The sequence below is a fragment of the Arachis hypogaea genome, chromosome 6 (genome assembly GCF_003086295.3).
Source record: "Arachis hypogaea cultivar Tifrunner chromosome 6, arahy.Tifrunner.gnm2.J5K5, whole genome shotgun sequence".
Lineage (NCBI taxonomy): Eukaryota > Viridiplantae > Streptophyta > Magnoliopsida > Fabales > Fabaceae > Arachis > Arachis hypogaea.
The window spans coordinates 106630319-106774497 of NC_092041.1; the positions used below are offsets into that span (position 1 = coordinate 106630319).

The 144179-nt window shown below is 33.0% G+C and overlaps 13 protein-coding genes and 1 long non-coding RNA gene across 22 annotated transcripts in view; 5 read left to right on the forward strand and 9 right to left on the reverse strand.

Moving 5' to 3' along the window:
* LOC112697390 (elongation factor G-2, mitochondrial) overlaps nt 1-9121 on the reverse strand; it is an 11254-nt gene extending 2133 nt beyond the window's left edge. The window contains exons 1-14 of one of the 2 annotated variants that reach the window (XM_025750538.3): nt 8539-9121; nt 7616-7837; nt 6950-7071; nt 6712-6862; nt 6142-6213; nt 5210-5305; nt 4107-4195; nt 3396-3462; nt 2950-2988; nt 2561-2621; nt 1972-2081; nt 1815-1889; nt 1663-1731; nt 1439-1560 (exon numbers count right to left, since the gene is read on the reverse strand). In XM_025750538.3, coding sequence (XP_025606323.1) covers nt 1439-1560; nt 1663-1731; nt 1815-1889; nt 1972-2081; nt 2561-2621; nt 2950-2988; nt 3396-3462; nt 4107-4195; nt 5210-5305; nt 6142-6213; nt 6712-6862; nt 6950-7071; nt 7616-7837; nt 8539-8961 — 1718 coding nt within the window. In that variant the 5' untranslated portion in view covers nt 8962-9121. The remainder of the gene's footprint in view (nt 1-1438; nt 1561-1662; nt 1732-1814; nt 1890-1971; nt 2082-2560; nt 2622-2949; nt 2989-3395; nt 3463-4106; nt 4196-5209; nt 5306-6141; nt 6214-6711; nt 6863-6949; nt 7072-7615; nt 7838-8538) is intronic. The other variant, XM_025750539.3, reaches the window with a different exon arrangement.
* Nucleotides 9122-22498: 13377 nt separating this feature from the next.
* LOC112805882 (uncharacterized) lies at nt 22499-38296 on the forward strand. Its single transcript, XM_072198315.1, has 20 exons — nt 22499-22564; nt 28633-28903; nt 29017-29116; nt 29571-29692; nt 29797-29881; nt 29965-30076; nt 30210-30364; nt 30467-30560; nt 31188-31305; nt 33401-33475; nt 33678-33818; nt 33919-34002; nt 34180-34404; nt 34661-34666; nt 34785-35223; nt 35330-36258; nt 36450-37175; nt 37347-37667; nt 37802-38110; nt 38220-38296. The coding sequence occupies exons 1-20, from the start codon at nt 22499-22501 to the stop codon at nt 38294-38296; spliced, it is 4455 nt and encodes a 1484-aa protein (XP_072054416.1).
* A 3367-nt stretch (nt 38297-41663) lies between these two features.
* LOC112697392 (dolichol-phosphate mannose synthase subunit 3) lies at nt 41664-46812 on the reverse strand. Of its 2 annotated transcripts, XM_072197540.1 has the most exons (5): nt 46192-46551; nt 44025-44134; nt 43714-43976; nt 42599-42706; nt 41664-41945 (listed from the first exon to the last, which is right to left on the reverse strand). In XM_072197540.1, exons 3-5 carry the CDS (start codon nt 43787-43789, stop codon nt 41902-41904), a joined length of 228 nt encoding a protein of 75 aa, XP_072053641.1. In that variant the 5' UTR covers nt 43790-43976; nt 44025-44134; nt 46192-46551; the 3' UTR covers nt 41664-41901. The 2 variants fall into 2 exon arrangements, with proteins under 2 accessions (XP_072053641.1, XP_025606328.1); XM_025750543.3 differs by lacking the exon at nt 43714-43976 and having other exon boundaries at nt 46192-46812.
* An 80-nt stretch (nt 46813-46892) lies between these two features.
* Nucleotides 46893-50471, forward strand: LOC112697391 (uncharacterized). Of its 2 annotated transcripts, none has more exons than XM_025750541.3 (6): nt 46893-47103; nt 48346-48381; nt 48757-48958; nt 49613-49688; nt 49852-49973; nt 50135-50471. In XM_025750541.3, exons 1-5 carry the CDS (start codon nt 46928-46930, stop codon nt 49971-49973), a joined length of 612 nt encoding a protein of 203 aa, XP_025606326.1. In that variant the 5' UTR covers nt 46893-46927; the 3' UTR covers nt 50135-50471. The 2 variants fall into 2 exon arrangements, with proteins under 2 accessions (XP_025606326.1, XP_025606325.1); XM_025750540.3 differs by having other exon boundaries at nt 49852-49969.
* A 2065-nt stretch (nt 50472-52536) lies between these two features.
* LOC112697393 (uncharacterized) lies at nt 52537-59119 on the reverse strand. Of its 3 annotated transcripts, none has more exons than XM_025750546.3 (8): nt 58610-59114; nt 57068-57375; nt 55572-55680; nt 55137-55481; nt 54861-54907; nt 54425-54487; nt 54164-54296; nt 52537-53010 (listed from the first exon to the last, which is right to left on the reverse strand). In XM_025750546.3, exons 3-8 carry the CDS (start codon nt 55648-55650, stop codon nt 52994-52996), a joined length of 684 nt encoding a protein of 227 aa, XP_025606331.1. In that variant the 5' UTR covers nt 55651-55680; nt 57068-57375; nt 58610-59114; the 3' UTR covers nt 52537-52993. The 3 variants fall into 3 exon arrangements, with proteins under 3 accessions (XP_025606331.1, XP_025606330.1, XP_025606329.1); XM_025750545.3 differs by having other exon boundaries at nt 57068-57406; nt 58610-59111; XM_025750544.3 differs by lacking the exon at nt 57068-57375 and having other exon boundaries at nt 58610-59119.
* Nucleotides 59120-62965: 3846 nt separating this feature from the next.
* On the reverse strand, nt 62966-66059 carry LOC112697394 (iron-sulfur cluster assembly SufBD family protein ABCI8, chloroplastic). The gene is made up of 2 exons (XM_025750547.2): nt 64341-66059; nt 62966-63470 (listed from the first exon to the last, which is right to left on the reverse strand). Exons 1-2 carry the CDS (start codon nt 65772-65774, stop codon nt 63252-63254), a joined length of 1653 nt encoding a protein of 550 aa, XP_025606332.1. The 5' UTR covers nt 65775-66059; the 3' UTR covers nt 62966-63251.
* A 1537-nt stretch (nt 66060-67596) lies between these two features.
* On the forward strand, nt 67597-70142 carry LOC140173380 (uncharacterized). The gene is made up of 3 exons (XR_011862008.1): nt 67597-67981; nt 68067-68124; nt 69857-70142. It is a non-coding gene; the product is annotated as an uncharacterized lncRNA (long non-coding RNA).
* Nucleotides 70143-72403: 2261 nt separating this feature from the next.
* LOC112697395 (peroxidase 31) lies at nt 72404-74134 on the reverse strand. Its single transcript, XM_025750548.3, has one exon. The coding sequence runs from the start codon at nt 73726-73728 to the stop codon at nt 72751-72753; it is 978 nt and encodes a 325-aa protein (XP_025606333.1). The 5' UTR covers nt 73729-74134; the 3' UTR covers nt 72404-72750.
* A 1578-nt stretch (nt 74135-75712) lies between these two features.
* Nucleotides 75713-88170, reverse strand: LOC112697396 (uncharacterized). 2 transcript variants are annotated; one of them, XM_025750549.2, is made up of 18 exons: nt 87793-88170; nt 86923-87114; nt 86675-86830; nt 85114-85407; nt 84045-84262; nt 83859-83933; nt 83595-83661; nt 83001-83320; nt 82528-82761; nt 82260-82447; nt 81470-81611; nt 81270-81378; nt 79459-79561; nt 79168-79357; nt 78141-78239; nt 77998-78056; nt 77268-77373; nt 75713-76426 (listed from the first exon to the last, which is right to left on the reverse strand). In XM_025750549.2, exons 1-18 carry the CDS (start codon nt 88010-88012, stop codon nt 76262-76264), a joined length of 2937 nt encoding a protein of 978 aa, XP_025606334.1. In that variant the 5' UTR covers nt 88013-88170; the 3' UTR covers nt 75713-76261. The 2 variants fall into 2 exon arrangements, with proteins under 2 accessions (XP_025606334.1, XP_025606336.1); XM_025750551.3 differs by having other exon boundaries at nt 86664-86830.
* On the forward strand, nt 88133-91903 carry LOC112805883 (putative cysteine-rich receptor-like protein kinase 23). The gene is made up of 4 exons (XM_025848208.2): nt 88133-88222; nt 90634-90925; nt 91371-91608; nt 91704-91903. Exons 1-4 carry the CDS (start codon nt 88133-88135, stop codon nt 91864-91866), a joined length of 783 nt encoding a protein of 260 aa, XP_025703993.1. The 3' UTR covers nt 91867-91903.
* A 1888-nt stretch (nt 91904-93791) lies between these two features.
* Nucleotides 93792-95630, forward strand: LOC114924141 (rac-like GTP-binding protein RAC1). The gene is made up of 5 exons (XM_072198316.1): nt 93792-93878; nt 93965-94028; nt 94786-94850; nt 95004-95069; nt 95153-95630. Exons 1-5 carry the CDS (start codon nt 93792-93794, stop codon nt 95252-95254), a joined length of 384 nt encoding a protein of 127 aa, XP_072054417.1. The 3' UTR covers nt 95255-95630.
* A 13375-nt stretch (nt 95631-109005) lies between these two features.
* LOC112697397 (putative expansin-B2) lies at nt 109006-113117 on the reverse strand. Its single transcript, XM_025750552.3, has 4 exons — nt 112882-113117; nt 111269-111381; nt 110504-110694; nt 109006-109926 (listed from the first exon to the last, which is right to left on the reverse strand). The coding sequence occupies exons 1-4, from the start codon at nt 113078-113080 to the stop codon at nt 109593-109595; spliced, it is 837 nt and encodes a 278-aa protein (XP_025606337.1). The 5' UTR covers nt 113081-113117; the 3' UTR covers nt 109006-109592.
* Nucleotides 113118-118363: 5246 nt separating this feature from the next.
* LOC114924160 (uncharacterized) lies at nt 118364-122381 on the reverse strand. Of its 3 annotated transcripts, none has more exons than XR_011862629.1 (2): nt 121190-122381; nt 118364-120897 (listed from the first exon to the last, which is right to left on the reverse strand). XR_011862629.1 is itself a non-coding variant. In XM_029287674.2 (2 exons), the coding sequence occupies exons 1-2, from the start codon at nt 122344-122346 to the stop codon at nt 118893-118895; spliced, it is 471 nt and encodes a 156-aa protein (XP_029143507.1). In that variant the 5' UTR covers nt 122347-122375; the 3' UTR covers nt 118364-118892. The 3 variants fall into 3 exon arrangements, 1 of the variants encoding a protein (XP_029143507.1); XR_011862630.1 differs by having other exon boundaries at nt 118364-119002; nt 121190-122344; XM_029287674.2 differs by having other exon boundaries at nt 118364-119002; nt 121986-122375.
* Nucleotides 122382-139016: 16635 nt separating this feature from the next.
* Nucleotides 139017-139664, reverse strand: LOC140173745 (uncharacterized). The gene has a single exon (XM_072198317.1). The coding sequence runs from the start codon at nt 139662-139664 to the stop codon at nt 139017-139019; it is 648 nt and encodes a 215-aa protein (XP_072054418.1).
* Nucleotides 139665-144179: the final 4515 nt, after the last annotated feature.

A 144179-nucleotide genomic window follows, 5' to 3' on the forward strand; every position in this document is an offset into this window, starting at 1 on the left:
GATTGCCCTTGAATACCAGCAATTTTCTGTTCCTAAGAGACATGCATTTAGTTTGGATGACATTGTTTGAAAATCACGATGTATACTTTCTTCATTTATTAATTCACAAACCTTTTATTTAACAAAACTTTCTTGACTAACTTTAAAATTTTTTAATAATGCATCAACTTAATTTTATTTCTAACTACACAGAAAAGAATATAAAATGAGATACATTTGTTTAAAAACTAACATGGACAAAAATGCCTCTTTTGTCAAGCGCTTATATTAAAAGGAACTTCTCAAAAAGTAATTTATGAATAAACAATTTGCTGTAAGATTAACACAAGTTACTTTTTTTTAATCTTTTAGAAAGTACTTATTGAGCCTAATACAAAAAATAGCCTAATACAAAAAATATATAATTACACACTACAACAGCATATTTATCTTGTAATATTCAGTAAGTTAAAACTTGGGGAAAAATAATTAAAGAATCTCGTAATGATCAAACAGTTCTTCAAACAGTGCCTACTCCCTAATCTTGGCTTGCATGCAAGGTCTATGCATATTTAAACATGCTGTTGTTTGAGAGAGTTAATCAAGAGTGAGTCACAGTCATTATATTTCTTGCAAGGTTGATTCACATGATTTCTATGCTCCAACCATAGGGTATGAAAATTGTAATTGCAATTAAACATTTTTTGGAGTTATATCTTTGATGCTAACAGTTTGTCATTAAGTATCTCTCCTAAAGTTGTATTTATTGTAATTGGATAAAGGTAAAACACAAAAGAATGGTTTAATATCAAACAGCCCCCTTCACACGAATGTCACTTATTCTTTTCGAGTTTGAAGAATGGACAATGCACAGGTCCATCCTATCTTGGGGTGCAGCTTTTACTAAGAATAATTGAGAGACAAGAAGGATTTAACCCTCTATCTAGTCATAGAAGCTCTTATACCATTATTGAAACTCAGTCACTCTAACTAAACTTCAAAAAATAGCTCAAGGGAAAGGGTCGCCCTAGACTTGTAAAGGCTTCTACTACACCTTATCCTTAGGACATGTGGAACTATAATATACATTCTCATGCTCAAGACTGGACAAAGACTTACTATTTGGTTGACTAGACATTTTGGGGTGACCCAAAAACAACCATAGAATAGGTTCTGGTACAGTAATATACCATGATATGAACCATCTTTCCCATGAACTTAAATTGTTGGTCAGCGACATAATATCTAACACTTTCATGAGAAACAAATCCAAATCTTGATTATTGATATTGTAAATGTGAGATGTAAATTAGTGGGAAACAAATAATAATAATAATAATTAGTGCATATGACGATCATAGTGCAAAGTGCCACTCTCAGGCAATCCACATGTCTAATCTGATTTTAATAAAAAAAATTCTTATGTATGGTAACTAATATAAAAATTACCGATACATACCCGATTACCCGTCCATATTGACCTTGCCCTCCAGATTGCTTCTTGTGTAAATAATCAAAATCAGCACGTTGTGTAACAGTTTCTCTGAAGTTTACACGGGGCTTTCCAACAGTTGCATCAACCTTAACAAGTAGGAACATAATAATGAAACTCCAGAAGCAGGAAATATAAAACCAGTATCAGCAAGGATTAACAACATTAATGCATGGGAAAGGAATAGGTACCTTATACTCTCTCCGAATACGTTCAACATAAATATCTAAATGTAGTTCTCCCATGCCAGAAATGATAGTCTAACAACAAAGGTAAACTATGTCATTGCAAGTACAACAAATTTGCCACTTTTATGATCTAGATAAATAGAATAGAACATTACCTGCCCACTCTCTGGGTCTAAACCAACACGGAATGTAGGATCCTCTTTCTGGAAGCGATTCAAAGCTTTTGAAAACTACAAGTGATATACCAAGAAAATCAAATACTTGATAAGCTGGGACAGGGTGGTCAGTGTGTTACATAAAGAAACTACTTACTTGCCCTCCAGAATCTTTTGAAACTGGCTGTACAGCTAATGACATTACAGGTTCAGGAACATTCATGGAAGTCATTGTGTATTTAACTGATCCATCAGTAAACGTATCTCCTAATAACCAATGGATGGAAAAAAGTTAGATAAGTAACATGTATAAAGGCCAATATAAAACTAGCTTAGGCAACATATTACTACAAGATTAAGTTCAAAATAGAGTGCAATTCATTCTCTACATCAATAGGCAGAGACTGCTAACAACAAAAGACTCAATTATCAGAAATTCAGAATGTTTAACAGCTGTTGAGAAGGACTGACGTAATTAAGCCTTAAAAATTTGATCAAACTATACAATTAGAGCCTTACAAATTAATTTAAAAGATTTAACTTAAGAGTTTCATATGGGCATTGGTTAAGAGAGAAAATAGAAAAGTTTTGGTTTGCATTAAGTGCACAGAAAAATTAAAAAATTTAACATTTACTTGTTCTTATAGTATTCTTAGCAAGTGCCTTAACACTTGTTAACAAGACCCTTAATTAAATCTTGAATAAATAAAGACATCAATAGGTTAGGACAAGGACAAAAGACGAACCTGATGCACAATCAACACCAAATACAGCAACTATTTGCCCTGCATGAGCCTCTTGAATGTCCTGCAATTTGGATAAAATCCTTATTGAATATTAAATATATTTAAGTATTGAAATATATTAAACAGTCTTCGTAACAAATCAAGCAGGGAAAGGTACCCCTACCAAGTTACTCTATAGCAAAAATAATAGCCTATAACCTACCCAACTAAAGTTTCTTTTTCTTTTCTTTTCTTTTTTGTTTTTTCTTGATTTTTTAATATGGAGAGAAAACTAAACAAACTGGGTAGGACAAGGGGATATGAGTTCCTCTTTACCATAAAAAAATAATGAGAAAAGAATACCAATAACATGAAAATCCGCCGGTAATACTGTAAATTTAAAACCTAACCTCCATCTCATCAGAATGCATCCTAACTAAGCGAGGAACCTGCATCCATTAAGAAAAACATTTAGCCAAAAATTCATTATAATTTTGAAATGCAATACATGAAAGCACAGACCTAATGATCTAACTAGTGAAAAGATTACATCACTGGTAGCACAGCAACAAAATTTTGGTGCATAGTTTTAAAGAAATTCATGAACCCAGGGTAGATTAAAATTGAATAATTGCTATAATCTTATGCCATGCAATTTATTACTCTTCCCAAGATGAAATCTAAAGGAAATAATAAAAAGCTGAAGATTTCAACAAAACATTACTGCAAAGTTGTGTTTGGAAAATCTTGAGTTAAAGCTATGATTTATAGCATAGCATTAGCCAAAAAAAAAATTCCAGGATTCAATTGCACATATGCACATGAATAACGCAATCACAAAAACCTTAGAGTTTACCTTGATCTTCTTGCCGGTGTTTACATTAATAATAAACTCGCCCTTGCGGATCACACCCTCGTAAATTCTTCAACACCCAAAGTCGGGGGGTAGGAAAAATGAGAAAACAATCCAATAATTTTGTGTTATTTACAAAGTTAACACATTCAAAACAAAATATATGCAGACAAACACACAGAGGGAAAGTGATAAAATGGTTAATGGTGAGAGTGAAATGAGTAAATCTCGGTTGTGGGAGAACAAAATGCTCAGGAGGGGGAGGAGGGGAGGGGTAGTGAAATGATTTTGTTAGAAAAAGAGAGTTGGGGAGTATATTGGGAGGTGACAAAATGCTGAGGAGGGCATTCAGATTGTTGGAATTAGAATCAGACTAGGAGAGGGCCAGGTCTCTCAAAAGCCTGTCATTTGTCACACATTGTTTTTTCCTTTCTCAGTAAAGAACACATGACCTGGGGAAGGGTAAAGCCACATTGGATTTTACCATTTCCTTCAGTTTCTGTACTGTTTGATCTCTTTTCTACCTACAATTGGTACCAGTTGTTACATAGTCATATGAGATGTGACTTCTTTCTGTAATCATGTGAGCTCTAAAGTACTTCGACCATTCATGTACGATTATGCAGCCAAGAATTGCTCTCATCTCATAACAGCCGACTTCTCTTACTTGATACTGCCATATATATGTTGAAAAAGAGTTTGAAGTTATATTACCTTAAGTATGTCAACTGGCCAAACCGCCCTTCCTCCAACTTAAATGCCAACGCTACAAGTGGCCCATCAGGACTGCCAGTCAACTCAACCTGAAAGTGCATAGATAAATTATTCAATAAAAAAGAAACAAAAGCACAAATGCAAAATCATTTGCAGGCCTCTCATTGCCACAGCAAGAACTCTTGAGGCCTTTTGGTATCATTTAAAATCCTTGGGTTTTTCCCGATGGATTTGCATCAGTTTCTAATTACCACATTCAGAGTTTTGGATCATACCAAGAAGCAAATACAACTGGTAACTTTCCAGTGTTTTGGTGCATTCGGTTGAAACTTGTAAAGGAAGTTCATGCCTTTTAACAGCTCCTTTTCGACTACTGATTTAATTTAGATATGATTACCTTTTCGGCCTCGCTTTGGTGCTTAGTACATGGTATGTCTAAGGGTGTTCCTCACTTCCTCTAGCTAACATTCAAAGGGATTGGCATGCTTTAGTACATGCTCCTGTTTGTTGGGTGATACCATTTTGTATCCATGTGAGGATATTCCATCCTCTTGTGTACATTCTTCTCTCTCCTAATAAAATTTCTTTTTCTATCAAAATAATTTAACCTTCCTTTGACTTAGTTGTGATTTACATTTTGAAAACTTATGCAATAGTTATCATCCCGATTAAATCTAAGTTGTGTTATTTTTCATTTTGTATTTACTTTTTCTGCCTGGAGTCTTACAAATGCTAATATAGATGCAAGAAAATGTCCACATGAGAATTTTTAACTTTTTTAAAGATTATGTTTAACTAGTAATTACATTTTAAAAAATCCATGAAAATTTAATTATTCGGGTAATTAACCAAGTTCTTAATTGATATTTTTTCCCTGTTTTTATGTTTTACTCTATTTTCCATATATCTTCTTGTATGATTCTTCAAACCAAATATTCTTCTTTCACTCCCACCCAAATATATATCTAATCTATATATATAAAGAAACTTATAAATCATCATTAAAAAAATAGCCTGCAAATTCAGAGGCCAATTGACAATTTATGACAAACAGATCATAATATCAAAGCAAAACAAAGATAAACATCTTATAAATCAGGTACCTTTTCCTCATTCTTTGTTTGGTCAAGGGCATAACTACTAACTTCAATTGGACATGGCAAATAATTAAGTACACCATCCAGAAGTGGCTGTACTCCCTGTATCAGTAACAGAAGACAATGAAAAGCATAAGAGGCAGAAGGTAAAAATAGGGATGCCTGCAAGCATATGCATGTACAAGAGAACCTCTTGGGGGTTTGGGAGTTTGAACTTGAGAGCAAGGATACCAACCCTAGACGAATTGATGATAAAAAGATTCATCAATTACACAAATCCAATCAAAAGGTAACTTAATAAATCATACAAATTACAAAACATTACACGCCACATTAACAGAGCAATCCAGCATATCACAAGCAAGATAGGAGATAGAACACAAATAGGAGATAAGTAGTCAATAATAGATAGTTATAAACACAGCAGCATTCTAATAAAAATTTATCAGGACAAAATATTTTATTCCTTTATATTTATTGTGTATGGTCATAAATTGACCTGTATTTGATTTCATTTGGGCATATGATGGGATAAAAAATCCCAGACATCTATGATCCAATCAACGTAAAGGATCTAGTAGGTTGGGCAACTTAAGCTACCTCTTGCAATATTTGAATATTTTACACTCCTAATATTTTGAGCCATCCTGACAAATATTAAATACCTGCTAACATGATGCATGCCATTTATGATCCCATATGATATGCATATCAACCATTATAGTAGTTGTGTATTACAGAATGTCGAGGAAATTATGCCAAGAGGGTTTAAGTTCTCAAAAAAAGAAAAGGAAAAAAAAAATATCCAAATTAGGTGCATTGTATACATATGGAAAATAAGGATACAACATATTAATAATGTAAAGAGGAGGAATACAGAAAGCAATCACTATATAGCATAGAATACACATAAGAACTAAAGGTAATTCAATGGTTACCTTATTTTTAAAAGCACTACCCATGAACACAGGTACAAACTTCCGTGCTATGGTGGCCCTACGAATTGCTTCCTGCTCAAAGAAAAATGACATCACAATATTAAAACTCAAGCTAAAGGAGAATGTAGTACATCGACTTCATGATAATCTATCGGTGAAAAACCATAGGCCAAAGTGAGTGAAAAATGCAAGAACTAAGCATCAACGAAGAACCATGCTTACAACTTTTATTAGCAGAAACCACACATATTACTATATAAGCAATTTTTTTCACTGATAATCATAAAATAACTAGACCACTTCCCATTGACACACCTATGCCTTTACTATTTCTGATACACATCTAGAATGCTCAAGACTTCTATGTAATCAACAATAAAACATCTCAACAAAATAATTGTCAGAGGTAGATCAAACTTAAGAAACTGACTCTACCAGCTAGATTAGGATAAATACAACAGATTCAGAAAATATCTTCTCTCTCTACTCAGTTTCAGTTAATACCAAACTTCAATAGGGATGAGGGAAAGGGGAAAAAAACCGAAAAATGAAAAAAGAAAACCCACAGACCTGAAGGTCAGCAGGTGATATGGGCTCATCACCAAGAAAAGCTTCAGCAAGTTGATCATCAACTTCTGACACAGCTTCTATGAGCTCATGCCTTTTTTCTGCTACCAAGGCTTCCATATCTGTAGGCACCTCTTCAGTGACAACTTTTTCACTGAAATAAGCAACAATAGAGCATGCTAAAAATAAGCCATAAGGAGAATTAATTTTAGTAATAAACAGCAATAATTTTGAAACAAACCCATTAGAACCCCGAAAATAGTATGCTTTTAACTGCACAAGATCAACAAGTCCTTCAAAATCATCCTCCAAGCCTATCGGAACTTGCATTGCAGCACTATGATGCCGAAGCTTAGATCGTGCCTGTAAAAGTAATAGTCCTCAAATGAGAAAAAAATTATGCAACTATAATGATGATGTAAGCACTTTTGGCTATCTTTTGCTATTGTATATATAATCTCTTATCATCTTCCTTCTATCCGTCTTAATGATATTCTTCTTTTATCAATATAAATACAATAAAATAGAAAGTATGATGATGATGATATAATGAATCAAAAGGAAACTAAAAGGATTTCCAGAATGCACAAAGGTAATAACAAATAATACTTACTAAACTACAAAACTAAAATTTGATAGCTTATGTATTGCTGCAAAATCTTAATTAATGTGATGCTATTAAGGCGAAGTCATAGAAGATTTTAAATAAACAGGTTACAGAAGATTTTATCATGAAAAATCAGCTTTAGAAGAGGTTCAACTTTTTCAAATTCCTTAATTTCTCAAAGATCAGCAACCAAGGGATTGAGGAACCGAATCTGCGAAATTCTCTTCCATAAAACCGTATGAATGGCAATAAAACTATAAAACATATCATCTATACTGTCTTCATTAATCTCCAACGAACCTGATTTAAAACTTTCCATGGATCTGCTCCCATCCGATCAAGCTTGTTAATAAATGCAAGTCTTGGAACCTCGTATCTTCTCATTTGTCGATCTACTGTGATGGACTGACTTTGCACACCACCAACACTACAAAGTACAAGAATAGCACCATCAAGGACACGCAAAGCCCTCTCAACTTCAATGGTGAAATCAACGTGACCAGGTGTGTCAATTATGTTAATCTGCAATGACAAATTTCCCAAAAGAAATACAAATACAATTATACTTTTACCCAAAAATTAGAAAGCATAAATAATTAGCAAGTCAAAGAGATGGAAGAAGGAAGTCATCAGTACTGCAAGTATAATATAGAATTCTTATTCCAATATTCCAATGTTTCAACATTTCTGACTGTCATCGAAACAATTTGCTTTTGCTTAGCAGACTAACTTTTTTATTTTCTCAATTCCACTTAAGAATGATTACACATAGAAACCTTTTCAACCTTTTCTCCATTCTCCATCATAACTAATAACTAATCCATAACAATAATTAGTATGTTTGCAGTAACAGCAGCACTCAAATATCACTATACATTAAAAGCTCATTAGCTCTTCAAAATTGATTTAATACTTAAATTCAGTCTGAGCTCAGTCAACTCATAACCACATAAAAATTCATCAAAATGAATCTCAACTCAAATCATAAATTCAACACTGAAATGGAACTGACTGATTCATCATAGTCACTAGTAGATTGACAGGTACTTCAATACACATTTTCTTAACAGAAAACGTAAAAAAATAATTACTTTTTGAAAAAATAGACTAAAATTGAAGTAAATAACTACTTTTATATTGTTTTATCATTTGAGGAATAGCAAAACAACAAAACCATTTGGAGAAGGGGAACAGTTTATCAATAGCAGAGAAAGGGATATTACCTTATAGTCTTTCCAAGAGCAGTAAGTAGCAGCAGACTGGATGGTGATACCTTTCTCCCTCTCCAAGTCCATGGAATCCATCTTGGCGCCGACGCCGTCTCTGCCCCGAACCTCGTGGATCTCGTGGATACGACCAGTGTAGAAAAGCACTCGCTCCGTCAAAGTTGTCTTGCCGGAGTCGATGTGAGCAGAGATCCCGATGTTGCGTAACCGCTCCATGGACTCCTTCCACCATGGCTCCTTGTCCGCCGCCGCCGCCCTCGCTCGAGCAGCGTTGCCCGACGAGAAGTGCCGCAGGTGGAATGCGCCGGCAAGGAGGGACGACGCCGGAGACGGAGATGGCGATGGGGATGCCGGGGGCACGGAGGAGGAGAAGAAGGTGTAGAGCAGGCGCGGCGCAGAGGACCTGGCAATCCGTGCCATGATGATGGTGGAAGAGGTGGCGCAGGGTTTTTCGTTTGGTTTGTGGTTTTGTGGGGGGCTTACAGCCACTGGTGCCTAAACCCTGTGATCGAAATAGGAAAATTATTAGGCATATAGGCAAATATTCTTAGGAATTTTTTTAATAAATAAAATAGAGTATATCCTCAAATAAGTCTTCAAGAAATTTTGTATTGAGCATTTTGGTCTCTAAAAAATTTTTTTATTACAATTAAAGAAGTTAAGCCTCAACGTAGTCCCTGAAGTTGCACTCGAGTCTCATAGTAGTCCCTAAACTTAAAAGTTCCCCAAATTCATCCCCGAACTTGCACTTCGAAACTCAAACTTGTCCTTCTGGCAATTTATGGCCACCTGGCGCAACCAGAAAGCAGAGCTGGCAGCCTTCGTGACACGTGGGCATTACAATGGCTAGCTGATGTGGCAGAGTAAACTCTCTCTAATCAATTTGGTCCCTCAATTGAAGTTAAAACCCTAATTCCCAAATTTGAAGGCTACATTGCTCACTCTGTTCTCTTCTCTTCGGTTCTGTGTTCTTGTCTTCTCCATCTTTGAAACCCGACGGTTATGGCAAGCACGAGCAATGCAGCTGGGAGCTCGAATAACCCACGATCATTTGGAAGCATCATGAGGAGAATGAACAGAAACAGAGAAGCTCGTTTGCCAGAATGGTGTGCCTGCGGGTCAAGACCAGTGCTGCGGTGGTCAGGGACGGATTCAAATCCAGAGAGACCATTCCTGAGTTGCCCAAACTACAATGTAAGTACTATTGTTGTTGATTGCTATATTTATGGATATAAATTTTGCTGATTCAATTTTCTTGGCTGTGCAGATTGTGGGTAAGAAATGGTGTTTTTTTGTGGGTTGATAAAATTTTGGAAGAAGATGTCATAGCATGTGATGATAGAACAAGACATTCAGTTGATGATGAAGAATGGAAGATGAAGATTGCCTGAAAATTTGGTAAATTAGAGGCTGAAATTAGGGTTCTAAAAATTGGGGGGATTTTGATGTTTATGTTCATGCTGCTGATTGTAGTTGGTGTTCTTGTATTAAAGTTGGATAGACAACAGGGTGAACTGTATCTAGCAACAAATAAATGACATGCATGTTATATGCATATGTTGTTCATGTACTTGTTTCTGTCCTTTTGTTTGAAAGAAATGCAAATTAAAGAGTTTGATTATATGCATACTTATGTTGCTGCACTTCTGTTCAATGAAATGGAAATGGACAGGATTTGAATTACTCTTAAGTCTGTAACAGAGGATAAAACATAACCAAAAGGCTGACAAAACTCAATTCAATAAAGTCATAATTCATATTGGTAATGTTTCATTCAAAAAAGGCATTATAGAGCTAAAACACCAAGCATATCAAAGTTGTTAACATATTGACCTGATAAAATTCAAATACTAAAATTCCCAACACTAGGACAACGTTTAAGAAAGCATACATGGTAAACAACTTCAACAAAATAGATACACAAAAACAGCATGTGTCCCAAAACATAATCATCTTAATCTTCATTTTTTGTGTCTGGGTGCCTTGAATCCAGGGTTGGGCACAAACTTCATGAAGTTTGCAAGCCTTGTAGCAGTCCCCTGTGTTGCACCTTGCATAGGGTTAGGTGGGGAATTTCTTGCTATATGACTGCTTCCTGGTGGGGTAGCAGCAGGTGGGGTGGTTGCTGGTGGATTGCTACTCTCTGAAGCTATTTTGTCATGATGCTTAGCGAACTTTCTTTTTAGAGGGAGCTTTGGCGGCCTAACCGGTGAGTGTAAAACCTATCAGCGAAAATATGTAAGATAGTTAGTAAACTAGGTAAGGATGTGAATATAATAAATTAAAAGTCATATAAGTCTGTGAACCTGTTGAGAGTCATCAGTTGCTTCCAAGGATGGTTCACTTTGGTCAAGATTGATTTCAGTTGGGGCTTGTGGGACATGGGCAGTAGAGTTGGCCTGACCTTCACCATCATTAGCAGCAGTGGGTTGTGCAGCTGCAGCGGCCTTTTCAGCAGCAGCTCTCTTTGGACAATTCCTTTTGGTGTGTCCTGCTTTGCCACAACAATGACATCGACCTTTTTTATAAATCCTTTTCATCTTGGTCTTCAACTTCTTACTCCAACTTGGCTCTTCATCTGCATCTTTTCTTCTTTTTTTCTTAAGTGGTCCTGGCTTGTTTCTAAATTTGGTGCTTGTGGTCTGTTATATGGTGACTTTTCCCATAGTGCTTGACCTGGAATTGGATTAATATGGAAGGCATATGTGTTATTATATGCTTCTATGGTCAACCACTGATGACAAAACTCCTCTGGTCTCTTACCAACCCTTGCCAGTGCAGCACACGCATGCACACATGGCATCCCTAAACAGCATTCACACAACAACGAAGACAACAACAATAAGCCTACAACAAAGGCTGATAATGATAATAAGACTAAAACAATGAATTTAAAAAACATTACCACTCAATTGCCAGAAACCACATGTGCAGAGCCTCTTTCCCAAGTCCACAACCATGTTGGTCGGCCAGCCATGAACTTCGAACTTCTCATAATCTGCGTCACCAGACCACATCGGGACCCAACTTTTTTATTCCTTCCGTATCTTTTCTAACCTGCTGCGCTGTATAGGAGGTAGAACTCCAGTGTTCGAATTCAACTTCACTTTGTTCCTAGCTATCGACCTCATTGCATACATTCTCACTTCTTCCAAGAGTGTGATAATAGGCTTAGCTCTAGCATCTTTGATCCTGGAGTTGAAGACTTCACAGGTATTGTTGCAAATGTTGTCTATTTTAGGTGCATTACTGAAGAATACCCGGCTCCAAGAGTCTCTAGGCCACTTGTTCAAATACTCCCAGGCTTCCTTATTAACCCTTTCAATCTTTTTAATGATCTCAAGGAAGCCATTTTAGCTAGTACACCTTGCACAATCCCATAGTAGCCCTCTAAGTTGGAGATCTTTCCATTGCTTATTGAAGTTCTTCCACAAATGCTAAACACAGAATCTGTGATGGACATCTAAAAAAACCTCCTTAATTGCATTTATAAGGCCCTGTTTCAGAAGCCAAAAAAGGGGTCAGATACTTGTTTTCGGGCATCAAAATAGTCTCTACACTTGTATAAGTGACATCAAAGTAGTCCCTAAATTTATGTAAGTGACATCAAATTAGTCCCTACAATTATGTAAGTGACATCAGACTAGTCCCTAAACAGCAATGTTACATACAAACAGGACATTATGCAGTATGTAATCAGGCCAGGAACAATTCAGCATGTATAGACAGCAGCCCAGTTTATAAACAACATGTTTAAGCACACCCAATAGGTAAAAACTAATAAGTAACAATAGATTGACACTAAATAATTTAGAACTAATAAGTAACAATAGATTGACACTAAATAATTAGGAACTAATAAGTAACAACCAATAGCAACAACAAATATTGCATACCTTCTGCATATCTGAGATAAAACACAGCTTGTTCTTCTTATAATCCCCAAGTCTTGATGAAGTAATTTCAAGAACTATCTCCAATTTTCAATGTTCTCAACAGGGACAATTGCATAGACAATTATATACATATGGTTGTTTGCATCTTGGCCAATAGCAGACAAGATCTGACCACCATGACGGGTCTTCAGAAAAGCTCCATCCAATCCTATGAGGGGTCTGCAACCAGCCAAAAATCCTTTTTTACATCCGTCCAAACAAACATACATCTTCTCAAATATTGGATCATCATTAGGGTTGGGTTGAGGTATAACACCAACTGTGACAGTGGAGCCTAGATTGCTCTTCAGCAGTGTCAGCCCATAATCCCTCACCATGCCATATTGAGCAGCTGCATCACCGTACACAACAGATCTAGCATCTCCTAAGGCTCTGGTCAGTGAAGACTTGTTTAGATCCAAATCACATTTAGTCTTAAAAGATTGTGCAGCCTCGGAGTGTCTCAAATTCGGATATTTTCTTAGCTTCTTCGCCAATTTACAGGCTAGCCACTTCCTATTAGCTAGTCTGTTTTTGGTCTCTCTGCACAGGTGTGGTCATCCATGAATATCTTGATCTGCCAGCAATTGTTCTCAGTATTATTAGAAGCATACATAAGCCAGCCACAGCTCTCATCCTTACACACAGCTTTCATCCTCACGTTATCGTTCTTCTTAAACCAAATCCTTCTACCCTCTTGTATACAATATTCACGCATAGCCTCTTTGAACTCCATCTTCGTAGTGAATGTCATTCCAACCTCAAGTCTAAGCTCTCCAAACCTCCCTCCTTTTCTAAACGTAGAGAAGACGTCATCTGAATCAACTTCTTCCAACTCATCCTCAGAGTTTGGAGGAGTCTTCATTTCTTCCGAGTGCCATGAGTCTCCACCATCAGAATCATTATAAACATCATCTTGCACATCATGATAAGGATTAACTGATGATCCAAACTTAGGAATCGGTCTAAAAATGATTTCATCATCCTCAGAATCTGAGTCTGCACAAACAGGACCATCATCTTCAACCATAACAGCCTTCTTTCCTTTTGTAAGTTTCTTGTATGTCCTACTTCTGAGTTTCACATTAGTCTTTGCTGCTGATCTATCCAGAAGTAAGTCTTTTTCACTGGACACCTTATCACCACCAGGCCTATATGGTTCATCCTGTGCACTATCATTATTATCATGGCTGTCTGAGGATTCCTCTAAACTAGACAAAGCAATATAGGCTGTCTTGGGCTGTTTTCCCTTACGAATTGTTCTTGAATATTTCCAGTAGCAGCAGCTCTTGTCAGTGGCCTCCTCCACATGCTGCTGCTATTTTTATATTCTTATAGCCTCTCTTTGGTTTAGCCTTCTTGGTTTCTTTCTCTTTGGACCAAGGTTTCAGAATTACAGTGGGTTGGGCCTTTTTTTTGTGGGATTTTGGGCTTGGTTTTACTGGGTTGAGCCATTGTTTTTTGTGGTGGATTGGGCTTAGGTCCAAGACTTGCAGTGGGTTGGGAAAAATTTTTTCTGGTATATTTCGATTACTAGTAGAAACTAAAGAAGGTGGCTCCTTTGGTTTTGTTGTATCAGTAGCATTTTTTGGTTCAGAAGTTGGAGTGCATGGTGTTGTGGTGGGAATTGGTTCAGTTGTGGCATTGGTGGTGGGTTTTGGGGTGGGAAAAATGGTTGGTATCAGCATCAGCTCCTTGCCTTTAGATGCCATTGGTTCTGCTTCCTCAATATACACAGGTTCAGATACCCTATGTTCGTAGTACACATGAATAACCCCCTTGTTTTGCTAAGCCAGGTAACACATCTCTATGAGCCCCTTATCATTTGTTATTGGTCTTAAACCAGTTTGCAAAGGCCTATTAGGCACCAGCCACCAAATTTGGCTAACCTTGTCATACCCAATTTTCTTGTGATAGTCTCGGATGAAAAATACATCCAATGTGTCTGTATCACTGTCCGACTACTCACAAATCTCTCCACTGTTGTAAGACATACTACCATCAGCCTCTGCGATAAACGACCCTCCATGGTGAAAAATGATGGTAATCAACGGATCACCCATCTGCAATTAAAAAAAAAAAAGGTTCATTGATCAAAGCCATTGCCCTGAAACACATTAACAATTTGAAAACTCCACAACTAACTGTAGTAAATCCTAACACATAAAGAACAAATTTTCATATCATCAAAACACAAGAAACACTCTCAGTCTAGGATTTTTTTGGCCAAACCACTAACAAACCTAGTCATGATCAAACCCTAGCATAGAGCACAAAACAGAGGCGATCATACCCACAGATTACAATCGAAAAAAAGGCCTGAACTTTGGTGAATGTTAAATTAACAACAATATAAAAAAACAGAGAAAGCACATATTTTTTTCATTTTTGGCTTACCTGTGTCAGAGAAACCAGCCTTCCCAACTCTGTGTATGAAGGAGATGACAACAGCGATGCTCTAGAGCCTGAGTTTTCGACTGAAATCGGTGCGATTAATGCAATCGCACATGCACCATTGGTGACCATATTGGAGAAGAAGATACCTCACTTTGTGTTGTGTTTGTTTTGTGTTTTGAGAGGAGGAGGGAGATGATACGTTAGTGTAACGTTGAGGGAGGGAGGCTTTCAGCATGAAACGACGTCGTTTCATATCATTTTGGCGCCACAGCCAAAACGGCGTCGTTTCTGTAATGCCCACGTGTCACAAAGGCTGCCAGCTCTGCTTTTTGGTTGCGCCAGGTGGCCAGAAATTTCGAGAAGGACAAGTTTGAGTCCCGGAGTGCAAGTTCGGAGATGATTTTGAGAAAATTTTAAATTCAAGGACTACTATAAGATTCGAGTGTAACTTCAGAGATTACATTAAGACTTAACTCCAATTAAAGTCTTCAAATTTTACATAAGTAAAATATTTAGGTCTTTCTCTTAGTCAAAATCGTTGACCACTAATGACAGAAATTTACGTGTGGCTGTTAAATTATTGACATGACCATAATGTTGCCATGTGTTATCAATTGGACTAATAGGTCCTCTAAATTAAATTTCCTAGACAAAATACTATCTTACTACTTAAATTAAAACAACATTCATATTCAGATCTTATTTTTCTATTACATTAATAGCATTCATATTTATATCAGAATTTATTGCAACACCAACAGCATTAGCGTTCACATAAAAGCTCTTGTGCTTTGTCATTCATATCAGAATTTAAGTGGAAAGGTAACATTTTATCCAGGAAAAAATGACATCGCTTTTGTGCTTCAATTTGGAGGATTTATTAGTCCGATTGACGACATGTGAAAACATTATGGCCACGTCAACAATTTAACGAAGGATGCCAGCTCTGCTTTTTGGTTGCGCCAGGTGGCCAGAAATTTCTGGAAGGACAAGTTTGAGTCCCGGAGTGCAAGTTCGGAGATGATTTTGAGAAAATTTTAAATTCAAGGACTACTATAAGATTCGAGTGTAACTTCAGAGATTACATTGAGACTTAACTCCAATTAAAGTCTTCAAATTTTACATAAGTAAAATATTTAGGTCTTTCTCTTAGTCAAAATCGTTGACCACTAATGACAGAAATTTACGTGTGGCTGTTAAATTATTGACATGACCATAATGTTGCCATGTGTTATCAATTGGACTAATAGGTCCTCTAAATTAAATTTTCTAGACAAAATACTATCTTGCTACTTAAATTAAAACAACATTCATATTCAGATCTTATTTTTCTATTACAATAATAGCATTCATATTTATATCAGAATTTATTGCAACACCAACAGCATTAGCGTTCATATAAAAGCTCTTGTGCTTTGTCATTCATATCAGAATTTAAGTAGAAAAGTAACATTTTATCCAGAAAAAATGACATCGCTTTTGTGCTTCAATTTGGAGGATTTATTAGTCCGATTGATGACATATGACAACATTATGGCCACGTCAACAATTTAATAGCTACGTAGACTTTTGTCGTTAGCGATCAACAACTTTGACTAACGAAAAATTTAAATGTCTCACTTATATAAAATTTGGGAACTCTGATTATAATAAAAAAATTTTGGAGATCAAAGCGTTTAATACAAAATTTCTTGCGAACCTATTTAAATATATACTCAATAAAATAAATTTAATAATTACATATTTGTGTACTTTTTTAAAAAATTAGGCAAATGTTCGTATGAAAGTACAAAATATTATATATAAAAAATCAAATATTAAATTAATTATTATGTATTTATATTATATATTTGTATATAGATATATATAGTATTTAATTTATTTTTAATATATTATTATATTTTTACATATATTTTATATGAATAGTTAATTTTTAAATACACAAAGCATGATTAGTTAAAATAATTTATATTTTTTTTGTATTTTTATTTCTAAAAATAATTTTTATTTTTAACTTTTTATATTTTGAAAACATAATTTGTTTGTGAAAATAATAAAAACATGTTGGATTAGTCTATTTATAAAATATATTTTTAATATTGATTTTAGAATATAAAATTATACTTTTATTGAATTTATAATTTTATTTATTTTTTCTAAAGTTAACAATTAATTTTTATAAAATATCAAAAATAAAATAAATTACTATCATAAAGTAATGAACTTAATTCATAATAAAAATAGATATTTAACCAAATAAACAATAATAAGTAAAGCTTTTATTACTTATTATTTTTCAATATATTAACCTAGTAAAAGTTACTATTATTGAATTAAAATAAACAAAAAAAAGCTTTTACTATTCACATTTTAAATATTTGATAACTATCATCTACGATTCTACGATAATTTTTCACATTTAATTTGCAATAATCGTTCTTATTTAAACTATTTCAGTCATTTTCGTAGAATTGTTATCATTTTTATATAAGTGTTGCTGATCTCCAATCAAACATTCCTTCGAATATTCACCAAAGAATTTATATTTCTATGTTGTATTCAAGTTATCAAAAAACCAATGACCAATCATCCAATTGATGGAATTATAAATTCAAAAGCTTAACCGAGACTCAATTAAAATTAAATCGGATATAATAAAATAAAATATTTATGTATAAAATATATAATTTAAAATAAATTATATTTTTGTGATTTATTATTTTAAATTAGTTAATTACTAAAAAATTATACTAACTAAATTAATTAATCTTTTTTTTTGTTGATTTTTATTTGGTCATAACAAAATGTTTTGTCGATTTTTAGTAAATCGATGGTGGTTCGATTCTAATGGTTTGGGAGCGAAACCTACTCCTCTTTTGCGGGTACCAATTTTATTTGCATCAAAATTTATGCCTTTGACAATGACAAAGAAGAAAGAACCAAGCTTTGAAGAAATTCGAAATGAATAATAAAATTTAAATGACTTGAATAAAAGGGAAATGAAATTACAGAAAGGAAAAATGTTTGGAAAAATAAAGAGCAAATTAAAAGGTAAAGAGTGGAAAGGGTAAAAGTTATTGAATTTAAAGGAATTAAAATGACATTGCAAGAAAGATAAATTGCATGAAAATGAAAGTTGCAGGGAATTTAAATGAAAAGTAAAGACATGGAAGGAACTCTTCGAAGAAAAAAAGACTCTTGACTGATTCAGAAAGTCGCTGGGGATGTGAGTGAGTGTGAGTGTGTTCTCCGAAAATATTCAAACCTTTATTCTTTCGATCTTTCACGTATTTATGGAAGTATTCGACCAATCAAATTCAGATATAACTTCCACGTGCGTCAATCCTTGAATAACCGTTCCCGTTCTTTGAGTTTGTAACTTCCCCCAACTATCTTCGCTTAGTAACTCCTTTCGATTGCTTCACCTCTCTCTTGAGAGTCCTAATCGAGCATAATCCTCTTCTTCATCGAGTGACCATCTTCAAGGAATACAATACAGTTATTCTTTACCGCAAAGTTCACAACTTGTTTATCTTTTTCGACTAACAAATTACTCTAAATATTGAAACTTTTGCCTTCGATTCGGCTTTCTATCTACCATCTTCGACACCACTAACCTCTTCTTCGATCAGCTGACCTCTGTTTAGTCCGACTCTTCGATTTCCACATTTGCGTCAATCGATTAACAAAGAGTACCTAACGGAGTACCTCATTGGCTCAAATCCAAAGTTAATTCTAATATATATGTGGAGGTTCATCGATTCTAATATTTTGACACTTGACAATGATCGAAGTTTAACTTGTCGAACATTGGTTTGTCAAATAATTCAATAACATCTTTATCAAAAATATTATTTTCGATATAACACAAAGTAGTTTATATCTTAAACTGAATTAATTTGGTGATTGATTCTTGATTAACTGGATCGAACTGATCGATTTGATTTAGTTCGGTTCTAAAAATCATGATTGTATTTTAGTAAAATTATGCATAACATAACAGGCCATAAAAATTTACTTTTATCTCCTCATAGGATAATTTGACATTTGTTTCAAAATTAGAAAGCTTACCTTTAAAACACCAAACATTTTTTAATAGTATTTTTTAACAAAGAGCATTGATAATTAAAATAATTTAATTTTATTATGTGATTATTCTTGAAGAAAATTTTATGTTATAAATTATTCAAGTTGTGATGTTAATAATTTAACAAATTAAAAGAGAGAGGAAGAACAAAAATTGAGAGGGAGAAAAATTAGTTCTTTTCAAATGAATGAAAAGAGAAAATGAAAAAAAAAAACAAAATATTTTGTGGTTAATCTTATGTATTCTTACTATAAATAATTACCATCAACATTAAACTAACAAAAAAAAATTTAGGTAACACCCTCTCGCAAACTAGAATTGTATATATCTAACAATTCTAACTTGAAAACATTAGTAAAAAAAAAGACTTGGTGGCATAGTTTTGATAAGAAAATTTAGCAACTTGGTATTTGAAACGAACTGGCATAAGATGAATGAGACCAAACAAATGTTTTTCACGAATAATGTGACAGTTCACTTTAATGTGTTTGGTCTTTTCATGAAAGATGAAATTATTGGCTGGTTGTCACATAATATAGTGATAGACTTTTGAAGCGGTAAAACAATAAAATCTATTCAGAAATATAACCAACTAGCTTCACACGTGGCAACAGAGACCTATATTCAGAGGACTTGGTAATAGTGGTTTGCTTCTCCTACTAATGAGAGAGTTCCCAAGCATGAAGTAATAACCGAAAACAGACGACTATCGACACAGTTAGTCTAATTAGCATCGGTAAATCTAGTGAGATGCAGATTAGAAGTAGAGAAGAAGAATAGACCAATAATATGCCTTTTAAATGTCGAAATACGTAAAAAATAGCCTATAAATAAAAAGTGGTTGTAATAAAAATACATATATATTTAATATTCTAATAAAATTTGATTATATATAAAAAAAAATTGATGATTCTGTTACGATAAATTTAATTATTGTGCAGGTGACAGAAGTCTATTTGGTTCGCTCCTTCAGACACCTATGGTGCATGTGGATGACGTGGCTAAAGCCCATATATTTTTACTTGAACATGCTAATCCAAAAGGGAGGTATAATTGTTCATCATCTTTGGTTATTGTTGAAACAATATCTCAAGTTGTTTCTTCTAAATACCCGCAGTTTCAGCGGTTAATACTAGGTGAGAAGTGATTGCATAGTCTAAAAATGGGCTCAAATGTTTTACAACATAAAAGATATCGAGTATAGTATTTGTGAGGTAAAGAAGTCGGCCGATGAGTTGTCTATAAGTGTTGTCCGTTAAAATAGTACCTGACTCCTTCGAGAATTTTTTACTATAATTAAATAGAGTGGAACGAGGTTTGCAATCTAGATAACCGAAATCTTTGAGAAGGTTCATGGCATACTTCCGCTGATAAATGTGAACTCCACAGTTGGAGTGTGCTACTTCCATTTTCAAGAAGTACTTGAGATTACCAAGATCCTTTATTTTGAATTTGTCATCCAAAACTTGCTTGATGGAATTGATTTCGCCAATGTTATCCCTGGTTAAAACCAAGTCATCAACATATATTAGAATGACAGTGAAGCTTTCGGATTGTTTCTTGATGAAGAGGGAATGATCACTACTTATAACCAGCATCAACAAGAGTTTGAGTGAGCTTAATGTTCCATTGTCTGCTTGCTTGCTTAAACCCATAGAGACTTTTGCAATTTATAAACCAAACCTGGTTGTGACACAACCAAACCGGATGGTATCCTCATATAAAATTTCTTGTCCAAATCTCCATGAAGGAAGGCAGTATTGACGTCCAGCTGTTTCAAATGCCATTTTTTGCTGCTGCTATTACTAACATTACTCGTAGAGTAGTCATTTTGACAACTGAACTAAAAGTATCACCATAATTCACTCCTTGCATTTGAGTGAATTCTTTTGCAACTAGCTTTGTTTTGTGCCTTTCTATGGTGTCATTGAGATTAAATTTTACCCGAAAAATTCATTTGCAACCCACAACCTTCTTGCCTTTTGGGAGTTTAGTGAGACGCCAAGTTCTGTTCTGATTTAGAGCTGTCAATTCAGCTTGTATTGTCTTTCTCCAACGTTCATCTGTAGCCGCTTTCTCATAAGTGCTAGGTTTCGGGTTTGAGGTGATGGCTAGAGAAAGGGATTTATATTTTAGGGTTAGTTTATCATATGACAAGTGTTGTGAGATAGGATATAAAGAGTTAGAGTTAGCAAATTTGCTAGAGTGAGCTACGTGGATTATCATATAGTAGTAGTCCTTCAAATAAACAAGTGGTGTTTTTACTCTTTCATATTTTCTAGTGATGCAATCATGTGTGATGTCGTAGTTTTGTGATACAGGTGCATTGTTAGTGTGTGGTGAGGTAATGGGTGTAATGGTGTGTGAAGAAATTGGTGAGTGCACTGAGTTTAAGAAATGTTCATTTGAATCTATGAGTGTGGTATGTGTGGGTGATTGCAAATAATGTGTAGATGGTGTATCATATTGAAAATGATCAATGCATTGTGGAGTACGAATGGGTACCACAGGAATGTCAGTGCTAATGGAATGTGAAAATAAAAAATGAGTTTCATAAAAAGTTACATTTCTAGATATAAAAATTTTCTTTTATTTTAAATCAACAAGTTGAAAATCCTTTGTTCCTAGTTTAAAATTGAGAAAAGTAATTTTTCTGGCTCTTGGGTCTAATTTTGTTTTTGAATTTGTTAATGTAGAGGCATATGCAAGAGAACTAAATACTCTAAAATATAAAAGATAGGTAAATTACCATACAAAAGCTTATAAGGAATATCATTATCCAATTTAGTATTGGGCAGCCTATTAATTAGGTGATTAACGTGAGCAACTACGTATTGTCAAAAACAGTGTGAAATTCTTGATTGAAACAACAGGTGCTCTAGCAACACCTAAAATATGTTGGTATTTTTGTTGTACAATTCCGTTTTGCTCTAATATTTCTACACAAGAAATTTAGTGTAAAATGCCTGTTGATGCCAAAAAAAAAAGAATTTTAGAGTGAATTCTGATCCATTGTCAGTCTTTATACACTTAACTTGTTTTTCAAATTGTACTATGATAAAATTAAAAAAATTAATAACCAATTGTAATGTCTCAAATTTGGTTTTCATAAAAAAGATTCGAGTGAATCTACTCTTGTCATCTACCACAGTAAAAAAATATCTATGTGCTTTATTGGAAGGGACAAAAATAGAACTCCAAATATCCATATGAACTAAATCAAAACAATCTTTTATTTCAATTGTACGAAGATAAAAAGATAATTTCTTTTGTTTTGTAAAATGACATGAGTCACAAGGAAGTTTTGAAGCAGTAAATCTATAAAAGGATAAAAAAATTTTTTAGTCAAATTAGTTTATGCATGAGTATGTGTCCTAATCTAAGATATCAAATGTTGTTGTGCTCAGTGTGTGAAAGTGTTGTGGGATGAGTAGTAGTCCTAATTGCCGCCAATAAAACTTGCTTGGTTGGAGGAGGGAAAAAGTGAGAGAATTCTATTTCTCTACTCATTGTATATAACCATTCTCTACACTTAGCAATGCCAATCATCTTTGATGTAGATCAATCTTATATCTCACCATACTTGTCATTAACAGTTGACAATGTAAGTTTAATGTTAATTTTGACATAGAGATCAGTTTAAAATCAAAAGAAGGAATGTACAAAACATTTTTCAGAAAAAAAATTTTAGAGAATGTGATTATGCCAATGATGGTGTTGATAGTTTTGGTCTCATTTGACAATATCATTGATTGGAGCAATATTTTAAAAGTTTGCAAAATCTTTTAAGTCGAAAATCACATGATCTATTGCATCGGAGTCAATGACCCATAGTGCAGATTTTAGAGTGATAATGTTCATAATTCTTGTATTAAAATGTAATGCAATGGTTTTACCTGGAATGGAGGTCTGAATGGAATTAGTTAACATCTGGTTTGCATTATGAGGTTGTTACTGCATATTTTTGTCTTTGATAAACTCTAACAAGGCAAATCTTTGTTCTGGAGTGAACTCAGATATTGATATTCCAGTGTTCTCTTAGAGACAATTGAGTTGGGATTGTTTGTTATTGAGTATATCATCATGCTCCTCAGTGATCACGTGATTGATTGTGGTGTTATGTTATTGCCTGTGTGGCCTTACTTGTTACAATGAGAGTATGCCATTGTAGGTCCACGACTTCTACTACTTAGATTTTCTTTAGGGTGGAGAAAATAAGAGTTTGAGTGATTTTGAATCGAACTTATGTTGCTCTTCGAGATTGAAGAATCGTGAGTTGATGGAGGAGATTGGTATTGCTCTAGTTATCAAAACCACCACTCAAAGATCTGCTTATCTGCCATTTTGAGAAATCAATGAATCACAGTGTAATAAGGATTCAGATCTTCTTCCTTCCAACTCGTTGATTAGAATAGTTATGTTTGCCAAGAAAAAATCTTGCGAAATAGACTCTCATCAAACTCTATTAGATCAGTTTGAAGGAAGAGGTAAAAAAGAGAAAAAAGAAAAATGAAAGGAAAGAAAAAAAAATGCGTCAATGACAACTATTGGCCATTTACAACTTTAACATCTCATGTCCTAAGTTATTCAAACGATGATGTTAATGGTTTGACGAAAGGAAGATTGAAAGTTGAGAGAGAAAAAAAAAATTAGTTCTTCCCATTTTAAAAACTTCAAATAATAAAAATTAAAAAAATATTTTGTGATTAACCTTATGTTTTTCCTTATATACTCCAACTATAATTAATTATTATCGACATTAAACTAATAAAAAAATAATCTATATACCAATCTTTTTCATAAAAGTAAGATAAATAATATCTTTCATTTATGAAATAAAAGAGCAAAAAACCAAGACATGTTGAAATAAAATTTAGAATCAATAAGATAGAACACATCTATATCAAAACTAAAATATTTGTTAAATAATATATAATTATTAGTTAAAGACAAGAAAGAAACAACATTAAAAAAAAGAGCATATACCTCCAGGAGACTTTGAAAATTATTTTTGGAATTTAATTTATCTAAAAATAATTTAAAATAATATATCGTTCGTTTTCATTCAAAATAAACAAAGACAAATTGCATGTTAAAATTATATACTGTTAATACATTTTGTGTAAAACGTTTCTTTTACGAAAATTAATTTGTTTTGAAGCAGGAGACCAAGTAAAATAGCTATAATATATGTGTCTTAAATAACACAAATATAGTTCTTCATAAAAAAATGTGCCAATATTATGAATAACTTAATTATAAAATAAGCATTAAAAAAATTATGAGGATATAAAAATAATTAATTTAAGATAAGAAAAGTACTTATAGTTATGCAAAATATCTGGCTAAGTGGTTCTTAAATTTTGAAATCAAATGTATCTAATTTGTATATTGCTTAACTTTTTTTAAACTATGTATTTACAGTATGACAAGATTAACGAGAGCATTTTACAATTATTAAAATTATTATAACTTTCTTCTTTAAACTCAGCCTTTTTTTATCCCATAAATTTGTAAATTCTCTTAAAGCATCGCAAAAATTTAAAAATTCTTTTTAATTGTTCGAAAATTTTCATTGGATGACCAACTCTTGTTAAAATATAAATTCTACAAAATATTCTGTCAATTTTATTCATAACTGTGTATATGTAACCATTTCAAAGATTTATATCATTTGAATATACATCTAGTGCCTTTTTTGTAACAACAGCTCTCTTTTTTTATTTTCATTTGAAATTCCAACTTCATAAAGAATATGCAGTTAATAAGAGAGTAAAAATTTCAAATTTTAAATTTGAATGAAAGTGTAACCATTTCCAATTTTTTTTTTTTAAATTTAGGGATAAGTATTGTTTTGGTTAATAAAGTTTAAGGTCAAAATATCTCCAATATTATTTTGGATTTAAAATTGTCTCCAATGTTTTATTTGGTATCAAAATCGTCTTTTTGACTTTTTACGGACAAAAATACCCTTCACTATCACCACCTTTACCATCACCACCTCCCTTACTCCTATCAAATATCAATAATCAGATTAAAGAATACCAACAATAACACATTATTCAAATTCAAAAACTAATAACATCTAATTCAACAACAAAATCAACATACAACAATAATTAAATCAGAAAAATAACAAATCAAAATCAGAATCAGAAGCAGAAATAAAACATAAGCGACGCAGAAGAAGAAAAAGAAGCAAATGCAGATGTTGAAGCAGAATCGGAAGCAGAAGCCGAATCGGCGAGGTGCAGCAGCGAGGACACGAAGTGGCGGCAGCCGGCAAGGTCGGTAGCAGCGGTAGCAGTGGCGGAACGCGACCCCCTAGCTTGTGTCTCCTTTCTCCCTCGCGAGCTCTCTCTCCATCTGATTCCCAACGGCGATGGCGGCTCCAAACTTCGCCAGCGGCTGTTCCCTGTTCCCCCTCTTCTTCTTTCCCCTCCCCCCTTCCCTTCCTTTCCTTTCTTCTCTTTCCCCTCTTCCTTTTCCCTTCTCTTTCCCCTTGCGTCCTTTTCCCTTTTCCTTTATTTCCTTTCCCCGGCGTTCTTTTTTTTTTATAATTTTTGTTAGGACGAGAGTAATTTAGTAATAAAATTAAAAATTTTATTAAAAATGACGATTTTAATATTAAATAAAATGTTTGAAACAGTTTTAAATTAAAAATAATATTGAGAATGAATTTGATTTTGATTCTAAATTTTAGGAATCAAAAAAATATTTATCCCTAAAATTTAAATACCACCTAACACACATACTAATAGGAGTGAGAACTCATCCTCTCAATCTTTTTTTTATCAAACAAATTTTGTACATAAATACAAAAAAGAATCAACATTATATTGTTCGAGCCTTCCAGGTGAATTAAAGAGTTTTAGAAGATACCACGTCTATGTAAAAATCGTATGTGTTTTTTAATATGTGCATGACATGTTTTATATTATTATTATTATTGTTGTTGGGTTTTAAGTGTTTTACATCATTAAACAATAAGATAAAATAATTGAGATGGTCTTTCAATAAAAGAAGGTAATCGACCATTCTTTGGGATAATAATTTTTGCTAAAAAAAAAACTCTCATTAAATTTATATACAATTTGAACTCAATACCTTTGTTTAAAAATTACGAAAAAAGGCCATTTTTAACGTAAAAAATATATATATCTAGTTTTTTTATTATTTTCATTCAAATTTCTCCTTGTGCATAATTGATTATGTCAAGGTTATTTTTTTCAAAATTCTTCTTTCTTATATCCGTCCAAAAAAATTATATAACATGTCATGCTTTTTTTTAAATCTCAAAAAGTAGGCTTGAAGTACGGAGGTGTTATATAGGAGCATGTCTACCGAGAATTTGTGTTCTTATCTCATTTCTTTTCTTTTTCATACTATTTCTAAAATGATATGGTGCATCGGTGTAGACACAATGTTCTTGAAGGACATTCGAGTATGGTCTTACTAAGCATGCGTGAGTAGTTACAATTACTACTATCATGCTTTATACTATCTGATTATATTCTGGTTTAATAGATAATAGTTCAGACCAAAAAAAAAAAAAAAAAAAAAGTCTATTCAAGAAATTCAATTACTATATCTACCCGACCTCATAGAAATTGGGTGGGACAACTGCAGTTTAATTCTACTTATCCAAATAAGTAACTAACTTTTAAGATATCTTCCACTTATCTAGAGATGAGACCTCAACAACTTTTCTATAAAAAGGAAACAGTTATCAATTAAAAGTGAAACTACTCTAAAAAAGTAGTTATATACTCTACTATAAATACACGAACACTCTTAGTAACTTAAGTATTGGAGTCCTTTACAGGTACTACCCCCCACCTCCTCACAAGGAACTCGGACGACAGCACATCGACATCGATACAATCTTGGCTAAAAATAATCCAATTTTAGGTAATCCTCGGAATATTGGCACCGTTGCCAGAGACCTGAAAATCTATACCCAGTCATGGCGAACAACCATTTTGAAGGATGACATACCTCTCCAACAAGAAAGAACGAGTGGTCCCCATGGAAAGGGAACATTAGGAAACCCTCCTCCACAACGAATCCATTCAGAAATCCATCCACCTAAAAATAAAGAACCTCATCCCACGGAGATATTGAGACTCGTACATAGGTATCGCGGTCGATTAGAATAACTTGAGCAGGAAGCTGAACCACAACGAGAAACAGAAAGAGAATTATGAAGAGGTACGGCGACGAAGAGAACTAAAGAAAAAACAGTCAAAATTAGAGGCCGACCTTCGAAGTCGGAGCAATCGAATTGGTTGGAAAGAAAGCCTTTTTGGAGGAGAAGATCTATAAGTTGAAAAAATCATGTGAGCTAGGGTTCTGATATGGAACCATCGTGCACATCACACAACTTGTTGAACAAGCTTTCTTTTGTTACTTTTGAACAGCAACATAACAATGTAGCCATAAGTAGGGGTGTTCAAATCCAAACCGATCCAAATTAAATCGTTTATCTAATTCAATTTAAATCGAAAACCGATTAAAACCGTACTAATTCGGATTTGATTGGATTTTATTTTTTGCAAACCACTGGATCGGATCGGATTTTGGATTTATTTTTCACAACCAATCTAATCCAATCCAAACCGCACAATGTGTTATAGTAATATTATTTTATTATTATATTTACAATTATCTTTATAGTAATACAAATAGGGAGCCAATTTGCTGACGTGGTGCTCATACGTTGAGTCTGGGAGTTTATTTGCTTACGTGTCGTGACTAGAAATTTTTAGATTTATATTTATAAATTATAAATTATTATTTGCTTAAGTTGTTATTTTCAAATTTTAAGTTTGGGTTGTTTTACATAGGTTGTTATTTTTTAAATTTCAAATTATTTTATTTGTTTGGGTTATTTTAGTTAGGTTGTTATTTTTTAAATTTCAAATTATTTTATTTAAATTGTTATTTTTTTAATTTTATTTAGATTTTACTTAGGTTGTTCTTTTTTATATTATAACACTATTTTTTAAATATCTGTTAATTCTTTTTAGCATTATTTTTTAAAATTTTAATTTTTTTTTAAATTGCAGCTACATAAATTTTTTTAAAGAAATTTAGAGTTTTAAAAAAATTTACGTTAATTATTCTTCGATTGTTACGTACTAATATTATTATATTATTATATTATTATAAAAATTTACGTTATGTTAGAATTTTTAAATTATAATTTGTTTAAGTTGTTATTTTTAAAATTTAAGTTTTGGTTGTTTTATTTAGTTTGTTATTTTTTAAATTTTAAATTAAAGTCAATCAAATTTAAAAAATATTAGTTATGATGCAACTATAAAAGTATAAGTTACGAGAGATGTAAAGCACCACAATTTAAAGTACATCAATCCCTTTCTTTACATATATCTAAAATCTCTCTATTTATTCTAATGGCTGGTATTCACAAAATTGCTGACATCAATCCTACAATCGACAATTTGTGTGTACGTATACGAGTGATACGGTTATGGACACTGCCAAGTTACGGAAATTCTCCATTGCCATACTCAATTGAGATGGTTTGGCTCGATGAAGACGTGAGTTTTCTACTAATGTTTTTTCTATTTTATTTAAAATTTATATTATTTATATTTTAAATTTATTTGTTTATTCCCATCTAATCGTTTTTTTGTTCATTAATTCTAGGGAGGAAAAATACACGCCTCAGTTAAGAAGGCTTTTGTGTCTCGATTCGTGAATTTGCTGGAGGAAGGAATATCTTACCAAATAAGATATTTTGGTGTTGGACTCAATAAGGGTTACTTCAAGACTACACATCATGAATACGTGGTTAATTTAAACCAACGTACTGATGTGCACAGACTTCCAGAATCGTCGAGTATCCCACGATATGGATTTAAGTTTGTGAGTTTTGACACTCTCAATGCTCCTGGGTATGATTGCACCTATTTAGTTGGTAAGTTTATTATTTTAGAAAAAGTATAATTATTTATTTTATTGATAATTTATTCTGCGTTTTTTTTTAACAAATTTATTGACAATAATTTTTTTTATTTTAAATCATTTCAGATGTTGTTGGATATCTTGCTGGAATTGGGAATGAGAAGACTCTTGAAAAGGATGGCAAATCTACCAAATATACTGTTATCGAATTAGAGATTGATGATGGGTAATTATCTATTTATTTTTATAAATATACAAATTTTGCTAATCTCATCTTTTTAAATTATTATTTTAACTTATTTTATTAGAAATATTTTTATTAATATTAATAAGTAACAAATGTATCTTAACTAACATTAAGCTTAGTTAAAATGTTTTAGATTCAAAGCCACCATTTTTAAACGTCTAATTATTTAAATTTAAATTTTTTTAAAAAAAATCACTTCGGATTGATTTAAAAAAAAAAGATTCAAATTTAAAAAAAAATAATAAAAAGCATTCTTTCCGCGGTTTATTTGTTACAAATTTAAAATAATTAATTAATTATTAATTTTTTAAATTGTATTTGATATTTTAATTTTATTATTAAATTTTAAATTTTAAAAATATAAAATATATATAATTTGATATTATTTTATTGGTAGTTACTTTTTTAACATTAAACATTCTATTTGATATAGAAAAATAATGGAGTGTGCACTTTTTGGCAACTATGCACATGAATTAAATGCTTTTCTGGGATCTGGCAATAAGGATGGAGCTGTTGTCGTCTTACAGTTTGTTAGAGTGAAGTTATTTAACGGTAATATTTATCCATATTTTTTTAACAATATATTTTTATATGTGAGCTTTTACTTATTGTTTATGTGAATTTTTACTCATTTTGTATTAAAATAAATTTTTCAGAAAAGATTGTTTTACAAAATTCCATGTATGGCACAAAGATGTTCTTCAATCTTGAAGATACAACTGTCATCCAATTTAAAAATAGGTGGGTATTTTCTTTTTAATTCTTTAGTTCCATACTACGTGTGTGTTATCTAACATAATTTTTTTTTAACTTTATTTATCAAGCTTTGTAAGATTTGAAGAATCTAGAGGTAACATCGGCGGAATTCCAAATGAGGCTGCATTCTTAAAAATTTATCAAGGCAAAACCATCGAGCAGTTAAAAGAATTCGAAACGGTAATTTTTTTTTTAAAATGGAGAAAAAAATAATTGAAATCCGTTGTACATAGATTATTTTTATTTATTCATCTTATTTATTTAAAAAATTCACCAAATTTAGGGAATTTAAATCATTATTTTTTTTTTTCAGAATTCTATTTGTATTGTCTTGGCTACTATAAGTCATATTATGGATACTCCAGACTGGTGGTACGGCCAATGTGAATGCAACAGGTCCACATATGCTTTTACAAAAACTTTCAAATGTTCAAGTTGTGGCCGTCTCCTTTTATCCATAACTCCAAGGTTATTTATTTATTTTTTTTAAATTAAAGTATATGCACATTGGATTAGATATTGAATAAGTCTATATTTAACTTTTTTTTATGTTATTTTTTTTTTAAGCAGATATCGAATAAAGCTTGGTGTCATTGATGATTCTGACTGTGCATGTTTTGTAGTCTTTGACAAGGAGGCAAAACAAGTTTTGGGAAAGAGCTGTGTAGAGATACTTGATCCACTCCTATTGGTAAGATCTAACCAATATTTATTTCTAAAAATATTAGTGAAGATATTTTTATTGGTAATTTTTATATTATTTATTATTAATATATTATGTAATACCCTGCAGAAAGGAGATCTATCGGATACACCTACACTTTTGCTCAACCTAATTGATAAGACCTTTCTCTTCATCGTTGAAGTTCAAATATCTGATAATCCACATTTTTCACCTTCTTATAAAGTTAAGAAGATGACTGATAATGTGGACCTCATAAATAAATTCAAAGAGGCTCACCCTATTCAAATTGTGAGTATAATTATAAGTGTATTTTCTATTAAAAATTAATTTATTTTTTGCTTCCTTGGTCATTAGTAGTATCTAATTTATAATTAATAATTAATTATAATTTTAGGATGTTGACTACACCGGTGGTTTGCTTCCAATTTCAAAAACATCCTCAATCATTGAAGGGGAGAAAGTAAAAGGTGCTAAGGTATTTGTTCAAAAAATAATTTTTTTTTGTTTGTTCTCTCAAAATTAGAAATTAATTTTTTATAATTAATAATTAATTATAAAATCAAAGGTTAGAAAGAAGTCTTTAATTTAACGTGGTATTTTGTACAGAATTTGTTGCTTGAATTCTCCAATGAAGTTGCTGCCAATGATGAATCCGAATTGTTGGAAAATGCTATTACACCAACTAAGCGATTATGCTCGGAGTCGGAAGAATCGAAGGTAGAAGGTGATACCTCAACTTCCAATAAGATCAAGATTGAGAAAGAAACTTGAGAATTTGGATGCACATGTTTTGGAATCCCTTTTAGAGTCTATCTTATAGAATAATGTCAAGCATATGTTTGTTTTGGTGGAAACATTATCTTTTCTTGAGTTGTTATTTTTCTTTTGGTTCTTTTCTATTTTTATGTTTGGAATTTAGAATTTTTTTAAATATAAATTGAAGTTATTTGGTTATTACTTGTGGTTTTATTTTTAATTTGATTTTCACCGTTGATATTCTGATAATATCTAATTTAATATTTAATGTCATAAAGTTATAAATTTTTTCTTTGAATTATTGTTGATACAATTAAGTTAGTTATTAATTTTTAATGTGTATTTATTTTTTAAAAAAAATCTAATTATAATTTTTAATTAAAGTATTATGTTTAGAATTTTAAATTTAAATTCAAATATACTTTTTTTTGAATTTTTACGTAAGCAATTTGACAATATTTTTAAGAATTTATATAATTTATAAGTTATTATGCTAATTACAAAGGAGTATAATAAAGTAAATAGAATTATCAGTCTTATTAAGACGTGAAATTATTTATACTATTTAAAAAAATGTAATACTGTTTAAATTTTAGAAAAAGTATAATAAAGTTAATACTGTTTATGATGAAACTAAAAAAAATTATTTTTAAATTAACAAATTTCTATATTCCTAATAGACAACGGACGTTTGATTAGAAAATTTTATTTAAAAATTTAAAATTTATATTAGCTAATTAGAAAATTCTATTTAAAAATTTTAAATTTGAATTTCTAATACTAATTTCTAATTAAGTAAGTTCTTAACCATTTCAATATTTAAATTTAAATTTTTTTACTTGCCATATTTATAAATTTTTATTATTATCTTTTAGATTATTTCTCCACAATAGAAGTACTTTCATCTTTTTCTCTCTTTTTAAATATTTTTTTCTAAATTTACGATATTTATAAGGTTATTAATTTTTAGATTATATTTAATTTTATTATTTTTATCGATAAATAATAGGATTGATACTATTTATGACAAAACTAATAAAAATTATTTGTAAATTAACAAATTTCTATATTCTTAATAAACAACAAACGTTTAATTAAGAAAGTTTATTTAAAATTTTTTAAATAAACTAGCTAATTAGGAAACTCTATTTAAAAATTTGAAATTTAAAATTCTAATACTAATTCCTAATTAAGTGACTTCTTAACCGTTTTGATTTTTAAATTTAAATTTTTTTGATTTGTCACATTTATAAATTTCTCTGTTTACTTCGTTTACATTGTTATTTTTTATATTATCTCAGCACAACAATAGAGGTATTTTCATCTTTTTCTCTCTTTTTACTTATAAATTATTCATTTTCAATCTCTTTATTTAAGGAAATAAAAAAAAGATTTTAACTGTAAGTTGAATTTATTGATCGTGAGATTAAACTTATATTTATTTGAAAAAAGATACTTTTGAAAAAAAATATATATTATTTTCCATAAAATATGTTTAAATCCATACATTATTATTTTCCATAAAAATATATATTATTTTCCATAAAATATGTTTAAATCCATACCATGTCTTTCATCATTTTTGTCTCAGTATTCAAGCACTATACATGTACTCCTATGTACTCCCGTATCTATGTTTTGATCGATATGTATACCAAAAACAAACGCCGCCATATGTGTACTCCTGTGTACTTTATTTTTTTTAATAATATAAAAAAATTGATAATAAAAATGTATTAGGTATAAGGTATATATATTTTTAATTAGTTAAAAAATTATTTATTTGGTATTTCCAGGTATATATTGAAAGATGCAAGAAGTCCAAAGAGAAGCAAGATCGAAGAGAAAATTGATATTAAAAGACAAAGAAAATACAAAGCGGACCACAATTCAAGGTAGACTTCATACAAAAAATAACTAACATGTCATGAGTATTTTGGACGAATGAAAGCCCATAAAATACAATATTTTCTATATATTATTTAGCTATTGACAAGTAATAAATTATTAATTTACATTGTTTTTGTAATATGTTACTAAATTTGTTTATGAAAAAATTACAGGAAATTCGAGTGATGGTTCCAATGATGTGCATTTTCAATCGGTGTTGTCGAACATTACAAATGGACTCAATACAGGTTAATTTTTGGATGGTTTTTTTTGGAACTTACTTATGTGAATGTACATGCACTTTATGTATTTTGATTTTCCTACTATTTATTCAATTATAAACTTTAACAAAAAATATGTTCAAAAAACTAATATCTCGAGTTATCTTATTAGATAATAACCCAACACCATATCGATCAAGGTCTCCAACTACTAATCTACACTCTGTAGGTGAAAAGGAACGATGTTCCAATATTAGTGATATTAGTAATTCAGGTATCACATGCGAAGCATATGATAGCCCATGTCATCAGACAAGTCAACAACAGTTTCAACAAACATCAAACAATATCGACCAATTGCAAAGCCAGCGTATGTTAATATATGCTTTTATTACTTAAAGACCAAACATTTAACTTTTCAATTGGTCTCTTGAAAACAATCTTTGATATATGCTAAATAATTATTATAGATTCATTGGAGTACTCAAATCGAATTAGATTGCAAAGGGATGCAAGACTGAATAGAAAGATTATGCTACTTCAAAAGAGACATGGTAAGATAAGCATGATAGATTGTAATTATCATAAAGCTAAAATTCTACTTCTTTTATCTTTAATACTACTTTCATAATATATATTCATAACTCAGCTGATTCAAACATTTAATATATATTCATTTTTCTTTTTTTTATAATATAAAGTGCTTGATTTACTATCTCTAATGATTACAGGAGCAAGTACATCTAATTCAAATTTAGATACTAAAGAATTAGAAGAAGTGTGCATAGCTGAAAAAGGAAGACACCTGAGACAAAGAAAAACATTCTTGAAGGAATTGGTTATAAATCTTTCAAAAATTTTTGAAGAAGTTGAGGATATTACTGAAAACACGACTATATTAGATGATTCTGTGCAAATTGAATACCCAGCCATATTCGATGTTGCTGAGAATACAGGTAATCTAAGAAGTAGCAATATCAGCAGTTTATTATTTACTATTGTTATGCTTTTTATAAACAAAAAATTATCGTTTAGTGTTCAAGTTTTTAAAATTCAAACTAAGATATGGTTATATATTATGATTTTTGTATTTGAACATTGATATATTGTAATTCTTATTGTTTGATTAGTGTGCATATAAAACTTAAACCTTGAGGTTGGCACAAAAAAATTGTATTATATGATCTCATCTTTTTAATCTATAAATTGCAGTATTCGGTAATCTTTTATAAATATTATTTTTATACCTAACATGGTGAAAGAAAGATATATTTTTATATAAAGTATTTTTTTCAGATATAACTGAAACATAATTTATTATCTTGGTGATTATTAGATGTGATAGATATTGGTGACCCAGAATTTTTTTGTCGGCATTGCGACGCCATGATGTGGTATGAGGAGAGATCAGAAAAGTCTAAAACAGGATCCAATATTGAGTTCTCAATATGTTGTATGCGAGGGAAGGTACAATTGCCGTTTTTGCAACGTCCACCTCAGCTCTTGCAAGGTTTATTATCTGGAGCAGACCAGAGAAGCAAACACTTTAAGGATAATATAAGAACTTATAATAGCATGTTTTGCTTCACGTCCCTCGGAGGTAAAATAGAGACCTCTATCAATGATGGGACAGGTCCTCCCCAGTTCATTGTGAGTGGACAAAACTACCACAGAATTGGAAGCTTGGTACCAATTGAGGGACAAAGACCAAAATTTGCGCAGTTATATATTTATGATACAGAAAATGAGGTCTCAAACAGGATAGAGATTTTCAGGTTTGTATCATGCATTCCAAACTGATTAAAAAATTATTTAGGTAGTTCGTACTTTGATTTTGGTTAATTATGAATACTAATATTTTTCAATTGATGTTTTATACAGTTCAAGAACAAACAACAACAACATTGACCAGTCCTTAGTTCTAGATCTCAAGGACATGATCGATCAACATAATGTTCTTGCTCACACATTTAGGATAGTGAGAAACTACCTGAATCAAGGAGATATCGCAAATATAAGACTACGGTTGTACCGAAAAAGATCAAAGGATGCAAGAGTCTACAATTTACCATCTTCTAACGAGGTCGCAGCTCTAATAGTAGGAGATTTTGATTCTGGAGATGCAGGGCGTGATATTATAGTTCAATTAAAGTCTGGACATCTGCAAAGGATTCATGAGACACACACCGCATTTATTCCTCTTCAGTACCCTATGATGTTTCCTTACAGTGAAGATGGCTACCAAGAAGACATTCCTTTGCGAGAATCTCATAGGGCTGATGAAAATAGAAAGAGACAGCGTGTGAGTTTAAGGGAGTTCATAGCATTTAGAATACAAGAGAGAAAGGTCGAGTATGCAACCATTGTCAATGGTGGAAGATTATTTCAGCAGTTCTTGGTTGATTGCTTTTCTATGATTGAAGCACAAAGGTTGACCTACTACCGAAACAACCAAACCAAGGTGAGGAGTGATATATACAAAGGGATTCAAGATGCAGTTGTTAGGGGTGAGACACGTGCTTCTAAAGCAGGTAAGCGTATCATCCTACCTGCGTCCTTCACTGGTGGCATGAGATACATGTTTAATAATTGTCAAGATGCTATGGCAATTTGTAAGAAATATGGATATCCAGACCTCTTCATCACAATGACATGTAACTCAAGTTGGCAAGAGATTGGCAGGGTTAACAATCCAAGGAACTTAAAGGTTGAAGACCGGCCGGATATATCGTGTAGAGTATTCAAAATTAAGCTTGACATGATAATCTCGGATCTTAAGCAAGGAATTCCATTTGGAGTGCTAGATGCAGGTATTGCTCATCATCCGACCTTATTTTTAGAGAAATATTCATTTAGATTGTTATAAAATAAATGGCAAAATATTTTCTTACTTAACGTATTGTTGATTTTTTATTATCACCCTTAATTTATCAAAGCACATACATAAAATAGATAGTTTAAATATAACATATAACTTTTTTTTTTGTCTTTTTGGTATAAGGGATGTATACGGTGGAATTCCAAAAAAGAGGTCTACCACATGCTCACATTCTTTTGTGGTTAAGTGGAGACCATAAGATAACAACGACAACTCAAATTGATCAATTAATATCTTCAGAGTTGCCAGATCCTGCTCAGCATCCAAAATTGTTTAGAGCTGTATCTACATATATGATTCATGGACCATGTGGTAGAGCATTCTCAAAATCTCCCTGCATGAAAGATGGGTACTGCACCAAATATTATCCCAAGACATTCAGTAAAACCACAGTTATCGATGATAGTGGATACCCATCATATAGAAGACGAGACACATGGGTGGTTACTGAGAAGAAGGGAGTCCATATGGATAATAGGAATGTGGTTCCATACAATGCATATCTACTGATGTCTTATCAAGCGCATGTTAATGTAGAGTACTGCAACAAGTCGAATGCTATCAAATATTTGTTCAAGTATGTGAATAAAGGTCCAGACAGGGTAGCAGTTGGAGTTACAAAGGAAGCTTCCAGTGGAGAGGATGCTCAGGTTATTGATGAGATCAAACAATTCTATGATTGCAGATATTTGTCTGCATGTGAGGCTGTGTGGAGAACCTTAGCGTATGATATTCATCAAAGGTGGCCTTCAGTGATGAGATTAACCTTTCATTTGCCTGGAGAGCAAAATATCATCTTTAAAGATGATGACGATCTTGAAGAAATCGTGGAAGAAGAGGAAGGAAAATGTACAATGTTCTTAGCATGGATGGAGGCCAATAAAAAATTTGAAGCAGGTCAAACTTTGACGTATGCTGAGTTTCCAAATCAATTTGTTTATGATAGAGAATCAAGGGTGTGGCATCCACGCAAAAGAGGGTATTCTATCGGGAGGTTAAATTATGTTCCACCGGGTACAGGTGATATTTATTATATGAGAATTTTGTTAGCTGTTCAGAGAGGTTGCACAACATATGAGTCTATTAGGACAGTTAATGGAATTACATATTCTAGCTTCCAAGATGCTTGCTATTCCATGGGACTACTGTGCGATGATAGGGAATTCATTGCAGCTATTAATGAGGTAGCTGAACTTGCATCTGGTCATCAATTGAGAAAATTATTTGCGATGCTACTGATATCTAATAGCATTAGCAACCCAGAGCGTGTTTGGAATGCAACTTGGACATTATTGGCTAATGGAATACTATATGAGAGGAGAAAAGCTTTGAAAAACCAAGGTATTTTACTATGTCTTTTTTTATATATCAAGATTGTATTCTCTTATTATCTTTATTTTTATTAAGAATATTAATAATTTTATTTTAGAATTATTTATTAAATATTTCATAAAACCACTATGTGCTTTTTCTAGGACTAAGCATGACTGATGACGAATTGAAAAACCTCTGCCTTATTGAGATTGAGAAGATACTCAACAGCAATGCGAGATCTTTAAGAGACTATCAATCAATGCCATATCCTGAGATGTCTCATGTTCGCCTTTTTCAGAATAAGCTAATAGAGGAGGAGTTAGCATATGACACAAATGAGTTGACTCATACAAACTTATATACAGAACAAAAGATGACTCATGAGCAAAGGTTAGTATTTGATGAGATACTCAATGCTGTTGTTACAGACTCTGGTGGTTTTTACTTCGTTTATGGGCATGGTGGGTGTGGTAAGACATTTATTTGGAATGGACTTTCTTCTGCTATTCGGTCTAGAGGAAAAATTGTTTTAAATGTCGCATCCAGTGGAATTGCTTCTTTACTCCTACCTGGTGGCAGAACGGCTCATTCTAGATTTTCAATACCCATTACAATTACTGATGAATCTACTTGCAACATCAAGCATGGCAGTTTGAAGGCTGAGCTGCTCATCCAAAGTAGCTTAATAATTTGGGATGAAGCTCCAATGCTCAATAAAATGTGCTTTGAAGCACTTGATCGGACGCTCAGGGATCTTATGTCAGTTACCGATCAACATAAGATACATCAACCATTTGGTGGTAAGGTTGTTGTTCTAGGAGGTGATTTCAGACAGATACTTCCGGTGATTCCGAAAGGAAGTAGACACGATATATTGGCATCCGCTATTAACTCATCCCATCTGTGGTCATTTTGTAAGGTTCTGAACCTGCATACGAATATGAGGCTTCTAATGTCTTCTTCGGATCAAGATGAAGGTGAAATGAAGAGATTTGCTAATTGGATACTTGATGTTGGAAATGGAAATATTGGCTCTGTTGTTGGTGATGAATCAGAAGTTGAAATTCCAAATGATCTATTGATTACAACTACTGATGACCCTCTCTCTCATTTGGTAGACTTTGCATATCCAAATTTGTTGCAAAACATGTCAGATTACAGGTATTTTCAGAGTAGGGCAATTCTTGCACCCACGCTTGAGAGTGTCGAGAAGGTAAACGATTTTGTCTTGACAATCTTTCCAGGGATGGAAAAGGAGTATTTGAGCTCTGACACAACATGTCAAGCTGATGAGAATGAAGATGTACAACAAGAGTGGTTCACACCAGAGTTCCTAAATGACATCAAATGTTCGGGACTACCCAATCACAAGTTGACTTTGAAGCCAGGAGTCGCTGTAATGCTACTGCGAAACATAGACCAGACTTCAGGTTTATGCAACGGGACAAGATTAATAGTTAACGAACTTGGCAGCAATGTAATTGGAGCGACAGTAGTGACCGGTAGAAATATTGGAGATAAAGTGTACATTCCAAGAATGAACTTGATCCCTTCAGATTCAGGATTGCCATTTAAGTTCCAACGGAGACAATTTCCATTGACAGTATGCTTTGCAATGACCATTAACAAGAGTCAGGGTCAATCATTATCACATGTAGGGCTTTATTTGTCAAAATCAGTGTTTACCCATGGACAACTTTATGTTGCTTTGTCAAGAGTTAAGAGTCGCAGTGGCCTCAGGGTTTTAATTCTAGATGAAGACGGCAATCCAAAGTCATCAACAACAAATGTCGTGTTCAAAGAGGTTTTTAATAATATTTAGGTAAGAATAATATTATTTTTATTTTAATAGCATGTTATGATTTATACTTTTGTACAAATATTTACTATAGATATTACTAATTTATCTATAACTCTTTTTTCAGATTTGAAATGAAATGTGTAACAAGGAGCACAACATCCTATGCCAATTGCTTTTCTAATGAAGTTAGTAAGATACTAGGTTATCGATCGATAAATTTTTATTAGCTTTTTATACAAAATTTAGTGTAAAATTAACATGCTATTATTACAGTTATATATGTTCTTATTTTTTTCATGTCTCCCTCCTTATGGTTTAAGAATATTATAAACTTCAAACTTTTCTATTTATATTTTACTTTGAATAAAGATAAAACAACATATTTAACACGTTTATTATATAACTACGATGATAGTGTTATACTAAATTTAAAAAAATATATAGTTATAAAATATTATTTTTAATTTAACTTATCAAATTTAAATATAAGCCCGTGCATCGCACGGGTTTAACACTAGTACTTATAACATATACAATTTGTTATACATTTTTATATTTTTTAAGTATCATTATTATTTAATAAATGTTTTATGTTCAAAATGTGATTTATTTATTTATTTTAACTAACCTATTAACTTTATTTCTATTGTTATGTTATCATTGGTTTTTTTAAGATATTGTTAAGATTTGTTATGTCATTGTTGGTTATTTAAAATTTGATGTTGAGACTTGATATATATATTTAATTTTTTTAATTTACAAAACCGCGAATTCAATTCAATTCAAACTGCTCGAAATTGGTTCGGATTGGAACGGATTTTTAAAATAAAATCATTTAATCCAAATCACACCGCAAGTAAACATAGTGTTCGGATCGGATAAATTTTTGACTCAAAACCGATTCAAACTGCACCGCAAACACCGCTAGCCATAAGGGCCTCTATATTCACGAGGAATGTCGACAAAAAGCTTCTCTTCCCAATAGTCCGCTTCCATATTTCACTTTGAAAGGCCTCGGAAGAAGCTCAAAACACACTTCAAATTTATACTGATTTTTTTTTTGTGACTGAAATAAATTAAACAAAGAAAAACAAAACAAATAAAACAAGGAACTGCTTAAATAGAGGGGCAGTCCTGTTTAAGACTACTCTTAAACTCCTCCCAAGGTGAAAGAAGCTCCACATGCGAAAGTTGTAACTTCATCGCCATCTTTGCCATAGTATCTGTCACCGTGTTTGCATCTCTCATAATCAAACGAAAGTCAACACGCCAATTCCAATGCATGATATCTCTTATTTTGAGCACCAATGGATCAATAAACCCAAAATCATCTTGAGTAACAAGATTAAATGCTTCCATACAATCCGTCTCACAAATAACATCTCGTTGACCCACATCCCAAGCTAAGAGATATCCTCTCCAAATAGCAAACAATTCTCCTTGAAGAATAATACTATTACTCTCAATCATTCCCAAATACCTCCTTTGCCAGCTCCCATTACAATCTCTAATAATACAAGCAAAACCAACACTATCACCCGAACAAAAATAACTAGCATCACAATTAATCTTAAAAGTACCAATGGATGGGAGATTCCAAAAACCATTTAGAGTAGAGGGAAGGAACATACGTTGTAATTCAAAAATATTCCTAAACTCTTTTTCTGAGGTAAATGCCAGACAAATCACTTTTTCCGGAGGCCAAATTTCATGGGAATTAAATATGTCATTATTCCTTACTCGCCATATCCACCAAAGTCTCGAAAAGAACTTGAACAGATGCTCTCTGCTATGATACAAGAACCAGTTCTTCAAATCCAAAGGATGACAAGAAATATCCAACTTATGCCAGATAAGCTAAGCTTTTGGACAATCCCGAATACAATGTAAAACCGATTCCTGGTTAAAAAGACATCTTGGACACTTATCCGATGACGACATCCCTCTTCTAAAGCGAAAACTTGCAGTAGGAAGAACCTCCTTAAGACACAACCAAGCCAAAAACTTATACTTTTCCGGAACAAGCTAACGCCAAAGCCAAATTTATACTGATTTAATACCTTCATAAGAATACAATTTTGGTTTGACAAAAAGTAAATAATACAATTTTACCCGAAAAATAAAATAATATAGTTCGTTTTGGGTTTAGGGTTATCCAAAATATCCACCCAGCAACAATGATTAAATTCTCTAACACTAAAGTTTTCAAAAGATCATGTGAATACTGTCAAGAAACATTTTCATAAACATGTTCAGGATTCAAAATTTAATTACAAAAAAGATAAAAAGAAAAGAAAAGTTTATCGAAGTAAAAAGAATTCCATGTACAGTAGGGCTAATCCAAACATTTCCCGTTTTAGTATTTGCGTACATTGTTTGACAAAATTCTTTGCGACTCCCATTAAGTAATTGTTAGCAGCTAATTCTGAATCAACAAATTATTATCAGCTAGAGCTAACATCAACTCCTCTTTGCTTCAGATATTCCTTGGCCTCCACAATGTCCTAGATAGAAGCAACATTCTTAATCAACAAGCGCATTCATAATAACATTAACAATTGTAGGACTACTTAAAAAATCAGCTCTATTTGGAGAACAGAATTATATTCTAATCCTTCTGCCCCATGCTTAACATTCCCATAAGTAAAAGGATCAATACGTAGATGAAACAACAACAAAACACCAAAAACATTAGGACCATCAAAATTACATGGTTAATACCAAAACCAGTAAAGAATTGAAGTGAATTACATTGGAGCCCAAGATACAGAACAACCTGCGATAGCTGAGGAAGGAATATTTGACATTTTTTGTGGTTCTATTTTCAAGTGAACTTCTTGGATAGGGTAGTTTAGCAAATCTGTTATTATTACTTCCTTTTATTTATCTTTATATTTTCCTTTACATTTGTTTTAACTTCATTTTTGGAAGGATCTCTTCTCCTCCAACAACCTTTTTAATCTCAACAATATCCAGTTTTACATTCTAAAAACAAAGAAGAAAAGTATCCATGAAATGAAAACATTTTTCTATCCTGAAATTATTTCAATTCATACTCACATCCAAGCATATCTATATATATGACAGGCACTATGAAATGCACATGCCATGACTAATAATAGAAGACATCAATACCAACAGAAGGATAGAATGATACCTCTTGCAACAGCAGAGCTTCTTGAGGACAGGTTGGGAAATTCATCAGACCAACTCCAACCATTAACAGACCATAACATCCTAAAGACACAACAAAATAGATTGGTAGCTGTGCGGACAGAAATAAGGTATAGTCAGTATCATGCAAATTATCATTCTAAAATAATAATAACAATAATGAAGAAAGTAAATTGCCAATGGTATTGGTTCAGTGGGAAAAGATTTAAGCTTTTTGCTTGTGGGCAAACAAATTAACAAGGTCTGTTGCATGCTATGTTGCATTGGTAAGGGAATGGTGCGGATTCGAGTACATACAAAAAACATTTTTTTTACAAAAGAGTGGAATATTTATGCGTGAAAAAGGTGTAGCACTTAAAAGGTGTAGCTAAAATTTAGGTCATATTTTTATTATTTGGCAAAACTTTTTAACTTGATCACACTAATGTCTTAGATTTTTCAAATTGAAAAGTGTTTCCAAATAGTAAGAAGTGTGACCTTAATTTTAGCTACACTTTTAAGGTGTTGCCAAAGTTTCATAGCCACCATGTATATATTAAACGATACAAAAATCTAGCTAATTTTATACAATATAAAACTAAAACTTTATATGATAAATGAAACACATACCAATTTTAACCTAAAAATAATAGTGTATAGTGTTGCTCAAACTTTCATCTATAATTAGAAAGCTAAACAACTTTTTTTTTTTAATACTGAAGATAGTGAGACTCGAACCCGCAACCTCTTAGGCGAGTATGGGGGAAACTATGCCATTTGAGCTATAACTCGTTAGCAGAAAGCTAAACTACTTAAAATGCACTAAACTAAAATTCATATGATTTATAAAAGAGTTATCCTAATAATTTTTTCTTTCCAAGGTCTGCACTCTCTTGTATATATTTACCCACTCAATCTCGACTAACCACATATTTGCTAAATATAGGAAAATCCCAAACCATATTGCAGAAAATGGAGGGAAAAAAAGAGAAATAAACAAATTAAAATACTTTAAAAGGAAAAGGAAGAGGGTTTTATGGCGTTCAGCAGTGTGTGACTAGGAATGATCAGCTCAAGGCTGTCTGCAAGACACAGCAGAGATGACAAGTGGCAACTCACCATGGATCCACCACCTCTGAAACTGCTGATCAAGCTTGCTCACATCACCGTCGGGCAGCTGCTGTTTTGTTGCCATCGATGATTGGAGGACAAGAATGGTGGTGGGTAAGTGAGATCATGGTACCTAGAAGTGTTTGCGCGGACCAGAAGCGTATACGTACCAGACTACCAGATACGGATACTTTGGCAATTTTGCCATACCAGTTGCAACACAGCTTGCATGTGACCCTTGCCCAAAATTTTCGGAAACCCAAAAAAGAAAACTAAAAAGATAAACAAAGAATCAAGCATATGATAACATAAGTACTTACCAGCCAAGTATGACTACGTGGAATTACAGATGATTGTAAGAGGCCAATCCATAATGCAGTGATGGCCACCACCAATGAGAAAATCTTCACAATGTGCTTCATTTATCAATCTGAAATTTGATAAAGTCTATAAATATTATCAAATGCTTATTACATAGGATATTATGAGGATGTTTGGATGCTCTCTTAGGTGGCTAAAGATAAAAACACAAAATTTCTTTGGGAGCTCCATTGCAACAAATATAAAGATAAAAATAAAAAATAAAACAAAACAAAAGAATCAAAGAACATCCCCTCCAGTATCATGAATCCCATTAACGGTGGTGGCAAGTGGCAAAAGGATAAATTAAGACAACAGATAGAAAAATAATGGAAGAGAACAATCTAACCAGATAGAGCTTGGAAAAGGCGTTGTCAAGTTGAAAACAAATGAGTTAATCTGCACCTATCGCTTATCAAATGTATTCAACTGCTAAAATGGATATATAGCCTAATCTGTGCATGCAATGGCAATTGCAATTACAATTAACAAATAGGCACATAATAGTGCAGAACAATTTACTATCACCAGCTAAGGTAAAACAAGAATCAATAGTAACTAGAATCAGTAAGAGAAAAAGATCCTCTTGTACTACTTGATCAATATTAATTATTTTTCCACTTCCATCAGACGGGATCTCCATGACGTTCATTTCATTGTTTACAATGACTCAAAGCCCATGCGCAATTTTCCCCAGCATCACTTGGAAGTTTAAGAGAGAGTGTTGCGCAGCCGTTTGAGAGAGAGGTTCAAAATTAGCAAGGTTCTAAAAACCGAATCGGTCATTGAACCGCTTTAATCACTGGTTCACTGATTCACTCGTGGTCTAACAAAAAAAACCGTTATAACAAAATAATAAATATCCTAAAACATAATTTTAGTCTAATATAAATCTTAAGATGTCTTCTAAATTTAAAACACTACACAATGTCATCAATCAAAGTCTTATGAACTTATTTAAGTACAAACTCAAAATTGAAACAAAAAAACAAAACAGCAGCAATTCAGTCCCAGCAGCACATAACTACGCAAAGAAATCACAAAACACTATATAACTAAAATCAATAAATCATGAAGACAGTCACCATGTAAGCATAACTAAGTCACAAATAAAACACAAACACAAACACAAAACAGCAGCAATCCCGTCTCTAGCAGCACATCACTATGCAAAAAAACACAATCCTACATAAATAAAATCAATATATCATGAAGACAGTGACCATCTAGGCGTAATTAAGTCACAAAACAGTAAAACACAAACACAAAACAGCAGCAATTCAATCTCCAGCAGCACATTACTATGCAAAGAAATCACAGAATCCTACATAACTGAAATAAATAATCATGACAGTCACCATCTAAGCATAATTAAATCACAAAACAGTAAAACAAACACAAACACACACAAAACAGCAGCAATTCAGTTTCCAGCAGTACATCACTACGCAAAGAAATCACAAAACACAAAACATCAGCACAACAACAGCACAGCAGAACATATGCTGAATTAACTGACTTAACAATCTAAGCACAATTAAGCCCAAAGCATAGTTTTAATTGACTTAATTAAATACAAAAAAGCTCAGCAGTGAACAGCAGTGAGCCAAAAAACACAGCACCGCAGCGAAGAAGACACAAACCAGTGTACAACACAGCATAGCAGTAGTGAGCAGAGACATTCAATAATCAATATAATTTGATAATTTCTGAACTAAAAAACAAACACGAACAGCAGGCACTAGTAGTGAGCTATGTGATACAATAAGGGTAGTAAGCACCAACTTAAATTACAAGTATTCCTTTAGGCAATGATCATAAAATTTATCATCAAGAAACTTTAACAAAATTTAACAACAGAAAGAAAAAGCACAAACAAACCAGTAATAATTTATCGGTATAAATTTATCATCAATCAGTAAACCAGTAACAGTTAATCAACCCAGAACAAACAAGAACAAGCCAGTAAATCAATCCAGAATAAACAAGAACAAGCCAGTAACAGTTAATCAACCCAGAACAAACAAGAACAAGCAGTAACAGAGTTAAAATTTATTATCAAGCAGTGAGCAAAGCCAATCAAACAAGAAAAAGCACCGAGCACTGACGGAGTATCCGAGGCATTACCTTCCGCGAGGGCAGTGACCAGAGATTTGAGGGAGAGCCACAGACGACGAGAAGCTGGCGACGAACACTGGCGAGCTGGCGACGGGCGACGGGGAGCTGGCGACGAACACGACAGAGGGACGACGGCGGAGCAGGACCTGGAGACGCTGGCGTCGGGGGAATGGAAGGGCCTTGGAGCACAACAAAACAGGAGGATTGGCGAACGACTACGACGAACCAGGCGGCGACAGTGAGACCAACGGCGGCGCGATGGAGGCTAGGGTTGTGTTTTTGGGAGAAATAATGAGAGTATGTATGAGACTCAGGAATCAGAAATGGGGCTCGAGAAAGAGCGGGGGGGGGCAAGGGCTTCAGATGACTGAGGACGAGAACCTGGCTCTTCTTTTTAAAACAAAACGCAAAACGACGCTGTTTCACAGAAATCGGCTGGGTTCCGATTCGGTCCGACCGTCCGGTTTTCGACCGGTTCAACGGTTTTAAAGCGAATTTTAAAATAGCGGTTTTTGTTGTTGGACCGGAAGGTTCGGTTCGGTTTGCAAAAAACCATGAAAATTAGGGATCTTTCATATCTTATACGAGCGGCATTTTAGGGAATTTCACTTTAGTGCCCGCTTAAAAAAAAGGTAATCGTGGTTACTTTTACTTCTACCTACGCAATAAATTCTTACTCCTTGACCTTGTGGGCTTGCCCAGTTGCCCTGTGCCGTAAAACAATAATAGAAGAGATAAAGCCACCATGTTGACGGTGATCAAGCTCATCTGGGTTTCATATCTGCTTTTCTTGGTCGGTTCTCAGGATTCTAATTCCATTGCACAAGGCCAATTCCTCTCCATCCAAACGAAACCTGACCCGGACGATTCTGCTGCCTTCGCTCGCTGGTTACTTTCTCTCAATTCCTGGGGTGTCTTGAAGTATACACTCTTTTCCTCCCTCCTTTAATTTTGATATAAATACACTACTTACTGCTCCATGAATTTCTATTTCAGAACTTTTAGAGGCAAACAACTCTTTGGAATCGGTTACCAACATACTAATTTTTTCATATTCTATGGGTTTTTGCGTGCGGTGATGCTACATTATCAACTTATTTAACTAAGTTTACCTAAGTCGGTCCAAAAGAGACACGTAAGAAGAAAAAAATTCGGTTATACTTGATTACAAAAGTAACTTGTTCGCATAGAATTATTATATTTTATTTCACTTGATAAGTTATGGGATGGTTAATTTGTGTTTTACTCTCACGTAGTGTGACTGTAGCTCATAACTCCATACTTGGTTTTCCCTGTTTAATTGCAATTTTACTCCCTCAATCTCAAATTAATTGTTGACTTCAACTCTGTTTATGGATACGTTGGTTTTCTAATTTGCCAAAAGAGTGACAGCGATGATTAATTTGAAATGGAGGAAGTACTTGATGGTTAATGATATTGTGGTAGTTTGATCTTCGCTGTTGGTTTGTGTTAATTATTTATGTTAGAACGTTGGTTCTTATAATGTTGATTATCTGTTATCGTTCTAATGAGTACATCATTGCTTTGTGATGAAATTGAACTTATTAAGTATTTTCCTATCTGTAAAGGCGGAAAAGGATCAGTTATATGGATCAAATGATTCCATTGTGTATTATCATGTTTGAATTCACCCCACTAGGGGGAATTCTGATACTATAGAGTGACAATTTTTACATTTTGCCTTCTTCCTTAGATTTTTCACTTCTACCATCCATGATGCACATACCTTTATGTAATTGTCGCCTTAATTTACAATGGCTTTGTGTTACGAGATGATTTACTGTAGGAGGATAAAGTGGAAGGGTGTGCAGTGACTTATGAGTAATGACAAACATAAACCATAGATGATGTGCATTGACCACCTTAAATTGAAAATCGATGACGTTTTGGTTTCAGGTTTCTCATATGTCATTGTCCTTTATATTGATGCAGAAATGAATTAGGATAAAATTTATGATGATACCTTAAAATACTTAACCATTTTCACACTGAGATCAAGGGAATTGCCCTATGAGTATTGGGCAGTTGCTTAACCGTGTTCGATGTGTTATGTCTAGTCAGTTCTTTATCATTTAACTGTTTGGTTTCGAAGTCTAAAGTTCAAATTATGTTTCTCAAGCGCATTCCTTTGATTCTTTGCAGTACTATCTCAACTGATCTGGATGGAGCGCCCTTTGGGTAAGCATTTCCTACTTTTTATCAGGCTGAATTCAGGAAAATTGCTTTTTACCAAGTGATTTTGAAAAGGCTGAGATTGTCGATTTCTTGGAAAAGAATAGTTGTTATTTCATCTATGCACAACTGCATACTATTCGTTGTATGAGGCCAATGAAAACGAAATGGCAAAATAAATGCTAATCTCAATTTCTATTTGCTATATTTCTTCTGCCTTCAATTTGACCAACCTTCTAAATTATCTATTCCTTCGAAACGTATATTTCTGTAAAGGAATAATTTTTATTACATCCAACATTATTTGATCATTGGATTTGCATTGTGTAATTTAATAATTTCCAGTATTCAAAGTAATTAAATCTTATTATCTATATGAAGGAATGTGGTATCATTTAGCGATGGACCTCCAAATGAAGGCAGTGGCATCCCATACTTTTACTTGACAACTCTTGATCCAACAGCAAGAAATGCATTAAAAGATGAAAGAGCCTCGTTCACAGTTAGTGAATACCCTCTCGGGACCTGCGGTAACCTTGACCCAGAGAACCCTGCGTGTTCAAAAATTACTCTAACTGGAAAGGTGTGTGAAAAAAAATGAAATTCAGTTGAATATATTCATGTAGGTGTTGCCGCCATGGTTTCCCATTAGTTGATCTTGGTCCTTCTGTTCTTCAAATTTTCAGTCTTTCTTCATGCTAGGTTTTTCTCTTTGGTTGTTTTCCACCTCCAGACTAGTTGAACATGATGTTTTGGGCGAAAAATAAAATTAACATTACGTCTAGTGGCCAACTAATGATGTAGCAATGTCTATGGATCTTTGTCCTACTTTATAAATTTTTCATCGAATCTCCAGCTTGTGGATTATTTCTTCAAAAGGAGAAGCAAAAGAATGACATTATCGTGGACAATGCTACCCTTTTTACTCATATACTTCTTTCCTGTCAATTATACGAGATAATGTGAACCACACTATATAAATTGATGCAGATTTTTACAAAAATATCCTCCATATAGGTGCAAGGTCTGGTTTCTGAAGAACATTTGTGGTCATATTTAAAAGTCTGTAGTTCATTGATTTGTAAATGGCAACTTGTTTTCTTGTGCTCCTGTATAGTACGTTATGTCCTTAAAGTTTAAACAACTTTATTTGAGGAAAGGGAAAATCATAAAGAAATTTTGTGCTTCCTTTGATGATAAGTAACTTGGATTTTGATAGCTGTCTCTTGTGTTTCAGCTTAAATTGGTTGATGATTCCAAGGAAGCCGAATTTGCAAGAATTTCCTTGTTTTCCAAGCACTCAGAGATGAAGGGTAATACCTGAAAATCATTAAATTAGATTAGAATCCTGTGTGTTTTATGTCGGATATTTGACTAGTTGCAAATTTTCAATGACCAGCTTTCTCCTCATTATATATTTGATTCTTGCAAAGAAAAACTTATTTCCGCTATTTTAATTTTGGTATTCTTTAACAGGTTGGCCTGAGGGTCACAACTTTCAAGTCTTCAAATTAGAAATAGAAGACATATTTCTAATTGATTGGTATGGCGGTCCGAAACCTCTCAGTGTGGACGAGTACCTGCATCCCAAAACGTAGGTACTGCAGCAGAAATAATTTCCTTTGAATGGCAATGATATAACATGATAACCCCCCACCCTAAACAGGAACAAATGAATAAAATTTTTATGCCATTTATGAAATTCTCATCTATGATTTCCTAATTAATTTTTATTCAATTATGGTTATGTCATCCACAGGAGCAGTCTTGGCTTCATTGTGTGAATGCTCTTCTAAGTCATTTCTATTTTGGGCTATCTGCAAATGCACATATTCATTGGAGCTATTGTAAATATAAGATAAGTTGTATATGTTGTTTCAAATCTTTGCATTCCTTCCCAAATACTCTTGTATTCTTGTACCATCGCTATGTATCCCTTCGCCATTTGAGATTCTTCTCCAAGCATCGTAATGTTGAAGAGGAAACATCGTAAGCTACTGCTGTTAACCCTCTACTTTAAGCTTTTTATAGACAAACAAATTGTGTATACTTGACCAATGTGGCTATTAAATATGAACATATGTTGCAACGGTTCAGTGTGCCCTATTTTATTCGACCTCTTTTATGTTACCAGTATCATCTATGTATCAGTTGTTATAGGTGAATTTTATGTATCAGTTATCTTGGGAGAATCTGATACGCTCATACGCACGACTTCTTTCTAATTTTTAATCATTATTTTTGTTTTTTGATTAAAAATTGCCTATGTCGAATTGTAGATAAAAAATAAAAAATAAAGGAAAAGTTTAGAGGGTCAGTAATTTTATTGCATTTTGGCCAGTATGTAACCAGCAGAGAAAAATGAGCCATTGGATGAAATCTTACACTAATCTCACACCATCGAATCATCATTGATGGTTAGTTGATAGCTACTAATCACAAATATTGCTGGCCTTAGCATTGCTCAAAAATAAATAAACTAATCCGTTTAAGCTAGTGTTCTGAGAACCGAATTGAAAATTGGTTCGGTTGACTAGGAATCGATCACTCGGTTGATTAGGAATCGATCACCAAATCATCAGTCCGATTCAGGATAAAAATCCTTTACCAATCCACCGATCAAAAATTCAAAAAACCAATCAAACAATTGGTTAATCGGTTAAATTAGTTTGGTTTTTTAATGGTTAACTGATTTAAAATAATAAAATTATTATTTTTAAATTATATATTTTACACATAAATATATTATTTTAAGTTTAATTGGTTCATATTTATTAAATTTGTAATTAAATCCTTATATTTTTTTTTCAATTAGGCCTTAAGGCTGTGTTTGTTTCAAGAGACGAGGAATGAAACTAGGCAATTAGTATTTAGTATTGTATTTGATGACTCGATGACCGAAATTTCTCAGAACAGAGATTGAAACTTTGCTAATATTTAATTCGGAAAAATGGCCTCATTCAAAACAGTTAAATTTCTCTCTCTCTCTTCTTCGATTCTGCTCGAATCCTCTCCCCCTCTCCTTTGTCTTTTTCCAATGATGGCGGTAGTAATAGTGACTCCAATCGAACAGGTGTGACCGATCTAAATTAAACCGCTTATCAAATTAAAAAAGAATCCGATTAAAACAGCATTAACTTGTGTTTGATTGGAATCTATTTTTAGCAAACTGCACAGATTGAATTGGATTTTAGATCTACTTCTTAAAACTGATTTAATCCAATCCAAACCACATAATGTGATATAATATAATTTTTTATTATTATATTTAAAATTTTACTTATAATATATTCAATTTGTTATATATTTTTATCTTATTTATGTATTATTATTGAGGTAAATAACAAATCGGTATCCGAAAATTTTGGCGCTAAACAAGATATTGAGATATAACTTACTCTTATATACTTCACACTAAATATAATACATAGACTCTATCTTTAAGTGAAGAGTGTGCCAATAGTCAGATCATGGATTAAACACCAACTATTTGCAACATAAGAGAAAATACTACGACCTAAACTTTGTTAAACTCTAAAGTGATCATTGAAATTGACAGTTTGCACAAAAAAAAAAAAAACACCGAGATTTTAATTGCACCATAAAAATCTCCGAAATTAAAAAAAATGCACCACGTGATTCCTATCCCCTCTCCGTCGAGTTACTCGTCATGCCACGAATAACTTGACACATATCCTTACACGTTGGATTAGACAAAACGATATTACCTTAGTTTTGACGATAAATATTTGTTGACACGAAGTCATTTAACATTAATACAATTTTTTCAATCTCGATGATATTTATAATGTAATTGAAATCTCAAAAGCTTTTTCAGTACAAACGACCAATCTAAGAAACTACTTTGGACTTAATCCAAATGCTACATTGCAAACGTCGATAGGGTGAAAAAGGAGAAAGATTTAATGCACAATCAACTTAGGTCTACCTTTTTCTTTTCTTTTTTATGGGATTGTATGCCGCTTGCCATTATTCTATTGCTTCTGCTATTACTTTCAGATTACATACTACATGATGGTTTTCATAACAATATAAAACATCTATTGGCGAAAAGAATACACAATTCAAATTATTAAAACTCGTAACACGAAGGGTTAACAAATGTCAATACCCAATGGAATGCACGGAGTCACAGATAAATTGAGTAGCCTGGGAGAAAAATCTAAGCATAAATTTAAAATGAGATTGACCAATACAATCAATCATAGCTATCACTTACATACTCATTTTAAGTAGTCTGTACTACTCTTAACAGAATGGAACCAATCCTAACATACATATTTAGGAGAATAATTCTCATTACTGACTAAATAACTGAACCACAATGTAAATATGTAATAATCTAACAATTATGCTTCCCCAAGTATAAACCAACACTGAATTTGAAACTATATGGTATAAGCAACTTTGTAGAATGGTCTAGCAACTGAAACCAATACTTGCGTTTCTTCGATCTAATTAGTCAATGGCATTCATCTAAAACTGTAGAACATTAAATGAAAAATGATGAACTAGGGGCCACCAAATTTACATGGCCATCCTCTAAGGTGATGAAGAGGATGGTACTGTCAGTGCGCATAATAGCTTTAGCAGGCATTTAACCTTCTTCTGACTCTGCAGATAATAATAGATATCATAACTAGAGTATTCTGGAAGATTTCAGGATTTTCATTCAGTGTGAAAGAACAAAAACAAAATCAAGGGTTGAAAATATGCAAAGTCGACCCCAAAATTGACAATGCTCAAACTCAGCTTGATAATATTTAGCTCAACTCATGGTTTGACTCATTTGTTATTGAGCTTAATCTTATTATGGAATCTTCATGCACGAGTAAAATTTCAAAGACCAGTTTGAACATTAACCCTTAGATATTAATTAAGCTTTTTGGCTACAAGTACATACTTATTTTCAACATATATAATCTACAAGACACATTATGAAAATAATTGAGATATTATATATTATTATTGATAATATATAATGATATAGGTGATATTATGCCAAGGTCTCAAGGCATCTACATATCTATGTGAACCGATAAATGAATATACAACCCTGCTCATGGAACATAGCAAAGTTAAGTTTGACTCATTTTATAAATGAGCTCAAACTTTTAGCTCAAGCTCAGTAGCTCACGGGCTCAAGAGCTTAGCTTATAAAGTAACTAACAAATTGAGCTAAAAATAGCTCACATGCTATTAGGAACAAGGTAAATTACCGAAATTGCACCAAAAAAATTCATAACGCTATAAAAAATATCCAAATAAGATACGAATGACAAATAAGTCTCAGAAGATTTAAAAACGTGACACCATTAACAAAAATATCATATTTTTTTTACATAAATGATAAATGAATTTTGTATTTAGCAAACAACTTGTGCATTTTATTTTAAATTCAATCATTCACAAAAAACATTGAAAAAATTCCTTGACACATCACCAAATTTTAACTATGTCAAAGTCTCATTTTTCTAATAATACTTACAAAAAGTCGCATCGAAATCTAGTATCTAAAGTATTTTATGAAAAAATATAACTAATATCCGGTTAATTTTCTCACTTTTTAAATCCTTTGGAGCTTATTTGTTATCTTTCCAAGTTATTTTTGTTAGCGGCATAAACTTTTGGGTACCATCTTCGTAGTTTATTTTTGATAAAGTATGCAGATGTTAAAAAAAAGGAGTTGTCGCCTTCTCTTCATGCAACAAGGAAACTAAATGAACAAGATATAGCAATAGTTTCAAATAGAACATTTGCTTCATACCATATATAGCTTCCATGTTATTTTCCTTGTAAACACCAAGAGGTGATCCATGGACAGAGAGAAGCATCTCGCCAGGTTTTGGCAGCCTAAGGGTTTTGGGTGTCATCCCAACAGACAAGCGCTGACTACTTACCTGCAAAAGGCAACAAAGCCAAATCAATCACAGCTGTTTAAAAAATAGCCTCAGCAACGAATACTAGAGTTCATAAAGTCATCCATAAAAAACAGAAGGTAAAAAATAAAGGGAGAAAAAATACGGACATTGGGAGTCTGAAGACCTTCTTGACTTGTGAGAGTCTGAGCTTCACATGGCTCCTCAAAAACCTATGTAACAGACATTCAATCAATTCATATTATCACAATACATTGCAATCACTAATTAGTTGTTATTTGCAAGCTGTTTAAGTTAGTCATAATAGATTTAGCAGTGTATGCAAAGAAATTAGTAACAGAGGTAAGTTCTCTTCCATCTGTACATGAAACTATCCTAAATGAATAGCAACATTTCTCATTCAAATCAATTCATGGATGGAGCACATTATGGAAATGAGAATGGAAGTGCTATATTAATGCGGCTCCTACACAGCTACCCCAATTTTATGTTGCATCAAGTCTTGCGTAAGTGACCCAAATAAGACAGCTAAGGATGTTACAAAATACAATTAATCAAAGTGCACAGAGAAGATAGAGAACATACAAAGTCCTTAAAATGAAGATTTTCATCACCAAGATATCCTGTTCTCCCTGCCAACAAAGAAGTAAACTAACAGGTATCAACTACAATCTATGCCAAAATGTATAAGAACTATAATATCTATAGTAAAATCGTTCAAAATTGAAGGAACTCAAACAATTTAAGGGGCATAGAACAATAGTATGTTTCGTAACACACATTTCCATTTTTTTATTCAATTTAAGAAACTTTAATTCAGATATGAAATGAGTTAAATCAAAAGAGAAAACTAAACACTACCAGTATTGCTAGAGTATTCAAAACCACCAAACTGAGGAACCGAAGCAGGACATTCCGAAGGAAAAGCAATTGAAAGCCTCTGGAACAGAGAAGCGTGCAAATCTCTTCCTACACCACCACAGGTCATGGACATTCTGCTCCCTCTCTCTTTCCACTTCACATCGAATTTCCCATTCTCTTCATCTTTCACAATTGAGAGATTCGGTAAGGTTTCTTCAAAGACCTGCAGCATTGGCTTCCGGAGCTGTTCCTCACTGAAACACGACCGAACCAAACGAAGTTCCATCAACAATCGCTCGATCTCAACATCACGAACCACCCTAATTGCACTGATTTGATGCTCCACTGCCACAAACACACAGGTAGAGTTTTAATGAAAATAAATAGTGAAAACTTTATGCCGATCAAGAAATTTGTTATTTGATTTTGCTGTACCTTCGATTTCAAGCTCCTCGAATTGAGGTTGCTGCGTTCGGGTTTTAAGTTCCTTCAATTGAGTTGAGTGTTTGACCATTTTCTTGGCTCTACGCCTTGGAAATTTTGCCTTTAATATAATAAAAATAATATAGTAAGAAAAAAGGGCTACAAATCTACAATAGACCACAAATATCCTACATGATATAATTTACAACATCCATGTACAAGTCTCCAACATTCATTAAAAATTTTCACCTATCATCATTTTAATATACATTATTACTTAATAGACCAAAAATTACAGCAGGTGGATAGCTTTTTGTCATCTCCTGAAGCAAACACTCAATTTTTCCTCACAACATCCTTCATTGTTTTCCCTCCATCTTATGTTATATGTCTATTCCCTTTGTAGCATTTAGCAACATGATACATATATAGAGATATCTTTTAGTCATCACAATATGTTTTTAGATGCCCTTTATATCAATGCATATCTCAACTTTTCTTTCTTCCTTCTTTCTTTCTCTTTTTATTTCTTTTTCTTTTTTTGTTTAACTCATTTTCTTCCTTAACATCTTTTGATTGTAAACTATTAATTTTTTTTAATCCAAAATGGGACCAAAGTGATCCCAGAAATTGTGTTTCTTCAACTTCTCAACTTTTTCAATGAATAACAATATTCTGTGTGATCTGATATATTTCGATTAACAAATTAACATAGACAATAATAAAAGACAGGAATATGGTTGGTCTAACAAGCAGTCATCAATTGCATAGCCATAAAGGAGTCTCATTACGTGAATAAAAGATAAATTGAGAATTGCAAACAATCATATGCAAGACACTTATTACATTGTATTAATGAAGACGGATTAGTGAACCTAAATGGCAAGCAAAACCGAAGCAAACTAAGGCCTTCATCCTTCCATTTGTCTTTAATTAAATTCAAATGACAAGCAAATTAAGGCCCAGAATGTTAACTAGTTCATTCTTTTATAAATCAGCAAGGTTTAATCATACACAAGAAAATTAAGCCTCTATTTGGGAAGAACACACCACAAATATTAAAAAGCTCTCACTGAATTGAATAAAGTTTAATCACACATTCACACTGTATTTTCATCTCATAAAGAGGCAAACCCAGAACTAACCTAATAAAAAAGATAGATGAACAAAGAAATTTAAATTGAACTAAACCATATTCTTAACTGATCAAGTCATCAATATTCAATAATCAATTAATCAAAAATCAAGAGATCGCACATAAAAGTAGAAGAAGAAACACGCCTTCAATGTCCATTCCATTAAGCAAATTCTAGTGCCAATGTTCTATCATTCTAGAAATGACACAAAACAATCATACAAAATACCATAGTTTAAAAATAAATAAATTCAATTCACAGAGGAAGAGAAAAAAGAAACAAATATTTAGATAAAATAAAACAAGAGACACAAATTTAGGTTCCAGAATTAGAAATGACAACAAATAGAACATGAAGAAGGAGAACGCATACCTAATTTTCTGAAGGGAGGAGATGTTCGTTGCAGTGCTGGCAGCAGAGTTTGCAGGCGGCAGCGGAGGCTGCTGGTGGATAGAACAGCGGCGATGTGCGTAGAGAAAGCAAAAGGTTCGAGAGAGAGTACAGAGGTAGCGATCGAAAGTGGGTGAGTAGAGAGCACGGCAGCAGCAGAGAGAGGAGAGGAGAGCAGATCGGCGTCGAGCTCAAAGGTTGCAGCCTCGGTGGAGAGACATCACATAGCAACAGCAACGGTGTACAATGAAGAGATCGGAGGGTTGCTGGAGAAAGAAGTGGCTGCCGTTCTGGTATATGACAGAGCGGGAGACTGAGGGGCTGTGGAAGAAGAAGATTGAGGATTTGAAAGTAGTGGGTATTGTTGGGTAAGCAAAGAGAAAATGGGATGTGATAGTCGTTGGGGTATTTTGGGGGGGAGGGGGGTTTGTCACTCATGTATTAATTTGAAATCTTTAGATTTTTCATTTTTGTTAATAGTTTATTAGTTTAACAATATTTCTTTATATTTAAAGATAAAATTATTATTATTATTAAAAATCAAATATTTAAAATTTTAAACAATCAAATTTAAGAGGCTAAATTGGAATAATTTAAAATAGTTTGAATACTTTAATAATAAACTATGTCAAAATATGACAAATTAGAGAATGAGAGATTGAAACTAACCTGCATCCTATATTAGTGTCGAGCGGGTTTGAGTGTAGACTGAGTCTCAACTCTATCCGACTAACCTATATATCTATTTGTATATGTTATAAAAATATGTTATAGGTGGGTATTGAACTAAAGACCTCTAACTTAGTGCAAATCATCTTTATCATTGAGTCAAAATTATCAATTAATAATTTAACACTTTTTTATATAAAAATCAATTTTATTTTGTGATATATAAATATAACATTATAGCACAACATTTTATTTGTATTTGTGTTATTAATTTAACCAAAGACCTTTATATAGAATTGAACATTTGATGGTTATGTTGTTTATGGGATAATTGTATTGTGTGTATTGAATCGTTAATGCAAATGACCGGGTCACTGGTTCAACCGGTAATCACTAATTTACCCGGTTAATCCGGTCATAATTAAAAAAAATAAAAAAAATTAAAATAATGTCTTAAAACTTAAAATACAAGTCTTTACAAACATTTTTAGTCTTTTTAAACATAACTAATAATCTAAAAATATGATATTAACTAGTCTCTAGTACAAAATACATTCTTAATTTAAATCAACAAGAACAAATGAAAGATAACAAAACCAGTAAATCAAGTCCAAGGGATGAGCTCAAAGCCAAGGGATGAGCTCAAAGTCGGTGCTCCAGTTTCATAAGAACACAGCAACTCTATAACAAACAACACCTCTAAAAAACTAAATACAACAGCAGCAAGCCAGCAACCACCAAATTCAACAGCAATTCTAACTAAAATTCGCTCAGATTCAATAACTAGTCTAAAAAATCAAATATAATAGTAATAACCACCAAATTCAATAACAATACTAACTAAAATATGCTCACCTGGTTAACTGGTTCCCAGACCGCGACACAGGGGAGCTTTCTGATTGTATTTGGTTCTGTGAGCTTTCTGACGACCACCACCACCACCCGACTGACCCGAGGGAGCAGATGCAGAAATGCTGCTTGATTGGTTCTGTGAGCTTTCTGCGCCGACGAAGTGCAGGGACTGATGAGGTGAGGCCGAGATTGAGAGACCAACGAGGTGAGGCGGAGACTGAGAGAGTGACGAGGTGAGGCCGAAACTGAGAGAGCGACCAGGTGAGGATAGAGACGACGGAGTGACGAGGCGAGTCCGTGAAGGTGAGGGTGAGGCCGTGAGGGACTGCCGAGTGCAGAGCTCGAACGACGGAGAGACGAGGTAGGCTGGGGGGTTTCGGGGTCGGGGGTTCCACTGGAACTCTTCTCTCAGATTAGGCCATTAGGGGCAATTGGGGGGAGGGGGGAAATTAGCAATTAGGGTTTCAAGTTTCACGAAAGGGAAGGGGGGCAACTGAGCAACGACGCCGTTTCAAAGTTTTTTTTTTTTGTTAAAAAAATTTCATTACGATCCGGACCGGATTAAATTAACCAGCCGGGTCACCGGTTTTAGCTAAAACCCGTCGGGTCGAACTGGGTTCCACCGGGTTCGATGCATGGCCAATTTAATGTGGCTCGGTCCGGTCAGATGACCGGTTTTTCGATCGAACCGGCCAGAGTCGAGCCGAATTTGATAACAATGATTTGCATACTCGTTAGGTTATATTATAATATTGCATATTTGTGAATACTCGTTAGGTTATATTATAATATTGCATATTTGTGAAAACTCACTAATAGAGTCGAATACCCGCGGATTGATTGCGGATAGAGTTAGAGTTGGATTGTTCTCAATCTGCAAATATGATAGAATTGAATTTTAGTAACAAATTCAACCCGCGAATAGGGTTTGGATTGAGTTCAATCCCTACCCTATCTTACTCATTATCATCTTTAAGAGATAAGTTGAGAGATAATGAGTCAAGAGGGAAGAACGCGAGAATAGGCGAAAGAAGACGAAGTGTAGCTAAGAGTGTGGGAAGTGACAGTTAATTTTATTAAAATTCTATAAATGTAGGCGTATGAGTATATGACTTATGGAATTTGATACATTATTTAAATAAATTATTTTTTGTTAAAAAAATTTAAGGAAAAACAATCATTAGTATCCATGAACTTTACTAACGCTGGCAACAGTATCTATCAAACAAAAAATATTAAAATTGTATCCATGAAAATTGGGTTCTATACAACAAAAATATTTAAATCTAAATTTTTTGTTGACTTTTTAACAAAATTTCAAAATTAACCCATCCTTCATTTTCAACGTCAATTCGACGGCCTCTCTTCTTCCTGACGGCCTCTCTTCTTCCCCAAATTTCAGCACCAACACCCATTTCTTTGGAAATGAAAAGCTTCAATGCAAAAGTATCAAAAGTACTTAGAATCTGAAAGGTCTTTTTCACCACCTACACCACCAACAACAAAAAGAGTTATATTGCCAATCAATTTACAAAATCAAGTCATATCCAAATTTTAAGTTGTCAAAAAAAATTGAACAAACCCTAAATCCCAAAATGTTAATAAGAAAAACAAATTTAGTATAGAAAGGTGGCAACAATTGCGAGGTGGCCACGACGACGAGACTGAGAGAGGCAACAACAATGAGCAACGAAGAGGCTGCTGGAGGCGATGAAAATTCTGCTGAAGACGATGAAGATTCTGATGGAAGCGGCAATGACGAGGAAGATCGATTAGGAGGCCGCGACGATGACGAACGAGCGTGGAGCAGGAGGCGACGATGCTGTTAAACAAGCTCTGTGCAAGACACGGCGACGATGAGGCGACGACAGTGAGAGAGCGGTGATCGGCAGTGAGAATGGTTATTGTAGATTCAGCCATGTTAAGCTTCTGATTCTAATTATGGTTTTTTTAGATCTGAAAGAGTGTGTTTTTTTAGTAAATTTTAAAATTTGAAGAAAAAGAAGAAGAAGAAAGAGTGTATTTTTTTGGTAAATTTTGAAGAAGAAGAAGGGTTTGAGTACTTTTATCGTACGAAATCCATCTTTCATAGATACAACGTTAGTTTTCTTATTTAATGGGTACTTTTATCAACGTTCGTAAAAATTTATAGGTACTAATAGTTGTTTAATCCAAAATTTAACTAAGTAGTTGAATCCAATTTTCATATTATAATTAATATTTGTATTTTTTTTTTTACTAATACTATATAAATTAGTATTTACTGTATAAAAAAGTATGAGTAAAAAATTTAATTTTTTTACAATTATTAAAATATATAATTTATTATACTAAAAAGATTTTAGGGTGTTTAATAAATCGTTACAATAAAAAATACTTCGTTACACTCTTTTGATATAGCACTTTGTATGCATTATGCAAGCCTCAAATTTTATAGACCAAGCTCTAAAAATTTTTTAAAGCAATCTCAATTTTTTTTAAAAAAAAAATACACAACTCTATTTTACAAAGTAATATGTGAAGGTTAAGAATATTAAATCTCTCTTGTCAAGAGTATATTATTTCAAAATAAGCGCCATGGATAATTTCAAAGTTATTTCTAGATTTATTATCAAAATCACTTATAAAAACTCAAGAATTAAAATTAATTTAATAGTATAAATTTATGACAATGCATGTATCATGTATTTTTATTAAAACAATATCTAAAGAACTTCTATTTGTACCATTTCAAATTTTCATGAATGTTAAGAGGTTAATAATTTTAAGAAGTAAACACATGATGTCCAAATAAAAGCCTAAAAGATCTATCCTTCCTTGCACAGAAATTGATTCTGCAAAGTCGAAGTTTTGACACTTCATCAACGTGATCTTCACATCTGTACTAGATTTGGCAGCCGTCAGAATCTTCAGTTTCTCCTCCTGATACACAACCTTCTCCATTCACGAGGCAAAAGATGCTAACTAAGACTAAGAGGACTCAACGAATATTAACTCTTCACTGTATTATTTTGTTAGTTTTCGCATTTTAGAATAACATTTTCACAAAAATTGTGTCAAAATTAAATAAGGAAAAAAGCAAGTAGAAGGGTGATAAGAAGAAAAATGAAGTTCAACTACAGAAATATAGAGTGAAAGGGTAACAATTTTATTCACAGAATCACAGGTGATAAGATGCCAACATTTTTTTGGCATGCACTAAAAACTATATCTCTTGGGAGTTTCACAATTTGGAGAATGCTTGAAAAATCTGTATTAATACTGAACCCTCAAACTTCAAGCTCATGAGTTAGTTCACGTTAGAATCAAATTCATCAAAAAGTTCGTTGAAGACGCCACGGCAAAAGCCAGAGATCATGGCAGCCATGACTTTTTTATAGTCTATTCCCTTTTGCTGAAAGTAAAATAATTGATCAAATTAGCATATCATTTTACAAAATTATTCTTGATTTTCTTGCTTGCTGCTACAGTGCTACAGGGGGTGGATAGAGAAAAACAAACTTGCCATAAAGTTGCAATTAATAAGTTACAACTAATTCAAGGCAGGTTTGATGGTAAGTAGCAACACTACACATATCACAATTCACAATTCACAATTGTACTCTTATGTTACAAAAATCACGGGGACTGTTGTTTAAGGAACCATTGAACAACTCATTGTCACATTCCAAGCAAACTTTGGCAGTCACTGATACAGATTCATTAGCACTCAATAATTGGAACTTTATCATAAGTAAGATCTCGATCTCCAAGATCAATATTTTGTCCTATAAACACAAATCAATAGTTGTTTATTATCATCGCACCAGAATTCTCTGCGACTGACTGTATCAAAGCTCCCTTTCTTTATGTATACGGAACTATATGCTTCTTTTGGATCAATGTTTTACATGGATTTGTCAGTTATTTGATATGAATGTACGATCTTAGGGAATTGGCAAACAGACAGTTACATTCTTGGTGGTTGGATTTGATAAAGTTGAAGTATCTATGTAATTCGTTTCCTCTTCTATGGGAAATTTACTAAATATTCCACTTACGATGTGCATAACATCTCTAAATGAAAATAAAGAGATTATATCATTTGAACTATAAAATTTATTATTCTTTTACTAACACTTTAAACTTAAGTACTAAATTTTAAATTCTAATTTCTAATATTAATAAAAGTGGTTATAAACTTAGTGTCATCGGAAAGTAATTAACTAGTCAATTATCATTTTATTATTTTCCACTTTAGAGTTTTTTTTTTTTTTTCCACGAAGATCGTGTCAAAACTAGATGAAGGAAAAAGCAAGTAGAAGGGAAACTAGATGAAGGAAAAAGCAAGTAGAAGGGGGAATAAGAAGAAATACAAAAGATCAACAATAGAGATAAATAATTAAATAGAGTAAAAGGGTAATATTGACAAGAGAAGGCTAATGAATCTGATTCACGACGGATTAGTACTTCTCCTAGTAGGATAGGAAATATTGTAAGAAACACACACAAAAAAAGAGTAAAAGGGTAACAGTTTTATTGAAGGTGATAAGATGACAACACTTTTGAAACTCTTTTTTGGCATACACTAAATCTATATACATCATTTCTACAAAACTATATTCTGAGGAGTTCCACAATTTGTAGAATGCATGAAAAAGCTGTATTAACCTACTGAACCCTCAAGCTTCAAGCTCATGAGTTGGTTCACCTCAGAACCGAATTCATCTGGAAGCTCATTGAAGACATCACGGCAAAATCCAGAGATCATAGCAGCCATGGCCTTTTCGTAGTCTATCCCCCTTTGCTGAAAGTAAAATAATTGATCTTCTCCAATTTTGGACGTGCTAGCCTCATGTTCAATTCTTGCAGTAGGGTTTTTAACCTGCAAAATAATTGTTAATTGATAAACAAAACAGAATTATCATGGTGATGGTCTGATGTTCAAGACAGGAATACGCACAGTTGTACGGAAGTGGGAGAATTGATTAAAAAAAAAAGAGTGAAACAAAGGGAATTAACGGTTGTTTGGTCAGGTATGCATTAAAGCTAAATCTAATAATTAAAGTATAAAATCCAATCTAAACTTCCAGCCTCCCTGAAATAAAGAAAATTACATACACACCCCTTACTCTTAAGGAAAAAGGTACTAGACAAGAACCCTATTTTAGCTATAGAAGAAGAATGTCTAATATCAATTAATTACTCTTTGCAATTTAATCATTTATTCAGCATTAATTCCTATCCCTACAATAACCAATTATGCATTATTCATCTGGATTTCAGTTTAATGCACTCATCTTTAAATAGGGCGGGTAAAGCTAAAGAGAAAAAATATTATGAAAAGTGAAGGCTAATATATATGAAAAGTAGTCCATATTGACAAGGCTAATATATAAATAATCCAACCATATTGGATCAAATAAACAGATGATTGCACTAAAAGTAGAGTTTAAATAATCCTACTTTCATGTCTCTAACACTACTTTCTACTATATAATATGAAAAGTATAGTTTTTCCAATTTAGTTTAGTTAATTCAAAATAGCATGACTCATCCTTCTAAGCAACATCTCAAGTTTGAGTTCTGTCATTTGTGAATGGCTTAATAGGAATTCAATACAATCTATCCTTGTATAAGTTATCTGAACAAAAAGAAAATAACAAATAAAGTTCCAAACTTATTAAATGCCATTAAAAACACAAATTCCAGCTAAACAAGTATTAGCAATGCCAATCTGAAACCAAAATGGTACCTGGATGTAAGGATAAGTATTGGCCGCTGCAGTGTCGCCAATAAGCATCGAGTCACACTGCGACGAGTTTCGAGCATTCTCCGCCTTAGATTGAACCTGAACAAGCCCTCTGTAACAGTTCCTTGAATGCCCAACGGATATCCCCTTAGAAATAATCCTACTCCTCGTATTCTTCCCCTTGTGTATCATCTTTGTCCCGGTATCCGCCTGCTGGTGATTATTGGTCAAAGCAACAGAATAAAACTCTCCAACACTATCATCCCCTTCCAAAACAACACTTGGATACTTCCAAGTAATGGCAGACCCCGTCTCAACCTGCGTCCACGATATCTTCGACCTTGCGCCGGCGCACAGCCCTCTCTTCGTCACGAAATTGTATATCCCACCTCTCCCTTCCTCATCCCCTGCATACCAATTCTGCACCGTGGAGTACTTAATCTCGGCGCCTTCGCAGCAATACAACTCCACCACAGCAGCATGAAGCTGGTTAGTATCATAAGAAGGCGCAGTACACCCCTCCAAATACTCCACAAAGCTTCTATCATCAGCAACAATCAGAGTCCTCTCAAACTGCCCTGTCTCCATAGCATTGATCCGAAAATAAGTCGAAATCTGCATAGGACACTTAGTATCTTTCGGAATATAACAAAAAGATCCATCACTAAAAACAGCAGAATTCAAAGCAGCATAATAGTTATCCTCGTTTGGCACTACCCTCCCTAAATATTTCCTAACTAAATCAGGGTACTCCCTAATAGCCTCTGAAATGGAACAGAATATGACTCCAGCCTTCTCCAGAGTCTTCCTGTGAGTCGTGGCGATCGACACGCTGTCAAGAACTGCGTCGACCGCCACGTTCGCAAGGCGGTTCTGCTCGTTGAGCGGAACCCCGAGCTTGTCGAAGTATCGGAGAAGCTCGGGGTCCGCCTCGTCGAGGCTGCCGAGAGTTGGTTTCTTCTTTGGTGCGGAATAGTAACAAATTTCTTGGAAGTTGATTGGAGGGTAAACGTTGTCGGACCAATTAGGCTCTTTCATCTTCAGGAAATTTTCATACGCGTTGAGGCGGAACTCCAGCATCCAATCTGGTTCCTCTTTTAAGGTGGAGATTAATCGGATCGTGTCCTTGTTGAGGCCTTTGGGGATGGAGAAAGAGTCAATGTCAACGGTGAAACCGAACTTCTTATCGTAGTCGCGGTTTCGGAGAATTTCACGGATTTTCTCGTCGGAGGTTGTTGGGAGAGTGGTGGAAGGATTGATGTTGTCGTAACTGACATCGGCGCGAACCTTGAAGAGCCGCGAGGGTTTGTTGTGGGGTCGGGACTTTGGGAACTCGAGCTTTGTTGTTGGGTGAGGAAGAAGGGATTTTGAGAGCTTAGAATCGCAGGTGGGTTGAGGGGATAAGGTGGAGACGCCGTTGGCCAGAAGCGACGCCATGGATGATGTTTGAGTTTGAGAATTTTCTGCAGCTTGGGGTTGGTGGATTTCGGTTTGGTGTGGTTATGGTGTTGAATTTGATTTTCCAAATTTGCGAATTTTTGTGGCCACACCTTTTTGTGTCTTGTGGGTAACACGAACCCTGTCTTGGCCTTTAGACACTGGTGTTAGGGTGGGTGTGGCGGTGTGGGAGTATAGAAAATGGGAAATCCCCCAAGTAATTAATTGATGTTGAAAAGTATAATTATTGTTGTTGTTTGTACATAAAATATTAAATATGTATTTGATATTTTAAAAAATATTATACTATTATAATTAATTGAGTGCTTTATTTATATATTGAGTGGTGGGTCCAAAATGGTCCAGTTCAACCAATTTAGTTTGTTGTTTTAATTTTGGGTTAAATTCTATAAAATTAGCATTAAAATTCGTATTTTAAATATTTTTATCTCTTCCAACTCTAATTTTATAATTTCTTTGGTTCATAAATTAATTATTCATTAATTTTCAGGATTTTACAATTTTGGTATATCTTAGAAAGTTTTAAAAGATTTTGAAAGGTCATAGAACATTTTAGAAGAGTATAGATATTATATATATATATATATATATATATATATATATATATATAGAAATATAAAGAGTGATATAGAATAATCTAAAAGTATTTAAAGAAATATAGTAGATTAGATATTTATAATGAAGACTCTAAACACTTGATCTAAATCGTTTATTAAATTTACTCTTAATCGTGTGTTAAGGTAGATGACTATAAATAGAGATGAATTTGTATTGTGGCGTGTGATTTATTTGTAAGAATTACTTATGTGATGAAGTATTATTTCTATCCAATCTTCTTTTTTATTGTATTATCTTATGTTCTTTTTTTTTTTAACATCAAATATTAAGTTGATTTAATTTTAACTAAAAAAGTAGAATAAATCCAAATACCAATACAAAACAATGAAATGTTTCCGAAACCATAACAAAGGTATATTTATGATTATTTGGTATAGTCTAACTTAGGTTTTTTTTTTTTTTTTGATAATGTAACGGCCTAGCCTCAAAGAAACGGCGCTTTTCTAGGATTAAATAGAATTTTTATGAAATTTTTAGAAATTTTAGTGCATATAAGCACCTCTGCTGCACAGGTGCTGTGTCATCAAGCTGCTGAGTCAGCAGCTTGACTGCACCAGACACCTCTCCTGATCTAAGTAAGCACGTCGTGAAAAGTTGCGTTTTTGAGCCACTTCGAGTCTGAATTTCAAAATTCTGATTTCTGTGGTTAGTCTCTATGTGACGAACCGGTCTCGAATTTTGAGAGAAAAATTATATTAATATAATATTCATATATTATTATTTTATTTGGAATATTATATTATTATTTTTTCTGCTGTGGTTAATGTTAATCTATGTTTAGTAATATAATAACTGAGTTAGAAATCTACCGGTAATGGATAATACCGGCATTCTTAGATGAACTTAGCAATGCTAATGCTTCATCATATATCTTTTATTCTCATGATTATCTTGTTATTAGTGCCATTTATACTAGTAAAGCTCATGCTTATCCTTTAGTAATGTAATCTGATTTATCTAGTTTTAGTAATTATCTTTTGAATGATATTTTATTATTAAACTCTTATGAGTCAGCATCTTGTGACACGTGGCTCTCCCAGAGTTATCTACCACATGTTTTCTTTCTTGCTCTACAAGCAAAGGATTTTTAAGAGAAAGGTAAGAAACACTTGTATTCTAATAATACATCTAGTTTCAGTAATTATCCTTTCTTGAGATATTTTTACACCAAACTTTAGAATAATGCTTATTATAACCACACAGCCTCCCATGTATCATCATTAGTATCATCTTTACTTTCTAAACAAGTTAGAATTCGAAATTCTTGAGAGAGAAATGGAAGAACTTCCATAAAAACTTCCATGAACACCTGAGCTTCTTTCTTCGTTCTTTCTCAAACTAAAACCCTTATAAAAAATTTAATCCGACCAAAGTGTTCACCTCTTCCTCCTCTTCATTTCTATGTCATTTTTCAAGGAGTAAATCAAGATATGATGGCAGCTCTTCCTCCTTGAAGTTTCAGCCATGGTGAAAACTCAAGTTGATGGTGTTTTCTTCATGTTTTTTCTTCAGATTTCTAGTTCAATTACCATAGGCTCTAAGTAAACGTGATTTCTAACTGCTTTAAGGTGAGAATAACCTTCTTTTCATCATCATGAAGTTTTAGCCTTCATAGTTCATATGGTTCTAAGGTTGTTTTTTATGTTAAAATAGGCATAAAAGTACTTTTGGAAGCTTGTTCTTGGTTCAATTCTTGGCAGCTGTAAAGGAGGTAAGGTTTGATAGATTAATCAATGATTGGCTGTATTCTTGAAGTGTTAAATCAGATCTTGTTGCTTGAGGCTTGATTTTGGGTGTTTGTGTGATGGTTTGATCATGAAATCTTGTTGTTTAATGCTTAAAAATCAAGTTTTTGATGGTTCTGAAATTGTTGTTGTTGCTGCTGAAAAATGTGGCTTTTCAGCCATAAAATTCATGATATTTGATGTGTTTTTTATGTGTATTTGATGGCTGAAACGTTGCTCTTTGGTTTGGTCAAAATCAGGTAAAAATCAGTTACCGAAAAGATTGAAAAACTAGTTGAAAATCAAGCTGAAATCTGATGAATTTTTGAAAAAATATTTTTGGTCTTTGAAGGACAAGAAAAATGTTGATTTTGATGATTTGGGATCAAATTATAATTATTAAAAAGTTTGGAGTTGAAAGTTAATTAAGAAAAGGTTAAGGGGTCAAAGTGCAAATATTAAAAGTTAAAGGATCAAAATGTAATTTTCAAAAAGTTCAAGGGTCAAAATGTAATTTTTAAAAGTTGAATAAAATATTATTATTTTAATATTAAAATATTAAAAATATTATTTTATTAATAATATTATTTTATTAATAATAATAAAATATTGACAAAATGGCAATTTTCTCTAAAAGTTTTAGGAAAGCAATTTTGAGTCTAGAATTTTCTAATTCTCTTTATTAAATACCTAAGGAAAGGTATAAGAAAGGGTATAGAAGTATGTAAAGTAATGAAACAAGATTTAGAAGCTTGTAATCATATTAGAAAGAGAGGGAGTTAAAAGCTGAATAGTAGTGTGCTATTGTAATGTTGTGATGTATACAGAGAATTATGAAATGAAATCACTGAGATATTGTGATGCTTGATTTATGATTGTGGAAAGATGATAAAGAAGATAACAAGTGCAGAATCAAAAGTCAAAGAGAAGAGAGGAAAAGAGGATAAAGATAAAGAGTTAAGTCTTATGGCATGCTATTCTATTGTATGTTCATCTGCTGCTTTTTCGTTGGCCCTAGAGGTCCTGTAGGACGAAGTTCACCTACAGAGCATTGTTATTCCTGTAGGCCGAAGTTCACCTACAGTAAATATCAATTGTGTCTCTCAAGGTGTTGCTCCTGTAGACCGAAATTCACCTACAGAGAGTTGTGATACCTGTAAGCCAAAGTTCACTTACAGGGGCGCCATTTCTGTAAGCCGAAGTTCACTTACAGAGGTGCCATTTCTATAGGCCGAAGTTGACCTATAGAAAGTTGTTGTGTTGTGATTGAACTATTCCTGTAAGCCGAAGTTCATTTACAGGAGTGCTATTTCGTAGGCCGAAGTTCACCTACAGAGATAAAGTCATATCTAGGACTAGTTCCTAGGTAATGTCGGACTGCAGGGTGTAAACCGACACGTGAGCTCATGGTCTGCATAGGACAGACATGCATCATACTTGGTTGTGCATTTCCTCTGTTATGATTGTTATATGAATGTGTGATTTCTTTGTTTGTATTCTATTCTTTGTGTTTGTGTTTTATTTTCTTGTATTCTTTGTTGTGTTCTGCTTTCTAATTTCTTAGTTTCTTTATTTATTTGTATCTTCTATTTACTGCTTTTCTGTATTCTGCTATTTGCCTGCTAAGCAACCCAGAATTAATGAACTTAACTAATAACCCCAACCTTACTAAGAACTCCCCAGTTCTTACCCTTATCTCTCTCTTTCTTCTTCCTTCAGATGGAAGCATGAGTACCCTTCCGTAGTTCGCTGATGACGTTCCACTTGACTTGAGTTTTGAAGACTTAGAACATACTTTCCCTCGCTTTAGTAGATTAGAGGGACTAGGTGAGTATAGAGTCCAGGCTAGCCTGGGTGCCAGCTTAGGACTCCTTGAATAGATCAGGCCTGGAATGTTGTATGTATATATATGTATATATTTATTACCTAGCTACTTGTACGGGTGTTCTAACTAAGATCTATGATCTAATAAAGGCTGGATGACTGAATGATTTCAGTTGCTTGAGATGTATGTATTTATATAAATGTGTGTTTACTTTTAACTGCTTATCTTCTTGTTATTTATGATATCATCTATGTATGTTCATACTTGACAACTTAAATGTTTTGGAAAAAAATTACCTCGCAAATTAACGTTTTAACAACGAATCAGCCTCATATAATAAATAATAGATAATAATTAAGAAGACAATTTGGTAGTGCTCAATTTTCGGTATAATCTAGGCATACTGAAAATTGGGTCGTTACAGATAAAGTCTTTAAAATTAGACAAAAATTTTAAAAATATCTTTTTAAGTTTTATTTTGTTTCAAAAGTTTTCGATTTGCATCAAATATACTTTTAACGGCTAACTTTTTAAAAAATTTAAGACCAATTCAACAACAATTTTATAAGAACAACTCTCAATACAAGCAAATCAAGCATAATGTTTATGCATTATTGTTTGATTGGTCTTAAATTTTTTGAAAATTTAGCCTTCAAAAATATATTTGATACAAATAAAAAATTTTCGAGACAAAATTAAAACAAAATAAAACTTTAAAATATTTTTAAAATTTTTATCAAATTTCACAAATAAAAAGTAGAAAATAAAAAATATACTTTACTCTTTTGTTAACCATGTATTATGACGTGGCGGAGGGATCCTTCCTCCTAGTCAAATTTCTAACAATGCACATAAAATTTGACCAAAATTAACTCCACTTTACTAACTAACTCTTTTAGGTTGTGTTTGGATGCTCTCTAAAGACAAAAACAAAGGATAATATCACATTTTACAATATGTTTAATTTAGAAGATAGGAATAAATACACATCTTTTATATATGTCTCTTAGTTAAATTTTTGTATCAGTCTCCACTTGAGACATATAGAGACACAGAATTTAAAAACTATTTTAATGATTTTTTTCTTTCTTTATTCGTAATATATTTTACAAAATACAAGAATTTGTCTTTTTTTATTAAAATCCTAGCTTTATTTTCTTTTTCATTCTACAACTGTGCAACTAAGAAGAAGAAAAACTCATTCAGTCTGGTACCATTTTTTCTTATTCTTCTTTTTCTTTTTCTTTCTCCACTTGAACTAGCTAGAATTTGATCGAAAAAGATCAAAAGGATACAGGAAAGAATTTTCTTTTATTAGAAGATGGAATTTGGTAAAGAAATATTTCAATTTAAAAAAATTAAAAAGGTATATAATATCTTTTATTATGTATTTAGTTAATTTTATCTATCTTTTCAAACACAAAATAAAGATATTTGACAAGATTTTATCTACTATTTCTAAATATAATACAAAAGTATAAAAATATTAGAGACTATTTCTGTCTGTCTGTCTTTGTATCTTTATCTCTGTACAACATCCAAACATAGTTTTGGAGTATTAACTCCGCAAAAACTACCAGATCTAGACAACCCATAGCTTTATTTTGTTGTGGCCATTAGCTTTTAAATTATTTACACTATGGAGAAGATAATCGCCGACAACTGTCTATGTAATTGGAATTTTGGAGTTACATCTCCTAGTAGACTCTGTAATCCATTTTTCTTACTTTTCTGTTAGGTCACTTAACCAGGTCACAGTTGAAAATAATCCTAGATAAAACAATGAATTGCATTACATTGCAAATTTAAACTACCAGACTCAGTTCAATCATAAAAATCAAAAAGATGCTGGCAGTGAAGTGTTGTTAAAAAGCCTTAATATTCATGACTCTGCCCCCTGTCCCACGATCACAAAATAATGTTAGTCCAGCTGGAAAACACTCATCAGTTTTGATCCATTAATCAGAATTCGAAAATCAAAACCCTGTCTCTGTGCTAGCTTGTCTTCGTGCTGGAATGAAGATGCGCCGAACTTCAAATCAAAGCATCTTTCTATATTTACATAAACAAGATGATCGTTCGTCTTAATGATTATAAAAAGTAAATGATAAAAAAAATGTGCATCCATGTGCATGGGCTTCCAAATCAGCTCTTTTCAAGACAACTACTATCGACAAAGGCAATCTAATCAGCACCATGAAAGGCACGTAATTCAAATCAGAGGCATCTTCTACATTTTAATATTGTCTTGATAAATTCTTCTTCATTTGTTTTTCCATTGTGTTATTACAATCCTTAATTCAAATCCAATTTTTAAAACCTAACAATCCTTGGTGTTCCCCAAAACTTCAGCACTTCCATGCATGAATGACAGCTCAGAGCTATCAATAACCCCCAATAAATGAATAAACTAGTAAACTCTTGCACCGAAATCAACATGCTAGAGAAAAAATAAGAGCTTTTATTATCATTATACTTTTTTTTTATAACACTTAAATCAGACTCCGTCTATCATGGCAATAACAGAGAAATTTTGCGAATAGGCCACACAAACCCCCAAACTAACTCTGCACATACTTTAGCTTACAAATTCAAAGAGGTAGAGAAATGGGGTGCTGGGGGAAGTAGTATAATAAATTATCATGAACCTTATAAACATTACTATCTTATGTTGTCACAAAAACCCAAGAGAGAAAATTAACCTTCTTATGATCCAAAATGAAAGCAACTATTTCCCCCACTAATTGACCGGTCTATGAATATTGAAAAAGAATAAAATAAAAATGAACTAATTAATCTGGTCACACCTGCGCCTGATCTCACCCTTCCTGCCCGTTTTGATCCCAACAAGGCTGAGCTTCTGCATGGCACTGGCAAAAGCTTTGAAAAACTTGGTCTCATCAGCAGCGAATGTCTCAACAAAAGGCTTCGTTCTTGGGTCCCCGAAGAGGCCACGGTCCGATTTCAGAACCCCTAAGCCCTTCGGAAGGTTCTGGAAGTAAACGTTATCGAACTTATTGGGTGTCATTATGTCATTGAACACCGACAGCGTCGGGTTCTTCTCGTAATCGGTGCACGCCTTCTGCAACCCTTGCGCGAAGCGAGGGTTGTACTGAGGGTCATAGTTCGATGACTTGCTGTAATTATAGAGATCGTTGCTGATTTGGTTACAGTGAGAGAATCCGATGGTGTGAGCTCCGCTGAGCGCCACCATTTCTTCAACGGAGAATCCTCTCTTCTCGAAGATCTCGATGATTTGAGACATCGGCATTGTTGGCTTAGGGAGGTTGCCGTCGACGTCCGAGGATCTGGACACGCGGCCGTCGCGGCGGCCGAGGTAGACCGGGTAGTAAGGGCCGCCTGCCATGGTGACAAGGTCACGGGTGGCGACTGCGAGGATGTCAGCGCAGGAGACGGTGTTTGGACAGGCGAGCTCGAGAGCGGTTTTGGCCCGGACGATGGCGTCGAAGCCGTCGCCGGGGAGGGAGAGGTTGATTTCGTTGTCGCGCTCGGCTTTGTTGAAGGAGGTGGATGAAACGAGGACGGAGGCGTCGCAGCCGTTGGGGAGGCAGTCATGGAGGAAAAGGCGGATGGTGGCACCGGCGGTGGTGGGACTGGCGATCTGCTTGTTGGTGATGGTATCCTGAATGATCTGACTGAACTTGGGACATGTCTTGGCGTAGTAGTCCAGAGTTAGTCTGGACTCTAATGTGCCCAAAAAGAGGGACACTACAATGAAGAAAAGAGCTGGATTTAGAAGCAACATTGAGTTGATTAGAAAACTTCAAATTTGGTTGTGTTAGAGAAAATAAGGAATGTATGAAGATCTAAATAGAGAGAAGAGGATGAGATAGATAGAGTGTGTTAGTAAAATGTGTGAGCAGCCAACAGTCGAGTAAAGATTTAAGTGAGAGTTAAAAGGGGATAAATGAAGTGAGGGTTTTTGAGGAGAGTACACGCGCCACCATTGTGAAGCATTAATCACGGGATGCGTGCTTTAAGGCATGTATGGGTGCACCGGAGGTGGGAGTGGGGACCCATTTGTGTGCCATGCCAGGGTGTTTTCGGGAAAGTCATGTTCTTGCAAGTGCAATGGAAGTGCTGGTGAGTAACTGGCATTGTGACGCGTACAGTGTATTAGACACTAAAAATGGAATAAATAACCAAAATGACTAAATTGGGGCTCTCTCTTGTGGAACCAAGCTGGAATTTGTTAGATCTTCTCGTTAACAGTATGTGTGCCGCATTATTTATTTTCATAAGCTTCTTACAATCAAAGAAAGCGTCTTGTTAATTATTATAACAAAATATTTTTTTTTAAATTTTTCTATGAATTGAATTTATTAGAAGATTCAACTAGAGAATTATATATATATATATATATATATATATATATATATATATATATATATATATATATATATATATATTAGTAAACTAAATACAACAATTAACTAACACATTATACAAGTCATTTTCATTACATAATTATATTTAATACACTATTTTTATAATTAAATTATTATACTATTATTTTATAAATTTAATTTTGATACATCGATAATAAAAAATATTTTAAATAAAAAACAGAAATTTCCTTGTAAAGATAAAATTCAAAGTTAAATATACGTATTTTATTTGTATTTGTATTTGACAAAAAATATTCTTTATTTTTCATAAAAGCTAATATTGTATAACTAATTAAATATCTATATTTTTATGATTTGTATCTTTTTTATTCCTTAAATAAAAGTTTGAAGAAAAAATTCTTTAATTTTCATAAAAAATCTAATATCCTTTATTTTTCACTAACTACATATTTCTTTTGAAAATGTCATCCTCATCGTTCCTAATTTTCTTGTTACCACTTTCCACGCCTGTAAGTTCAGTCATTGAAATTTTATGTGAAAAATAGCTCAAATAAGCAAATGATGATTTTCTTATTTAAATGAAAAATAAAATTAATTATTTTTAACAACATGCAAATTCGAAATAGTTGCAAAAATACACAACTGATAGATTTTGGCAATAAGGTGACGGGGGATGGATTTTCGAATCATTTCACAACACATCCATGTGAGATAAGACCTAGAAATTAAATTTGCACGACAAATCCATGCATTTGGCATATCCACAATTCACAACTTAAAAAAGCACTTCACAAGTCACTATTAAGAAAGGAATGAAAATTTGTTCACGATAAAAGCATGCATTTGACACGTTCTTAGTAAGAAATGATAGGTAGTGATATAACGCAAGTGTTTCATGCGAATTGTTAATGCCACACTCCTATAAACTGAAGGTTATTCATAATTTACCGTGTAAAAAAATGTCTAAACAATTCGTATATATATTTGTATACCCAAATACTAAAATATATGAAAATACTTTTAATGGAGTCACATTTACATGTAATTAACTAGTATAGATGAATTTGCTTTCACAAAACAGTCTTAATTATATAGAAAATTATTCTTAGATCAATATTTGAAAAGAATCAAACACATAATATTTTGAGCTTATAGAAGATATGTAAAAATATTTGTATCTAACATAATATTTATTAATATATTTTTAAAATTAGACCAAACTATTTTAAAATACTTTAATTTTTAAGAAAAAGAATATTCTCATTTTCATTCTTACATTTTTGCGCGGTGTAAATCTAGTCATATGTTATTACAAAATCATCACCAGATATCGGTGTGTATGATAGTCTTAAACTGGCATTGAGGCCTCAAAAAGTAGAGTAGAACAAAAACGATTGAATATTTCACATTGCTACACTCTTACAAAATAAATGTTTACAGGCCAAACAAATAATATCCTTCCCCTTTCAGTTGTAATTAACAATCCAGACCTGAATTGCGCTCAGCTCTATGAACTCAAATACCAAGGTGCAGGATGTAAATCAGAATCCAAATAATAGAAACAATCGACAAGTTCTTGATTCCATTTCATCGCAAAGGCAGAAATTCTTTGATAACTTTTGCATGAGTTTCCCAAAACTGTCCCTCAATCTCAACTTTGAACCATATAGTTAGGAGGGACTCAAACATTGAACCAAAAATAAAAATTGAGATAGATCAGTTAACACACCAAATTTCGGCCCCAGTTGCATTCCGTTATCACCCGTACAACCCCGGGCCTCACATGGAAAACAGAAACTACCAGAGATCGGCACAAAACCAGGGTGGTTATAAATTCCGCCAAAGCCACGAACAAAAATGCATAGTCTGATTGCCATGATGTTATGGTAGAGCTCATTTGTAGGGCCAAATATGTCCCTGAGATGCAACCTAATTTGCCTTCTGTGCGGATTTTGCTGCTGTGTTACATTGGATGTCCTTGGTGAAGGTATTTGTGAGAGCAAATAGTAAAAGAACAAAAACAACTTGGGCACTCATGATACCAAAATGACTGATGCTATTACCAATCTCCATCCAACTTCCCGTATTCCGAACCTGCCAGCAAACACACTCAGTATATGACCTCAAATATATAAAATATATATGTGACAAATTTCACTTTAATCCATAAACAGTACTTCTATTGATCAAAGAACAGAGTCAATAACATCCATGATCATTTCACGCTAATAAATAGTAAACAGCACTTGGATTAAACAAGCATAGTAGAACTCCGATAGATATAACAGATATCCATACCTTTGATGGATAAATAAATATTAGATACCCAGATTATATGACTCATTTAGCATTATATATTGCAATCTGATTCATTGTCAAATATTTATATTTATTGCTTTAATAGTGGAGTCCAAAATTATTACTCTCGGCAGTTTCCTAAATTGTGACAAAATATAAAAAATGACCATAAATAGTGAGTTATACGTTCTTCACTAACTTATTGAATGACAACTATAATTAAATGTTCTTTCCTCTAAAAATTTAGATAGAAGTTATATGTTCTTCATTCCCAAGTGATTCATATAGTTAATATTTTTATCTTTATTTATTTATATTTTCTGAACAGTATCCTTTCATATCTTTCAGACCTTATTTTTCAACAAAGCGTATTAAAACACAAATAAAGGTTTCATTTCATATCTCTAAACATTAATAGATAACAAAATAGTAACATCAACATAAAATGGGAGAAAATTATAGATATCATTTTCACAAACAAGGAAAAAAGGTCATTTTAACTGTAAACTTGATTGCCTGTATTTATTATCATGATACGAAGGCACACATATATAAGTATTATGACTCGAATTATGTTATAATAACAATTCTAGAAGACCATTGACACAATGAAATATAAAGAATAAAACGAGCATACCAGGAAGAAAAAGTGAATTGTCATCACGTCTGAGAATAATATGACAAGAAAATAGCATCCCAACCTTGGAACTTTATTCAATTTGGTTATCGCACTGAATACACATCTGCAGTTTTGTCCATTACAAATAACATAAGATGGACAATAAAACAAAAGGATTCAAAAGCATCAAGATGGCACAATGAAACAATTTGTGACCCATCTGATGAGTAGCAATTAGTTCTTCATTTCATAAATGGAAAGAAATGGTATATAATGAAATCGAATAAGTTCCCATCAGGAACGGAAGAAAGTTTTTCAATGGATTGCTTGGAAGCTCATGTGGAAGTAAATGGAATGCTTGGAATCACAATCATTGTAACTTCTGGTTTCCATTCGATTCCATCCCAATTTTTAAGAATCCAAAAAGCAGTGCTTGATTATTACAAATACATTCAATTCCCTTCCTTTTCATCCCTTATTATCAATCCAAACAAGGCCGAAGAGATGATGAATAAATATACTAACTGATAGAACTCATTGCCTTGTTATTTTATTTTTTTTAGAAACACAGTGGCAAGCAATTTTAAAATTACATCTTTGGAAGTCCATGTAATGGTGTATCATTTCATGATATTCATCTTCAGACAGAAAAGGACATTCCCATCATTGACTTTAGGTGATTCTCAAAGAGGAAATACTATTGAACAATAACAAATAGGGTCACCAGGAAATTCGCAAGTACACTTACATCACAAGCATGAAAGGTATAAATAACTTGAAGATAAGTAGCGCTGCCATCAGAAATGGCTGCAACAGGAAGAAAACATTATCATTTAAAAGCTGATTGCAACTATGGAAATTATATATCAAAATAGTACAACTTTCACTTACACTGAATATAGTAATAAACCGATAGACTGATGAAATCTCAAAACTTGCAATACTTGCAAAGTTTCCCGTTCCAAAGAAGGCAATGTTGAATAAAACCATCTGCATTATACAGTAGTTTTGTTTTCATGTATACTTTGTGGTCTATTTCAAGATGAAATTTGAGAAGGCTATAATAGGGTTATTTAGCTCTATCACAAGGATAAAAATGGATTTGCCCGTTCACCTTAGTGAAAAATGGTTCAAAGATAAGTTTAAGCTTCTGTTTTTTAAAAGCAAAAAAAAAAAAAATACTTTCTTAATATAAGTTACTAATATAAACTTGTAATAAATAACAGACCAGAAATATGAAAATACAAAACAGAACTGTCTAAACTTTTAGTTAAAAACATTGGAACTTTTTTATGTAAGAAAAAGTTGAAACAAACACAACTATTGGTTTGGTTTTGAAAGCAGTGGTGACTGGTGACTGGTGAGTGGGTTAATCAAAGGCATCAAAATGAGGTTATAAGGATTGTGTCACTTATTGCAATTTACTAAAGCATTGATATTTCTTTTTCATTTTATTTTTAGATTTAGTAAAAGGATTTATTCGTATTGACCTCTTATTGCTTTACATCATTCCCATCTTTATCTTCATAATATCCTTCTTTAATCAAAACTAAAATAAATAAATGCTATACTGAACTGTTGTGAAGATACTGGGAAATCTTAAAATAACTTTCCTAGCAATAATATCTTATCAAACATATATTTTTGTGCATTTTATAAATATATAATGATTTTGATGCATATAAAAAATATACCAAATGACTTTAGATTAATTTGAAATTTTGTGGAAATAACTTATTTGATATGAACTTCTAATCTAATACCAAACTTTCAAAATCATTACAGTAACAAAATGTTGTTTAGTGAAACAGCTGATGAAGCTACACTGATTACCAGGATAACTTGATCTTTTCTAACATATATATTCAAATTAATCAAGTTATGAAGAAAATAAAATAAAGGAGGTAATCAGACTTACAAAAACCAAAGGAATTCTCACATCAGACAGCAGCATAGATCTGTTTTCAAGTCCAAGGATGAGATTGTTCTTTACTTTTTTATTGTTATCCAATGATGTATTAACAATATTTAAGTTAAGAAGTGTATTTTCAAAGAGTGTCCATGCCATAAGTACTAGTGCAAGAGCTGCATAGAATATAGCTTCATATCTGCATACATTTCAAATAGAAAACGAGTGAAATATATATATATATATAACAAGCTGATTAAAAAACAGGTGACACAAAAAAGTTAGTGAATGAGACAGTACCCAATGGATAGGAGGAGGAATGGAGGGGCAAAGCCAAGAAATATGGAAGTAAGTCGGGACAAGAGGCTATTTTCTGAGAACAGTGGGAGTATCATGGAAATACCTAAAAAGAAAGGGCCAAATATCAGTCTATTTGAACATCCAACATAAATTACTTCATTAACAAGTCATTTAGAAGAAAGCAGGAATATATATATATATATATAGCTAATAAAATGATAAAGAATGTAAAAATTAATCCTACTGATCGATTCATAATTCCCATAATAAATATCTTCAAATTCCCATTCCAATTCATAATTGATTTATTGAAAGAGGGATGATATAAAGTTCGATTTTTTTTTTTGACAAAAACCTAGACAAATACAAGTACGGGTGTGTAATTGGCAAAAGAACAGAATACAAAGCCGGAAAAAACGAATATGGAGTATATTAGAAAGAGATAATAGATCAATATAACTATTGTACATGGTGATGAGTTTTACATTCATCTATTATTTATTTATTTTTTTCACTTTATCAAAAATATGAGGTGGAGGAAAGACACTTCTCATGATAAGCCAAGGGAGAAACAGCATTCATAGTATTCAAGTAACTTATATCATAAAAGAATAAAAACAAAGACTTTAAATGCACAAATTCTTGTTTATGGCACAATATCAATAGTATGTAAGTATTTATATACAAATGCATATATTCATCATCAAATAATATTGAAATCTGAGGAACAATGATAGTTAATGTTTAATATCAAGACAATAAAAATTATAGTTCATTCCATAAAATAACAGTATTAACATTCCAATTCAAAAATAACATTCAATAATCATTTAATTACAAGGGTGTATCAAATTTATATAACAGAAATAAAATAAATGTTAAACAGAGTCAAACAATTAGACACTATCACACATTTGACTCAATAGGTAGATATTTAAGAGCCAGATATTTTTAATGATGTTACAATGATTGGATGACTGTCTAAGAATCTTTTACACTAATAGTACATCAAAATCAAATCTATTATATAATATATGAGAGAAGAAAAATTATAATATTAAAAATGGTGGATCAAAATATCTATTTTGAAGGCCAGTACTTAAGGACAGAGTTTGATCCTTATATATATATATATATATATATATATATATATATATTAAGTGATGAAGTATAAACTTATAGTCAGAAATGTGAAAATAAATATGGATTTAAAACTTTACAAATAATAGACAATGAATATAAAAAGAAAGGGTTGTAGGTTGAAACACAATGAATTCTCCCAAGTCAATAGGTCAATTTATACTAGATACTGGAGAATACAACAAATAAATTTTACTTTCTACAGAGAAGGGAAAGAAAAACAAAGTCATAAATATTGATATGTTAAGATAATTAAGGCTTGTTTGGTTCCTAATTTCCTATTTTCAATTCTTGTGTTTCATATTTCCAGAATTTTTTACTTGGAATAGTAAAATAAGAAACAATCTCTTAGCAAACAAGATAACTATAAATGTAGAAAGATGCCATGCAAGAAAGAAAAAGGAACTGAAAAAATGTAGAAATGTAATGACTAACAAGCAAGAACAATTTAATCAGTGTTTCAGTTAAAGGAACGAAGAAAATTAAAAAATAAAAAGTTACCATCCATAGCACATGTAGAGAACCAAACAGAACATAATATTGACATGCAAGGCGCAGAGTAATTTAAGTCGGAAACCAAAAATGAAAATACACAACAAAGATGACACAAACTTAAAAAAATGAATATGATTAGTAGGATATCATGAAAGGAAGATGAATGAAAGCTATACCGGCAACTGACCAATTTATCAACTGGTGCACTGCAAGTAACTCCCGTTTTTCAGTTCTGTGAGTTGTTGATAAATACACCATGACTGAAGATAACGCGACCAATAGAGCCTAGTGATGGACAAGAAATGATTATCAATGAAAAGCTAAAAACATATAATTATACCTACAAAACCAGTACCAGAGAAATAGTGATATGCACCTGTAAATAAAATAGAGAAGAAAATTTGTGTCTTTTCAACTCACAATTGCATATACTTAGCCAATACTTATTCCCACCAGCATGTAGATCAAGCCACCTTGCACCTATTCCTATAATGATTATGATGGCCCCACTAACAACTCTGCAAATAAAATATTCGACACATTCAACAGAGTTAATAGGATTTTGCTGTGTTGGAAATGATGCAAGGAAAGAAAATAAGCAAATAGAAAAGCATTTGCCTAAAGAAAAAAAAAAGGTACAAAAAGATATCAGAAGTGATAAATGCAAGAAGTGAAAAGTGAAAGTAAAATAATCAGACTAGGAAAACATCTCAGAACCATCATGGTCAAAGTAAAAAAAAAAAAAAAAAAAAGAAAAGAAAAGAGCAGAAAGTAACATTTTCAAACATGAGTTCAATGACAAAGACATGGAAAAGACAAAAGAGAGAACGAAAGGGATGAACCTATTCTTTTTTTCAAAAAAAAAAAGTGTAAAAAATGTTAGTGTTTTTGGCCGTTGATTTATTTTAAATGAATTTAATGTCCCAAATCTTCCAATTGACACTGTCAATTTTTTGAGACAGGATCTGCTGCCCTGGGTATGTTACATGAACAATGAAAATGGAATGGGAAAAGTTAAGTATCACTCTCAAAGTCAATAGTTTTGAAGGCTATATAGTTTGTGACTCGGATTCAGTGGGTTCTTTATGCCTACCATTTTCATGCATTAACATTTGGCATTTGTTTACATTATTATGAAAAGGATATATTAGGTGGAAGTGGCTTACACTAATTGATTATTGTCAGGAATTTCTGCTGGCATCAATGTGAAGATAGAGAGAAACCAACATGCAATGCAAACAAATATTGGTATACCAGATCTCCATGGAACTATCTTAAAGAGATAGATAGAAGCTGTAACACCGGTAATTAAAAAACACCAGGTATAAAGCTTCCTCTCAGTGAAGCTATTAACCTGCCAAGTTATGTAAATAATTCTTATCAGATGAATTAGAACCATCAATGGTCAGATAACATTATGGCAAATATACATACCAGGAACTCGAGAATAAAAATTGAGACAGCAGTTGTGGCAAGAAGCTTAACGATAATATCATTCCTTCTTCCAGATAACAGCTTCCATAATGCTTTAATAAACTGGTATTCACTAAATATTTGGACCCATAGAAATGACGTCATTATCATGTATGCATGGTAAAGAGGTGGAGAGTGCTCAAGTAATAACAGCAAACAAAGGATTGCTATCACTATAGATCCAAATAGATATATCTGCAACAGAAAAAAAAAAAAAGATATTCAATTTATTTAATTGATGGCATTAAAGAAAAATGAAATTATCTATGAATAAGAATTTTAGTAATGTGTGATTCATAAGCATTCATTTATATGTTACCATGTATGTTTTCATAATATCTCTATTTAGCTCAACTTAATGTCACATGAAACTAACCATAAGTTATGACAACCAAAAGTAACTTTAGGAAATGCTAAGCTTACACAAACATTACTTTTCCACAATTATTTTTCTGACCACCTTGCTCCGTTCCAATAGTTCCTGGCAGTGAAGTGTAAGACTGCAGCACATGCAGAACAAGATAGATCATCCAACCAACATACCCGAGGGTGATTACAGACATGAGCATCAACCAGTCATAAGTTTGGAAATAGTGAAGTCCTTGTAATGCCAAACTTCTGAGGTTTTGAGATAGGTCCATTGCAGCATCATAATCTCTAGCCAATATCCGATCCTCAATTTCATCCAATATTGAGGAATATTGAGACAGTGGTTTGAATGGTTTAAAATATAGAGAATTTGACTGCTTGATATCTGAAGTTGTCAACGAAACCATCATCAATAACAATTCTTCCATTCAACATGAGAAGGAAGGATCATTTTTTTAATAATGAACCAAGAATGCTATCGTTTTGTTCCCCTTGCTTTTACTGAAAAAAACATTTTACTCCTGATTTGCCTCTCAATCTTTATTAAACCAGTCCAAAGGCTAGATAATCAAATAAGTGACACTAACTTGACTCAAAGGATGCAATTCAATGAAAAATAGTGCACGTTATCCACAATAGATCAAAGAAACAAACACTACCTGATTTGCGAAGAAATTGATTCAGAATTTCCTTTGTATTGGCTAGAACAGCTTCAACTTCATCAGCCTGGAAAACAAAATAAATAAATAAATATTATCTTAGTTGTATCATTGACCTACTTATTATCTTCTATGTATAGAAACTTCAGCTTTTCTACTCTTTCACCACAAGCATGACAATGCAAATCCTTAATTTAAGTAACATAATATTCCAATGGAAACAGTAAACAAAAGCACAATAGCTTAAGGAATTAAGGAAGCTACCTCGGTCATGTCGATATAATCTATGGGTAGACTTCCAACTGAGTTAACAGGACAAGGAAGACCAAGTAGTGTAGACTGTTATAAAAAATAAAATTGAATAAATACATCAGATACATGCAATCAAAGAATTGTTGGAGAAATATATCAAGCTCCGAACAAAGATCAGAGAAACAAAAAGAATAAAACCATCAGTGGTGCAATATCAGCTTGGTTGACATCCACCCTTTCAATCCCTTGCAAGCCCCATTCAGTTGGTGTTGGCGCGTCATGGACATGGTCATCAACAAATCGAAAACCACAATCAGAATGGTTGCTGCTAGAAATTGGTCTCGGATATTTAACACCAGCACCCCAGACAACAAGGGGAGTATCCGTGTTTGTAGGATGCCCATCTCCATGGCTTCCTATGAATAAGAGTAAAATAAAGCAAATATATAAAGAATGAAAGATTTTATAAAGCAATATTTATTTCAAAGTAGCAAGCAAATAAATGCAATACAGGCAAAAGAACATCTTAAATAATCGAAAATTAAAAGAATTCTTTCATTTACAAGTCAATGACTAACTCTAGCCATAGTGCCACAATGATTGCCTTTTACACATGATATATTGCTAAGAGAGAATGGAAAGAGGGAATCAATAATAAACTAATTGCAGGGAAAAGTTCTGGAATGAAATGTTTTCCAATTACGTAAAACAAATTGTGTTATTGGGTTCTTATCAATTGGTAACAGAGCTTTCCACACTGCAATTGGGTGACATAGCTGGAATGCCAGCACTGCAATGTTTTTCCAGACTAGTCAAAGAGTAGTGCACAACCATCTTATGTGCACCAAGACTGCAGAGTGTCGTGGAATGTTGGGATCCATCACAAGCTATGGACTTGACTCCAACATTGAAAGAATGGGATTCTCATGGGGTATATTGAGGAAAAGATGATTGGATCTAAGTTAAGATGATTTGGGCATTTGGCTAATGCAACCTAGATCAAGACTAAGCTTTCTCATCCTTTGCTGCCTTGGTTTCCATATAAAATTGTGGATGTATGCCAACAAATACGTAAGAACAGTTGCTGTCTTTCAATGATTACAATAGAATTAAGGCACTTCAAATGCGAGTAACAGGAATGTAAACTGGCATCATTTTGTGAAATTCTTGGTCCAGCATGTTTCAACAACGAGAATGGGATTAATATATATTTATGATATGAAGAAAAGAATATCCATAGAGAGATATGATAGAAAAATATTGCCACCTTTGTCACTCATTCCATGATCTGCTGTAAAAATGTATGTTGTACGATTATCCTTGAAATAATCTTGGAGAAGAGAATAAACATTTTCAGCTACATGGTCAACAACCTTAACATTGTTGAGATAGATGGAGGAGAAGGGCCTATGAGCATGCCCATTAGAGTCACACCCAAGCAGGTGAAGGAATATAACAAGATTATCCTGCTGCAAAAGTCCCTTTAGCTTTGAGTCTTCATGGGACCTGTTAAGAAGGCTTCGAAATTGATCAAGAGACCACATGTCCAGGAATGATGCATCTGTGTTAAGAATTCAAGAGTACCAAATTGTTAAATGTATCAATTTAAGGATTCAGTAAGCTAATTTATATAATAGTTAATACTACTTTTCCACCTAGCAAACTATCATGTAAGATTTTTAATTTTCTAATTAGCCAGTACAAGAAAATCTTCAAGAGAACACTTTGACCAACTGATTGCACATTTTTCAAGTCAGTCCGTCTTAATAAGCCCCCATATTTCAAAATAGGTAGGAACAATTTCTAAATAGTTGTACTATAAGAACTAAACAAAGCCACATTTGCATCCAACAAGAAATCCCCGAAAAATTTCATAGGAGCAGACATTTTCAGCAGACATACACAAATAGCCTAATTAGATGGACATAAACAAGAATATTCAACAGAAATACATGAAAGGCAAATCAGATGCATAGGTCCCGTCATTTGCAATTCAAATTAGCACAGGAATAAAACTGAGACATTTAGATGAAAACCAAGTTTCTTGATGTACACGTTTATGAAATGTCTCGTCAACAAAAGTAGGTTGGAAGGCCAGCATCTATAACAAATTATTGTCCATATTACACGCTAGCTTGCCTCACATCTTCATAATACAAATTCATGTGAAAAAGCAGGAGCCACAGTTTGAGATGTGGAGAAAATCGTAAGCTCTCAATATTTTCAAAGCCTTCTTTTTTATATTAGAATCACACTCAATCCAGTGAACAAATGGGACCGGGCATCTTTAGAGCACTTGCCATTAACTACACTAGATAGCCTACAATCAAATTGTTACAAAATATAGCAGGGACTATATGCTTATGCCATTTTATCGGGAGAAATAGTTAAAAAAAGTACAGTCAAATAAATTTCGGGTTCAAATTCAATGTTCTGAATTTTAAAAAGCTACTATACTTAGGCCAGGAAAAAGTCAAAAGCTAGTATCAATGGAGAAAAAGATAATTAGTATAGCAAATAGGCTTTTTGCAATAGTAATTCTCATCAGAAAATTATAACATTCAAAAGAACCTCTTCTATGACAATGATTTCATAAACTAGTATCAATGCAGTAAAAATATACAAAAGCCTATTTGAAATAGTTAGAATTGCCTACAGGAATCAGACGATTCAACTATGCATTATTCAGACTATGTACTAATATAAACAAAGAGGAAGTGTCACCAATTTTGAACTTTAAGAAATACTCTGTCATCTATGAAACATAATTATTCATATAGACGCCTTTGATAATTGTAAAAGTCCATAGTGAAAAACCGTTTTCAAACCCGTAGCAAAGTCTTCATATTCATGTGGATAGGTACCCCAGGTGCTATGCTGCAAACCACCACAGAAAATTGGAACTATATCAGGACTCCCATAAGAAAACGTATGCCGACTTTTGTTAAACACGGAATCAAACTCAACAGGATTCGCCTTCCACCCTGCAGTAAACAATATCAACCTTTTAGCACATACACACCCCACAGAGCTACCGAGCCAGCCATCACAAATCGGAAGGACTAATAATAACCACCTTTTGTAACTGCACTGGGATCTTCATAGAATCCAGCAATTATGGCAACATGCCCAGGCCGCGACTCTGTTGGGGGCCGAGCATGAGACACCCCCCAACGACCTTGTGTTTTTATTATATTTCTTAAGAATGGAGCTCTGAAATTCCCTTCTGCATCCGGCTCAAAGAATTTGTCAGCACGCAAACCATCAGCTGCAATAAATTTTTTAGTGTCACCCAAAAAGTAAATCCAATATTCCCGTAACATGCTAATAAATAGTTAAAATAGAACCCAACTCTATAGATAAACATGAGTTATGACACAACTCCATAGCACCACCACCTAACCTAAAAAAGCTTAGTTATTATTGTTATAGCATCCACAACGGTTTTAAATTTTGGTTATACTGCGAATGCAATTGACAAAATTTGTTAGCACGCAAACCATCAGCTGCAATGAAATTTTTATAATCTCCAAATAAATAAATCAAATATTCTCATAATACGCCAGTACAACTTAAAATAGAACCCAACTTCGTATAGCCTGCATTCAGATTTCGTCTCACGGACAGAAAACAAAGACAGTAGATGGTAAAACTCTTTTGGTTGTAGAAATAAAGACATAGACACAATTTTCTTTTTCTGTTCAGCAAATTCATGCATGTTCTATACTTACTAAAAGTGGGTCAGAAAATATCCCTCTGTAATTTTGTCTCGGAGACAGAATCAAAACTCAGCATATAGAAACAAAATTTATTCACAACACTATAGCATCATTTGATCAATATAAATGGCACTAGCAAGTAGAAAAAAGTGCAGCTTCTGGGAAAATAACCGAAACATTGAGCGAGACAAATGAACAAACAGGTGGAGTGCGTGGTTTGGACGTACCAACGAGAAGGACTAGGCGTTTGGCCGGGGCGGCGAAGCGAGGGGTAACAGGATCCATGCCGTGAACAATGGGAGACTTGAAATAAATGTCGAAGATGCTGAGCATGTAAACGGCATGGAGGATGATGCCAAGCACCACAAGCCATCTCTCTCTTCCCTTCAGCCACTTCCTTTGCTTGCTTGCCCCCGCTTTCGTTCCTAAGATCCCATCGCTATGCATTTTTCTTCCCTTAACTAGTAACTACTGATTAGTGAGTAATGAATCTCGAGTGATACTACTTACCAACTACAAACCAGTGTACCTGGGAAATACTATAGTAGAAGCAAAGACAAAATCTGAATGTCTAGATCGAATGTTACTCGAGGTCAAACTGGGATGATGGAGAATTACCGAATTCACACTCTTATAAAAACCGATCCGGACCGGACGGTTAGATAAAAACCGGGATGTTATTCATGTTCAAACTGGGATGACGCCTTGACGGAAAGTTTCCGTATTAACACACTTATAAAAACCGATCCGGACCGGACGGTTAGATAAAAAATGGGATCCGGAGAACCAAAGGATAGCCGGTTTTTAAATTTTTTTCGTAAAGGAAAAAAAGTAAAAAACCACGGGGAAAAAAATGTGAAGAAATCAAAATCAATTAATATTTGTTTACAACTTGAAAATGATAATGCAAGTTGATAACTATAAATATCTATACTATATATAACGAGAATATAAAAAAGTTTGATGTCTAATTTCTTTTCTTAAAATACCTTTCCTTCCATATGATTTATAAAAAATATATTTTTTTTTAAAATTTGAACCCATGATATTTTGTTAAATTATAAATTATTTATTATCTTATTAATTTAATTTTTTTACTTTTATATATATTTAAAGGATAAAAGAGTATATCAATAGACACCAACTTATTGATACACTAGTTATGTATTATAAAGTGTATTAATTTAATTTTTTTAAATAAAAAAAGCTCAACGTACTAAAGTGGAGTGACTCATAGAAACAAGACATAACAAAGTAAAAGGAACACAAAAACGATCAATTCATTATTATTTTCGACATTACCATTAAGTCATTAACAACCAAATGAATCATCACCACACTATTCTTTGTAGTTCAAGAACGTTCTCATTCCAGCCAGATAGCCAATTTTTTCTACTCATATTTTCTGTCAGACATTCCTATTCAACTCTTAAACAATTCTTTGATCGTACCTGGAACAATCCAAGTTCTACCAAAATATGCCAACCACGCGCACTACACTTACCAGGTAAACTCACAGTAAATAAATAAATGATGAACAAATTATATATCTTTTTCCACAGAACACAATTATTATCATTTTAATGAAGGACTCCTAATATTTTGTCTCTCTTTAGTATATATTAACCTTTTTCACTAAGATAAACCAAACAAAAAGTTCAATTTTTGGTTGTACTAATCCTCTCCAAATTGTATTAGTGAAGCTATAACTTGCATTGTGACTTCCTCTAAAATCGTCTTTGTCTGCAATACCTGCACAAAGGAATTAGTAGAAAAAATATCATTTTTATTAAATTTTCACACTACTCTGTCCTCTCTACCGGTTAATAATTTAACCGGCCTTAACTTTTCATAGAGTTGGTTGACAAGTGCCAACTTCTATTGAAACAACTCTTTTCTTCAATGGAAATTTCAAATCCATTCTAAAACTCAAAATCCTATACCACGTATCTTTATTGGTTTGAAACAGAGAAAAATTTTAAAAATTTCCTTTCAACGGCTGACCTTGTAGTCAATTATCTTCTTGAAATTGGGTTCTTCTCTCATCCACTATCTTCATAGATAACCTACTAATCATCTTATTTTTCACATGTTACTTTTTGAAATTCAGTTGGCAGATATTTTTCTACGGATCTCTTTTTAATGGTAATACCTAATTTGATAAAGTTACTTGGTTAAAGATTTTAACTTGAAAGTTATTAACTTAAAATTCTTAAAGAAATTATCATATCTACATATAAATAAATTAGTATAAATAAGTTATTTGATTAGCTTTATGAAAATTAAATAATATAGTGAGTAGAAAAAAATTGTAAGATTTTATTACGAGAATTGTGACCCTACACATTTTGATTGTTTACCAAGTCATCTATCGCCCTTTTGGATAGAGAAAATTAGTCTTGTATTTTCTGTTTTTTTTTATTTGAATTGAGTATTTACACCATTTTAATTTAGTGCTAGCTAATAGATATATATTATGGTTGTGGGTGTATTTGAGACTTAGTTTTGGATGGAATATTACAAATAAACTACTATTTTGTATCTCTGTATAAGGATTTTAGTTTGGATAGAATGACTATTTATTTTGGATATTTTTGGAAGAGATTTAGTTAGGATGTATAGAGCTAGTTATCCAATTTTATAACGATGTTATATTATAAATTTTTTTGTGATTGCTACGGTACGATGATAAATTAATATATACCAATACGTTTAAGATATGGACAAATAACAATAAAACATGTGGAATTTAGTTTCCACGTCAGCATTTAATTTTTTTTTTAAATATATAGTATATCACCACTTTTACTAAAACACCCTTTTAATTAAATAAAAATAAAAAATATATATTTATTTAATTTTATAAAAAGACTTAAATATCATTCCTTTATATAATTAGACAAAAATACCCTTTTAATACCCTATTTTAGCAGCTTCTCCTCAAATCAAAAAAGAAATTGAAACAAAAACCCTAGCTTCTCCACCACCGCACTGCCGCCGTCCGTCGCTCTCAGGCACTACCATCGTCGTCTGGTCGTCGGTGCTTCTTCCTCCTTTAAGAATCGCAGCTTCTTCTTCCTCGAGCTCAGCGCGTCAGTTCCTGGTATTCATCTGCTTCATCGCGCTCCTGCCGCCGTCCGTCGGGCGCTCAGTCACCATCGTCTTCGTCTAGTCGTCGCAGATTCTTCCAACCACCACCGTCTTCTGAGTTGTGTTCGTCGCCTGGCCTCTGTCTCCGTCACGATTCTGCCCCCCTTCTTCTCAGACTGCTCAGAAGAAAAACCCGTCTCCATTCCAGTTTCCTTCCTTCGAGTTCAGAGAGCAGAAGCTCAACCAAGATAAAAACGTTAGACTTCGACGGTCAGTTCACTGCTAATTTCTTCTGCGTTTTTTATTTATGCCATGTTCAATGATTATTTGATTACTGAATATTTGAATGTTTTGTGTTTTAATTTTTTATTGAATGATTATTTGATTACTAATGAGCTCTAGTTCTGCTGTGTTGCTATTTTTGTGTGTTGTGATATTTTTTTTGAATGAGCTTCTGCTGTGTTGCTGTTTTGTGTTGCTGTGTTGCTTTTTTGTGTTCTTTATTTTTTATTGACATGCATCTGAGTGATGTCACCACTGTAACTTAACTACTTGCTCTGTTGATGTGCTTTTGATTTATGAGCAACAAAAGCTTGGACTTCTTCATATTTGGTTTTATTCCTGCTGAACCATACTCTTCTTTTCATTTAAGAATGATTATGCAACTCTTAAAACCTCATTAGAATATTAGTACAACTCATTTTATTTAAAATAGATTGTGAGAAGGGAAAGCTGCTAGATTGGCCAAAGCGTTTTCGTATTATCAATGGGATTGCCAGAGGTCTTCTTTATCTTCGTCAAGATTCAAGACATTTAATAGTTCATAGAGATCTCAAGGCTGGAAATGTTTTGTTAGATGATGAATTGGATCCTAAAATCTCGGACTGTGGAAGAGCAAGAAGCTTTGTAGGAAATGAAAGCGAAGCAAATACAAGACATATTGTTGGAACTTAGTAAGTGGCTAAGTAAGCATTTATATGACATGTTGATAGGAATGAATGAGATCATTTTTTCTTGATTTGAAATTGTATGTTGATGTTTTGTGCAGTGGCTATCTATCACCAGAGTACATAGTTGGTGGGTTGTACTCAACAAAATCTGATGTCTATAGCTTTGGTGTACTAATATTAGAAATAGTTAGTGGTAATCTGATGTCTATGCTTTGGTGTACTAATATTGTGACCACTACTTTAATCTTCTTGCCGATGTAAGAATTAATTTTTCATTTGCCCCTAATATTTATTTACATTTCTAATCAAGTAGCATCATCTATCTAGTCAAATTATTCTCATTAGACAAGATCTAATTGTTGTTATCACAATATCTAAATATTTGGATATATATATAAAGGCATGGACACTTTTAGCCAAAGTCAAGTGCTTAGAAATAGTTGATGCATCGATCAGAGACTCAATTAATTTGACAGAAGTCATAAGAACAATTCATGTCGGTTTACTATGTGTGCAACAAAATCCAAAAGATCGACCAAGCATGTCATATGTGCTTATGATCATATGGTTGAAAATCCCAGCCAAAGAAGCCAGGGTTCTTTATTGAGAGAGATGTGGTTGGTGACCATTCTACATTAAGCAACAATGAACTCACGGTTACTCAGGTTCATGCGCATTAGAATTTGATTAAAAATTTATTCTGCAGGATCTCAACATTAAGCTCAAAGATGATATTGATAATTGGCCAATTCAACTTACAATAAATGACATTTCTCATAACAGTAGCAAAATGCTTCAAATGAAATTTAGTACTATTGTGGAGTGCTTGAATAGGAGTACTTGTAACTATGATTCAGGGATGGTGTTGAATGTTGATATATTTTTTTTATAAGTCATGCCTATTTGGTTTATACTCTATGAACGGGGTTGAAGTTGAAAAGAAGTGCACACAAAAATATGAAAAGTACCCAAAAATGAATTCAGAGGAAGGAACAAAGTATGAAAAGTACCCAAAAATGAATTCAGAGGAAGGAACAAAGTAAAAGAAGGAAAAGAAGTGCACACAAAAATATGAAAAGTACCCAAAAATGAATTCAGAGGAAGGAACAAAGTAAAAGAAGGAACCGTAAGAAAAATATCCCAATGGTGAATCCTGAATCTAAATAGAAATGAAACTATATAATAGACAAGAAAGTGCACTCAATGAGGTATAATAAGTAAGAACATGTTGTAATGATATATACATTTAGAGTGAACGTTTTTCTTTTGCCTTAAAGTATGTTAAACTCTAAAATAAACTATCTAGCATCTAACAATGTCAGAAATTTCATTAGCTGAATTTACTGCACAATTCCCTGATGAAAAGCCAAACTGATGTGGATAAAAAGCAGGTCCCTTGGCCTTGGTAATGGTTTCTCACCATTCAGCGTTAGAACTATGGCTGACATGTCTGGCCTATTCTCTGGTCTCTCTTGTACACATAAAAGTCCTATGTGAATGCATCTTAGCACTTCAGATTCTGCTGCAGCAACTGAGTCAGTTAATGATTCATCTATAAGCTCCAATGGCCTCTCTTCACACCACAGCCTCCATATGCCTAGAGCACATGAAAATTGAACTTTTGAATTGTGAGATCACTTTGGAATCTGCAAACAAAAATACAGTGAGATTAAGTTGAATAATCTTTAGGCTTACATGCCCAAGAAGGTCAAGATCATTATCATAAACAAAATCCCTATTTTTGTTAGCAAAAGCTTCTACTAGCCTCAGTCTGAAGGAGCATGTTAGAGATATTAGTCAAGTTAGAGAAAGTTAGTTAAAGGTTATGATAGCTGTCACTATACTGTTAAGAAGTAGCTATACATTTGTTTAGTTTGTTAGACACTATGCATGTTATGATAGCTGTCATGGTTAGTATGTTTTCTAATTCTTATTTTGTTGTTAGTTTGCTGTAGTTTAAAATGTTAATTGTTCTTGTTATTTTGATTTTCAGTTTTAATTGATCTTATTAACTTGTTAATTTGAACAGAGACGGAATGAGATCATATCCAAATACGGACTTGCCGAGGGATATTTCTTTGCATTTTGATCATTCCCTCTTGATGTGGGAGTTCTAGTGCAAGTGGAGTTTTTCCTTTTTTCTGGGATTTTGGACTCAAGTACCAGTGTGAAATGGGACGGCAAATATGATCCAAAATTTTCAGGCAGCTGATGTATTCCTGCTAGCATTCTCTCTCATAAGCAGGGCTAGCTATGAAAATGTTGCCAAGAAAGTAAGATTGGTATATACTTATTATTATTATTATTGTTCTTTTTTCTCTCTACTCTGGACTAAGTTTTTCTTTTCCTCCTTTTCCAGTGGATTCCTGAGTTGAGGCATTATGCTCTTGGTGTTCCAATTATTCTTGTTGGAACAAAACATGGTTAGATTCTTGTTCTTTCTTTACCTTCTTGATGTTTGATGCCCTTGTTATCTACCTGATAACCTTCAGCATGATAGTAGTTCCGTGATCCTGTGAAGTTTCATCTTATTATCATACTAATTGCTGTCTTTTACTCATACTGTGTTTCTTTCATTATTAGAAAGTTGGGGAATAGATTCTGGATTCCAATGTCATTGCTGTTATTTTTTTCCCTTTGATTGCTTGTTATTCAGTAGTGGTTTAGAGAAGGAAGTTCATCCTCGAAGGTTACCTAATTCATGACTTTAATCAAGAATTGATTCAGATATACCAAACCATTTCATGGAATGCTTTCTTAATTTTTCCCTTTACCTCCTTGTTTAACTAAAAGGCTAATGTAATGATTGTTTTAAAAACTAAATGGCTGTTGATAAATCTTGAAAAAACCTTGATTTATGAAGAGTATTAGGAAGTTTAAAGTGACAGAAGATTGCTACTACCTAACATGAGTAATTTGCCATGGTGGAGCTGGTGTTTCCATAAGTTCTTTTCTTATTGACTCGTTAGAATTTCCATTTCTGATAGTCAATAACAAAAGTAGAATTTCTAGTCTGAAAATTTTGTCTCTGGTCTCAATTTTTCATATAGTTTCTTTTGGAATTTGTCTTCTCTCATATATAGTGCTAACTTAATTATATGTATTTAATGCTTTCATTGTAAAGATGTCATTATTAACTTGCTTGGGCATTTCTTGACAACCAATATGCGACTTGTGTACATCTTCGGGATGATAAGCAGTTTTTTCTAGATCATCCTGGTGCAGCGCCTATCACCACAGGGCAGGTACTTCCTAGCTTTCATTGCTTCCATTACCAATATCCATTGCTATCGCTTTGTGTCTTATTTCATTGTCTTTTAGCCTTCAGTTGGTGTTCATAAGAGAGACCATCTGCTTACTTTATACATTAGTGATCTGATTTTCTCTCTTTGTTGAAGGGTGAGGAACTGAGAAAACTTATCGGTGCTCCAGTTTACATCAAATGTAGTTCAAAAACACAGCTGGTACATATATGTTCTCTGCATCTATAAAAGTTCCAAAGGTTAGATAATATCACGTCCCTAATGATATCTGCCTTTGAATACAGAATGTGAAGGCTGTTTTTGATGCGGCCATCAAAGTAGTTCTCCAGCCTCCAAAGCAGAAGAAAAAGAAGAGAAAGGGTCAAAAAACCTGTTCCATATTGTGATCTTTTCAGTTCTAAATTGGTAGTTGGCAGAGGATGACATGACTGTAGCCATTTCTTGGTAGTCTTTGCCATTCTATATCTTTGCTGCATAACACATGATGGTGTTGGTGTTCCGGAAACATTACTGAACCAAATGTTCGGACGAGAGGGACAAGAATCCGAGGAGGGTATTAGTCTGCTCATCAGCAGAAAGTTGCTGAAGCTGATGAATGGAGACGTGCGGTATCTGAGGGATGCTGGCAAATCATCTTTCATCTTAACAGTTGAACTGGCTGCTTCCCAGAAATTGATTGCTTAAAGTTATAGGAAAATAAATACTTTGAGTTTTTGTACATCATAGAGACTGACATAGATTAGTTGAGACAAATTTTGTACAGAAGGCTCTTTCTTTTCATTTTGAAGATTGTTCATTTTGGTCTCTTCCTTGTATCATTCCTTTGAAAGTGTAAAAATAGCACATGAATGAAAGAAAGGTATTGCATCTCATTTGTTGACTAATTTATTTTTTATTGGCTTTATTGAATCTGAATCATCTTTTATATCTTTATGCAGCAATTCAAAATTAAGTTCAACATTGTTTTGAAGAAATTCACTGAAGTTGATGATTCGTTTCATTTAAATTAGAATTTTGAATGGCGGTTGAAACTACAATTGTAACTCTGTTATGAACTCACAGTTTTCTTATATTAGAAGTGAAAAGAAGAGACATTCCATGTCATTATAAATAGTAACACAAGCTAGAGACATTCCATGATTGAGTGTCACGAACTTCAATTTTCACAGTGATTTTGGTTTTGCAGAGGGCTGTGTTATAGAACTGCAAATTCATATCTTAACCTTTAACATCTCCATTTGCATTCATTTTTGAACACATAGACTGCTCATAATTTCAGAATGCAGGAAAAAAAAGGTGAAGGGAACATTTAATTATCCAAACTTGAATCCAATTTTGATTTGCTGCATAAATAAGAGATGATTCAGAAAATTTAAACATATCTTGAGTAAAATTGCAGTTGGCCTTGGATGAAAATAGAACTTAAATCAGTTAAATGTAAGACTGATCTTTGCTTTTTGAAAATGTTAAGGCATTGCTAAAACATTAATAAAGAAATAAGAGAACAGACATATATAAATAAATAAGCCATACATCCCATGTTAGAAATTTCTTTAGCTATAAAGGAGATGTTATCAGTTGAAATTTACCCTTTGTTAGTGTAAAATTGCATTGGCAGGTGGTGGAATCAGCTTCTTGTGTATCATTGGTGCCATGAATTAAAGTTTTCTATAATTCTATCCCTTTTTTCTATATTAAAATCTTATAATTTTTTAAACTTGAGAATTAGTGCAACCTATGAGAACAAATGAACAATGAAGTATGGTTTATCTTACACCAGGCAGAATTGTTACTACTAGATACTGCATATGGTTCCCTTTAAAGAGGTAAGATAAAATATTTAAAAAAGAAAAAAAATGAAATACTAGAGTAGTTGAATTCTTTCTTTGTCATTAAACCAAAAAACAGAGGAAACACTTTGAACTTGTCATAGTAATGGTCATTCTTCTTTCATTTACTTTAAAAAATGTGTAATCTTTACAAGTAATCTATTGTACAAAATGTGTGTACTAATCTATGTCAGTCTCCTGCAGCATGCGATTCATCGTCAATTCAAGTGAGAGGTGATTTGTTGGAAGACATCTTCACTGCATGAAATTGTTAGACCTCCCATAGGATGATCATATCCAAACTCTTCCTCAGCTTGGCTCAACAAGTCTTGGATTGAAGGTTGGTTCAAGTATGAAACGGGGATCACAAACCTCTTCCTCCACCGCCACTCTCTTTTCTCTTCAAACTATTTCCCGGATTCCTTTCCTTGTATTTATCTTCCTCATCCTCATCAAACACAGCCTTCTTCAATGAATTATCAGAATCATTAACAATAGAGTAATTCACAGTAAAAACAGTAAGATTCACAGATTAATCAATAATTATTCAACCCATAACAAGTTCACAAATTAAGTAACAACAATTATTCAATAATCGTTATAAAAAAATTACCTAGAAGCTAGAAGCCCTAGAACAGAGCAGATCCTGAGCAAGAGGGGACAAGGGCACGACCGAAGGGATGACAGGTGGAACAGAGATAGTGCCGGCGACGATGGAACAGAGCTGCTCGACAGAAAAAGGAGGCAAGCCCGGCGACGATGGAACCGAACTACGCGACGGTGCTTTCAAAGCTGAAACAGTAGCTGCACGATAACGACGGTGGCTTCGAAGCTCGTTTCGGCGACGGCGGCGGGCGATGGACGGAGGTGAGCGAGTGAGATGGATAACGGAGAGAGGAAGGATGAGTTCAAGGGTGATGGCGTTTAGCCGTTTGCGTGCGACGCAGAGACTGATGAGAGAGATCGAGGAGTACAGAGAGAGAGAGAGAGGATAGGAAGAGGAGAGAAGAAGATGAAGAAGACTGACGTCTTCATAGACATGAACTAGAAGGTTTATGATGAAGAACAATTTTAATTTCTTGTTTTTTTAATGTTTTTTTTTGTTATTTCAATTATTTGAAATTATAAAATTAGGACTAATTGAATTCTAAAATTTGATTAATTTAAAAGAATATTTTTATTTAATTAAATAAAAAAAGAATATTTAAGTTTTTTTATAAAATTAAAAAAATAAATATTTTTTATTTTTATTTAATTAAAAGGGTATTTTAGTAAAAGTGGTGATATACTATATATTTAAAAAAGAAAAAATTAAATGCTGACGTGGAAAATAAATTTTACATGCCTTATTGTTATTTGTCCATATCTTAAACGTATCGGTACGTATTAATTTATCATCGTATCGTAGCAATCACCAAAATTTTTTAATAAAATATTTGATACTTTTTTGTGTCAATTGTATAAATTTACGCTTTTATTTGTTTGGACGCTTCGTTTTTGAACAAACATGAAGGGAAAAGAAACAATAATAGCGGTGTGACTACAACAAAATAGTGGCACAACAGTCAGAGATGAGACATGACGAAAAAAGACAGAGAAATCACTAGAACAAAAAGAATCCAGAGATGACAACGAGAGTAAAATCAAAACTCTTTAAAAAAAATATTCAAGGTAAAATTAAGATAATTTGAATATTATTAAGGGTTAATTTAAAAATTTTCGCCTCATATTTTTGAATTTGAAGAAATAACATTTGAAATTCTTTAAACGTTCAAGGTAAAATTAAGGGAATTTGAATATTATTAAGGGTTAATTAAAAAATTTTGATAATAAAAAAGTACATTTTCTCATAATAATATTAAGTCCAAAGAAATAACAATTGGTTTGTGTTTTTTAATTTGGGCTTTTTAGTATTCTATGGAATATATTTTTGGTAGCCTAAGGTCTGAGTTTTCTTGTTCAAAATCTAAGAAAGCATATAAACATATCATAATAATAAGCAAACATTATTGTAAAGAAATATGCAGAAAAAATTATATTAAATATAGATTGTTCTTTCAATATTTATCTTACATATACACTACTTTACATAATTCTAAAGTTGAAATACTGAATTATCACTGAAAATACTCTTTAACCTTAGCGAAATTCTAAAGCATTAAGGGTAAAGAAAACCTTGGTAGAACGAAAACAAGTTACAGGGAAACAAGGTTTGTACCCTAGAAGAAACTGAAATGAACAAAATGTAATTAAATTAATTAACAAGAGTAAGAACTTAGTCAGAATGAATAATTTGTAAATCGTATGTCTATGAGACTAATAAGCTTGTTAGTGTATATTCAGTGAATAAAATTTCAATCATTTTACAATGGTCAAACTCTATTTATAGAAAAATTCTTCTATTGTATTTTTTTTTGTGTGTCTCCTTTATTTGTTGTATGTTTGATGCGTGTCCAACTCTTTATTCTGTTTTAGAAGTACTTTTATTAATTTAAATTTAATAATTGAATAACAATTATTTATTTATATATATATGCTTTACAAGTTTATTAAACAATAAATTTAAAATACGCGCTCCTCCACGTACGTTGATTACACGCGCTATATAATATCCCGCGTATATCTAACTTCCAAATTTAAAATATTTGTTTCCTTCTTCGTTTTCGTTATTTTGAGATTTGGTTGTTCTTCTTCTCGCGCGTCTTCCCTCATTCTTCTCCATCGATCTTTTCCTCTTCTTTTCTCACTGGTATGTTCTTCGTTTACGTTATCTTTTTCTCTCTCTGCAACTCGAGCTTCGTTTTCTCTTTTGATTTGTTGTTTTCTGAAATCAAAGTTTGAACTCGTTTTGAAGATAATGGATCCTTCAAGCTCAGATTGTGTGCTGAATCCAGGCGATGTGGATTATGAATTTGAATCTAACGAAGTTCTTGAGGTTTGATTTACAGTAATTTGTATAGCATTGTGTAGTTTAAAAATTGCTGAACATTGTTTAATTACCTGGAATTTATAGCAGACGCTCGGGTGTAGATCAATTCTTCTTTGGGTGTATTTTAGCTATAAGTGTGGGTGTATATACACTTTACTGGTTTTTTGTTATTTTTAATTGAGTTGTTGTTGTTCAGGTGTATTTTATGAGACATGATTGGGTGTGTTTTTAGTTTTTGACATGGTGTATTCTGCAGCCTGTGTATTGACAGTTTATGGCTTTAAAGGTCATTCTGTAGTTGAGTTGTTTCGGTTCGGGTGTATCATATTAGACATGATTGGGTGTATTTATATCATATATATGGGTGTATTCACAGTTCTGACACGGTGTATTGTGCAGCCTCTCTCGGTTGTTGATGACGAGCTTGTTCCGAAGGTCGGAATGACCTTTACCACCCTTGAAGATGCCGAAAAATTTTACAGGAACTACGCCAAGGCTGCAGGTTTCTCTACAAGAGTTCGGTGCACAAATAGGAAGGGAAACGAGATTAAGAATCAACTGATTACATGTAGCAGAGAGGGAAAATGGAAATCTAAAATATCTCCAACCGAGAAGACCAATCCGACAGCCGGTTTAAACTGTCCTGCAAGAATTTATATACACACATTGAAGGATGTCGGTTCTTGGATCATTTCAAAGGTTGTGCTGGATCATTCACACCCCTGCTGTCCAAGCAAAGCAGAGATGCTCAAACAGCACAGGGAACTAAGCATGTCCATTCGTCGTACGATAGAGAATAACGACGAGGCCGGTATCAGACCAAGCAAAACCTACCAATCATTTGTTGCGGCTGCCGGGGGTCACCGCGAGTTAAATTTTATCGAAAAGGACGTGAGGAATTACATTACCAGGGAAGTGCGGAATGTTTCCGAACAAGAAGATGCAAAGGAATTCGGGAAATATTTCTTAAGAATGAAAGAGAAGAATCCGAATTTCTTTTTTGAGCTCGAACTCGAGGAGGATCAATCGATTAAGCTGGCTTTTTGGGCCGACGCAAGAAGCAGAGCCGCCTTTGAGTATTTCGGAGACGTCATTTCATTCGACACCACCTACAATACAAACAGGTAACAAACTGTCCCTGTTTATGATGCTAAATTAATTTATTTTTACGAATCCGCAGCAGAGGTGTATATTGGCCGTGTCATTGGGTGTATTCGAAGCATTTGTTAGGGTGTACCTAATGATTTTGCATTCTGGACCATGGTAATTCGTTTCAGGTATAATTTGGTCTGTAGTTCTTTTGTCGGGGTGAATCACCACGGTCAGTCAATACTTCTCGGATGCTCTTTGATGAAGAACGAAGAAATTGATTCATTCAAATGGTTATTTCAATGCTGGCTTTGTTGCATGGGAGGAAACGCTCCGAAAGGGTTTCTCACCGATCAGTGCGCATCAATGAAAAGGGCTTTAGAGGCCTGTATGCCAACAACAGTTCACCGCTGGTGTATTTGGCACATCATGAAGAAGATTCCAAGCAAATTAAACGGGTACAAGGGACATGCCGATATCGAACAACAAATGAGCCATGTTGTATGGAACTCTCATAGCAAAGACTCATTCGATAGGAATTGGAACGATTTTCTGGTGAATTTTGGTCTTGCAGACAACAAGTGGCTTTCAGGTAATGTGTTTTTAAAATCTGCAGCAGAGGTGTAAATTGTACGATCTCTCGGGTGTATTTTACAGTGTGTGTTTGGGTGTATTATGCAGATCTGTACGAAGACCGTCACATATGGGTTCCTATCTATCTGGACCACCACTTCTGGGCAGGGATGAGAAGCACACAAAGGAGTGAGAGCATGCATTCATTTTTTAACAAGTACATCACCCGGAACAGCTCGCTCATTCAGTTCGTCAAACAGTACGATAATTGCCTCGGAAGCAGGGAGCAAGCAGAGAGAGAATCAGATGCTGCAGATTTTCATACGGTCATACCGTGTGCAACCAAATCCTCCATCGAAGCTCAGTTTCAAGATGCGTACACTCACGCAAAGTTTAGGGAAGTCCAAGCCCAATTCAGAGGAAAGGCGAATTGCATCACCAGATTAAAGAATTCCGCTCTAGGCTATTCAGTATACGAAGTCGGAGAACAAGTTTCCAGCTCAATATTCGACAAGTTCGCGGTTACCTACGACTCAGTTGCAGCCGAGGTAAAATGCCAATGCTTATTATTCGAGTCGAGAGGGATACTGTGCCGTCACGCACTAAGCGTGTTAAGCTTCGAACAAGTAAGCCAAGTGTCCCCTAGATACATACTGGAACGATGGAGCAAGAAGGTAAAGAGGCAACACACACACATTAAGAGCAGCCACGACGAGCCACTAATGGAGCCAAGAAGCAAGAGGTTCGACCAATTGGTTTTTCGTTCGCAAAATATTTGCGAATTTGCCTCCGAATCGGAGGAGCTGACTGCAATTCTGCACCGTGCGTACGATAACGTCATGGCCGAGATGGAAGCATTAAAAGCCAAAAGGAAGGGGACATCTTCTTTATCCCACGAAGACGCCAACTTGGAATCCGTTAACGAGCTTCAAAGCCCGCCAAGGATTCGAACAAGAGGACGTCCAAAAAACAGGCTAGATTCAAAGCTCGAGAAACAGATTGCAAATGCCACAAAAAAGAAGAAGACGAAAGTTTTAAGCGAGGTAAATGTAATGTTCTTTAAATTTGTGGCGATTGAGTTTATTTTTCTAGTTAATAGTTTAGCTAATGCGGGAGTGTTATATTCAGATAAACCTGTTTGATGCTGCATCAGCGGCGCATTCAAATTGCAGCCAATATCAGGGACAAGTTATAAATTATCAGCTCAGGGTACCAGCAGCAGGGGATAACTCTTTGGGTGTATAGTTATAAATAGTATGGGTGTAAAAGCTCTGTTTCTTTTGGGTGTATTTTTGTTAATTGACAATTTACATATAGACACATATATAGATACATATAGATCAAAAGCTGTAAAAATTCACAGGTTATGTGCGTATATTTCAGTTGATGTTTTTCTTCATATTTTAGCACATGTAATTCATTCATTTTGAATACAACACAGACAGTTGGGTGTATATTTTATTCAACCCCGGGTGTATTGTTAGACTTGCATTGGGTGTAACAGTTTATAATTTACGTTTATATATGCCTTTATTTTTTCTTCATATTTTACCACCTGTAATACAGCTTTTGAATACATCACAGGCAGTTTACCATCACAGATAGTTTAACTATCGGAAAAAATATACATCGAATAGAAGTTGTTGATAAATGGCAAATATTTACATCATTTGTTCAATTTACAAACTACCTAGTTTCTATATCAGCAGAATTAATCTGACAAAACGGACTCAATAATACAGAGGATGGCTTCGACAGCCTTATAGCACTACTCTCTCTAATTGCCCGATCTCTCTGTTTATTCATCTCACTGAATAGTATCCGGGAAGCATACTCCACTCTATAGTGGTCCACCTCCTCCTACAATTAAAAAGTATGTTATGTTTAAACAGAAATATTAATTCACTAAAGTAATATAGAGTTATATAGTTCTAAAGACAGTTACCTGTGTCCAATTATCCCATTCATACTTCCCCTTTTTAATGTTTTCCGGCTCTATTAACTCAAGCCACTTCATTACGTAGATAGCGCAGTCATAGCTGAAAACGAAGAAAATAAATTACAAATCTCATCTAGGAAAGTTTAATGTTCAGAGTCACAAATTTATACCTTGTTTTTTGGCCTGAAATTTTAACATATGAGGCTTTAATTTCCTTCTCCTTCTCGCCTTTCTCGAGAGGTTTCCCGCCGGCATATGTTATCAATCTTGAAAATACATATCCCTTAAATACCAAAATAAATCAGTAATACACCCGAATGAATGGAAAAGATACACCCAATTGAATATGGAATATACACCCAACTCAACCTTCAAAATAGACCTATCTATTAAAGTAAAGAAGACAGAGGCAACTTACAGTGAATTTATTAATGTCCTTTCTCTCATCGCTTGGAGCTTTTTTGTGTAGCGGGTCAAGTATTTGACATTTCCGCTTTCTTGTATTTATCAGCCATAACCACCAATGTCCCGAGTGGCAAACAGGAGCAAAAATCTGAAGGATTGCCACATTTCAACAGTCTGTTATTTTATTTGGCATATAAGTAAATAAGCGTACTAACAAATTTACGAAACAAAAACTTACATATAGATGCGAACTTAATTTTTTTCTATCTATGAAGTGAATGAAACTCGGGTAGGCTTCCACCCTGAATTCTTTTTTCGTTTTCGGGGATATGAATTCCCCCTTTGGGTGATCCGAAAGTGCCATGCTCTGCAAGAATTGCAATACAAGAAATGAAAACATGAAAATACACAACTTACACCCAATCTAAGCTAAAAAATACACCCAAATCAATGCATAAAATACACCCAAAGTTCGTAGAAGTAACACTTACCACAATATCGGGGGGGAGATAGTATATTTGTGCCTGAAACCTCTTTTCATTTTTCTGGTTTAGGATGAGGCAGATGGCAGATACAATCTAGAAATCAATTTTAAATTAATAAACATTGCAGTTGACTTTGGTGTAAAAACATTAATGTTAGTCTAAAATTACCTGAGATTCTATATCACTTTTTGCCTGGAGGGATGCAAGGTGCGTTCTCATCAAAATGTATTCTCCTTGGCCAATCAGAGTGCATATCTCCTCATACTCGTCAGTATCGCCTTTTGCATCTTCCTTCAGTCTCGTCCCCCAGATGTAGCACTTTTGTTTCATATCATCCGGAATTTGATTTATTCCCCCAGGAGTTTCAAACTTTGCAGAACTTTCTCCCCCAGTCTCCCTCTGAGTTTGTGGACTTTCGTCTTTTCCCTTTGACGCACTGCTTGCTAATTTTTGGACCAAACTGTCTAATTGTTCTAGCATAGTTGCAGTTTCTGGAGATTTTTCCCTTTCTGTCTCCTGCGTCGACGCCCCCTCCTGGCTTGAATCTGTCAATCCGAGGCTGAATGATGGCATCCCCGGATCTGTTTTAGGGACATAGCTTGCTGTCCGTGCCATCATCAACAGGGCAGCAGCGTCCTCTGCGTCTGGATGACTGCGTCATTATGTATAAGAATAAGAGTAAGAATAAGAATATACGGATGATAAGCAAAGATTGATTTTAGTCTAATGAACTTACATTTTTGTTGGAGCTGGGGGAAGCTTGGGTGTTGTTTCTTGAACTTGTTTGGGGGTTTCAGGAGTGCTGCACAGTTACACAAAATTAATCAGGAAGAATATACACCCAAATTGTTAGCAAGTATACACCCAAACCCTAAATAAATATACACCCAATACTATTTTCTTACGTTTCTCTAGCCCCTTCAATCTGTAGCATAGGGGTTGGTTCGAAATCTGCGTCAGTGGTTGTTTGTTGGGATGCCGGCACAAAAAACTGGATCGGGACTCTAAACAAGAATAAAAATGAAAGGTTAACAACGTATTTGAAAATAATAAGGTTATAAGGTTGAAATATTCTTGGAAAACTCACATTGCAAGCGCTTCCGACGGCGTTTGTTCCCTAACAACCATCATATTCGAATCAGTCGGAGTCAACGTAAAATACACCCAAAGAAGATCAAAAAATACACCCGAACAATTCAAAAAGAAGACGGGCTTTGTTTTTTGAGAACTTACATACTTGCAGTTTTTGCTTTTTTTTGCTGCCTTTTTTTTCTTGAATAAAATAATAAAGGGCTTTTTTTCTAAAAAAAATATATACAGAATTAGAAGTAGAAGTTATTAGAAGAACAAAAGTAACGGTTATTTGAAAGAGAAATTACATGCTCTGAGACGGCTGGTTTACACTACTCTGTTCTGTGCGTCCTTGAGAGGAAGGATCATCACTTCCCAAGTTCACAGCCGGTAGTCTAAACAGATTTCATGTTATTCAAACGAAATATACATCCAACTTAGTAAACAAGATACACCCAACTTGATCAATAAAATACACCCAAATTGTTTCACAGAATACATCCAAATCATGATAACAAGATTTTATTAAATAATAAAGCTTCTTACGTTTCAGAGGACACATAGCGACCTTCTGTCGATCGCAGGTCAGCTTGGTTCTCCCTGCGAAACAAGATACAATTATTAGCAAACAAAAGACACCAAAATCTCAAATACACAGCCCAGCAAGACATACCCCTCTGCAGCAGATTTATCAACGTTTTCCCTTAGCCATTCATCGAGTTCGTCACTTGATATTTCATATCTCTCACTACATTCATAAAATAAGACGTTAACAAAAATAATTACGATGATAGACCGTAGTATAGCTTACGAGGTACTGTACCCGTCAAAGTATTGATCTTCTTCAGGAGGTGAATCCTCCACAACAACTTTTTTCTTTTTTTGTTGTGTTCTGGGTGGAAAAAAAAAGTACCAATCAGAAATAAAAAATTAATTTTATCACATAATTTTATCCAAAGAATTGCTTACTTTTTTGGAGTTGTTTTTGTTTCTTTCTTTTTCTTCTCCTTCTCCGTAGGCGATGATTCTTCGCTCCTATAAGTGAATAATAGACACTTCAGTTAATACACGAAATCTTTATAACGAAGCCAAAAGAAATGAGTATTAATTTCAGGACATTACTCATCACTTGGTTCAGATTCAGATTCTGTATCAGAATCTGACTCGTCTTGCCTCTGCTTTTTTTTTTCTTGAGTCCATTCTGGAAGGCAAACAATTGTCATTTAGAACATACTAAAAATACACCCAAATGGATTCACGAGATACACCCAACTAAATATACAATATACACCCAACGCAGCAAACGAAACACACCCTGCTTAATAAGCTACATACACCCAACGTGGACAAATAAAATACACCCAAACCGAAAAAGAAATTACACCCAAGTATGGTACTTACTTTTTCCCCTTTTTGCCGGGGTGTTTTCTTCCCGAATCCTCTGAGTCTTCTTGAGCCTCAGACTCAGAGGTAGAAGTGTCACTGTCAGTAGTTTCTGTCTCCGAAGACGATGTTGGGCTCGCCTTCCTTTTTTTTGTTTTTTTATTTCTTGTTTTTTTTCTTTTTTTTTCTTTTTTTCTCATTTTTTCTCTTGTCTCTGCCATCTTCACAATCCCCTGAAACATGAGATATTTTAGTTAGCACCATTCGGGTAAATAAAATACACCAACTTATTATGATTACTCACCAAAATTTCCTCTCTTTCTGCATTCATTCTTTCCACCAACTGCTCCTTAGTCCAGTTGGCAATCCATGGCTTTTGTGGTCTTTCAGCCCTGTTCTTGCCTTTGTTTTTTGAAAGATGAAAGTAGATTATCATCAGGGCGAAGAGGCAGCCATTGATTGCCTTCTTCTTCTTCTCTTGATAGTCTGTGATGCCCTTGACCATGAAGGTCAAAACATGCCTCCCCCAGTTTCTCTGCGATATGCCGTCCATCTTAAAAATTGGGGCCAGGTGCACGGGCGATATTTTGTTTATCGTCGTTGGCAAAAGGAACGCCATCTGTATGTAGAGGATGAATATCCTCTTGAACATCAGGCGTTCCTCTTCATTGCCAACGCCGATTTCCATCATTTCATCGGTAAGACTTTTGAGGGTCTTACCCTGGAATCTTCTATAAATTATTTTGTCATCATCAGAAAGTTTCTTATAGTCAACTTTCTCAGGAAATAGATCTCCTACAAAAAGGAAGACAAGAAAGCATCCAAGTCGGTTCAAATACACCCAAGCATCAGGTTAATATACACCCAAGCAACAACTTAATATACACCTATAATTTTGAGCTAATTACCTGTTGCATTGATGCCAAGCGCATCACCTATTTTTTTTGGGGTTATTTGGAAAGAACCATATCCTGTCTTCAGTCTGTTCTCCCTAAGTTTGAAGTTGTTTGCCAGCTCCCTTAAGAGTTGGTGATCCACCCTCAGTGGTGGGATGTGCATCAACCCACCGAATCCAAGATCCCTCACAATCGCCTTCTTCTCCTTAGTCATGTTTCTGAACTTATCATTCAGGAGATGTGTGGCACATTTAAGGTCTTTAGTTTGGTTTCTTGCTGCCATTTTCTCCGAAACTAAAAATACACCCAAAGAGATTAGTAAGATACACCCATATATATATGACTCAGATACACCCATTGATAACAATAAGATACACCCATTGATAACAGTAAGATACACCCATATATATGAGTCAGATACACCCAAAGATATCCGCAAGATACACCCATTGATAACAGTGAGATACACCCATAGATATTATTCAGATACACCCAAAGATATCAACAAGATACACCCATTGATTACAGTGAGATACACCCATAGATATTATTCAGATACATCCATATAGATATCAGTCAGATATCACTCAACCATGCTTCAATATCAAGCCACATTACAAGGTTAAGCAGTTTACACTCCCGAATCTACGGAATAAACCCCCCAAAAATCAACAAAAATAGCAGGAGAACTTAGAATAACAACGTAGAACGACGTAGAACTTAGAAGAACGACGTAGAACTTAGAACAGTGTAACAAAGAAGCAAGAGTAATAGTAAACCCTAGAAGAACGACGTAGAAGAAAAGTAAAATATACAGTATTTTAATGGACTTACGTTGAGTATTGTTGGTTTGTTTTTTCTTCAGATTCTTCACAGAGAGTTTGATGGTGTTTTGATGCAGTTTTCGAACTACGATTTCTATATTTTGAACCTTGATTTTCGCTCGAAAATGGGAGGGTTTCGTTGTTTTGAAAGCGCCTTGAGAAATGGAAGAAGTGGAAGAAGTGGAAGAGTCTGCCATACGTAACCGTTCGAATGTTGAGCGCGTGATTTTGACGCGCCATGTTATCTCTCTTCATGCGCGTGATTTCTGTTTGGGCTGGGCCAACTTGTATGCTTGTAGGCTTGTATTTGTAGCAGGCCCGTGTATATATATATATATATATATATATATATATATAACTATTATTTATCTAAAAATAATTTTGTCTATTTATATAATTTTGAATATTCTCAGAATTTATTTTATTATTTTACATTATATATATTTTCTTTAGGTATACAATTATTTTAAAACGAACAGAACAAATATAATTTTTTTCTATGATGATTAGATATTACTAAACTTTAATTTCTTCTGCTGTGCCTTACTTGGATGGAAAATCAGACAACGACCCAAAGTAATTAACAGGTTAACTAACGTTAATTATTTCATTCATAATTGATTAAAGAAGACAATCCAAAGTCCACTAATAGGACGACTTATATGATTTATCTTCTTCCGTAGAGGATATCACATAATAATGTTGGTGGTACACACATAGTCATATGTCAAAAATAATGTTACACAAATCCTTCAAAATATATAGGTCCGGAGTATAGATATTTATCAAAGCTATTCTATTCAATATCTTGAATAGTGTAAATCCATACAAAGATACATGACATTTATAGATTTAGGTTGTGTTTGAAATTTGCTCCCCAGAAATTAAAGTTTTAGGCACCGAGAAATAAAGACAGAAAAATCAATAGAGACGGATAATTTTTGTTCTCGTTTTTAGAACAAAAATATTTTATATATCTCTGACTCTATTTTTTTTTGTCTTTATTATCTTATCTCTATATTTATACTTGTGTAGTATTATTATTGGAGAAAATATTTCATTTAATACGATTTCTGAAGTTAAATTCGAGTCATAATTTAGTTCTTAAAGTTTCAATTGCCTCAATTTAGTTCTTAAATTTTTTAATTAACTCTGTGATGTAAACCATCGCAGGAATTAACGTGATTAAAATTTGAAAACTTTAGAAATTAAATTGAGGCAATTAAATTTTTTTGAGGTTCGAATATAATTTCAGAAACCAAACTGAATATTTTCTCTTATTATTAGGTTAAGCTAGCTAGCTAGGTTTGAAAATTAACAATGGATCTGTAGGTGTGTCCGGGAACCCAGCCAGCAGGTATGACATTGTTGGCCACAATAGAGTTACCAGACTCAAGTGTGGTTAGGCGAAGAGAGAAAGGTGCTCTGAGTGGTGACCCTTTGTCAAGTTTCCAAACAGCACCCCATGATTGATCCATGGTGTACCATGAGGCTGAGTCAAGTGCTTCTTTGAGTTCAACTTTTGAAAGGTCACCATCTCCATCCTCGTATTCAATCACGGCAGCGAAGTATTCTTGGTTCGATCCAGCATCCACGTGGAATGCAATTGACACACCAGGGTAGTTGCATTCAACTCTGCAAGAAAATAGCTTCTAACGTTTAAGAAAATGTGGCTTGTTTGATCAAATTAGTCAATGTAAGACGAAACTATAAAAATTAGGCGAATATAAGTTAGAAAGTCAAGAATTTTTAATTAAGAATTAGTAATTTATTGTTAATGTTAATATCACGATTTAATGTGCCTCAGGAACAATATATTTACTTAAATTGATCACTGAACCATGATTTCAATAGTAGTCATCTTGTAGGATTAGGTGCTAGTTTTAGGTTTTTGATAATAATATTTCATCTACGACAAAATCTTTTGACTTTTATTGGAGTAATTCGTGCATTAATTCTATTGTAAACAAAATAATATAAACGCTAAGAGATAGAATAATAATGATAATAACACCGACAAAATCTTGCTACGATGAATGTCAAAAACTGAAAATTTAAGTCAATAAAGTTGTAATATTTATTGAAAATATAGTGAAAGTTTTTCAGAGTTATTTTGTCCCACTTGGAATATCAATTAAGCTAATTGAATATATAAAGTACAGAGTATATATATAATAAGAAGTTAGAAGCTTGAATTAAGAAAGAAACTAACCTTCGATGCTGAATGTTGATTTTGCCAGCATTGCGCAAGGTGGCATCTTGACCTGAGAGTGCCATGGCACCAAAAGCAGTGCCACTCAAATCAAAATGGTATTCGGCATCTGAACCACACCCATCGCACTCATCTGTCATCACCACCTTCACAGGCTTCCCCGAGCATGCTGAATTCCCACTGCACCTCACCTTAAATAATAAATTGTAGTTGCAACCCAGCATGAGTTAACTTACTATACTATATATTAAAGAATCCAATATTTCCATCCCAAAAATTCTAATATTATGTCAAAAATTTATTTTTTTAAAAAATTTAAATAAATAAAAAAAGACACATAAATCATTATATCTTTAATAATTATATATAAATCAACATATAATACATATATAAAAAAGAATATATAGTTTTAATTTTAAAGTTGTAACAGTATAAAATGTATTATATATTGTATTTTAATTTTTAAATAATATTTACACCGTGCAAACATTAATAATTACAAAGTTTTATTCTATTGAGTAGAATCTATTATATAGACATATGTGTAATTTATAAGTAGATCTTCCATTAAAAAATATCATTTGGGCGCCACATATGTAAAATTCTTAGTCCTTTCTCATGTGCACAATGATGATTAAAAATATAATTACTTTACTAATAATATAATAACACATATGCATATATCTCTAATTTATAATGAAAATGTAAATCCAAAAATAAAATAATTCAGGAAATATATGTAGCTTCGTGCTTCAAGATATGAACCTCGTAACAAGAACCACAGCCTTTGCCGTTTTCATATAAACGAGGGCTTCCTGCTGATACCATTGCAGAGATTGGAGCTTGGCCAACAGTAACTCCATATCCACAAGCACCACCTACATATCATAACAATTATATTATATTATATATATACAAGAAGCACAGTCTAATCAATCGTTATAAATTGGGTTTAAGAATTTGTACACTAATTATTATGCCGTTAAAAAACGTTTCTCATCGTTAAAATTTCTTTTCAATTTCAGCAATTTTTAAGCAGTATTTAGGTATATTATAAATATGTACAAATATCCAAAAAAATAAAAAAAATTAATCAAAAACAGTTCAAATTATTTTATTTTTATTATTTATTTTATTTTATATTTTTTAATTGTTATATATTGAAATAAATACTATAATAGTAGATATAATAAATATATAATATAAATATTACATACACGAAATATAAATATTATGTTAAATAAGATAATTTTAAATTATTATCTATCTTATTTGTATCACGGATAAATTTGCTGTTCTTTTCTTTGGTAAGAAAGTAAAAATAGTTATATACTCTAACATTGTAATTTTTGGTATTTTTTAAAATTGTGGAAGGTACATAAATAATAGAGTAGTATGATTTATGTACCTTAAATTTTTTAATTTTTTTAACACAAATCGGACAGTCCTATTTATATACCTCTCATAAATTAAACGGTTCAATTTTAATACCTCTATAAATCGAACGGTCTGATTTCTGTACTTCAAACAAATCAGACGATCCAATTTCTACTTCTCTAATTAAACGGTTCCACATTTGAGAATAACAAAAATGTGATATTAAAAAAACATTTTAAAAAAACACCATTATCGCTCTAATATATAAAAAAAGGTGAATTCTATCCTGCCCTCTCTAAAGTAACATGTAAGTTACCCTCTCTGATGTGTCACATTTTAATTGGGTGTTTATTTTAACCTGAGTTACTTTCTCCACTCTTTCGTCGTCGTTGCTCCTCCAAAGCATCACCGTCTCATTGGTGTTTCGTTTTTTCTTCCCAAATCATTCTTCTAGAAAAGGTACTCCAACTCTCTCTAATTACGTTTACTCCTCCCCGCTCCTTGGTCGTCCTCATTACGCCTCCCAAGCATCACGGTCTCGTTGTGTATCTTATTTTATCTTCCCAAATCATTCTTCCAAAAAGTACTCCAACTCTCTCTAATTGCGTTTACTCCTTCCTATTGTACTCCTTCATTGTCATCGTTATGCCTCCCAAGCATCACCGTATCAAATTATTCTTTCAGAAAAGGTATTCCAACTCTCTCTAATTGCGTTTACTCCTTCCCACTTCTTTGTCGTCGTCCTTGTGTCTCCTAAATATCACTGTTTTATTGGGTGTTTTATTTTCTTTTTCTGTCAGGTCCTCACCGTCTTCCAAGATATTACTAACTCTCGTGAGATTAAAGTAACTGAGGTTAAAATAAAAACTCAATTAAAATATAATATATAAAAGAGGGTAATTTACATGTTACTTTAGAGAGGGTAGGATAGCATTCACCATAAAAAAAATGTAAATCTGTATCATGAAGGAAAAATTGCATGGCGATGACGTTATTATTACCTTCACTTCCATCACCGTTAGCAGGTCCATACCAAGTGGCAAGTGCCGGTGACCAATCTGAACCAGATGGGGTGTATGAGAATGAAGCATTCACAAGCTTTTTGGGGTTGAAGCAGAAGGAAGGGTTCACTAGGAATATTAACAGGAACACTAGGAAACTGAGTATGTGAGAGAGGGCACACTCAAGTGTAAGAGCCATATTATCACAACAGAGTTTCCCAATACCGTTTGGTACTTGATGCTATGTTGTGTGGAATATGCTATGCCTATGCTGCTATTTATAGAGAACTATAATTAAAGAGATTCAAGTTCGAATTATATTATTCCTAAAGAAAATTATATATAAAACAAATTATTCGACAATTTTTATTCTTGAGTATATATTTAAATTGGTCATCGATAAATTAATTTCATATTAGATATTTTAATCTTTAATAATATTTTATTACTTTAAAGTATCTCTAAATATTATTGTTAGAGAATTTAATTAATAAAATATTTAGTTATTAAATAAATAAACTTTTAATATATTTTATTATAAGATAATTAAATACCTAATAAATATTATAACAAGACAAATTATTTTTTTACCAATGAGTTATAATTCAAATGGCATAGTCCCTCCATACTTAAGAAGTTGTGGGTTCGAGTCTCTCTATCTTTTGGTAAAAAAAAAGACAAATTATTTTTTTTATAGAGAAATTAATTTGTGTTGAATACCTCTAAAATAATAAAAAATTATTAATAATCAAAATATTCAATTTAAAATATTTTAGAAGCTAATTTAAATATTTATTTTTTATTCTTTATATAGTAGAGTTTGAATCAAGTCGAGTTAGTTGAACTTTATGTAATAGAATTATATAGAATGGTTCAATGGAAGAAAAAACAAAGAGAAATTAAAGAGGGAAGTGCATATTTTAATTTATTAACCGAAAACAAGTAAAGTATTCCACATGGGAAAATAAAAAATTATAAAAAATATAATAAATAAATGATGGAGAGAAATAAAGTTGAGTCTCACCACTACTTTGCACAAACGTCAAAGAAGAAGCCAAGTAACAAGTTTGTATTTTTAGAATGGAGACATCATTCACGTATTCATCGTAATGTAAGGAGATGGGACTTCCCTAATTATCGTACGTAGATTGCGATCTTATTAGATAGAAGCCGATTCTGTTATTTCTGTATGTCAAGGACATATAAACTACCAATGCAAGGATAAGACTAATTAGACGCCAAAAATGATTAGAAGAAAATAGAAAATTAACTTATTTTATTTTGTATTTTTTATTTGCCTATTACTTAATCACTTGTTAGAATAATTGAATAATATTATATAATAAAAAATATTAAATATATATTAAAATTATTATAATATATTTGTATATAAATATGTATATAGTTTAATATATTTTTAATATATTTTATGATTTAATATCATTTTATTCTAACGTTTAATTTTAATAGTTAATTTTAATATATATTTAATATATGATATATAATAAATATATAACTATATATATTATACGTATAATGTTATAAATGTTAAATTAAATAAAATAACTTTTAAATGGCTCAGTTTTTTTTTTTTTTTGTAATGAATTTTTATTACGTATTATGCGCTGTTAGGGTGTATCCTATTAATATGGAGTTAATTTTTTTAAAATAATAATACACAAATGAGAGGGTAAGTAATGTGAGAAGAAACCAAGTTGGGTTGGTCTAGTGGTTAGCTCACTAGTCCGCTTAAGCAAGTGTCGGGGGTTTGAATCCCGCCTTGTGCATGCAGCAACCCATTGGCCAGCGGCAAACCCTTAAATGGAGCTCAGTACCGCGACGGATTAGTCCTTGACCTGCCGGGTTGGGGGATACCGTGGGAAACCAAAAAAAAAAAAAAAAAAAAAAAAGTAATGTGAGAAGAGAAAATTTAGGGTTCGATGTGTGCTCAAACTTGATTGATGAATCAATCCGGATCCTAAGTAGTGTGTGTGCAAATTTTTTTTTTTGTCAAGTGTGTAACAAATTGAAGGATAAGTTTTGTATTTAAAAAGATAAAATCTATTCTATTATATAAAAATCGGATGTCTGTCTGCACTTAATTATAAAGCTGGCGTGGCATGCTCTGGAGAGTGTTTTTCGATATAATTATTTTAACTCATTCAATACAATTTATTACCATGACTTAATTATATCAGCTAATTGATTTGATTAGATATTTAAATATTAACATAATTTATTATAATATATATTACTTAATTAAATTTACTACATTAATTATAATTTGTTATATTAGTTAATTAATTTATTCATTTTTAAAGTCTAAAATAAAATAAATAATTTATTGTTTATTCTAATTGAATTCATTAAATTTAATTATACATTATATACGAACTAATAATAATTTGTAAATCACTTTATATTATATATGTATTAACAAAATATTATATACGTCTTAATGTGTTAATTAAATATTATATACGCACAGAAAAATGAATACAAAGATGATTTATATAATATTAATAATATTATATTAGCACTGTGTTTTTTTTATTTTGATATCATATAGTATTGATCATGATAATGTTATTATATATTATTATATAAACTTTCTAATATTAGTATAGAAAATTGGAAAATTATTCCTTATAGCAATCATTTTTAGTGGAATAGTGTGTCCCTTATATAATATTGATAATTGTTGCTTAATTTAAAGTAATTGTATGTTGGTATCTTAAATTTATTTTCAATAATGACCTAAATAGATAAATCTAATTGAATTGGATGATTATATAAAATATTTTATATTATTAATATACTAAAATTAAATTTATTTTTTGGTACAGAATTTTATAGGTAAATTTTATACAAGATTAAGTTATTTTTTATTTTTTTATTTGTTTTATCTATGTTACTTTATTTAATTTTAAGTAGCGTCATATTTACAATTACCGCCAGTATGATATTTTATAAAATATGAAAATCAATTTTTTTATAATTTAAATATCAATGTTTGAATAGAAGAACTTAACAGACTCACAATGAGAGAGAGAGGGGAAAATTTACCTAGAGAAAAGAAACTCACATGAGAATAGTGGCGACGGGCTCAACAACGACGATAACGGGATGAGCAGCGATGATGACATAAGCTGTGAACAGTGACGGACCTAGAAAAATTTATTAATGGGGACAAAAATATAATAAAATTTAGGTATAGATATTTTTTTTGCTTTCCACGATATTTAACAAGTTAAGGACTAATTTGTCATGAATTTGAATTCCATTTAACAATCTACAATTGGCCGGCAACAAGTTGCTATACATACGAGACAGAATTCGAACCCTCAATACTTATTTAAGCAGATGACTAAGTCGATCACTTGATCAATCTAAATTGGTTTAGATATATTCAAATTTTAAAATTAGAACTATCTAATACATATTGATAAGAACCAAAAATATACACACAATCATTATTATAATATTTAAAATAAAAAAAATATAATTTCATATGCATAATATAATATTTAAAATAACAAAAAAATATTTATAAGGACCTTTTTTATTTTTAACATGATTAAATATTAATTTTTTATATATATTTTTAAACAATTATTTTACTTAATTGTCAAATCTACTTATTATAATTTTTATAGTATAAATAAATTTTTTAACCAAAATAATTATAGTATATTAATACATAGATAATATATTTTTTATCTTAAACAATTTTTAAAAAATCACTAATAATTTAAGTTATATTTAATTAGAAAATTAAATTTTAATTTAATTATTAATTAATTAACTAATATAATATAATTAACTATCACTAATTTTGAGTGTATTTATTTATTTTTCATACTAAATCAAATTTAACAATATAATTATTATTATGTATTAAGTTTAACAAAATATTTTTTAACATAAAATACAAAAGAACTATTTATATTTTATTTTGAGACAAATATAATATAATAAGTGGTATATATGCATATAAGTATTAATTTTTTTTAAAAAATTTGTGAAGAAGTTGAGAAGAAGAGGATTTTAGGTAAGGATGATTGAGTTTATCTTGCATGACTATAGAGTATAGACTGAAGTTATGAATCATGTGTGATGTGAGGCAAATCCTAATTCCTAAAAAGTATTTATATGTATATAATCGGGGCGGATACACCCTAAACCCGACGATACCTGTCTTGAGCAAAATCTACCCGACTCGTGTCAAGTTATTACCCTTTTTATTCGAGTATGGACATGTCGGGTACCTGGGTATTCAAAAACTCTTGCCAAGTCTAACCACGTATTGATACTCCTTTTATTAAGGGTTTATCGCTAGCCAATAAATTGCTATAAATAACATACAAAATCCTAATAATAATAGACAACACATCAATTTTTCAATATCAAAATTAAAAAGTGCTTTTAAATTAGTATTTCCTTAACATTATCATGTATAAGGACGCCCACAAAAATAACTACAGAGACCGAAAATTACAAACATTCTCTAAAAGATAATTGATAAAATAATTAAATGAGATATAATTAATAACATATTATCTAAAAATTAAAGATTATTTAGAGATAGGATTTTAAGCCAATTTTAAAAAAGTATTTTAGAAAAATAAAATATTTTTATTATTTTAAAAAATAACTATGTTATATATATACTAAAAATTAGTTACTAGTTATTAATCAAAATAAAATAAGTTTTGAGATATCGAGGACAAAATTTGATTGATATTTTTGAAGGACATAATATTTATCGAAAAAGATTTACCGATAAAAAATAGGATCAATAGACAAAATTTATAAAAAAAACCGACGAGTGGAGACAATTGATGGCAATGATTAATATAACTCGAAGTGCGGGGATGCATATTTTTTTTTTGGTGGACAACGGAGATCAAAAGACCCCAAAAAAAAAGCAGAAGAGAAAAAATAAACTAAAACCCTCTAAGAGTAAAAATTTTAAAACAATCCAAACTCAAAGCATAACAAATATCTAAGGAAGGGACATCGTAGATATGCAAGCCAAAGGGGAGCTCTTGTCCCTTTTTTGCTAGGAGATCAGCCGGAGAGTTTGCTTCACGAAGTGTGTCAAACCAGTTGATGTGTTGGATGCGATTGGAAAGAATTCTTATGTCTTCTATTAGAGGCGCACAAGGGTGTAAAGAAGGAACACCATATTTAACGAAATTGAAAGTCACTTGAGAATCAGTTCCAATAATAACATCATGGAGGTAATTGGCGATTGCAATTTGAATCCCTTAAATGATGCCCCATAACTCAGCATGAGTGATCGAACAACTTCCCAAATTCGAAGAGAAACCTTTGATAAATCTACCTAAATGATCCCTAAAAATACCACTACAGGCTGCATTGTTGTTCCGGGAGAAGAAGGAACCATCTACATTAATTTTAGTGACATTTTCAGGAGGGAGATGCCATTTAATCAAGCCATTAGTAATGGGATTCGGTCTTTTCGGCACAATCTCTCTTCTTATAGCATTGAATGTCTTAGCCACACGGGCTTTAATGGCCATTACAGCTTTGGTTGGGTGGGTTATTACTCCCTCAAACACTAATTTGTTCCTATAAAACCAGATTGAGGAAATAGCAACTTCAAACAAGCATTGCCAAGTCTCTTTCTTCTTCAAGTTACTTATAAGCCAATCACGATGATCTGACATGAAGAAGTCTCTATCATCATCATTAGAAAATAAAGATTTCTAGACCAAATTAGCATAAGGACAGTCACGAAGAACATGTAAAATGGTCTCTTCATTCCAATGGCATCTTGGGCAATTTGAGTTTGTAGTTAAATGTTTCCTTCTTCTTTCGACGTTAGTAAGAATAGCATTATTGGCAACTAGCCAAAGAAGGGTACGAATCTTTTCTGGCCCGTTCCAATTCCAAGCCAACTTGAAAACTTGGTCTGGCAGCGATGGATCCTCCTCGAGAGAGTTGTAGGCTGTCTTCAAACTGAAGGTGCCATCCGAGGAGGGCTCCTAAACTATACGGTCACTTCCTTTCCACAGCGAGGGAGGTGCAATAGCAATAATATGACCAACAGATTCCTCTAGCAACCATTCCCTCAATTTCGCTTCATCCCAGCCACCTGAAACAGAAAGGAATTCATTCAGAGACACGTTCGACACATTAGTATTTATTACATGTGTTGCATATTGGTCGAGCCGGCCTAATTTCGGAACCCAGTTGTGATCCCAAAAATTTATTTCTGATCCATTGCCTATACGCCATGTTGTGTTCCGTTTGACATCACTCCAAGAAGAACAAACCCCCTTTCAAAGGTTTGATGCATTGCTCTTTCTGTTGACATTGGGGAGGATATCATTCCCACACTTATATTTTGAGCGCAGCACTCTAGCCCAAAGATTGTCTTTTTTTTCCACCAGCCCCCATCCAACCTTCATCATAAAGGCATGATTAAGGTTTTTTGCGTGTCGAATACCAAGACCCCTTGAAGCTTTAGGCTTGCTAATTTTCTTCCAACTTAACAGATAAATCTTTTTTTATTGTTCAGTGTCTCCCCAAAGAAAATCCCTGTATTTACGATCAATCAAATTACAAGTAGATAAAGGTAAAATTGCAGTTTGCATAGTATAACTAGGAATAGAAGAAAGGACAGATCTCACCAAAGTGGTTCTTCCGGCCAAAGAGAGGGAAGATGCTTTCCAACTATTCAATCTCATATTTAGCTTGTTGATGATGATGTTGAAAGTCTCCTTGGTTACTTTCGAGTGAATGAGAGGCACCCCAAGGTATTTACCGAGATCATCAGTCATGGAGAAATTCAAGGCTTCACTAATCTCACTTCTGACTGTGTTTCCCACATTTTTTGAGAAAAAGACCCGAGTCTTTTCGTTGCTCACTTTTTACCGAGAGCTATTACAGAATGCTTCAAGAACTCTGTTAATGACTCCCGCTTGATCCATATCAGCCTCAGCAAATAAAATCAGATCATCAGCAAAACATAGGTGGGACAAGTTGGGCCCCTCTCTGCTGAGCTTAATCGGCTTCCAATGCCCATGTTCAACAACAGCACTAATGAGTTGGGACAAGCGCTCCATATAGAGAACAAAGATATAAGGGGATAGCGGATCTCCTTGACAAATTCCCCTTGAGGGAGTGAACTCATTAAGAACATCTCCATTCCATAGGACCCTCATCCTTGCCGTAGAGATACAAGTGCAAATCAAATCAATGAAAGTAGAGGGAAAACCAATATCCGTTAGGGTATCTTTAACAAAAGACCATTTGAGCCTATCATAAGCTTTTTCCAAATCAATCTTAATGGCCATCCAACCCTTTTTTCCCTTTCCTGCTTCTCATAGAGTGAATAACCTCTTGAGTAATAATGATATTGTCTGAGGTATGTCTCCCCGGAACAAAACTACTCTGAGTCGGTTTGACAAGTTTCTCCATCACTTTTCGAAGCCTGCGCGCAAGGATCTTAGTAATAACTTTGTAAGATACATTGCACAGGCTAATAGGACGCATTTTCTTTAGGCTTGTAACTGGCTCGACTTTAGGAATAAGGGTAATAAGAGTTTCATTGATTTCTTTGACATTCTGCGGATTCTCAAAAATATCTTTGACTAATTTGCATAGGTCATTACCAACTTTTTTCCACTTATTTTGATAGAACACAGCTTGTATACCATCTTTTCCAGGAGTCTTTAAACTACCCATGCTAAAGACAGACTCTTTAATCTCAGTGGAAGTCACATTACCACTAACAACATTCAGATCCTCAACACTTAAAGGGGAAAAAGCTCGATTAAGGACAAAAGGGATATCAGGAAGATCATCTAAAAACAATTTAGCATAAAAAGAAGTTGCCATAACCTCTAAACTACTTCTATCAGTGACCCAACTCCCATTGTCATCTTTGAGCGACTCAATCTTGTTTCTTCTTCTTCTAGCCATGGTGGTATCATGGAAGTACTTGGTGTTTCAATCCCCAAAGTTAATCCAATTGCTCCTAGATTTCTGGAACCAAAGAATTTCTTCTTGAGTTAGAATATCCTCATACTCTTTCCACAAGACAAATTGCAAATTTTCTAAGAAATGATTACTATTCTGGCTTAAGCTCGTCACAATCCCCTGAAGCCTTCGGAGGATCCTATTTTTCCTGAACTGAATGTTTCCAAAAATGTTTCGGTTCCAATCATTCAGGCCATTTTTAAAATATTCCACACAATTATTCCAAGAATATCTGAAGTTCCAATTATTATTCAGCATGTTATCAAAGTCAGAATGCGTTAACCAAGCTGCCACAAACCTGAACGGTCTTCTCCTCCTATTGGGAGCCGAAGCCGGGTAAAGTTGGAGATAGAGGGGGGAGTGATCCGATTTCATCATCGGAAGATGTTTGATCTTGGCTTCAGGAAACATGATTGCCAATCCAAGTTGCATAAAGCTCTGTCTATTCTTTCCACTAAGCCTCCTCTCTTCCAGGTACAAGGCCAGCCGGTGAACCCCAAATCTAACAAACCACAGTCAGATACAACAGATTGGAACTCATTACAAGCTCCTTGCATTTGGTTAGGGGATCCCCCCTTCCTTTCATGACTATGGAGAATAGCGTTGAAATCCCCAATAAGACACCATGGCAGATTAATCTCATCCCTCAGGGACCGAATGGAGTCCCAAAGAGCATGCCGGGTAATCCTTTGAGGACTTCCGTAAACTGCAGTAAGAATCCAAGGCACATAGTGACTTCCAGTAAGCTTCATATGTACAAATTGAGTATTGTGATGGATAACTTCTACTTTCCAGCTAGCACAATCTCATAAACACCATATACCCCCCGACTGTCCTCTTGCTTCTTCAATAAAACAACCATCGTAACCCATCCTTTCTCTAACAACCTCTCCCCTATTACCACTTATATGAGTTTCAAGTAGAATAAGAAAACTTGCATCATATTCTCTCTTCAGATCTCTAATCAGAGTAGAAAAACACTTTCCTCCCGCTCCACGGCAGTTCCAAGCAATAAGATTCATCATAAAAAAATAAATTAAATCAAAAGGGTCGTCAATGACCGAATCAAACTGTGGTCAAAACCACCGCATCACCTTCGACGTGATCACGAGACACATGATCTTTTTCAATGCTTTGGTCACTTGGCTCCCCAAATTGATCATCCGGCGGTTTATTTCGAGTGTCCTTTCCTCCTTGATCCATTTTTGTGGCCACCATTTTCACGATTTGATTGGAGGTAGAGACAATAAATTGATTATTCACCACATGATCTTCAAAAATTGCCTTTGCCATCTTTGTAACTTCGAACAATTCCTTCTTATTTTGCTCCATAGCTCGAAGATTGCCTAACATGGCAGCTTCCAAGGCTTCCGCTTCAGGGTTTCTTGATTTCGATTTGGTATTTTGGGTGGTAGGTAGCATGTTTACAGAAAAGGTAGGGATTTTCTCCATCATTTTCTCAACATTCTTTAATTTGTGCTTGAAATTCTTTCCAGCCAAAATAGGCCCAGTCTTGTGTAGAGAGGATTTTTTTTGCTCCCTATGGATTTTTTCCAGCCCTACTTCTAATGGTTCTTTTTTGGATGGAAGGAGAGGCATTATTTTTTGGTTGGTTCTAAACTAAGCTCTTCTCTAATTGGGCTTGGGATTTATTTGGCCCATCATCCATCAAATCACTATCTATATTACTCCTTAGATTTTTGGGTTCAATTGGCCCATTACTCATCAATTCACTATCCCTATTATTACTCCTTATATCTTCTGTAACGGGTAGAGTATTCTCGGGATTGCTTTCAAAGAGAACATTGAATCTTGACCCGCTGCCCACATCATGATCAACATCCACAATACTTTCTTTCTTATTTGGTTGGGTATCATATCCATTATGATTAACTTTATTTTTTGGCACAAATCTCTCTTGTTTCCTTCTATAATGCCGTTTTTCCATCATCCACGGTCCGCATTTAGGAGGATCATGATTATTAGGAATTGATTGCTGGGATATAGGCGCTCCTTGGTTAGCGTGATTATTGGAATTATCCGTTGGTGATGACTGATTAGTTGCTTCTCCCTCCGGTTCACTGGCCGAAATATTCTCCGTTTGGAATTCTCCACCATTCTGTGCCTCATTGCACAGCTCCGATTTGTGTCCATACTTGCCACAGTTAAAACATATCAAATGAATGCCTTCATATTGAATATTCAGCGTGCTGCCAAGCACTGATATCTTGGAAAAATTCTGGCAAACCTACCCCGAGAGTGAATGGAGGTTGCACGGTCAATTTTTAGCAGGCTACCAATAACAAAACCAACCCTCCAAAGGAATTTATGATTATACAACTTAGTGGGTAGATTAGGAATCTGTATCCAAGCGGAAATCTTCTTAACCTCATTTTCCGATTCAAGGAAGAAAGGTCTCCACCTTTGAACAATTAAATAATGCCCCGCAATCATCCATGGTCCACCAAGAAGCGCGTGAGAGTAGTCTTCCTCATATGAAAAATGAACCAAAAAATAGTCATGATCCATATCAATAACATTAATCTCACCTTTTTTCACCCAATCTCTATTGAGACGTTGTTCTAAGAACCCTAAACCTACTCTTTTGCCAAGAACTTTGACAATAAGAGCAGTATGCCAGGGTTTGCACCATTCATCAAACTCTTCCTTAGAGACTGGAATTTTAAGACATAGATCAAAAGGTTTATCGCCTTTGAGAACTTCTTCCTCTTCATGATACCAACGATTCTCCGGAACCGGTGAATCGTCCTCTACATTCTCCATGGAAAGATTGTCTTCGTTCACCATGATACCCGGTGCTGATAGCAGCATATCTTTGTACGACATAATATGAGACGCAATATGAGACGCAGAAGTCTTAGCATAATCCTCAGCCAGTATTTCCATGCTTTCACCATTTTGGTTAAGATCAATTTCCTCACGCGTTTTAACCTTCTTAGTGCTTCTCTGAACGAGATCGAATTCCTAGGTCGAGATCCTCGGAGAGCTCACTTGAGACATCTTAAAGTTCTGGTAGTTAGTTATAAGATCTACGGTACAAAGTATTTCAGATTTTGTGGAACACATGTATATCGGGGGATGCATATTAAGAATTTACGCACATGGAAAATGGATAAGAATTTGATTGGTCGAGGAGCCTTATAAATAGTTGAAAATTGGAAGGAATAAGGATTGGAATCTCATTTCAGAAAACACTCTCACATACTCATATCTCTAGTGAATTTCTGAGTTTGCAAAGAGTTTTCTTTTTTGTAGGGTTCCTTCCATGTCTTTTACATTCACTTTAAATTTCTTGTAATTTTTCTTTTCTGATCAAACAAATTTATCTTTTCAGCAAGTTTGTTCTTTTCACTTTCTTCTAAGATTTCGTACCCTGTATTCTATTTCAAAGACGTTCGATTTTGTCGAAGACAGTTTCTTGCTTTCTTTAAATTAAATGTTATTTCTTTCATTTCCAATCATTTTATTTCTAAAGTTATTTTCTTTACTTTTCAGTTTTTCTTTGTTATTATAACCAAATAAAAAAATCTTTAATGTATTTTTGAAAATTGGTACCTATAAAAAGAGTAAGTTTCACTTTCAAATCACTAGATATTGAACCATCCAGATTTGTTAAAAATCTACATAACACTAGTATAAATATATGTATGATGTTTCAATACAAAATACATATCGAAAAAAGATCTAAACAATATATGTATTAATACACAAATACATAATAACTTATTTGATGATTAATTTTTTATATACACATAAGATTTTTTTAACAATAATGCTTCATATCCATAGAAAAAAACCTATCCAAGTCATCCAAACACTTTTTTGTTAACGCGCCTCTCCCTTTTTCCCAAGTTACATGAAATATACGTGCCCCCTCTCTCCCTCCTATCAACGTAACAGATTTACATAAACCTCTTTTTCAACGTAAACATTCTTCTTCTTCTTCTCTTTTTCAACGTTAACAATTTGGATTGTAATTTTTGGATCTGCAATCTCTGCTGCTCGTCGTTCTTCTTCTTTTTTCTTCTCTTTTACTCGTCTTTCTTCTCTGCTACTCGTCCTTCTTCTTCCTATTCTTCTTCGTTTTCTTCTTCGATTTTGTGGATTTATCTTCTTCGTTTTCAGATTTCAATATTCTATCAAAACAATAAATGATTCAATTTCAAACCAGTTGAATGAGAGTATTTTAAATTATTCTTCTGAAACGAATCAAGCGGACGAGGTTTGGATTTTTTTAATCGAATTGAATGGAATGCAATTGTTAAATTGAATTGAATTGAATGAATGCATGTGTTCTGAATTGAATAAAATTGAATTGATAATCTCTTAATTGTAGACACAACTGTTTTGAATTTATATATATAATGGATAATGTTTCGTTCATTCAGTACTATAGAATTATTTCACCATAATAACGTGTTTGGTTCATTCTATAGAAAGCTCTTTGAATTTGATTTTATATAATGGATAATATTCCGTTCATTTAGTACTATACAATTGTTTCACCTTAATAACGTGTTCGGTTCATTATTATGCAGAAAGTTATTTGAATTTTATTTTATATAATGGATAATGTTCCATTCATTTAGTACTATACAATTGTTTCACCATAATGACGTGTTCGGTTCATTATATAGAAAGCTGTTTGAATTTGATTTTATAGAATGGATAATGTTCCATTCATTTAGTACTATTCAATTGTTTCACCATAATGACGTGTTTGGTTCATTACGCAGAAAACTGTTTGAATTTGAATTTATATAATGGATAATGTTCCATTCATTTAGTACTATACAATTGTTTTACCATAATAACATGTTCGGTTCATTCTGCAGACCAGGTGTGTTATGGATGAACAATTTATCCCAAAGGTCGGGATGATTTTCAAGACACTAGAAGAAGTCGGAAAGTTCTACAAAAATTATTCCAAAGAGTTCAGGAATTGCTGAGGTTTGGGGTCAAAATCAGAATCGTCTCCGACCTTTTTTTGGTATTAAAATCATCCTCAACATCACAAAACGTTATAAAATCATCCTTTTCACCCTAAAAAGACAAATTTAACCTTACAAAAAATAAATTTTAAAATTAAAAAATCCTTTCCCAACAAAACTCTTCATTCCAGTTACATTATTGGCGACAAGTCCATTGCAAAAGATGCAAGGATAAATGGAATGCAAGATGTGAAAACTTTGCTACCACCTCCATAAATTAAAGATAATATTTCATCACAAAAGTTCAAAGGGAATGTTAATTACTTCATATGCGCCAGACCTGGGAGGGAACCCATTTTGCTTCTGATGAAAATCAAGCTCTTTCACCCACCCACCAACGTTCAACCTCATCCAATACCAGTGACCCATTGAACCTCACCCACCTACCAGCATACGCACCCAGTCACCCATACCTCTACCTTCATCTCTCACCACTAGATACAACCCACATACTCCTTCTCACAAACCACCAACACTACCAACAACAACAATAATTTTCTTCCCTACCCATTGACATATCTCTTCTGCTAACAACAACAGCACTAACAATACTTTCAATTAATGGTTTAAAAAATGAAAAACAACAAACAGAACACAAACACGAGGCTTAGGGCTGATGGAGGCTGTGGTTGGGCGCGAGGAAGAGACAAGCTACTTTCACGTGGTTGTTGACGTCATCTTCTGCGGCGAGGAGACGCTGCCAATTGCTTTGTCGAGAGGAACGGACGATATGGGGTCGGGGTTCGAGAGCTTTGGTTGTGTGCGGTAACGACGGTGCTTGAAACTCCGTTCGTGAGGCCGTGGTCGTCGTCACCAGTGAAGAGGTCTGGAGAACATGGGCACTTGGTCGACGGTGCTCGAGACTCCCTTAGTGGTGGCTGTGGTCGATGTCACCGGCAAGTTGACAGGCGGTGGTTTGCTGCGGATGGAAGCTCGTCGGTATCGATTGGGAGGCTGGCGGTGCAACTGTGTGGGTGTCTTTTTAGGAATAAATGAAAGGGATGAGAGGATGTTGATAAGGGAGGGTTAGGATGAGGATGACGGTGGGATCTGGAATAAAGAAAGAGAATGGAGTTTAATTTTTTTATTTTATAATTTTTAATTTTATAATTTATTTTTTGTATTTTTTTATTTTAAAATTTATTTTTTATAAGGATAAATTTGTCTTTTTAGGGTGAAAATGATGATTTTATAACGTGTCATGATGTTGAGGATGATTTTAATACCAAAAAAGGTCGGAGACGATTTTGATTTTGACCCCAAACTTTAGGGACGAAAAATGTACTTAACCCCAACATTTTTTTAAATTATCTCTCTGCTATATTGATATATGCACTTTTTTTGGTTCACCCTGTGTATTAATTTCGGTTCATTTATTTTTTTGGGGCTTTTAATGTTTGATAAATATCCTGATCCCATTGATTGTCAACCTGGAACAAAACAGCAGCCAGACAGTTCCAACAGATATATATATTAACATCTCAGACCAATAGGACAAGGACTAATCCATCTTGAATTAGATATATACATTAACATTAAATTTTCAATAACATTTACATTAATATTCACATATATACATTGTTTGATTTTTTAGACAAGTTAAACAAAATAGTGTTAATTACAACTAGTCAAACAAAGTATATCCTATTTACTATCTATATTCCCATATCTGAATTTATAATAAGGGCTAGAGAAGACAACAGATGGCTTTGGGAGTCTTATTTCTTCAGATGCCCGAATCACTTGGTCTCTGATTTTGTTCAGTTTGTGCAACAGAATATTTGAACCATATTCGAGTCTGAAGCCAAAAAAATTTGGTCAATACTTTACTCAATATACCGACAAGCACAATCATGCATATTTTAATCAAGTGAATCGAAATGGCCAACCCAACTGAACCGAACACCATCATGTGCTGAATGAAACGTGATAAACATTCAATCATCAAGAAAAAATTTTCTGCATACAAAAGAACTCAACTGAACACATAACAATCAGATAATCAAATGACAAACACCAGTAAACCGAACACCAATCATGTGTTGAATAAGACATGATAAATAATCAATCATCAAGTAAATCACTTTTGCATGCAAAAGGACTCAACTAAACACATTAATAATCAAATAAATTAAAATAACCAACTCCACTGAACTGAATTTCATTGATATTCTGAATAAAACCTGATAAATATTCAATCAGCAAGAAAAATATTTCTACATGCAAAAGAACTCAACTGAACGCACTAACAATCTGGTGAATCAAATAATAAACACCTGTGAACCAGACACCAATCATGTGCTGAATATAACTTGATAAACATTCAATCATCAAGTAAATTATTTCTGCATACAAAAGAACTCAACTGAATGCACTAACAATAAGGTGAATCAAATGACAAATACCAGTGAATCGAACACCAATCATATGCCGAATAAAACGTGATAAATATTCAATCATCACGTAAATCATTTTTGCATGCAAAAGGACTCAACTAAACACACTAACAATCAAATGAATGAAAATGAGCAACTCCACTAAACAGAAAGAAAATAAGAACACATTTCTATTCCTTTGCCCTAGTTACGCCCAAAAATTGAATCAGATTAAGTCAATCTACTAAACGAAATAACTCAATTCAGTAGACCTAAAATGCAACTAAGAGAAATACGAGATTGCAAGATTTTAAATGAACAATAATTTTTATTATACCTTTCACAGTCTCTGTTCTTATTTTTGTTCGTTTTTCTTCTTCCTTTCGAAATCTTCTCGCGATTTTTTTTCAGTAGCGATTTTTGCAAAGAACACGAGTGAAGTTTGAGAGATTTTGAGAGAGATTCGAAGTTCTCCAGTAGCGGTTTCAATGTTGAAGAAGGAACGTTATTTCATATTCAAGGCGCGAATGAATATGTTAACGTTTCGATGCTCTGGGCCCATGTATATACGCTCATTTAATGTTATTGGATTTTTTTGATATTGGACCAGCTTGAATGGACTTTGATGAAAAATTATATATATGTGTAGCTAGCATGACTGTATTTTTAAATAAACATATTTAAAAAATGAAACCTTTATATCTTTAAAAGTTGATAATTTTACGTTAAATAGATTTTTTTATTATTTCTATATGAATAACAAAAAAATTTTGCACTATTTTTTTATGAACATTTTGAATAATTAATTAATTATCCAAATATTCACGCCAAAAAATTAGATCAAATACTTAGCGAATTTAATTATTTATTAAAAATAATAAATTTTTATTATATTTGTCAAACTAATATTATTTTTTTACAATATCGTATACTTTTTATATTTTGAGATTTTTTATCAGCATGTTAATCTTTCAGGTGCATCGTCTATTATTTACTTTTCTATTAATTACTATGTTACTTCACCATAAGTTTGAAATTAAGAAAAAAAAATTAGGTGAACAAGAACACGGATTGACACAAATGTTTTTGATAAAGTAAGTAAGAAATTACTAGAAGGAAGGAAAGAGTATATATACATATAGTTATATATAATTGATGTCAACTTCAGTTTTATGACTTCCACTGACATTATTTATTTTCTTCCATTGAAATGATAATTTTTGCAAACAAGAAAAGATCACATTGGGTACGTTTTGACCACTCTTGTATTGTATTTAAATTTTAAGGTTTCATTTGAATTTTGTCTCAAAATAAAAACACATAAACAAATATAAAAATAAGGACAAAAAACTGAAAAAGTATTTAAAAGAAAAGGCAAAAACAAATACAGAAAACAAATCTCTTGGGGTAGAAGTATATATAATTGCTACCATCATCGAATGAAGAGGGATTTCATCATGATTTCTCATACTAAGACTTAATTATTTCAGATTTAACAAATTTAGAAATTTCAGATGTTCTTTCTTCAAATTTTATAAGTCAAAGTAACAACTAACTCAAATCACTAATAGATTTAACAATTTTAATTATTCTTACCTCATCAAGTCTTTTTGGGGTGAGAGACAAAGCATCATTGAAAAAAGTGTCACTAAATAAAATGTCGCAAAGTGCAATCAAAAAGATATTTTTTTTAAGTTAGCAGTGAAATTTAAATCTGCAACCTTTAGATGAGTATAAAAAGATTATACTATTTGAACTATTGACTTATGAAAGAAGATACAATATTACCAAACCCATAATATAGGAAACTTAAAGCAAAAGCCTTAGAATGTCATCCGGATAACTAGTTTTGGAGTTTTTTTAAACAATTCGTGAAAACGTATTATGATTATTTTTTAATTGTGTGAACTATACCGTTTAGCAATATTCTAAGAATTTGAATTAAACCTGTTGGTCAGATCAAAAATCGTTTGATTATATAATTCAGTTGATAAATTAAAATAGTTTGATTAAGAACCGTCTGTGAATCGTCAAGCCAACCGAGTTTAAAGTTTAGATTTTTTAAAATCTCTTCTTTTTTTTTCCTTTTTGTGTAAGTGTCTCTAATGGACTATTCAAATTCATGACAATTTTTTTATATAATAAATTATCTTTATCTTTAATATTATAATATAATATATTTAATAATACCAAAAAAAATATTTAATTTAAATTAAATATATATTAAAATTTAAAAATATAAAATATACTTATTTTTGTCAAATAAAAAAATTTATGAATTAAGATGTAATAATAATTAAATTAATATTTTTTTTCTATTTTTTTATTATTCTATAACATAAAATTAAATGTATAGTATTATATATATATATATATATATATATATATATATATATATATATACCTCAATATTTGATTATTTCAAACTATTTAATTTTTATGTTATACTTAGATGAAATTATAAAATTTTATAATTAATGTTATATTTTTAAAATTTATATTAGTATATATTTATATTTTTTATATTTATTTATAATTTTATATATTATTTTACTATCATTCTATTATTTTGATTGAATCGGTTGAATTTCTAAATCTTCAAATCACTACTTAAAAGCAGTTCGATAACTAATTCGAATTTTAAAATCTTGCTATTTAGTGATGTCTGCATGATCAAATTTGACTTCTAGACGATCTGGCTAGCATTGATCTTAATAAAGTTACGTAAATGTAATGCGTGAAACACACCGCAAGGCGTAACTACTAAATATAATCAATGAAGTGTAAATTAGGATGTTCAAATTTAAACCGATCTAAATTAAATCGCTTATCCAATTCAATCTAAATCAAAAATCAATTAAAATCGTACTAATTTAAATTTAATTAGATTTTATTTTTTGCAAACTGTTGGATCGGATCGTATTTTCAGATCTAATTTTCATAATCAATCCAATTCAATCCAAATCGCACAATGTACTATAATATTATTATTTTATTATTATATTTATAATTATACTTATAACATGTTCAATTTTTTATACATTTTATATTATTCATGTATTATTATCATTATTTAATAAATATTTTATGTTCAAAATGTTATTTATTTATTTATTTATTTTAATTAACCTATAATTTTATTTCTATTGTTATGTTATTGTTGACTTTTTAAGATATTGTTGAGACTTGTTATGTCATTGTTGATTATTTATAATTTGATGTTGAGACTTATTATGTGTATTTAATTTTTTTAATTTATAAAATCGCAAATCCAATCCAATCCAAATCGCTTGAAATTGGATCGGATTGGATCGAATTTTTTTAAAAATAGCATCTAAACTAAACCGCACCGCAAATAAAATTATTGTTCGAATTTGATGAATTTTTTTACTCAAAATCGATCCAAACCGCACTGTGAATACCCCTAGTGTAAACAAAAATAATAATAACCATTACCACAACATTTCAAACACTCGAACTTTACAAAAATATCAATAAAAAAATTCTACGGTGTTTAAGATATGTGATGCGTGAGCATCTTATATCCTTTTTTATTATTTTAGTTAGATTTTATTTATTTTTATTTTATTTTAGTGCAAAAATTACATTTAAATGCTATTTTGAGTTTTCCTTGTGCTTTTATGGTTTTAGGTGAAATTCAAAAGAATTTGAAAGAGTCTGGAGTAAGAAAAGAAAATATTGGCAGCATCCTTCCTGGACGCTGAACGCCCACCTGGCGTTTGGTGCCAACAGGCCAACAACGCACAATTTCTCCTTGGCGTTTAACGCCCAATCCTGAAGCTGAACGCCAGCAGCAGTCTGTTTCACATCTCTCTGAACCTCCAAGTGGATTTAACACTTCTTAGTTTTATTTTATTTATTTTTTAAATTTTTATTTAAAAAATAATATTTTTTAGGTCTAACATTTATTATTAGGTTGTATTTAAAGGAAAAGATTAACCTTAGTAAGGGGTTTGAACATTATCTTCTTCCTTCCGCACTTTTCAGAGCCATGTTTTTTCTGTAAATTATGAGCAACTAAACCTCCTGATTAAGGTTAGGAGCTCTGTTTATTTCTATGGATTAGAACTATTATTTTTCTATTTTAATTAATGTTTTGATTCAATTCTAATGATTGTTTTCATTCTTAATCTTATGAATTGGGTGGAACGAGAGTATAACCATTTTCTATTTGAGTTGTTGTGATTATTGAGAGAGGTATCTCGCTTGAACTACAGCTTGAAAACAAATTCCTCCTAAATTGCTAATTACATGAACTAATTGGGATATGTATCATGAAATTCTGTTAGCTTTGGGTAATTAGGGGTTTTGTGGCGTTAAACTGATTTTCTGAACTTAACCCTCTAATCGGAATTGAGTGATCATGAGAGTGACGTTTGATGAAGATTAGAGGAGATTAAATCGCTAAGAGATTAAGGTTTAAAACTACTTATGGTTTGTCATAGAATGAATCATTCATTGTTAAAGTAGTTAGTAAGATATTTTAATCCGGAAAAAAGTAAACATCTCCGAAACCTTAATCGATTTCTCACCATTGTTTTACACCAAACCTTTTAATTGTTTTCTTTATTCTTTTATTCACTCGTTTATGCGTTTATAACAACACAATTCTTTTTACCGTTTGTTTGACTAAGTCCAACAGGACGACTATTGCCTGCTTAGTTAGACAAATTTTTGTGGAATCGATTCTCATTCACTTAAGGTATTATTTGGATAACTCAGTGTACTTACTAGTTAAATTGTGCCTAATTTATTTCAAAAATAAAAGAGACAAAAGTGAAATTTATCTTTTATATTTACATTAAATAATTAAAAAATTAAAAACGATAAAAAATATATTATCAATAAGTTATATGAATAAAACAATTAAACTACCGATTTCATAGACTTTATTTAGGTAGTTGGTACATCATTTTTACTATGATATAGGATCATATGTAACATATCTACGTTTATTTTATGAATTTAATTAAGGAATTAATATTTTGTTAGTTAAGATCGTTAGCATGTGTGACTATTCACCAAAGAATAATAAGATGAATTAAGTGACATAAGATGAGAGAATACATCACATTGATTTAAAAGTTTTAAATTATCAAGTTATGGATTTTTTATTTTATAAACTCTTTACTTATGCACTCCTTGTTAATTACATTTGCAACATTAATAAAAATTTTTATGTGAAGTTGATTAATAATTGAGAACTATTAGATAATATCATGCACTTTTTAATTATACTTGCAACATTAATAAAATCTTCATGTGAAGTTGATTGATAATTGAAAATGATTAATTAATAATTTGACGAGTTTGATTAAATTGTTATTTAATAATTCTCAACTATACTAACTTCACACAAAAATAATTGTATGTGAGTTTTTATTTTATTTTTTTTGAATAAATTTATCAATATTTTAAACATTTTTGAGTAAAAATTATTATTTTTTCCTTTAAAGGACAATAATAATAAAAGAATATTTTGTCTTTTTAATTAATATTTAAATGAATATTTTAGCATTTTAAAATTAATCTTTTAAAGGGGATAATTTTAACTTTTTTAAAATTAAAATTAAAATCAAATTATTTTTTTTTTTAAATAATTAAATTAAATAACTCTAACTTTAAAAGAATATTTTTGTCTTTTGAAATTAACTAAAAGTGTATTTTATTCTTTTTAAAATTAAATCAAATTTTAATTTAAATTAAATAAACTTAATTTTAAAAGGTATTTTAATCTTTTAAGATTAAGTATAAAAGATATTACTGTCTTTTCAAATAGGTCCAAATTAATCATACTAAAATACTAAAAAAAAAGTCTTAGCCATTTTCTTAAAAAATAAATAACTTATAAAAATAAATTTAAACAATACTTCTTTTACTTACCTTTTACTAACTTTTTAAAAGGAGTTTTAATGGTGCAAAGTTATAAGAAGTATTGTATTTTTCATTTGAAAATTTGGACATCAAGTGTAAAGTTTCTCGATCACCAAATTTAATTCATTTTTATTTTATCCAACTATAGAAAATTTGATGTACTTATTATATCTTAACAATTAAATTTATTTCGATGTTAATTATTTGTGCTAAGTTTTTGAAAAAAAATAATAATAATAATAAAGATTAATTATTAATTTGGTATTCAAAAAATTTAACTGCTGATATAAAATTTATGAAAAATATTATCAATAAAATGATTCTAAATAATTTAAAATTATAACAAAAAGAATCAATACATATTATATTTTTTATAAGTAACTAAAAAACTTTTATATTTAACAAATAATTTATTCATTAAATTTAAATTTGTGGTAATATTTGAATAAATATTTAAAAAATATAAAAAAAGATCAAAATAAAATTTGACTTCTAGACTATTTTTTATTTTTTAAAAAAATGATCATTCACAATAAAAACTAAAAAAATTTACTTGACAAAAATTTACTAAATTTTAAAAATAAAATTTTTTATTTTTTTAATAATGATTACAAAAATTTATATTAAAATTTGATCTCTAAAATTATTTTTTAAAATATATATTTAATATCTAGTTTTTGTTATATTTTTAAATTTTTCAAAAAAAAATTTTTGACAACATTTTTTAAAATTCATTTTGTATATGAACTTTTAAGTATTATTTTAATAGTTTACTCAATAATAATAATAATAATAATAATAATAATAATAATAATAATAATAATAATAATAATAATAGAAAGAGAAGCAGTTGCAAAGTTAGGGTTTAAGAGTTAATAGGGCTGGAAGTGAGTCGAGCTGAGTCGAGTTAGGCCAAGTTCAAGCTCGGCTCACCAAAATTGAGCTTGGCTCACGACTTGACTCATTAACAATCGAGCCTATTTCTTAAGCTCAAACTCGGCTCACCGAAAGCTCACGAGCTGGCTCAAGCTCACGAGCTGACTCAAATAATAGAAACATAAATACAAAATCTATAATTTTATATCAATAAATTGTAACTTATATATTTTAAAAAATATTTAAAAAGAATAATTTTATATATTATTTATCTATCAATAAATATAAATTTTTTATTTATGTCTTACATCAAAATTATATGTAATAAATAAATATAAAATTTTAAATAATTAAGATCATTAATATATAATTATATATTACTATTTCATATGTATATATATAATATTAAAAGTATAGACTAAATGCATATAGGATATATATATATATATATATATATATATATATATATATATATATATATATATATTGAGCCAGTTCACGAGCTAATGAGCTGAACTTATTCAAGCTCAAGTTCAGCTCATTTAATTTATGAGCTCAATTTCAGACTCAAGTTTGGCTCACCAGCTCACGAGCTTAGCTTATCGAGCTATTAACGAGTCGAGCTCGAGCTGGCTCATGAGCTGTCTTGACTCACTTCCAGCCCTAGAAGTGGATGTGGGGGCAAGTGGAAGCAACCTTGATTTTTGCCAAAGATTGGGTGGGGCTGTCGTGGTGTTGAAGACACCCACGCGAGATTTCATATTTAATTTGGATTAGTCAATCCACATGTGGATATGAGTTACTTCAACGGGATTAACCTCCATTAACGGCTTCATTAACGAAAAATGAAATAATAACGGAAAATAAACAGAAAAAAATAAAATCCTTTAAATTTGTGTGTTCTTAAAAAATTATATTCGTATTAATTTAAATATTTATTTTTATTAAGAAAAAATAAATACATATTTTAAATTAAAAGAATTAAATTATCACTCAACTAACAATTCTCTATGGCAGTATCACCAGGTTATACGGTTAATTTGCTTGATTTGTATTTCCGAGAAGAAAACGACGTCGTCAGCATTTGGCCGATATATTTGGCTATTGCCATTTTCATAATAAAAAATTAAATTAAAATCAAAGTCGGTCCCACACACCCATGTGCTCTGGCCCCTTTTCTGTAGACCGTAGGTCCTCTCATGAAACACGTGGATGATGTAAGTTTTGATAAGATGACTCTCATTTATTATTTATAGATAAACTTTCATTTTTATAGGATGATGTAAGTTCTGATAAGATGACTCTCATTTATTATTTATAGATAAACTTTTATTTTTATCTATAAAAATTAAAAATACTGATATATTTATTTATAGAAGATAGAAATTATTATTTGTATCTATAAAAAAAGTAAATTTTGTTAATAAAATGACTTAAATCTTAAATAATTACATAAAATTTTTAAATTATTCTTGGTGAGTCTCATTCTTTTTAATTCTTCAATTCTTAAAAACAATTCAATGTATTAATAAAATTTAAGAGTAACAAGATCCAGACATAAATTCAATAACCAAATAGAAAAGAGTCTTAAGGAAATTAAAGAAGAAATTGAAAATAAAATGATGAGGAATGAAGGTAGCAGCAGCTTTCTCAAGATTCAAATTGAAAAATCAAAATAAGAATGCCAAAACCCTAGAATGAAGTAGGAGTTTCCCTCACTATAATTTAAAACTAATAAAAAATTAAAGTAAAAAATGAAGTGTGTTCAGTCTCAGCTCCATCCCATCCTCTAGTCTGCGTTTTCGGGTTTGAAACAGGGTCCAAATCAGCCCAAAAATCATCCCCAGTGAGTTTTGTTAAGTGTGGCACGTGACGCTCGTCATGCGTACGCGTCAGCCATGCGTACGCGTCGCTGAACCTTGCACCTGGCCACGTGTACGCGTCATCCACGCGTGCGCGTCACTATCAGATTCTGAAATCCTTAATTCCTTGTGTTCCTTTCACTTTTGTAAGCTTCTTTTCCATCCTCTAAATCATTCCTGCCCTATAAAACCTGAAAACACTTAACACACATATCACGGCATCGAATGGTAATAAGAGAGAATTATAATTTGTAATTTTAAGGCCAAGGAAGCATGTTTTCAATTATAGCACAAAATTAGGAAGGAAACTTAAAAACATGCAATTTACATGAATAAGTGTCAGAATAGTTGACAAATCCCACTCAATTCAGTCCAAAATATATCATAAAATAATGGTGTATCAAATCTCCCCACATTTAAACATTAGCATGTCCTCATGCTAAGCTCAAGTGAGCTAAAAGAGTGAAGGAAAAATGGTGAGATTTATGCAATACAATTTATCTATAAGAATGCAACTACATGCTAAATGTTTTTACCTACTTGGTTAAAAGTAAACAAATTCTCCAAGGATAAACATAAACTGTATTCCACTAATTCAAATCTCAAAATAAAGTACAAGTAGGCTTACAAGAAAACAGCTCATGAAAGTCGGGAACAAAGAATCGAGTATCGAACTCTCACTGGAAGTGTATACACTCTAATCAATCTAGTGTTTGAGGGTTGATTCTCTCGATTCTCTACTAATCTTGATTTTCAAAATTTGCTCTTCTTCTACCAATCAACAAAAATTTAATGCACAAATACACATATCAAGAGGTCTTTTCAAGGGTTATAATGGGATTAGGGTCAAGGTAGGAATGTATTTGGTTAAGTGGACTAAAATTCGAATCCTTAATTAACCTAAACTTCCCACCTAACCTAAGACATTCCATGTCATCACAATGCAAAGCCTAGCTACCCATTAACTATTTTTCCACAAATCCATGCACCTTGATATCTTTTGAGTACAAATCATATGCATTAGTTCACTTATTAGACTTCGGGCATTTTATCCCATTTTTATTGCTTTCTCTTTTTTTTCTTTTCTTTTCCTTATTTTTTTTCTCTTTTTTCTTTTTTTTTTTCAGTGAGTTAATACATATGATTAATGTGCTGGATGCATGAACAAGTGTCCAAACTGTTTTCACATTTTCATATAAGAATATAAAATACCCAATTCCCTAACCAAGTATTTCCCAAATCCAAATTCTCACACTTAGTTCATATGCACTTTCATTAGTCTAAGCTAACCAAGGATTCAAATTAGGGATATTTATTATTTTCTGATTAAAGTTAATGATGTGATAAAATAAAGAATAAATGGGGTAAAATAGGCTCAACATTGGGTTGCAAAGGATAATGAAAGGGTAAGGCCATATGGTATGTGAGCTATAGTGAAACAAGGCCTCAATCACATAAGTGCATGCATGCATCAAACAATGAAAATATAGAATCAAGCAAGACAAAGATCACAATTTTAGAGAGAACAACACACGCCAAAACAAAATATTGGTTGATAAGATGCAACGAATCAAATAGGTTCAAAGATCTCACTAGGCTTGTGTGTTAGAGCTCTCTAAAACCATGTTCCAAAAATAAATTCCTTCAAGAAATGTTCAATGAAAAGTTTTCAAATTAGTGAAATGCTTTAAATCAGTGTCTTGAAGAAGAAATTATCACTTCAACCCAGTAGTACTTAAATGCAAGCAACTAGCTACTCATGCAAGTTATCCTATGTAACACAAGAAAATTAAAGTATTGGTGTTGAGAGAGAGTTGTTACCTTTGGGAGTCAGTTACCGACCTCCCCACACTTAATACTTGGCACGGTCCTCTGTGCCATCTGTGATCCGTAAGGTGGGTTTGGGATCTCCACTTCCAATGGCTAAATGATGGGGGGACAGGGGCATCTCCATGTCCATATCTTGATTTCTCACCTCGCCATAATGGAAGTAGAGTCCGAGGTGTCGGTTCCTCCATAGGTGGGTTAGAACACCCAAGGAGCTCCTCCAAGTAGTTATAGCGGTGCTTGTTACGTCGCTCCATCTGCTCAATTCTCTGGCTTTGTCAGTCTACCTTCTCGATGAGCTCAAGTAACAACTGGTGGGTGGATGGTGGTGGTGCATGTGGTGTCGATGATGGTGGAGCAAAGGATAAAGGGATGTCGAAGGACGGGTTTTCATTTCGGCTCACAGGTGGCGCTGGAGGCCTGATATATTTTCCATTCAGGACAAATTCGTCATCCCTAGGAATCATGGTCTTCACATCCCCAGCCCTAAACTCTCTTCTCTTGATGTTTTTGTCATGTACCACCTTCACCTTTTTTTTGTAGAGCCTTGAGTTTTCATATGCTTCTAGCCGAAGGCACTCCAATTCCTCCAGTTGTAATTTTCTTTCAATTCCAGCTCCTCCCATTCCTGAGTTGCATTCCTTCACAGCCCAATAAGCTTTGTGTTCCACCTCTACCGGAAGGTGACAAGCCTTTTCGTAGACTAGGCAGAACAGACTCATGCCAATTGGTGTCTTGTGAGTTGTTCGATAAGCCCATAGCGCATCTCCAAGCCCAGAGCTCCAGTCCCTTCTATGAGGTTTAACAATCTTCTCGAGTATGCGCTTGATCTCTCTATTAGACATCTCGGTTTGGCCATTTGTTTGGGGATGGTAAGCCGTCGCCACCTTGTGAATGATGCCATATTTCTTCATCAAACATGTCATTCTTCTGTTACAAAAATGAGAGTCTTGATCACTCACGATTGCTCGTGGTGATCCAAAGCAACAAATAATATTATTCCTAACAAAAGAGATAACAATGTTAGCATCATCAGTATAGGTAGGAATTGCTTCCACCTACTTAGAAACATAATCAACAGCTAACAGAATATTTAAGAAACCATTCGAGTTTGGAAATGGACCCATGAAGTCAATACCCCAAACATAAAAAGTTTCACAAAACAACATGAGTTGTTGGGACATCTCATCCCTCTTGGATATGTTTCCAAATCTTTGGCATTGGTGGCAAGAGTCACAGAGAATATTAGCATCCTTAAAAAGTGCGGGCCACCAAAATCCGCAGTCTAAAATTTTTCTTGCAGTTCTTTGAAGACCAAAGTGTCCACCACTCTCAGAAGAGTGGCATGCCTCTAAAATAGATTGGATTTCAGATTGTGGAACACACCTTCTAATTATTTGGTCAGCACCATGATGAGTGGATTTTTGACGGTTTAGAATTTCACAAATGAATTCTCATTGCAAGTATAGTTTCTAAACCAACAATAATCCTTTCATACAAAAGATTGTTTGTCACAAGTAACAAACCCCTAATTTTATAAACCGAAGTATTCAAACCTCGGGTCGTTCTCCCTAGGAATTACAATAAAGTGCCTTGTTATTGGTTAGAAATGTGTTTGGGGATTTTGGATAAGAAGCATGAAAAGTAAATGGCAATGAAAATAAACTAACAACTATAAAAGGCTCTTGGCAAGGTATGAAAATTAGAAGTCCTATCCTAGTTATCCTTCTCAATTGTGATGAGAATTGTTCATTGCTACCACTTAGTTAACCTTACTAAATAAAGGAAAGTCAAGTGGATGAATTGACTTGAGCCACAAGTCCTAGCCAACTCCCAAGGAAAGACTAACTTTAGTGCACTCCAAACCAATTAGCAATTTCTCCAATTACCAATCAACAAAGGAATTAGATAACTCAAGTGTCACTAATTGCTCTACCTAGGCCAAGAGGAACAAAATCTATACTATATCTATAAGAGACATTTCAACAAACACATAAAGTGAAATAGAAGTAATCATTATTAAATGCAAGAATTAAAGGAATCTACAACTACAAAAACAAGAGATCAACAATAGAAAAGCAAAGAAGAACAATTATTATGAATTACCTCTTATTGAATTGAAAGGAAATGGAATGAACAATAGTAGATCTACAACAAAATATAAGAACAACATAAAGGAAATTACAATAAAAGAATGGAAGAAGAATGAATGTAACAACAAGGAATTGAGAAGATAGAAGTAGAAGAAGATGAATTAAAATCTAGATCTAAGAACTAAACCTAATCCTAATCCTAATCCTAGAGAGAAGTGAGAGCTTCTCTCTCTAGAAACTACTTCTAAAACTAAACTATGACTAATGATGACAAGTATGAGAGTAGGTTCATTCCCCCTTCAATCCCTGGCTTAAATAGCATCAGAAATGAGTTGGATTGGGCCCACAAGGCTTCTAAAATCGCTGGCCACGTTTTGCTTTAAGTGAACCAGGTGGCAGCAACGGCGTGTGCGCGTACTATGCGCGTGTGCGCCACCATACGTATAGAAACTATGGTAAATCTTATATCGTTTCGAAGCCCCGGATATTAGCTTTCTAACCCAACTGGAACTGCATCATTTGGACCTCTGTAGCTCAAGTTATGGTCATTTTAGTGCGAAGAGGTCGGCTTGACAGCTTTCCGGTTCTTTCATTTCTTCATGAGTTCTCCAACTTTTCATGCTTTCTTTCTTCATTCCCTTGATCCAATCTTTGCCTCCTAAACCTTAAATCACTTAACAAACATATCAAGGCATCTAATGGAATCAAGGAGAATTAGATTTAGCTATTTTAAGACCTAAAAAGCATGTTTTTACTCTTAAGCACAATTAAAGGAGAAGTTATAAAACCATGCTATTTCATTGAATAAATGTGGGTAAAAGGTTATAAAATCCCCTAAATCAAGCATAAGATAAGCCCTACAAATGGGGTTTATCAACCTCCCCACACTTAAACCAAGCATGTCCTCATGCTTAAGCCAAGAGAGAAACAAAGGGTATCAACATTTATTCAATGTAAATAAACTATATGCAACCTAAACTATATGCAACTAAATGCAAAATGATTTTACCTACTTGGTTAAAAATAAATCAATCCTCCAAGTCATACATGAACAGGTAGGGCCAAGATCATATAACGATTCATGAATCCTACCAATTCGAATATTAAAATGAAGTTCAAGTAGACTTGCGTGAAGAAAGCTCATGAAAGCCGGGAATCAAGGAATTGAGCATCGAACCCTCACCGAAAGTGTTTGCACTCTAGTCGCTCAAGTGTATAGGGTCGATTCTCTCAATTCTCCCCTAATCATGCTTTCCAAAATTTGTTTTTCATCTAACAATCAACAATTATTTCATGCATGCATACAATTATCATGAGGTCTTATCTTTAGGTTGTAATGGGGCTAGGGTTAAGGTAGGGTCATGTATGGCTAGTGGACTAGGGTTTGAATCTTTGATTAACCTAGACCTTCCCACATAACCTATGACATCCTATACAATTAAGTTCTAATCTAACTACCCATTCCTCACTTTTTCACATACTCATGTATTCCTTTTTAATTTCACAACACCTATGCATTGATTTTATTGGACTATACTTTGATTTGGGGCATTTTGTCCCCTTTTTATTCCTTTCTCTTTTTTTTCTTTTTCTTTCTTTTTTTTCTTTCTTTTTCTATATTTTTTTCCATATTATATTTTTTCTTTTTCTTTTGTTTTTCTCATTTTTTTTCTATATACAAGAATCTCAATGCATAAGGTTTTACAATTGATCAATATATGAGTATGTACCCAATTTCCAATATTTTCAATAACAATACAAAATTACCCTTTTATTCACCCAATGTCCCAAGATTCCCACACTTGAATGGTACTCACACACACTAGTCTAAGCCAATCAAAGATCCAAATTAAGGACATTTATTGTTTTCCGCTTTAGGCTTGTAATGTGCTAAAATAAGAACAAGTGGGTTAATCGTAGGCTCAAATTGGCTAACAAAGGAATATAAAAGGTTGGCTATTTGGATAAGTGAGCTAATGAAATGATGGCCTCAATCATATAAATGCATGAATACACAAAATAATGGACATAAAGAATCAAACAAATCAAAGATTACAATTATAGAAAGAGAATAATGCACACAAGAAGGAAAAATAAGTGGTTATAGGATGTAACCAAACCATTAGGCTCAAATCTCACTTGCTTGTGTTCTTAGCTCAAAAACCATGTTCCAAAATACATTCTTTCAAGCAAGTTCAACAAAAAATTTTCAAATTGGTAGGGTGCCCTAAAACGGTTTCTTGGGAAAGAAATCATCATCCTAACCAAGTAGTCCTAATAAGAAGAAGGTAGTAAAATATGTACAAATTCTAACTAACATGCAACCTATCATGCAAATGCAATAACCAACTGACATTGGTGTTGAAAAAGAAAATTGTTACCCATGGAGATCGGTCGAACGACCTCCCCACACTTGAAGATTGCACCGTCCTCGGTGCACGCAAAGAAGAGCAGGGTGGATGGGTTGCTACAATTGATGAGCTCCTCAAATGGTAGTGCGGATGACTTGTTTGTTGCCCCATTTAAAGCTATTCATTTCTCCCTTCTTGGTGGCCAACCTAAAAGGGGAGGAAAGAAGAACGACAATTAGGCCTACAACAAAGATATCAAAACAAGTATAACGTAGGCCTGGGCTAATGCCAAATAAGAGTAAGGTTCTACCTACATGTTAGCTACGCATGTAGGTGAGAAAACAATATAAGCTAATGGCATATTAACTAATACTTGATGCAAGAGTAAAATCGAAGCATGAAGAGCATATGGCACATCAAGTTCACATAAGAAGAACTGGGTCATGAAAGACAATATGAGGTCATATCAATGCACAAAGACATAAGAGTCATACAAGATGAAGCATTGATTTAAAAGTTTCATCACCCAACAATATCAAACAAATCAAGAAGCACCAAAATAATGCAAGAATTTCTCAACAATTGAGTGTAAGAATCCAACACCATTATTGAAATGACACTTAGAAAAAAAACTGAAAACATGCTATAGAAACAAAATGAAAATGGAAAGAGTAAAAGTATGCGAATGCAGTGAACAAAAGAAAATGGAAGATGAGAAAAAAAAAACTCTTTTTTTTTACCGACGCGTGCGCGTCATGCACGTTTACGCGTCGATGGGTACATTGGTCGAAGGACGCGTACGCGCCAAGTGCGCGCACGCGTGCATCGAGTTAGGCCGGAGGCATAGTGTCGGCCCAAGTCTGGCACAACTCTCGGGTAAAAGTACCGGGGGTGCAGATTGTGCAATCGACGCGTGCGCGCACAGTGTGCGTGCGCGTGCATTGCGAATTTAAGATCATGTGCGCGTACGTGCCAGGTGCGCGCATGCGTGCATAGA

Bases quoted from the DNA above. Each gene is read 5' to 3' on its own strand.
- LOC112805882 (XM_072198315.1), top strand. From the start codon at position 22,499: ATGCCAATCATCTTTGATGTAGATCAATCTTATATCTCACCATACTTG. The intron at 30,077-30,209 runs GTAATTTTTTTT...TTTTTTTTTCAG, and splicing joins AGTTAAAAGAATTCGAAACG to AATTCTATTTGTATTGTCTT. The intron at 30,561-31,187 runs GTAGAGATACTT...TATTTTGTACAG, and splicing joins AAGTTTTGGGAAAGAGCTGT to AATTTGTTGCTTGAATTCTC.
- LOC112697392 (XM_025750543.3), bottom strand. From the start codon at position 44,126: ATGAAGCACATTGTGAAGATTTTCTCATTGGTGGTGGCCATCACTGCA. The intron at 42,707-44,024 runs GTAAGTACTTAT...CTGTCCGCACAG, and splicing joins CACGTAGTCATACTTGGCTG to CTACCAATCTATTTTGTTGT. The intron at 41,946-42,598 runs GTATCATTCTAT...GCTTCTATCTAG, and splicing joins AAGCTCTGCTGTTGCAAGAG to GACATTGTGGAGGCCAAGGA.
- LOC112697391 (XM_025750540.3), top strand. From the start codon at position 46,928: ATGTTGACGGTGATCAAGCTCATCTGGGTTTCATATCTGCTTTTCTTG. The intron at 47,104-48,345 runs GTATACACTCTT...GATTCTTTGCAG, and splicing joins AATTCCTGGGGTGTCTTGAA to TACTATCTCAACTGATCTGG. The intron at 48,382-48,756 runs GTAAGCATTTCC...ATCTATATGAAG, and splicing joins CTGGATGGAGCGCCCTTTGG to GAATGTGGTATCATTTAGCG.
- LOC112697393 (XM_025750544.3), bottom strand. From the start codon at position 55,650: ATGGTCAAACACTCAACTCAATTGAAGGAACTTAAAACCCGAACGCAG. The intron at 54,908-55,136 runs GTAGTGTTTAGT...CTTTGTTGGCAG, and splicing joins TGAATACTCTAGCAATACTG to GGAGAACAGGATATCTTGGT. The intron at 54,488-54,860 runs GTATGTTCTCTA...TCTGTTACATAG, and splicing joins ATCTTCATTTTAAGGACTTT to GTTTTTGAGGAGCCATGTGA.
- LOC112697394 (XM_025750547.2), bottom strand. From the start codon at position 65,774: ATGGCGTCGCTTCTGGCCAACGGCGTCTCCACCTTATCCCCTCAACCC. The intron at 63,471-64,340 runs GTACCATTTTGG...ATTATTTTGCAG, and splicing joins ATACTTATCCTTACATCCAG to GTTAAAAACCCTACTGCAAG.
- LOC112697395 (XM_025750548.3), bottom strand. From the start codon at position 73,728: ATGTTGCTTCTAAATCCAGCTCTTTTCTTCATTGTAGTGTCCCTCTTT.
- LOC112697396 (XM_025750549.2), bottom strand. From the start codon at position 88,012: ATGCATAGCGATGGGATCTTAGGAACGAAAGCGGGGGCAAGCAAGCAA. The intron at 87,115-87,792 runs GTACGTCCAAAC...AATTTATTGCAG, and splicing joins ACGCCTAGTCCTTCTCGTTG to CTGATGGTTTGCGTGCTGAC. The intron at 86,831-86,922 runs GTGGTTATTATT...TGTTTACTGCAG, and splicing joins TCCCAGTGCAGTTACAAAAG to GGTGGAAGGCGAATCCTGTT.
- LOC112805883 (XM_025848208.2), top strand. From the start codon at position 88,133: ATGTCTAGATCGAATGTTACTCGAGGTCAAACTGGGATGATGGAGAAT. The intron at 88,223-90,633 runs GTTAGATAAAAA...TAAGAATCGCAG, and splicing joins AAACCGATCCGGACCGGACG to CTTCTTCTTCCTCGAGCTCA. The intron at 90,926-91,370 runs GTCAGTTCACTG...TATTTAAAATAG, and splicing joins AAAAACGTTAGACTTCGACG to ATTGTGAGAAGGGAAAGCTG.
- LOC114924141 (XM_072198316.1), top strand. From the start codon at position 93,792: ATGATCCAAAATTTTCAGGCAGCTGATGTATTCCTGCTAGCATTCTCT. The intron at 94,029-94,785 runs GTTAGATTCTTG...CGACTTGTGTAC, and splicing joins TCTTGTTGGAACAAAACATG to ATCTTCGGGATGATAAGCAG. The intron at 94,851-95,003 runs GTACTTCCTAGC...TCTTTGTTGAAG, and splicing joins CGCCTATCACCACAGGGCAG to GGTGAGGAACTGAGAAAACT.
- LOC112697397 (XM_025750552.3), bottom strand. From the start codon at position 113,080: ATGGCTCTTACACTTGAGTGTGCCCTCTCTCACATACTCAGTTTCCTA. The intron at 110,695-111,268 runs GTTCATATCTTG...TTATTATTTAAG, and splicing joins GCTGTGGTTCTTGTTACGAG to GTGAGGTGCAGTGGGAATTC. The intron at 109,927-110,503 runs GTTAGTTTCTTT...ATTTTCTTGCAG, and splicing joins ATCAACATTCAGCATCGAAG to AGTTGAATGCAACTACCCTG.
- LOC114924160 (XM_029287674.2), bottom strand. From the start codon at position 122,346: ATGATGGAGAAAATCCCTACCTTTTCTGTAAACATGCTACCTACCACC. The intron at 119,003-121,985 runs GTGATGCGGTGG...TTTCTGTTTCAG, and splicing joins GTCTCGTGATCACGTCGAAG to GTGGCTGGGATGAAGCGAAA.
- LOC140173745 (XM_072198317.1), bottom strand. From the start codon at position 139,664: ATGACATGTTTGATGAAGAAATATGGCATCATTCACAAGGTGGCGACG.